At 35.4% G+C, this 123173-nt stretch overlaps 1 protein-coding gene across 1 annotated transcript; it reads right to left on the minus strand.

Moving 5' to 3' along the window:
* Positions 1 to 5731: 5731 nt before the first annotated feature.
* Positions 5732 to 119987, minus strand: PTPRQ (protein tyrosine phosphatase receptor type Q). The gene is made up of 63 exons (XM_087874315.1): positions 119940 to 119987; positions 118295 to 118432; positions 117578 to 117713; positions 115513 to 115767; positions 112452 to 112669; positions 112014 to 112200; positions 111599 to 111883; positions 108930 to 109214; positions 108158 to 108427; positions 107447 to 107707; positions 106643 to 106773; positions 106139 to 106268; positions 104474 to 104624; positions 103160 to 103266; positions 101667 to 101764; positions 97566 to 97731; positions 95492 to 95752; positions 92924 to 93084; positions 91976 to 92087; positions 91207 to 91433; positions 90124 to 90193; positions 89148 to 89347; positions 87620 to 87854; positions 84615 to 84743; positions 82523 to 82669; positions 80267 to 80439; positions 79937 to 80144; positions 78718 to 78843; positions 78437 to 78616; positions 75175 to 75282; positions 71672 to 71953; positions 70201 to 70383; positions 69156 to 69257; positions 66262 to 66382; positions 65223 to 65380; positions 62537 to 62682; positions 61311 to 61479; positions 60484 to 60777; positions 59596 to 59871; positions 55671 to 55822; positions 53726 to 53867; positions 52936 to 53208; positions 49321 to 49647; positions 44647 to 44768; positions 37335 to 37521; positions 36257 to 36501; positions 35730 to 35796; positions 34639 to 34797; positions 33423 to 33645; positions 30622 to 30695; positions 29587 to 29686; positions 27302 to 27430; positions 24421 to 24465; positions 19442 to 19468; positions 18759 to 18840; positions 17270 to 17360; positions 15428 to 15504; positions 14152 to 14286; positions 13915 to 14040; positions 11364 to 11512; positions 9908 to 10043; positions 7718 to 7838; positions 5732 to 6061 (listed from the first exon to the last, which is right to left on the minus strand). Exons 1-63 carry the CDS (start codon positions 119985 to 119987, stop codon positions 6024 to 6026), a joined length of 10161 nt encoding a protein of 3386 aa, XP_087730441.1. The 3' UTR covers positions 5732 to 6023.
* Between the last annotated feature and the right edge of the window lie 3186 nt (positions 119988 to 123173).

Raw genomic sequence — 123173 nt, forward strand, 5'->3', positions numbered from 1 at the left:
CCTTGAGACATTAATCTGAATTGGGCAGGGGAAGGCCACAGAATTTTCAATAGTACCTATATGAACATTCACAAACATTTGATTACCACCCAGAGAACATTAAGAATGCCTCACATTATTAAACATTGGATTCTGAAGGGACTGAGAGGAAGATTAAACATGTGCTAACAGCTTTTTAATGATATATATTTCTATCCATTCATATGCAAACACAAAATCAATCATTCTTAGTCAAATTGGTCAAGTATCAGGAAATTTGACAAGGCTTATCAAAGTAAAACACATTTCCTGGAACCACAAGGTTAGTAATATTTGATTCTGAAAATCTGTATCAATTGCAACTAATGTGATATATCACATATGTAAAAAAAATATATCCCTAAGAAATTTATCAGATACTTGAATGTAGATGCATAATAAATGAAGAACACGTGTTTTCGATGAGCACAATGAAACAGGAGCTGCATAAAATGACTTACCAAGGATATGAACAGCTGTGGACATCACCTCTTCCTCATATTCTGTATTAAAAAGAATTTATACAGTTAAACTGACAGGTGAATTTAAAATTGAGTTAGCCTCCATAAAAAAGTTCTTCGTGCATTATTGCTTCAGGAGATCTTCCTTTTTTCCACATGCTGTGATAATGGACATCATTTTTAATTTGAAGCATATCTAGATAAGTCCTCTTTTTTCTACAAATAACCAGAAAGCCAAATATACTGTTATGTTTTTCTTAGACAGTAGATAACTTTGTCCTGCAATAAACATTTTATAGGGCCATATGAAATGTGGTTTCCCAAGCAGCACTTTGAGAAGGCTGCCTTTAAAAATAAATAAATTTAAAATGTACATTACAGTAAACCTGAGTGATTATCTCTCATATTGAGAAAGGTTTCATTTTCTCACTTTCCTATAAGACATGTTAAAATTTAATAATAGCTTGCAAACAGCAATGGCAATAATTTCCCCCCACACCCGCAATATAATTTCTTTCTTAAGATTAGTTGAATAAGAAGTGAGCAACATTTTGGATTACCTGTAATAATGTGTATTATGAGGTGGGAAAGGGAAAGAAAAACTGCTTACTTTCTTCCCTGTTAACAGGAGTGGGTCAGGGGAAGAAGGAAATCAACAATTGCCACAGACAGAGAAGAAGCAGGCTCCTATCCACCAAGGCTGCCTTCAACAGATTTTGGGAGTTTTCCCCTTCCCCTCAGACAGCTCAGGAGATATGGGGAAATTGTAAAGCATCATATTTGTCAAGGCGCATGGAACGCTGTTACCTTCCCACCAAAGGTGGTCCCTATTTTTCTACTTGCATTTTTACCTGCTTTCGAACTACTAGGTTGGCAGAAGTTGTGGCAAGTAACGGGAGCTCACCCCATTACGCGGCACTAGGGATTCGAACCCCCGAACTGCCCTTTTTGATCGACAAGCTCAGCATCTTAGCCACTGAGCCACCACATCCCCCATTACTAATAGTACACTCCAGCAATTCAGAAATAAGCATAGAGAAGATGCATTTATTTTTGGCTGGATAATGTCATATATTTCATAGTGAATGTGTCTTAATGGTTTACAAAACTGCCTAACAGTAGCATATACAAAAAACAACATAATATAATGATTTTGAAAAAAGTAATATGAAGCCTGTGTTATGACAAGAATTTAGAAGCATAAAACAAACCCAACAATCTCAGATCATCATATATTGCTTCAAAAACCCAACTGTTCCTGAGAAGTTATCGTGTGCTGCATAAAAGCTGAAGAATATTCATAGCATCACAGGGTGAGTTTTCAGCTGTTCAGGATTATGAGATAATATTTCAATTCCCATAAAAAAAAATAATAAAGAGCAAATATTTAAAGAAATGCTAGTTTCCTAGATACCATCAACTCCAGTGATTCACATTTCCTGTGTCAAAATATATTTGTTGCATCTACAGATAATAGCCTTCACTCACAACTCAGGGCCGTAAGGACACAAATTTATATTTAAATTGTATATTCCTGGGATGTATAAATGCTTTATATGGCATTTGGTTTATTTGGAAATAAATTAGTTTTCCACAGTATGGCACTTTCCAGATGTTATAGACCTTAATTTTCATAAATTCCAGTATGCATGACAAATGGAAGTAATGGAAGTTGAAGATTTTGGAAGAAATCAGGTTGGAGAAAGCTGTTACAAGAGAATGGGTTCAGAGTTCTTTGTGACAGGATCTGTGTGCTATGAGCTAAAGTTTGAAAGACAAAGAAAAATTTGAAGACAGAAAAGTCCACATTTTGGACAGAGAGGACCATTGGTTTGAAAGAGGGGTAAAAGAATCCATCTATGTTAGAATTAAACACCTCTCCCTCAACAGAGGGAGAGGAATAAAATACTACCTCTCTTCACATGCACATGAACTGCACAGGTCCAGCTTGTGCACATTTGTGCAGGCCCATTCCTCATGCAAGTTCAGCTGCGCACGTGCCCTGGGCTGCCACTCACACGACCCTGTTCCCCTCTCCATCCCCTCAGCTGGGCTGCCAAGCTGCCAAGGTTGGGGACCACTGTTTTAGAAGGTCAAGTGAATGAGCCTAATAGTTGCACTCCAATTTTGCTTTTATAACCACCAGAAGTGATAACTGAGTTGAAATGCAGCGACTGGGTCCATGTAATCTTATGAGAGAATGAAGATAGGAACTTTTCAGTTGAACAATATGTAATTTCATAGCATACAGTTGTTATCTTCATATGTAGGTATATCTGAAATTAATTAGCTAAATGATTGACTGATCGATTTTAACTCACTGCTTCAAAATTGCCAAGTTCTAGGCAGTTTATAGAAAGTATGTATTAGGATATAAAATCAGAATACAGGTACCCTTGGGGTTACAGCAACAATTGGGACTGGGATTTCCATTGATAAGCAATGAGGTTGTAAAGTATGATGTCACATGACCACATCCCATAGGAATGGCAATCCTGCAGCCTCTGTTACTGCTGTAACCCCAGGACAGCATGGGTTACTAACGAAGAGTGGGGGGGGGGTCACAGCAGTGGTGAAATTAAATTTTTTTTGCTACCAGTTCTGTGGGCATGGCTTGGTGGGTGTGGTGTGGCTTGGTGGGTGTGGCTTGGTGGGCGAGGTACGGGAAGGATACTGCAAAATCTCCATTTTCACCCCACTCGCCAGCCAGAGGTGATATTTGCCGGTTCTCCGAACTGCTCAAAATTTACGCTACTGGTTCTCCAGAACCTGTCAGAACCTGCTGGATTTCACCCCTGGGTCACAGGCAAGCAGATCAAGACATATAGGGGTGTTATGGAGAAGTGGCCAAGTACTATGTGCAGGCATTAGGGAGTGTGAGGGGTGGCATGGTGCCGGTTGGTATGCAGAAGCCCAGAACATAGGGATATGCAGGTGCCATAAGGGCCAGGAATGCATGGGAAGGTACTATACAATGCAGGCAGGTGAAAAACTGACAGGAGTAGAAGTGATTTCTGACTTTGTGCCAACTTTCCATTGATTTTGCTGATGGGAAGCCGGAAGGGAACATTGGAAATTGCTGTAATATAATTACAGGCTGGGCATCAAGTGTCCACATCACAATCACATGTTTTTGGTGCAACACCACCAAATTTTGCAGACTGGTCATAAATCCCCCTTGTTTTGCTCCATCATAAGTTTGTATGATTTCTGAAGAAGTCGTTGTAACTTGAAGACAATCTATAAAATGATTAAAATAGTAATAAAATATAAAGCTAAGTGGAAACAATTTGTACCCCAAAGTTTTCCAGAATAGCCATGGATCCAGTGGTGGGTTCCTCCCGGTTCAGCCTTGTTCTCCCGAGCCGGTAGCAGTGATGATATGATGTCACCAAAACGGTTCTCCCCCCTGCCCCGCCCACCCCCGTGCCCCCCCACCCCCACGTTATCCTTACCTTTTATTTGGCCCCACCCCCAATCTATTGCTGCCTCTGAGTCCCAGCTGATGGCTAGAGGGGAAAAAACTGTTTAAACTCTTGCCGTGGGGCTTCAAAGGGCCGCCCTACAGCTGATCAGTGTTAAAAAAAAACAAAAGCGTAGATCAGTGCCTGCACAAATACATGAGTAGATCAGTGCCTGCAAAAATACATGAGTAGATCAGTGCCTGCAAAAAATAAATGGGTAGATCGGTACAGCTCTGCAAGCAGTTAAAAGCCTGGTAGACCAGTACCTCTGCTAAATCCTAAATAATTGTCACATGACCATCAAGCCACGCCCACACAATAAGCCATGCCCACAGAACCGGTAGTAAAAAATTTTAGAACCCACCCCTGCATGGTTCCCCGTTTCTGGAAGACCATGAGGAAGGAGGCCAACTGCCATTCAAGGAGGCTATTCCAGGGGAATAAAGCATACTCCTGAATTAAACTTATCATCCCTTTTCTAGAAATGAATGACATCTTTTTGAAGTTTCTGTGAATACATGGGAATTTGAGGAATCTGGCTATAATTTTGAAACCATGTAGAATTATTATTGCTATGGATGGTCACATAATCATCCAGATGTTTAGACTGGATTTGGCATTTTTGCCCACTTATTGAGTCCTTCCTTAGGACCTGGACTAGGCAGACGTTGTTTGATATTAAATGAGCATTGCAGGATGTAAGCTGTTCCAAGTAAAGTTGCTTTTTGCAATTGACCGATAGTGATTTTGTCAATGCCAATGGTCTTCAAATGGTGTTTCAGATGTTTTTGGGATTGTACCCAAGTTGCCCAGACAGTATTGGTACTCTTTGCTTCCTTTTACCACAGTTATTCTACTTCTATTTGCAGGTCTTTGTATTTTGTGATTTTCTGCATTCCTTTTTCTTCTCTTCTGCTGTCAGGTATTGCCATGTCCACTATCCAGGGTTTTTGGTCTTTATCGACAATTGTTAAGTCTGGGGTTTTATGTGGCAGGTGAATGTCTGTTTGAATTCTAAAGTTCCAGAGCATCTTAGTTTCTTTGTTTTCTATTACTGTTATTACTACTTGTTTGGATTATTGCGATGTGGTCTACATAGATAAGGCTTTCCAAGATCACTCAGGCTCAGAACATAGGTTGGCAGTTATTCTCAAAAGCATATTGTACTTCTTAATGCCCATCAGGGGTGCTATTTAGCAGGTTCTGGAGAACTGGTAGTGGAAATTTTGAGTAGTTTGGAGAACTAGCAAATACCACCTCTGGCTGAACCCAGAGTGGGGTGGGAATGGAGATTTTGCAATATCCTTCCCCCAAGAGTGGGGAGGGAATGGAGATTTTGCAGTATCCTTCCCCTGCCACACCCACCAAGCCACGCCCACCAAGCCACACCACACACCCACCAAGCCACGCCCACAGAACAGGTAGTAAAAAAATTTGAATTCCACCACTGACATTAATAGTCTGCCTTGCCTATCCAATAGATTTTCAGAAGCAATTTAAAGTGGCTAGTTTTATCTTTTTAAATGTTTTATGACTTGGTGCCTAGTTATTTACAGATTTTCTTGTCTAACCAGAGTTGATCCATATGATATGGTAATACTGGTATAAAGTATAACTGGTACCTCTTTTTTATGAAATGTATGTAATGTATAGTATATCTTTGCTTGCATTACTTATTAGCATTGAAAAATATAATTATGATGGCAGTTTATTATGGATTACAATATTATATTAGTTATTGTTAGAAAAAAGTGGAGAAATAATATAAATGAATAACCACTGAGAATCTCTTGCAATGTGTATTTTATTGTAATGTATATTGCTGGATTGTTCTTATTGTGTACAGTTTTATTATACTAATCAGATTTTACTCAGTATAAAATTATAATTTAATAATTTATATTATTTGTGAAGGCACATGGAATATAAAACAACTATTATAATTTTATTTTGCTACAAAAATATTTTTGTTTATAATAATTTGTATGATGGGGATATATTTTGGCCCCTATTGTGAAACAACAGCAACATGAACACAAGCGTATGTTTCCTGAAATGGAATGCATTTTCATCTGTGTATTTACATAGTAGTTTCTTCCCACTCTAGTTCCACATCACCTGAAAAAGAAAGAGAATACTGGTTGAACCTTCTACATATTAATCATAAATTATGCATACAGGTTTAGTAAGTATTTAAAATATATTACATGGATTTCTTATGCTTCCATTATCAATGGAAGAATAAGCTACTTGTTGTTGTTTTAAACAACCATCATGGTAATTTTGTTAATTGTTATTTTCAACTTGTAAATTACATACTAACACACACACACACACACTATACTCTCTCTATATAATATACGCTATATTGTATTAAAACAAAAGTATGTGTAAGTACTTAGTGATAAAAAGATATCAAAGGGCACGTAAGAAACATTTTGTGTTTTGAGTAAAAATACAAGAAATGAAGCAAAGAGGGAAAATAGGGTGATAATCTGAAAAATGAGGTTGGCAGAACTAAGGCAACAATTGTATCCAATAGATCACCAATAAGATAAAAGGGCAAAATCATGGACCCCAATAGCAAAGTATTTTTATTGGATCCGGGAATTGACAGGATACATCTGGGGACAATTCCATGAACAGAGCAATGAAATAATTTATTATCATAACAGTAGAAATCTGGATACTGATGAATTATAACATGGCCCAAAATTATCAACTCATAAAGTTGTCACTTCAAGAAATTTACTAGAAGGGCTTTTGCTCCCAGTTTTGTAAAGGAAGAAAAAATGATACGATAAGGTAATAGACTGTATATTGTGGAAAAGATACAGAGAGCAAGAACAAAAGCATGTGACTGAATAAAAATATAAAGCCAGGGAATACCATTATTAATGAATAAAAAGAGGACTAGTGTTAGGAAATGGCTATTGTCTAACTAGTTGGTCAGGCAATATATAAACTTTCAATAAATGTTTGTCAAAAGGTATTATATTGCTTTAAGACTGTATTGCATCATCCTGTATCTTGATTGGCTAAGCTCTGTAGCCAATGTACTTAAGGGGAAGCCTGAATCATGGCTTGTGGACACTACACCATTTTATCTGCTTATTTGCTGTTACTCTCTACCTGTTCTCTCTGTATGATCACTGTTTGATCATTGCTACTTGTTGCTTTCTACTGTTTATTGAATGTTTTAATACTGAACTTGTTCCTGTTTGAAACTCAAGAAGAACTATTTTATTGTGTAATGACAACAACTGGTAAGAAGACTTTGTACTTGGAATATCCCTGAATTGATATTTTAACTATTGCCTTATCTGTGTATGACTTGGATTGTTATTGGACTTTGCTTTACTTTTTTCTAAAAAGTAAAAAACTACCACAATTCAGTGTGTCAGTATATTAACTGTAGTTATTCACTCTCAGCCGCTTTCATGTGCATACTCAAGGGGTACTCTGCTCAATAACCCATAACATCAATTATGAGCCAAGAATATCCTTAACAACTAGGCTGAAAGTTAAAAAAGTTCTGAATAAGAAAGTACTTCTGGCTAACATCAACAATTAGGTTAGGAAGAAAACTATAGAATTTCATGAGTTTAGTCATGTGTACAAAGATGGCGCCTTTGACTTTATCCAAAAAGTTTAAAAAAATCAAATAAAATAATATAAATAAAGCTTCTCATAATTTTTAAATATGCCACAAATAAATGAACTACCATTTTTTTAAAAAAAATAATTTTGATTGATATAAATACATTTACATACCTTCCATTGCATCCAAAGAATCCATCTTTTGCAAAACTGAATAGTTAACAAAACATATAGGCTGGTTGTTCTTGATTGTCAGCAAATCCAGAACACACTGGTGTAAAAATATGTACTGTGCCTAGAAAGTGTGAAATTTAAAAATGGTTAACCTTTATTCAGAGATATTTTGGCGCTAACCTGAACTTGTTTTGAGGCAATTTTTGAATTTAATACTCAGGATACTTTTAGAAAAAACAACAATCTTACAACTAATTTATATTTTGGAGCTCTTCTAGAGCCATTCTAGTTAGATAAGATTCTATCACACTTATTGCAGCTGCTTCAAAGGAATATATAATGAAGATGGATACAGGATGAGGATGGGACAGGATGAGGAAACCATGTTTTTATCACAATGGTAAATTCATATGTGAATAATGTTTCAGAGTCTCACAGAAATTAATCTTGGATAAATTTTTATTTTGGTTTTTGAAATTCTGAGGACCATTCCTCTAGGTATACTATAATAACAGTGTCCTCCCAATTTGAATTTCCAGGTGAATAAAAATAAAACTATGCCAAACCCATTAAACCTTAAGGAAGTACTCATGGCAAGATTCCTATATGCTGTCAATAGTAGGGTTAATCTAAAAGAGAAAGGACATTTTGCTTTGAAGAGCTGTTGCAAGAGGATTGGACCTGATTCGAGATCCAAGAAGCAGTGCTACATTTTAATATATTTTAACATAGCACATCCTTTTGGATCCCAAATCAGGTCCAATCCACTTGCAACATGGGTTTAGCATGGTTTGGCATAATACGATCTATGAATCCAGGAAGAGGATTTTCCTGGATTCACCAAACAAGCACCACCAAGCAAAAAACGAGACTTTAGTTAAATCAAGGCACCTTTATTGACTGGAACATTCCTCAGACTGGAAAGGTCCTCAGTTTTCTACTTATTTCCCCCCACCCCCAGTATGCTTAAAACAAGGGGAAAAAAGTCAAAGTGGTGGCTTCTGATTGGCTTACAGGTTCAGAAGAGCCAATGTTTATTATTTTAGGGCTGAAGCAAAGTTTCTCATCTTTCTAGTTAATATATGTTTGCTCCAGAGATATATTTTCTAAAGGTAATGCACTTTACATGAGGAACAATCCTCAGGCAACATATTCATTACTTCTATGATATGCTGAATGCAAAGAACATACAATTTTGACAAAGGATTATTTTGAGTGCTGTTTCTGACATTAGCAAGTTGGGAGGAAAGTTTATATATATTTCAGTCAATCATTCCTGCCTCTATCTACCATGCTTCCCCGAAAATAAGACCCTGTCTTATATTTTTTTGAACCCCGAAATAAATGCTTGGCCTTATTTTCAGAGATGTCTTATTAATTTGGGGCATGTGGAGCAAGACCTCTTGCTGTCTTACCTGATTTCCAGCTCTGTCTCCCTAACCCTAACCAGACGAAATGGCAGGGACCAGCTGTGCATTCGTTTAAATATTTTCAGGAGGGCTTATTTTTGGGGTGTGTGTCTTATTTTAGCGCAGGCGCTCAAAAGCCTGATTATTATCAGGGGATGTCTTATTTTAGGGGAAACAGGGTATATTAAGTGCTGGTTTTAACAATAAATGGTTCCTTTTATTTTCAGTGCTCTCCTACCATTGCACACATTTGTGTCGGAAGCCCCTAAGGTGCTTCCAGATTGAAAGGATTAGCTGATTACATCACCGTTACCCAGGGGATGCCCAATTGGGGTTTCCTTTCATGTCCCTGTTAATGTGCCCACCAAAATGGCACCTATTTCATCTATTCATGTTTGCACACTTTAAAACTGCCAGGTAGGCAGGAGCTGGAGAGACTGACAGAAGCTCACCCCGTCCCACAACAGCACTTGGGTCTTGAATACAAACTTGCTAATTGTCAATCCAGTGTTCTAACCATATGAGCTACTGTGCTCCTTCCCCTACCATAACAACTTTCTTTGTATCAAAGATGGATACAAATAGAAACAAATTTCTATTTCATACCTCAGTGACATTGTGGATTCCAAATAAAATTGATACAACAACCTCATAATATTTCTCCCCCATGCTAAAGGAGTAAGGGAGAGAGAGAAGGAGGAGAAAAACAACAGTTACTTATACTCTGAGAAATCACTGCAATCTAAGAACTGAGCCACTACATGTATCTTAAACATCTTACCAGATTCTGTACCATGCACATCCTTTCACTTCTTAGTTCAGCTACAAGTCCATAGACGTCCACAAAATCATGGTCATTTATATGCTGTATTAAATGGTCAAGGGCAATGTAAACTCCTGTTCTTCCAACTCCAGCACTATAAGAAATAGAGGTGAAACACACATGGAAACATCTGGCACTTTTAATGGAAAAATTATAATGACAATCAATCAGATTACAGTTTGACTAAATATTACTGCAAAATGATCACCATGTTTTCCCAAAAATAAGATCCTGTTTTATATTTTTTTGAACCCTGAAATAAGCACTTGACCTTATTTTTGGGAAGGTCCCGGGGTGAAATCCAGCAGGTTCTGACAGGTTCTGGAGAACCGGTAGCAGACATTTTGAGTAGTTCGGAGAACTGGCAAATACCACCTCTGGCTGGCCCGAGAGTGAGGTGGGAATGGAGATTTTGCAATATCCTTCCCCCAGGAGTGAGGATGGAATGGGGATTTTGTAGTATCCTTCCCCTGCCATGCCCACCAAGCCACACCACACCCACCAAGCCACGCCCACAGAACCGGTAGTAAAAAAAATTGGATTTCATCACTGGAAAGGTCTTATTATTTTGGGGTGCGTGAAGCAAGATGGGGCTCCTCTTGCCATCTTATCTGATTTCCAGTTCTGCGTTTAAATATTTTCAAGGAGGGCTTATTTTCGGGGGGAGGCTTATTTTAGCGCATGCGCTCAAAAGCCCAATTGGGCTTATTATCGGGGGATGTCTTATTTTTGGGGAAACAGGTTATTCTTAGGTAAGTATAATATTGAAGATACATCACTTTTCATCATGTAAATTCTTTGTATTATCTATAATATATAGTCAAAGCAGAAGGGACTTTTTTTTTAAACCTAACTACAATTCTAGATTTATGGTAAATGTTATATTCTAGATTAAGATTTTTACTATAATGGTAGCTACAGTATTATACCTAATTCATTATATACCTATTACCAATCTGTGATTTATATAAACCTTGAAACTTTGAACTCTTGAATATGTCTGCTGTATATTAAATAGGTTTCACCACAAATTTCAATGTTCTTAATCTATACATAGATTTTGTGCTTCATACTGGAATCCAATCCATTGCTTCTGTCAGTGGTGGGATTCAAATTTTTTTACTACCGGTTCTGTGAGTGTGTCTTGGTGGGCGTGGCATGGCTTGGTGGGTGTGCCAGGGAAAGATATTGCAAAATCCCTATTTCTTCCTGATCATCTGGTACTCAGGAGGCAGAGAACAGATGAGGGCGGGGCCAGTCAGAGGTGGCATTTATCGGTTCTCTGAACTACTCAAAATTTCTGCTACTAGTTCTCCAGAACTGGTTAGAACCTGCTGAATACTACTTCTGGCTTCTGTTCTAATAAACTAATCCCATGATTTAACATGATGAGATCTATTAAAAATCTGCTTACCTGCAGTGAACAATTATGGGTGTGTTGTCATGTGATCGGCTGCCTCGGACCAGCTTTGCAAAGTGGACTAATGATGCACTTGTTTCAGGTACTCCATGTTCAGGCCAGGCAGTAAAATTACACTGACGTACCATCATACAATCCCCATGCTGTTAAGATACGTAAAGAAACGTACTTTTTTTTAGAGTTAGAGGAGTATTTAGTTACCCTTTGAGAGGCCATTCATACTGGGATAAACTACAATTGGATTTTTTTAGTGGCACTCAATTAAGATATTTTTTAATCTAAAAAGATAGGCGTCTAAGTCTTGTACACTTAAATGCCTAAATTGTTTACAGCAGCCTGATAAGCAGTTCAACCAGTAATTATTCCTTGGAATGGAACATTAATTTTAACAGGAATTTAACAGATTAACAGAGTTGGAAGGGACCTTATAGGTCATCTAGTCCAACCCCCCCCCCGGCTCAAGCAGGAGACCCTCAGGGATGAAATACTCCCGGTTCGGACCTGATCGGGCGATCCGGTAGCGATTGTGGCAGGTGGTTCAGAGAAGCGATAGCAATGATGGCGCGAGGCTCCACCCACCTGCCCGGGTGTCATTACTTCCTGCTTTTAAAGGTAAAAAAAGGCTCTGATGATCATGAACAATCAGCTGTGATTGTTAGAGCCTCTTTTTTTACCTTTTAAAAGCATTTTTTACAATCTATTCAGCCGAATAGGTTGTAAAAAAATGCTTTTAAAAGGTAAAAAAAGGTTCTGACGATCGCGAGGCACAGCTGTGATTTCAGAGCCTTGTTTTTTATTTTTAAAAGCATTTTTAACAACCTATTTGGCTGAATAGGTTGTAAAAAAATGCTTTAAAAAAGTAAAAAAAAAGTTGGCCACACCCACCCAGTCACATTACCTCCCACCAAGCCACACCCACAGAACCAGTAGTAACAAATTTTACATTTCACCACTGGAAACCCTACACCAGGGGTGAAATGCTCCCGGTTCGGACCGGATCACCTGATCCGGTAGCGATGGCGGTGGGTGGTTCAGAGAACCGGTAGCAAAAATCCCTGCACCCCCCACCATACTCAGCTGAGTCACACGATCATCAGAGGCTTTTTTTTAATTACTTTTAAAAGCATTTTTTCTACAACCTCTTCTGACGAAAAAATGCTTTTAAAAGTAAAAAAAAAAGCCTCTGATGATTGCGCGGCTCAGCTGGGATCCTCAGAGGCTTTTCAAAGCATTTTTTTCTGCAACCTCTTGGCCGAAGTTGCCTGATCGGCAGAGAGGCATTTTTTAAAATGCCTCTCTAACGATCCCAGCTGAGTTGCCTAATCGGCAGAGAGACTTTTCAAAGCATTTTTAAAAAAGCCTTTCTGACGATCCCAGCTGAGTTGCCTGATCGCCAGAGGCTTTTCAAAGCATTAGAAAAAATGCTTTGAAAAGTTAAAAAAAAAAGTTGGCCACGCCCACCCAGTCACATTACCACCCCCATCCCCAAGCCATGCCCACAGAACCGGTAGTAACACATTTTACATTTCACCCCTGCCCTACACCATTTCTGACAAATGGCAATCCAATCTCTTCTTGAAAGTCTCAAGTGATGAAGCTCCCACAACTTCCAAAGGCAAGCTGTTCCATTGGTTGATTGTTCTCACTGTCAGAAAGTTCCTCATTTTGTACTCATTGTTTTGATTTTGTTAATAGGACATACTACAGTTGACTCTTGATACAGAATTCAAGAATCAATGACATCATAGAATCACTGGGAATATTACAGAAATGAAACCACCTAGTTTACTGATTCTTAAATATAAAATTTCTGAATATTTTTCATAAGTTATTGTCAACCAAACTGACATTTTGCGCATTGCAAAGCATCTGTAAAAGCCACAGCCAATATAATTCAGCATAATTTGCATCATATTAACTAAGTGATATTTTAATTTAATGGACATTTTTTCTCTTCATTATGACCCTCTATGTCTGGGTAATGGTAGTGAACATTTATCTGTTTTTGATTTATAACTCTTTCATGCCAACAAATTAAAATATTATAGTGATGAATATACTTTCATAACTTGCTCTTTGGATTTCAATTTCCCAGAAAATAAACTCTCATAATATTTTTTCTGTAATTATCATTTTTATACTATACTGTTTTTAATAGGGTTGTTGATTTTAATTTATTTCATTGTGATTTGTATTGGAATTTGTCATTTTGTAAGCCGCCTTGAGTCCCTAGGGAGAAAGGCGGCATATAAATCGCAATAATTAATAAATAAATAAATAAATAAATAAATAAATAAATAAATAAATAAATAAATAAAATAGTACAACAGCAGGAAAGGCAAAAGAATAGCTAAATATTATTTTCTAACTTTACAGAAAATAATCTGATTACATCACAATATTGGGAATCATAAAAGCCATGATATATTAATCAAGAAATTTAAACAATTATCCCAAGAGTAAGATGTGTTGTCAGACTTTACAGCTGTAGACAGATTACAATTTTCACAGAATATATGGAAGTTTAAATAAAATCTATTCTTACCTTTTCAATTTTTAGATTCCTAATAGTCCAGTCTATTTGAGTATCTTCCACTAATTTAGTAATCACTATATCTCCAAAGACGGTAACTGGAATGTTATCTTCAGGCCAATATTGATGGCATCTTATCTGCAGTCAAGGTGCAATATGATGTTTTATAAAATCATACCATTATTTTAATGAATGTATAATAATAGTGAGTCTTCAAATACATTCATAATCTATATATTGGTAACTTACCCGCCCTTTTTCATAACACTGAGTTAGCATAACAACAGTTTTTGCTCTTGTTTCCCATACCATTCTCCAGAAATCTCCCACTGTGCCTGGTAATGGTCCTTGAGTAGCAATAAATTCATTTGGACATAAATAGCCCTAAGGTAAAAATGAAACTTAGTACATATTACTAAAGAAAAAAAAGAGGAAAGATCATATTCAACTATATATTTAGTAAAATATTTAACATGTCTTCTTGCATGTAATTCAACGTTACCCTTCCTGAATATTCCCTGAATACAATACATATTTCTAATAGCTATTAATTAACTGGTCTACATTCCTTGGATTTCTATATATGTAGTTTAGAAAATGGTGATGATTAGACATTAAACATCTAAAATCTAAGGACCGCAGTGGCTCATGAGATTAGAATGCTGCACTGCCAATCAGCAGGCTTATGTTCAAAACCTGTTGCTGCGTGGGGTGGGGTAAGGTCTCATCACATGTTTCATCTCCATCTGCCATTTCAGTGGGCAACTTCACATCTCTAACTGGGCATTCCTCAGGCAACGATGATGACACTGGCAAATCCTTTTCCACAGAAGCACATTGATGCTTCCAACACAACCCCGCCCCCTGAAATCTGTAACATATTGCAAAACATCTGTCTCTTTTCAAATGTTATGTTCTATTATAGATTTGCCTTCTTTCCTTAATGGGATTTTTCAAAACTACATTTCTACAAAGCTTGCATATAAAATCACCATGATAAAATATTAGAGATGTAACACTTCTTGAAATTTTATAACAATGGGGAAAAATCAATGGGGTAACTGAACTTTGGGTAAAAAATGAAATATACTGTATTTCCCGAAAATAAGACGCTGTCTTATATTTTTTTGAACCCTGAAATAAGCGCTTGGTCTTATTGCCATGTACTCAAAAGCCCAAAACTAGTCTAGGTGATTAGCTGAAATATGATAATCATACTAGAGCTTAAAAGCTGAAGAAAGTAAAATATTCTATGAACGGATGGAACAGGCAATCATGGAACATTTTCTTGAAAACTGAAATATACAATTATAGTATAATTCAAGATATTCAATAATCTATTTTGTTTTCCATATGAATCGAATGAATAAAATAAAAATCTGATGATGATGATTGAAGTTAGTCTGTAACTGTATTGGAGTAAAAGAAAATTCATGCATTTTCCCCATAAAAATATGTTTCTTTCTAAATCACCAAGTGGCATGGAAAAGAATGTAGTTACAATTTATAATGGTTATAAACTTACAGATACATAGCTGGCATTAATATAATCAGATCCTGGTACACAAGCATCAGGCATTAACTTCACTCGATTATTATTATCTGTGCAAAAGAAATTAAATCAAAGCATCTTTCCAAAGTTTCAATGGATGAATATATGGGTAGATAGGCAGATAATAGTCAGTGTATCTATGTACATATATGTACACGCACATACAGATAAACAATTTTAGGAAATATGACATTTAATGATATGCTAACATCATACTTGAAACAACTTGCCATCTCTTTACATACATGCATATATAATATATATTAAATTTTATTTTTTTCTTTCAGTTTTATTTTTAACCATTAAAACCATTGTTGGGTTTAACAGAATCAAGCAAATACCCATTAACAAAGAAGACTTTTAGATAAACATTTTAATTTACAACTTTTGCCTCTTCACACACTGAAAGAAAAAGATCTCTCTTTCTCACCCTTTCCCTCCCTCTATCTCTCTCTCTCCCTCCGCACGCAGACATGGGCCTGTGGGAAGGAAAATTGAATTCTGTGCTGGTTTTCCCATCTAAAGTTAAATCTATATATTTCTCTGTTTCTATGTGGTTCTCCTGAACACATTCAAAATTGAGTATGTTATTTGTTTCCAACTGAATATTAACGAATATTACTATGAAGCATCCTGGAATGGCAGAAAAAATAGAATTATACAAAGCTTCAATTAGAAGAAGATTCAATCAAATAACCTATTTGAATCTATTCAATTATTGGATTAAAGCAGGTATCTAACTCATGATTCATTGAGCTGATCTGCTTGGATACAGATACTTTTATTTAATGTAATCATTGAACAAAATTAATTCAAACTGATTTTGAATAAACTAAATTGCAAAATCAAACTGAATCTTGGCTGAATGCATATGTTAATAAATAATGCAATAGAAGCACAGAATTTTGAGTATATGTCCAAAAAGAGATAAATTCTGAGTATGCATTCTGATACTGCTTTAGGCATATTAGCTCAGGTCAACTTGAGCACAGAATATTTCCTGAACTAGTAGCAGATAGTAGGAGCAGCTGTTCTCAACACTTAATAGCACAGAATGTGGCTACATTAACCAAAGAATGCATTGTCCCCATCTCACATCACAGCTAATGCTTAAAATAATAATAGCATTTTTTTTCTTAATAAGTGAAAAATGAAGCAGTGTTGACTACAGAGGGAGACAGACTCCTGACTCCTGTGATAAAATCTATCCTCGATTTCTAAATTGCTATATATTTACTCTGATCTTTCCTCGATCAGCTACATACCACATTTACAAGTATCTTAAGAAAGCATCATCATGTTCCAAAGAAAAAGTGAACATACCCAGAGATGGATCCAGCACTTTTAGATAACTTTATTTTACTCCAGAGTACACAGCCCAAGAAGAATAATTAGGATAGATTATATTACAAAGCCAAGAAACCATGAGGCTGTATTATTTCCTGTCCTGCAACTGCAGTGTACAATCTGCTGCTTCAGATCTCTCTACTAATCCACCGACTCTCTGCCTGCCTAATCTGAGAAAGTCCCAAGGGAGGACTTCTTTTATGATATCCTCCCTTTACTTGAGATATAATAGACTGTTGCAGAGATGATAGTACAATGGAAGACACAATATATTTACACATCTCTCATCTACTTCATAACAAAATTAAAATTCTGGAATTTCCACATGAAATATTTTTCTTTAGGAAATAAGTAAAGAAATGGCTTTATCCATCAGATTGTATAATCAAAAAAGATACAAGCAATTTTGACCTGGCAGTATTTAAAAATTAATTTCAGAAAAATATAATCAGTAAAACAATTACGTACATGGTTTGATGTTTGGAAAACGATTTTTAGATTTGTTCCAAGGAAGATCAGCATCAGTTAACGCAAGATCTGGAAGAAACTTGGGGAGTTCCTATAAAATAATATATATGTTGCTATGACTTTTAGGTTACTCATGTTTTCAGCAAAAAAAAGCACACAGGAACAGTGGTGAGTTGCTACCGGTTCTCCCCGGTTCGGGCAAGCCGGTAGCAGAGATGGTGAGGTGAGAGCGAACTAGTTCTGATGGTTAACTTGGCCCTCTGCCCGCCCCTGCATTATACATACCTTATATTCGGTCGTTTTTAGCCCAGCTGAAAGGCGCAGCAGAGCAGATTGCCGCGTCTCAGCTGTTCCTTAATACACTGCACTTGCGTGGAATTCAAGTTTAGCATGCATGCGTGAAGCGCGTGCATGAAGCAAACCAGTGGTAACACCAGTTGAAACCCACCACTCCGCAAGAAGTATAGTAGCATCACCACTTCTAATTAATACTGTACCAAAATATATTTTCCTTTTTCACAATGATTTTCATTTGTATCAAGAGACTCCTGACCTTTCACCTTATTTTTAGGTTGCCTTAGAATTAGCAATTCCTTTATTAAGTGATAGTGGAGGAGGTAGTTGTAGTTTCTTATTATATTTCCCTCTGCAGTTTTCAAGCTGCACACATTTCTTGATCTAAATCAATTTTCAAATTTCAGTTCCTCTGATATTTAATTGAAGCACAAAGTCAAGGAATCTGTAGGCTGTTCGAGGGAAAATTATGGATAGATGCGGGTGATGGAACAGCCTCATAAAATATGTGTTAAGAACCATAAAACTTAAGTAAGTAAGTAAGTAAGTAAATAAGTAAGTAAGTAAGTAAGTAAGTAAGGATGGATGGATTTTTTTTTAATAAACTGAATGGGATTTGGAAGAAATTTTCAGCACAACACTTCTTGCAATATAATCAATGTCCTGCCAATCTAGCTCAGCAGTGGTCAACCAATTGCTACAAGGCTTTAGTCTCCCAACAGATTTTTACAAAGAATCCCACTGCTTTCAAAGACAACAGACTTTGATCCACAAGACTTCATTTATGCTTATACTGGAGTACAATATACTAAAGTTTTTACTTGAATCATTTATGCTGCATACTGTGAATATATTCAGAGAAGTTAGGAAGTCAGCTAAAATGGAAAATATTAAAAGAATATAGAATGAGTAGATTGTATTTCCTATGCGAATATAAAATGAATAGCTTTAATTTTTTTGTTTGAATGCAAGTAACAATGAGGGAAAGTTTTCTCTAGTAGGAATAAAGAGATTGAGTGTATAAACTCTTCTGATCAAATGGAATGAGAAGTAATATGTATATAACCCTGCTTTCCATATGAAAATATTAAATGTGACCAAATTATTTATTGAATACTAATGATCAAAATACATCAAATGTGACACATGAAACAAGTGGAGACTTTGCATGTTATGATAACTGTTGGTAACATACCAAAAATTCTTCCTGAAACTTGATGTTGTTATTTGTGCACAGATCTTCAACATGTTGCAGAAAACATTTCTTGCCTATTGGCCTTGAAATAAAAGGGGGAAATTGATCATTTGGGGCTTAAAATAAAGACATTTCTATTGGAAAGTTAACCTATCATTTTTATGCACATAAAACAATTAAAAAGAAAAGACTTAGTTTACATCTGGAACATTTTTGAAATAACAGAATTCCATCTTAAATTTTATATTATTTGACAGCCTGCAACTGTTGTCTACAAACTGTTTTACAAATGTGATTATTCCCAAAGGCAATCTTTTGATATTTATGCACATTTGTAAAATCACCCTTCAGTTCAAATCCAGCAGATAATGCTTCTTTTGTCACACAGAAACCATTTTATACAATGCAGGGCTTTAGATACATAAAATATAGCAGTGACTTCATTCCCATAATGACATGGTTTTTAAACCCCTAGGAGTTAAATATCCCTATATTACTTGCCAAGCTAAAACACAGACATGCAGGCTTCACCCCAGAGAGAGAAAAAGCATTTCTCCAGTTACCATGCAATTGGTCATGCTTTTATGATTTATACACAGCTTGGAACTTTTTCTAATAAGTATACCAATATATATCACACATTTCAATTCATCAGACTAGACACAGTATAAAACTCAACTTACCTGATGGATTTTCTATAACTAAGTAACCTGTAACAGAGATTGTGTTAAATAAGAAGCTGCAAATTGTGAGTTAGGCAACTTTTTGCAGTCTAAATTGATTGTGGACTCACCAAAGTTGGAAGTAAGGAGTCAAACAACATTAAATATTTTTGAATGGTTCACTTTTTAGAAGTTCTTTAAATTTCATTTTTATGAGAACGGTGCCAATATAAATTATTTTAAATTCTTTTTGCAAGACAAAAAGGATAGACTGCCTTAAGAAATATAGCAAGACCACTATAGGTGGAAGACGCAGTTAATGTTAACTGTCTTGGCTTTTGTGAATGATATAGTGTGGTATGTGAGGTTATTTAGCCTCAATCAGCCCCAAACTAACACTATCCCTATTGCAGGTGGGGTAAATTTTTCACAATTTAGTTACTCCTCTCTAACTAAGTTATATGTCATTCAGAGAGAGTTTCTAAGTTTTATACTTTCTTAATCTCTATGCTTCAGTATGATGTCTCAGTTTTTAAAGGGTCAATGTTTACTATATTTAAACTAGGTTAAGGTACTTTCTTGTACTATTTAGGTATGTGATAATATGTTGGTAGACCTTTCCTGATTTGGTGATCTCCTGATGTGTGGGATTGCAACTCACAGATTCCAACACATCTTGAGAGCACTAGCTTGGTGTCAGTTACATTGATGTTTGTTAACATTTTAAACAAATACAATGGTATTTCAACTGCTTTGAAACTTATAAAATTTAGTGCTCAATGCACATGCTAGAACTTGTCGGTGTCAGCTGCCTTGTGACTCACTACATTATTCCGTATGGGAAAACTATGTTTGGCACTCGTTAATTGGGAACCAATTAATGAAGAGTACCAAGGTACCAGTGTAAACAGCATGTAGATTGAAAAGGGAAAGCATAAAAAACATAGTAGCAATGTAATAGTGGCCATTTTGCTAAAAATTATATTCACAAATGGTAATGCTTGAGAATTTTCTAATGACATAACCTGATTTCAGTAGATGATTTTAAGAATTTCAGGAGGGGGCCTGTATTTTTTTCCTAAGTGTGCACATGGAATGACTAAAGTATTATGCATGAATGTGTATCATGCATGCTATTTTTTTCTGTTTTTCTCTTAGGTTGTTTCTCTAAAGCAGGGGTGTCAAACTCAAGGTTTGAGTGCTTAGATATGGCCTACAGGGCCGCCCTGGAAACAGTGAAGGACTGGCCCGCAAAAATGGAGCTCAGGGAGGCCATGCAAGGCCCACCCAGGCTCTGTTTTCAGCTGCGATGGCCTCCTGCAGCTCTCTGCCAGCAAAAATGGAGGCCCGGGGAAGCCGCACGCTCCGTTTTCACTGGCAGAGGGCTGCAGAAAGCCGTTGCAGTCAAAAACAGAACCTCGATGAGTGATGTTGAGGTGGCCATGCCAATCCTGGCCACACACCCGCCCCCCCCCCGATCAAACACAACCCTGATACGGCCCTCAATGAAATTGAGTTTGACACCCCTGCTCTAAAGTATAAAGTGAGCTGCATATATTTCACTTTGGATCATGTGATCAGAGGATGAATGGCATAGGACTTAGAATGGAGCATAATGAGCCACTGATACCCTCAGGGACAGTCATTCCTGCAAGTTCCATGTCACTTAGGAAATTTGAAGGTGATAATGAGCGTTTTAAATTGCACCTAGAAATAAATTGGAAGCCCAGTGCAGCTTGTCCAGTACTAGTGTGGTGGGCCAGAACCAGTGGTGGGTTGCCCCGGTTCGTACCAGTTCGCAAGAACCGGTAGTAAAACCGGCAGGAGACTCTGCCCACTGACCCGAAGCGAGAGTGTGTGCGCGGCCCCATTGCAAACCAGTAGTAAAGGTAAGTAGAAACCATCTCTGGCCAGAACTATACATGCTGCTATGTTCTGGATTGGATGTAGTTTCTGGATAGTATTCAAGGACTGCCCTGCATAGAGCAGTAGAGCAGTAATCCAACCAGGAACTGCTGAGGGCATGAATGTGAGCCTATTTACTACTTATTGATGAGTCAGATACACAGTTGCATCTTATGTAAACCTAGATCTTTTATTCTTGTTTGATGCAATACAATGCTTAGGCATTATAAATATAGGTATTCTGGGTTATGAAAATTAAATGTTTCAAGAATTGCATTATATGGGGGTTTCACTTGAATTGTATTAAGTAGAGCTTATTCACAGGCAAGTATGTATAGGATTACAGTTTGAATTACTGAAAGATTTGTAGACTAAGATTTTTGATATATAAAGAACATTTCTTTCTATTAGACAGTCTTACGAAGGAGACTTGGATTTATTCCTATATCACCCTGCTTTACTAGCCACCTGATCTGGACAATATGTGCCACTGTATTAAGATGGGGTTTCATTCCTTGGAAATGTATGTACAATTTCACCATGGTATAATAAAATATCAAATTATGACAAATGAAATTTAATATAACCATGAACCACTTGCATGGGAATAAGCTTCCATTTCATTTCTGGATCAAGTTTCATCAAGGATAAGAGCATGAACCTTTGCATAAAAGCAATTTACTTTAAAAATACTAATCACTGATTTCTCATTCTGCTTTTCAATAGACAATCAGTGCCTACCAACTACTAAAAGAGGAAGCTCTTGCTTAAACAGAGCTGGATTGGCACCCAAACACTAAAAACTTTAATATATATCAATAAATGATATATGATTAAGATTATCAGGTTCTATAGGAGGTTAGAATGGGATTAAGTTATATTGAGTAAATATATTATGTAATGATTACAGACACACTGACTAAAAGAAATGCTAATTTGCTAAGCACTCAGTAATAAGATTTACAGAAGCTTTGTTCAACCTGATTCTTCTGGCTTTAATGGTTAGGACTTATCTGGTATACTTTATCTTAGAAAAGCTTGAGTTACAGAATCAAGGAAAATATTGTGTAGATGATTTATTTTCAACTATCCAATTCACCCAATGCTGATATTGTAACATAACTGCAAACAACAAAACTGCAAGATGTTTCAGCTTTGTGCAGGAAATCAAACTACTTTAGCCCACAAGCCTCCCATCAAATTTTGGGAAAACATTTGGATCATCAAATCTATTCTATATACAACAACAGTTTATCAGAGCTTGCAATATTAATCACATCTTGAAAGATAGATGGAGCCTTGGAGCCTAGGCTCAGTTTCACTTCTAGTATGATTTTCTTCCCTGCCCAGATTCAAGTTATTTGTCTAGATATAGAATCAACAGAAGCCATTTATTTATGTTGGCAATGGTGACCGGCACTACGCTCTGGGTCAATCACTTAAAAACTGTTGGGAATTATATCTTGTTCAAAAGACCCCACAGAAATGAATATGTAGACTAAAGGCTTAACTCATAAGCAACATGAGTATTTGCTAGGAATAGCAATGGAAATGTTATTAACAAGTTAATTAAGATCTTCATTGGTCTGTCTCTTTAAGAACAATATAGAATAATTGTTCCTTACTGAAAGTCTTTATAATTTTTTTTCATTCCCACCGTTTAGACTTTAAACTATTTCATAGCAATCTATGATATTTAAATGAATAGGTTCCATAGATCATTTGTGAATGATCTCAGCACTTTACAAGCTTTTTACAATTCAAAAGAATAATTTTGAAAACACGTGTGTTAATAATGTAAAGTAATGCTTTTAGAATAATCCTGAATTTGTTCGTTTGTAATTTTGTAACTTCAATTTATTACTGTCATTAGTTGCTGTCAAATTCAAAACAAGAAAAGACCAAAGCAAACAAAAATATAAACATTTAGCCTAATCTTTCACTCTGGATTGCCTGTCTCTGTCTTGAAATCAAGTCATGAAATTCTGTAATGTTATACATTATATTAAATAAATTATTTGTCTCCTAAAAGCTCCTAAAAATTTCTCCATTATGAATTAAATTATGTCTACATGAAAATGGCAGTCCCTGTCTCTTTTCTTCTAACATATTCTAAATGACATTTGAGCATAAGTCTGTATGATATTTGTTTTCCAACCCTATGGATTTGTGGTTATCTGGTTAGCCAGGATTCTCCTGGATACTCCTGTAAGTATTTCTGTAAAGAAGATTAGAATTTTAGATTCTGGGAAATCTAAAATTGCAAATTAGGAAAATTGCACTATGAAATTCTGAATCTTGATTATCATTATTCACAATATCATCTAGAATTTGTCTTTTATTTCTAGTAGGAAAATTGGAGTAAATGAGAATTAAACTAAAAGATGTTTTGGTCAATGGTCAATCCAAGCTTGCTAAACTTGAAATATACTATATATGAAATTTGAATCCAACTTTTCTATAACTTCAATAGAAATAAAGTATTTGGGTTCTACCTAGAAGGCCTTTTTAGATGATATTTTCACATATCACAACAAATTAATTATTGCTTCAGGATTTGCCTGGGTCTCCACAATGTAATTTTGTTTATAGTGCTTTAACAACAACAACAACAATAACAAAAATACATACAAACAATGCTTCCTTTTCTCTCATACTTATTTTTGGTCATAGTGTGAGCCTTTGACTTATATATTATTTATTTCCTGAGGGCTCTTTTTGTTGCATTATATGCTTTCAATTGTTGTTGTAATTATAAAACAGCAAATTGATTTATCCAAGCCAGGGTACCAAACACCATATCTTGGGGGAGGGGAGGGTGGTCAGGTTAGATATAGAATATTATGCTGAATCATGCATGTACTATTATAGCACTAATAATGATTAAATTGATTTTTTATGTCATCAGGAAAAACCCTGCATTGTCTCTGCAAGATACCAAAACCAATGTCATCACTAGTGAACTGATACAAAGTTCATCTGAAGTGCTAAAAAAAGTATTATTTCAAATAAAAATCAGCATAACCCAGGATCACGCAAGCGAACACATCACACTGGAAACCACACATTGAATCTTCAGCCATGCAGTAACTTACTGGATGATAAATATCTCCTTGCGTCTGAAGAAAAAAGAGGAATATCTGGAAACAAAAGCCACTTGTAATTAAGTACTCAGATAGAAATCAGCTTTTTTATTCAAATGAACAGTTGTTCATGATAATATGCACCATTGAGATAGAAATTAAGTGTAAAACTGACAGGGCTAAAAGGGTTTTCTGACTGCCTACCAAAATGAAAGTTTTCTGTTGTTGACTATTTGTTTATAAACAAGCCATCTATTGGTTTATTTATATCCATCGATTTTACAATGGGTGACTGGGCAGTGCACAAAGGATTAAAATCATCAAAGTATGATGCAAAAATGATAATATGTAACTTAACATATGTTCATGTCTAAAAATATGATATTAATCTATACAGATTAAATAACAATCCAGCAACAGGTCTGATTTAATTTCCTGTTCCTATTACCTGGGGCAGGGGTCAGCAACCCGTGGCTCTGGAGCCGTATGTGGCTCTTTCATCCCTCTGCTGCAGCTCCCTGTTGCTGGTCAGCTCCACAATTGATAGGGCTTTCGGTTAGGACAGGTAGAGGAAAAAGGATACCGCGCTAGGAGGAGACTCTTTGGTGAGGAATCAACGTCCAGTTGGCAGAGGAAAAAGAATGCCATGCTAGGAGGAGACTATGATGGGGAAACCGGACTTCCAGTCAGCAGAGGAAAAAGGATGCTGTGCTAGGAGGAGACTATGATGGGGGAACCGGACTTCTGGTTAGGACTTTTGTGGCTCTTTGAGTGTTTAAGGTTGCCGACCCCTGACCTGGGGGAAGATCCTGGTCATTAATGCATTAGTTAAAATGTCAAGCATTTTACTGATTCCTTTGCATGATGGGGCACATTCATGTATTCCAAAAAAATATTTCTTCATTTTCAAATTCCAAAATGTTGCTCCTTCACTTAAAATAACCTGTCAGTAGTATTAAGTTCAATTCAATACTGAGGTCTCTGTTCTATTATTTGAAGTAATGACATTTATTGAGGAAGGATAGCTAAATCATCAGTTTTTCCTGCTAATTCAACTGCTAAATTGATGTATTTTTTCAGGAATGGTAACATGAAGACTGCTAATTTACAAGTTAGAGTTGTGAATTTAGATTCCTTCATTTTAATAGGAGTTACTGTGTTTTCCCAAAAATAAGACCTATTCAAAAAAGCTGTACCACGTTTTTGTCCGTGCACGTAATATAAGCCCTACCCCCCAAAATAAGCCCTAATTAAATGCCTGCAGAACTGGCTGGCCTCCCATTCGGCCTGGGTGGTTGTGGTGCTAGGGCCATGACGTGAGGCTTGTGGGTGGAACTGCCCGCCTGTCCCACACCGGCTTACCTCAGGGCCCCCGCAGTCAGACCATCCACAACCTGACACCTGCCTTGCCTCGCAGCAGCTCCATCAGCCCCATCCATCAGCCCCATATGTGGGCGCCGGCTCACACGACCACAACGTAGGAGGCTAAGCGATGTGTTGGTGTCATGGCTGTGAGGTGAAGCAGGTGTTGGGGCATGGATGGCCTGGCTGCGGGGGCCCTGAGGTAAGCCAGTATGGGGTTTATGGGGCAGCTCTACTCCCTGACTCACAGCAGTGGCACTGGTGTGCCATGTGGCCTCCTGTCCCGCAACAACCAAACAGAAGAAATGGACCTCCCATGTACTCTTAAAGAACAAAGGGGAAAAAATATCCCCTGAAAATAAGCCCTAGTGCTTATTTTGTAGCCCAAAAGAAAACACGACCGGGTCTTATTTTCAGGGAAAGACGGGTATCACCATTTTGCCCAGAATGGGCACCCATGTAAATTTCTGAAATAAATCAATAAATATATTTAATGAAATTTCCACATTAATCTTCTTTAATACTGCAACATATAACATGGTCATATTAAAAACATAGTCAAAATATTTGCTGACCTACAATGTAATTTGCAATTAGTAGTTCTCAATCTCTTTACATGGAGAACTATACCAGTAGGAAAGGTTTTGGGAGCCATCACATAAAGCATGGCAATGTAGCATCACTAGTCATCCTGGCATAACTTCCTGTGTCTTCTTTCTCAGATATATATAAAACTCCCAAATTATATAAGAGTAAATTCATAAAGTTTAAGTTGCCAAAATCTTGGTGGATCACCTAATCATATGAGGTCTTTTGTGTTCTGTCACAGATCTTGCAAATGATAGCAGCAATATCTTGCTAAGTTAAGTAAAAATAGATTAACATATATTTTACTTCTAAGTAGATTCATTAGAATTAGTGGCAAAAAAATCTTCAGTAGAAGATGCTGCAGAAACACTTTTGAAGAGTAATATAAAATATTTTGTTATAATCTAGCCTTTTAATTTTCTTTCTTCCTTCATTCTTTTACTTAAATCTCAGAACAATCTGGTAAAGAAGGTTAGATTGAAATAATCCATACGGTCAAAATTATTCACGAATTCTGATCTCCTGAAACAAATCCAGAATATGTGTATCATGCTATAGTTTGAACTTGATTGCTGACCGATTTCAGAGATACTATCAATAGCAGAGAGCAATATGTTATTGCATTACTTTGAGACCAACACTATAACAGAGCATTATTAGTGCCTTCACATTTCTATATCAAAAACACTTCATTTTAGGAATATAATGTGTAATAGCAGGGCATGATACATAAAGGCACCCTTCTCTCTTATCCCAACATGGGGAAGACCAAATGATTATCTAAATTCCTGAGAGAAGTGTCTGGAGGTCACTCTTTGAAAGAGGATCTTTGTGACCTGTGCAAATAAGAATACCGCAAATACTTCTAAACAAGTAAAAGGTCACAATAGGGTCATGGCTTCAGACCTCCAGAACTACTGTTTTGCCTAAAGAGTTTGCTTACCGTGTAAATCTTTCATCCTTCATATCCAGGTCTGCCACTGTGATCAACTGGTCCAGTTTAAATTTAGTGTCAATAATTTCTGCATCCCGTGGAGAATATGTACCCCCTTCTTTTTGCTTTTGACGAATTCTAAACCAAAGACAAAGGATATTGAATAAGATACAATATTTAATATTATTCATAAACCTCAACCTCACTGGAGCATTTCTGAAACATGTTCTCCAATGCATAACTATAAAGAATGGATTTTAATGTAACTCATTCCAGGTGATTTAGCAGAGTATCACACTTCAATTTACAAGGTCCTTGAAATATGGAAACTATGCTATAGCTATTTAATAAAAGGAAAAATAAAAATATAAAAATGCTTGTTGTTTTTTATGTTTTAAATTTTGGAGATGTGATATCATTATAAAGATTTGCACTCCAAATAAATAGCAGTTTTTCATTTATTTGTATATAATAAACATTAATGTTTCAATTTTAGCAGTATAGCAAGAAATAAAAAAAAAATTATCGATGATACTATAAGAAATAACTCCTACCCTCATTTTCTGCTGTTACATCAGCTGTGTATACACCTGGCAATAGTCATACTGATTTCTCCTGTCAGTACTATCTTATTGGTCTTTGATTAGAACTGAGTTGTAATCAATTGTAATGTTCAAAGTTGCCTTCTAGCTGTCCAAAATTGGTTGCACTTTAATTAGAAAGAATTTTCAGTTTTCCAGTAACATAAAGAAAACAGTGATCTCTACACTAGGATTTTTAAATAAACCTATATGATATATAGATACACAATTGATTATGCACCATAAAGTTGGTGCTGACTCTTAGCGACCACGTAGATTTACATGTATACACGTATTTACATGTATACACATAGATTTACATGTATACAAGTGTATACATGTACATGCATTGCATACACTTTTTGACATGGGCATCATTATACAGAGCACAGAAAAGGAATAAGGAATTTTAAAAAGGAAAGGATAAAACTGCTTTTCACCTATATAATTTACTGCAGTTGTCCACTGACTGCTGTTCTTGCAAATGATGCAAATTATCCTTGATTATGCCATATCTGTATATTGCTTTGTTCATTATCTGACTTCTTTAAAAATCTCCTTTTTTAAAGAATTGCATCAATTGGACCTAACTTTCTAAACTAATACAACTTTATTTTATCCTTCCACTCCACTAATTCACTCTTCTTCAGTTGTTTGCAGTTCAATGTGTACGGTATTTTGTTTCTTCTATATGACCAAAGTACTTCAACGTACTTGTTTTTTTACTGGTTACTCACTTTTGTGTTCAGTCCACATCCACTAGCATCTATTTATTCTTAAGTTTGTCTCTTATTTTTCCATAAACACTTATTAAAAGTACCCTATTTCCAGTGCATTCCATTTGTTTTATGTTCCTCTTGACAAACACCATTCTTACTTTTATACAATAACACATACATAAATGTGCTGTTATGCATCACATTTTACTGTCCTTCAGCAATATATATTTCTATCAATAGACCCCAGACAGTACAACCCACAGCCTTTCTACCAGCATATTCATATCTTTAAATTTCTCCATCCATTTTCTCTTTAGTAAACTACCAAATTTCAAAAATTCACCTTGTTGCTCTAATTTTTAGTCATTTATGTATTTGTGGTTTTCCTGTCAAAGACAACTTAATTTTGATTAAGTTCCAGACACATGCTCCTTGTTGCATCCTACACTATTTAATATTCTTTGCAAACTATTCAATTCAAAGTAATTTTTGCATTTTTTTCATACAAGATTTTTACTGTTTCTTCCAGCAATCAATATGCTTTCACTCTTGTTTTCTTTCATTCCCCCACCCCCAAGATCTACTCTTGACACCACCAAAAATTGGTTTGGGTTGAATTAGGACAGAGAACTAAGAGATCGTCACTTCACTTCTTTCCCTAAAGAATGTGTGTTAGAAAGAATAACAGAGTGTAGCAAGACCTGCAAGGGAAGACATTTTTGCAGGAGAAGTGGCATTAACCTTCTTGTCTTCTGTCTTTGAAAGCTCATAAATTAGATCTCATTCTGTTTGCTGATTAGGTAGTTATACAATGCTTATAAATTGTTGAATAAAGTTTATGATCCCTGGTTATAATGTATTCCTTGCTGGATAGAAAGTTATAACAATACATGTTTATTTGTCAATGAATTTAAAAATATAATTCATTTCAATTAATAAGAAATTCTACCTCTAAAACTTAAAAAATATCTATTGTACCTAGATAAGTACTTACCTTGCAAATGCATAAATTACAGCCACAAGGAGAACAATAGAGAGTATACATAAAGTAACTGCAAGTATTATTTCTACAGCTCTTTCAGACAGCCCATCCCCTGTAATGTAAAGTTAGTGGTATATTAGGATTTAAACTCTGAACTATTATTAGAAATCATACACTAGTTATTACAATTGCTTCCTGACCATTGCTGCACATGGTCTTACGGCAATGATCAGTACTAATAAGTGCACCAGTAAATTTGCTAGCCTTTCCGAGAAATACTAACCAATAATTTTTACAGCCTAAAAATGGAGTAATTTATTAAATGGTATGAACATTTCCAAAAAAATGCAAGTGACCCCTAGAGCAGGGCCCCCAATCCCTGATCTGTTGACTGGCACTGGTCCATAGCATGGCAGCAATTGCCACACAAACAAATGAAGCTTCATCCATGAGATGTCCCCTCCGGTCCATGGAAAAACCTTTCTCCATGGAACCGGTCCCTTGTGCCCAAAAAGTTGGGGGTCATCACCCTAGAGCAGGGGTGTCAAACTTGATTTCATTGAGGGCTGCACCACAGTTATGTTTGACCTTGGGGGCCAGGGTGGGCATGGCCAGCCTGATTCACTCATGTCGGGGGCTCCCCCAAGCTCCATTTTCACTGGCAGAGGGCAGCAGGAGGCCATCACAGCCAAAAACAGAGCAGCCCTCCTGAGCTCTGTTTTCACTGGCAGAGGCACCGCTGGCTGGTCCTTTGCTGTTTCTAGGGTGGCCCAGTGGTCCAGATCTTAGCACCCCACAGGCCAGATCTGGCCCCCGGGCCTTGAATTTGACACCCCTGCCCTAGAGGAACTTAAATGAGATTACATATATACAGTAGGCAGTGATCAAGAGAAACAGGAGATGTGAAAGTCAATGGTCAATGCAGCCTTGTACCTTTGATGCAAAGGAGTTATCTTTATAACAACAGGGATACAGGTTCACTAGGAAGTTTTAAAAATGATTTGTACATTTCTAATAAATAGACATTTGTGATGAAACATTCATTACCTAAAGTTTTGATGGGATCTGAATAGTCTGAATCCGTATATTGACCTCTGATATTTGTTGCTCTGAACTTAAATCTATAAACAGCAAACACACAACATTTTACACACATACACACACAAGCTTACTTTATAAGTATACAGCATATAAATTGTATATATAAATTAAAGACACCAGCCTTGTAGCTTGTGACACGCTTTGCAGCTCTTTGGATTCAAAGGAAAATGGTGCTTTGGAGCATGATTGGACATTGTAGATCCATACTGGCAATTGCTGGCAATTCATGTGTGTCTTTTTCTCAAATTGCATTGCAGCTATAAAGGGCAAGTATGAAATTCCAGGAAAATGTATGTCTGCTTTAAGAAGATACCAACCATTCCTGTATGAATATCCACACATCAATGGTGGGTTTTAATTTTTTTACTACCAGTTCTGTGGGCGTGGCTTGGTGGGCGTGGCATGGCATGGCTTGGTGGGCATGGCTTGGTGGGCGTGGCAGGGGAAGGATACTGTAAAATATCCATTCCCACCCCAATCCAGGGGAAGGTTACTGCAAAATCCCCATTTCCTCCCGATCAGCTGGGACTCGGGAGGCAGAGAATGGATGTGGGCGGGGCCAGCCAGAATTTTTACTACCAGTTCTCTGAACTACTCAAAATTTCTGCTGCCGGTTCTCCAGAACTGGTCAAAACCAGTGGTGGGTTGCTACAGATTCTCCCCAGCTCTTGTGAACCGGTAGTGGAAATTTTGAGTAGTTCAGAGAACCGGTAAATACCACCTCTGCCTGGCCCTGCCCACAATCTATTCGCTGCCTCCCAGCTGATCGCTTAGAAGGAAAAGATCAGGCTCACTTGACAAAGAAGAGGAAAAAAATAAATAAGACACCGTTGCTTTAAATGGAAAAGCCAAGAAGCCTCCCAACTGATCGACTAGAAGGAAAAAATCAGGACTCCTTCTCAGCCAGGGGAAAAAAAAAACCAGACGCCATCGCTTTAAATTGACAAGCCAAGAAGCAGCTGCTCGAAGGAGGTTTTTGCTTGCAGAAGCAAAGTGACATTCAGCAGTTCATTTCTGGGTCAGCTGAACAACAAACTGGATAAGAGGAGGAATTCTTATATGGTTCTATGTTTTTGAAGTTTTGGGGTTTGTGCAACATGGGCTTTGTGTTTCTAAAAAGGTTTGGCTGATTTCCATTGTAAAATATCCTGTCTTGAATGAGTTTTCTGCCTGCTTGTAAATGGAGCCGAACTTCCGGCTTCCACTTTCTATTAACTCTAAGCACCGGTAGCTGTTTTCTTCTTACAAAGTTTCCTTTATGCAGCTGGCAGGAATGTGGAATGAGTATCAGGCAGGTTCCTTGTTAATAGCTTGATTTTTCCTTGCTTTTCTTATGAGTAATATTTTATTTGGGGAAATGAAGAGGGGGGAGTTTGATTCCTTCCCAGAGCAAGTTAGTGGTGTGGGGAGGGAATGGGGATTTTGAAGTAACCTTCCCCTGGAGTGAGGAGGGAATGGGAATTTTGCAGTATCCTTCCCCTGTCACCCACACCACGCCCACCAAGCCACACCCACAGAACCAGTAGTAAAAAAATTTGAAACCCACCACTGCATAAATCCATCTTAATATGCTATTCCTGGTATATGATGTTTTGTATGCATACAGAGAAAGAAGCACTCTTGTAATCTTTGACTTTTAGGCTTGCTGTCAAACATCAGCCATAATACTAATGACTGTTTTGAACAATATGCAGGTTGTAATACATGAATGGCTATTTTATATGTATGTGAAATTATGACTGAAATATTTCTGCACCTATATTGGTTCACACTGTCAGGAAGTTTTTCCTTAGTTTTAGGTTGCTTCTCTCTTTGTTCAGTTTCCATCCATTGCTTCTTGTTTTGCCTTCTGGTGCTTTGGAAACTACATTGCCCCCCCTTCTTTCTGGCAGCCCCTTAAAATCCTGTTGCCTATCACACTCTTGGGCAAAGCATGTGAGCCATTTCCTCCTTTCAGTGGTCCATGAAAGTGCATCTATAGTATGTAGATATAAAGTTGAAAAAAGGTGAACAACATTTTTACAGAACTATAGCTATGTTGAGGCTGGGTGTGACAAGGAATGGCTGGGAGGGGAGGGGCCAGGCGAGGCACTTCTTGACGTGACATTGAGTTGGCCATGCCTACCCAGTCACATGACCATCAAGCCACACCCACAAAATAAGCCACGCCCACAGATTAGAAATTAGAACCCACCCCTGGTCAGAACCTGTTGAAACCCACCTCTGCCGCACATGCTCCAAACCATTCAAAGCTGCTGCAAAATCCTGTATATTTTCAAATTAATTTTCTTTAAATAATATTTTACAAAGTAAAAACAGCACAAATTTAAATAAATAAAAAAGTAAAGTGATAAGTAAATAGAAAAGAAATGAAATGGAAGAAAAAATACAAAAAAGAGAAAGAGAATGATATAAAGAAGTGGTTTCCGATATTTACAGCAGTTCTAAATACATTTATAATTTATATTCTCTCTCAAAGGTCACATTTGGGCTGACATCTTTCCGTATTCTACCTTTTTAATCATATCCATATCACTACTTAATTTGTTTTGGAGTTTTTTGCATTTTCAGCAAAAAGTTCTAAAGAGTTTCCAATTCCTAATAAATATAGATATGGACTTTTCCTTAATTAAACAAGTCAATTTTCTTACCTCTGCAAATTCTTCCAAAAATGCAAATCATATTTTATTGTAAATTGCCCAGAGTCACTCAGGTGGGATGGATGGTATAAAATAAATAATACTTACACATATTGGTTTTTGGGTTTCAGTGGTCCATTGCAAATTTTTTCTTCACTTCCTGGTATCATACATGTGCTATCAGCCCCTATTACATAAATATCTTCTTTGGTGCTCACTCCTCCATTCCCTTTTATACATGGAGGATTTGGAAAGCCTTCATTTACCAAGTAAGGTCTTGCTTTATTAAAATATGCATCATACCACTTGGTGATATTGCCATCATTCTGAACTGAATTCCCAAAAAAGAGAAGTGATATAGTGATATATAGATAATAATTCTTGTTTATTTTCTTTTTTTATTATTTATCAGCTCTATTTGTGCATTTACTATATTTCTTTTTTAAGGTAATGCTTCTGATAAATTAAGTGCAGCATTCAAAAGCATACAGAGTTATAAATATATTAGTCTTTAAGGCAGGGGTGTCAAACTCACATTGTCATGGCATTGTCACATGATGTATTGGGATTCCCCCCCCTTCTGCTAAAACGGGCATGGCCGTGGCCAACGCATGATGCATCCGGCCCGTGGGCCAGGAATTTGACAGCCCTGCTTTAAGGTATACAATATTCTGTTAAAGCATCAAAAAGAATTGTAATTTTATGTACGTATAACTACCTTTAAATACTTTATCTCCATTCTTAAATAAAAAGGATAGCATATGACTCCAAATAACACCAAGAATTGTGATTTTAAAAAACCCAAATATTGAAAGCGCTTATCAAAAGTTTGAATAACTTGATATGATTCTCAAACCACGGTGTCCTCATTTCATTTATTTATAATGCAATACTAAATTTATCTACTCAGACAATTAATTTGAAAAGATTATTCATTAGTAAATGAGGACAGGGATACTATTTGATTAAATATAAGATCCCATGTTTCAGAGAACCTAATATCACAAAGTGCTGTAAAATTTATATATTTATATATTGAGTTTTTTAAAATGGAGTAAAACCAATGGCAGGAAGATTTCTGTTTTCTCTGTTGCTAGTTTTTCCACTCAATTCTTCTCCTCCTTCAAGTAGGATATCTTCTGTGAATCACATTCTTTTTACCATTCATTTTCATTCATAATTGCCATTCATAATTCATATGTAGCTCATGAAGAACTCCAAAATTCAGAAATTTCCATGAGCAAGTAAGACAAATAGAGGTTAAGAAAAGGTAGAAATAGAAAGAAGATTCATAAATGCCTTTTAAGAGGAGAACAATCCGTACCTCCTGCTTCTGCAACAAGAATTTGTATTTTCTTAATAGGCCCATGATTATCATTATAGTAGCAAACTGGCATGTGAATAGTAATTGTAGTGGCTGTGACAAGTAATGTTCCACTAGTATCATAAACTGGCGCTGGCTTTTTACTAGGTCTTGGTGGTTCTGTTTTGAGACAATAAATGCTACAATGCTTTACAGTTAAATGTGCACACAACAAATATTTTAAATTTACTATTCAGATAACTATCCCACTAGAGGAAGCTTTTAGATTTATAGCAAATCCCATCTCCCCACCTCACTTCCCCTTCACACCCTCCGATCTTAGATTCTCACAATGCTGTATTCTCTTTTTTTTTTAATTGTTTATTCTATTCCATTACTTTAGTACTGTTATGTTTACAGTTCTTTTCATTTCTCCATTTTTATTGTTGTAAGCTGCCTACGGTAGCCCCACAGTGAGATAAGTGGCAAATAAATTTAACAAACAAACAAATAAGTACTATTGAATTGAATCATAGCCATTTTATGATCCTACCACAGAGATAATTCTCAAATTGTAAATCAGTAGGTCTCTGTTTTGCTATCCAAGCACTTTTAGTCCTTTCTTTTTTAAGATAGGGAATTGTGCTTATTTATCTTTGAATAACTGAAATTATTATTGAATTATATTACTATGATAGAGATTGTGCAAATAAAACTGAGTTATGTTTCACAAGTAACTGGAAAATATGAATCTCATTCACAACACTATTTATGTACAAAATTTATAGGGCTACCCATAGTGTTATTGCCAAAACAGGTTTCAAGTTATTTTAATCCCCATTATTATTTGAATTCAATTTATACTGGATTAATGGAACATGTGTTTTAATAAATTTGTTCAGGATTTCGGTCTTTGTACACTTTAACAAATTACTCAATTCAGTATTATGCCATTTATGAAAGATCTAACTTTATTTTGATTATGACCAGATAGAGAATGAAACAAGTTATATGCTTATTAAATTCTAGTAACTAGTGTATAAAAACCCAAATGAAAGCAAGCTGATGTTATATTTCTGCAGTTACTGGCTTTACTATTTATAATAGTTTACCTTTAATATCTGTTGTTATTTTAAGCTGAATCTTTGGTCCTGCACCAGCACTATTGATTGCATATACCTAAACAAATAAAACAGTTTTCAACATGTTTAGTCTAACACTAATTAATTCATTAATTAATTATATTTCACTACATATATCTAAAGGGATACATATATAACATAAAAAGTACATGGAAAAATAATATTTTATTCTGAACATATCAATAACTTTATTGAAGCTAGTGGGTCTTATTTCTATGTATGGAACAGTGATTTTTCTTTTTGCTAATCATTTTTTATTATATATTTTGACAACTTCAAGATTATTGAAATAAAATTAAAACAGGAAATCCAACTGCATTCATTCGTTTTATAGATCTCTAAACAACAAGGGTCTATTGTCATTAATGACATACTAATTGACTGAACATCCAATAAATTTAAATATATAAATTAAAATGAATAAATAAATAAAGCCTATTCAGTTTTTTATATTTAATTTAGACGTATTGATTTTGGAGAAAAAGAGTTCAACTCACACTGATATTATATGTGTGTCCTCCTTTTAATCCCTCTAGCACGGCAGTGATTGACTTGTTTGTTCTGTCTATAATGCTTAAATTATAAACCTGAAAGATGTCTATGTCATCATCTTTATATACCATAGCTTGATATACTTGAATATTCCCATTGAGTTCAGAGGGCGGTACAAACATCACTTGAAATTTTGTTACTTCATCTGGTATCTTCTGAAAAGTTACATTGTTAAGTGGGTCCCTAGGCACTGAAAAAAATTAATAGCTGATGAAACAGTTAATTAAAAATTACTAAGCACATCTAGAGTCTAAAAGATTAGGTCTTATGGACTTTTTGCATAAAAATTATTTTAAAAATGTGACATGGTTTTGGCAATGCAACAGGATAGATTACAGAAAGAAGAGAATCATGATGTAACTTTAGAGAGAGAGGTTAAATATATATTATAAATTATAAAATATAAAATATAAATGCTATGAAGCATCAGAAGCCGTTTATACTTTTTTCTTATTTTTCTACTTTTCTTAACTTTTTTCTTTTTTTACATCTTGCTTTTTCTTTGATTTTTTTCTTTTTTCTTTCTTTGAAAAAGCAATTAAATAGTATCCTAATTTCTTAGTGAAAAAAAAATTATGCCATAGGTTTTTAAAAAGACCTTAAGAAGCAAAATCTATAGTGAATTTGCCTGTACTGTATTGCATTTGGGGGAAAATATAAATATACTGGGTTTTTTATATTCAACAGATTGACCACGGATTAAAGTTGAAGATAATAGCTGATAATTTAAGCTCCCCTGTGATATTAAGTTCCAGGTAAATCAGATAAAAATTACATGGTTCACCTTTCTTTTCAAAACAAAAACAGAGAAGCTGAAAGTTTTAGTGGCAGTGAGGGAGTTGTATTTAGATTTTTTTCTCTCTATATGATATGACACTGCATGGGATACTTTGCTGTTTTAGAGAAACATTTAAGAATTATTTATGCTTTTAAATTTTTTTTATGACTTTGGTTGTAATTTACTTTGTAATATTTATGTACTCAGGTAGTTAATAAAATGTACAAACAGAATTAGCGACTTACCTGCTTCAAAAGTGGAAACAATAATGGAAGAGCTAGACTTGCCTTCTGTATGTGCAGTCTGAACATCTTCTACAAAAGCAGTGACAATTATGGAATACCTTGTAAATGCTCTCAATCCTGAAATACTGAGGGTTTTATCTTCATAGTTTGCTTTGACAAATGAAGCTTGATAGTAATCTGTATCCACCTTTAACAAGCAGGTACAAAAGCATAATGTTTATTAGATTATTCGTAAGAAACTATGGGTGATATATCATCAAGAGAAAACTGAGTTAACAGGACTGAATTGTCATCTACCTGTGCAAGAAAAAAAAAGTGCAGAGCATGTGGGGGGTGGGTAAATTTAAGGAATAACACAAACAGACACAGCATGCATAATGACTTTGTCACGCTTTTTTATCCCAGTACTAATGCAATAAATTTTCTTTAGATCTTGTGTATGACTATATAGCGGGGAACCTTTGGGGAACCTTTAATCCAGAAATCACTGGCATAATTTTCCAGATATTTTTTTGGTAATGCATAAAATTGGAGATTGATCATGCTTTTTGCTCTCTCGATTTTTACATCTAACAGTCTTAGGACCCAAAATCAGAAAATACTCTATTTCATCATTGTTCCATTAAACAGTAAATAGAATAAGTACAGACTATACACAATTGCTATACTTGATTGCTTCTAAAGGACCACAACCCTATAGATCATCAGGCCTCAACTGAATATTTAAATACACCTGCAGATATTTTTTTTAAATTTATTTTTATATGCCGCCCTTCTCTGGAGACTCAGGGCGGCTTACAATGCGTTAAGCAATAGTCTTCATACTTTTGTATATTTTATACAAAGTCAGCTTATTGCCCCCACAAACCGGGTCCTCATTTTACCCACCTTAGAAAGGATGGAAGGCTGAGTCGACCTTGAGCCTGGTGAGAATTGAACTCGCAGTAATTGCAGGCAGCTGGATGTTAAATGCTGCCTTAGTAGGAGACATTAGCCTCCTACGCCACTCAGGCTCCTCTATTTATATGTGATGTATGTAATGTCTGAAGATAAAAACTGATAATATTGCAGGACTGATTCCTAAAGTATAAGTAGATGAAATATAATAGTTTAAAGACTAAATGATAAAATGTAGTCAGATAAACCTATGGAATTGATAAAGGATCTGTGTACACATAATAGATTTTCAATGCGGCATCTGAGATATTGAGCAAGCCTGGTTTTTGGACATCTGAAGTAGAAGGCTTTGCTTATCTTAATATTGGAATCCAGTTGTACATGCATAAAGTCAAAACGTTCACCAGAGGCATGATTATTTTTATAAGATGGGATCCTGTTTCAGAAGAATCCACACAGGATCTCCATTTCAAGTGGATCAATCAATGACGGAATTAGAAAAGGTCCCAGAAATAGAACAAAGAAAAACATTTAATAGAAACGAACACCAAAACATTTTCACGTTTTCCGTATTCCAGTTTTTTTTTCTATTATGAAACAGGAAAAAAAGAAAACAAATGTCTACAGTAGCAGTGCCATAGGGTCATCTCTACTGAAGATGCAGCTGCTAAGAGACTAAGATAGTTTAAGCATATATTTTATTTGACAGATGTGCTTTAGTGTCCCCACTGAGAGTTAACCTTAAATAAAGATTCTGATGTACTAAACAGATAGTGATTTCCTGGGATGACTATCAAGGGACAAAGTATTTCTTCATATATCATTGCTCATTATAACAACATAGGAACATAATAAGACTTCTTCCATTTTCACAATGCTAAGCTTTGTGTTCTGTTTGTCTGGTCCACAGACTATTTCCCACGGAAGATTAGCTAAGCTCATTTCATTATCATTAACTTTTTCTTAGCATGTATGTGTTTACACGCATATATTCAGCTTAAGAATAATACTGGGGACAATATGATGCAGTGAATAAAAAGCTTGGTTTTAAATCCTTACTTAGTAAAATACCACACTGGGTGGCCAAAGGCTAGCCTCAAAAAAGTTGAAGTAAATCATATGTGTTAAAGGGGGCTGAAAAATGCAATAAAAATGATATAGGGTTGGTTATCACTGAAAAGCAAGAAATACTTGATCCTTAAACAAACAAGAAAATGAAAAGAAGTAAGCGAAAGGAAGAAAGGAAGGAAGGGAGGTGGAGAGAGAGAGAGAGAGAAAGAGAGAAAGAAAGAAAGAAAGAAAGAAAGAAAGAAAGAAAGAAAGAAAGAAAGAAAGAAAGAAAAGACAATATATATAACTGAAACAGCTAAAACTAACAATAAACAAAAATAATTGCTAGAGGATTGCTCAAGGTTTTAGTGTATGTAAAGGCCTGAAGGGAGAAGAGGAGATATTCTTATTATGGGAATGAAAGACTATTTATAATATATTGGAGTTCACTCAGTAGATCATTATACAAACATTGATTTTATAGTTTAATCAATTATTATGACCAAAGATAAAAATTCAGAATAATATTACAATAGAGGAAACCATCAAATATCTCTGCTTTGCAAAATTGATATATGCCATAGCAAATTCCATTAAAAAGAAATATTTCTTAATAGTTTTTTTTTAAAAAAAGGAGAAATCAGTATATGCAGTAAATAACATTAAATTAGATAATTAAATTAAATTAGATCTAATTTTTTGTATAATACTTATGACAGTGACCAGCTGTACAAATAGTGCTTAGAGCACTGACCCTATTTGAATCACATCTTCAGAAGCTTAAATGGAAAGTAATTGGAAACTTCCTCAAAGAAAGTACTGTATTATTCGAACTATAAGATGCACTCTCCCCCCAAAAAAGTGGGTGGAAAAGTCTGTGCGTCTTATAGAGCAAATGTTGCCAAAGCCCCACCCACCCACCAGCCTCCACCCTTCAGCTTCTGCCTCCTAGCAATTTGCCTCCTTGCAGCAAACAGCAAACAGCCTGGTCAGCTTCAGCACAGCCTGATTTAGCATAAGCAGATGATTGGTGGTTGGATCAGCCTCCCAGAATACCACCGATCAGCTGTTCCAGGTGGCGGGGATCGCTGCTGCCTATCCCTGCTGCCTGGAATGGGCCGAAAATGGGACATGGGGAGGCTGAAAATGGGAGGCGCGGAGGCGGCGATAGGCGGAGGCGGCAATGCAGTGGTGGGTTCTGCCCGGTTCCGCCCGGTTCTGCCAAGCTGGTAGTGGTGACGATATGACAGAATTCTTATCTACGGTATACTTACCTGTAAGTGTAAGTACAGGTCACAAGTCATTTTTTTTCTGAGGTCATTGCAACTTTCAATTGTTGTTAAATGAATGATGATAAGTTAAGGACTATCTGTGATTATATTTAGAGATATCTTAGAATGGTGATACTATCTAAGACCTTAGGAACCCAGAGTCTTCACACTCATTCTGTGTGTTCCTTCATAGGATTCCAAGGCCATGCAGTCTGGGAGAATTTGTTCAGATTTTTCTTTTCTTTTTTTTTAAATTTATAAACTTTATTAAAACACATATAAAAACATATAAAAACATTTACACAACAAACAACATATAAATAAATTAATCTTTTGAAGCATTTGTTTCGTATTGGTCCTTCAATTAGTACAGTTATACTTATTCTTCTTAATCTTAACCTAATAATTTCCTTTTTCCATTTCCCGCTCCCCACTATTTTCCTCCCCTAAGAATTCCCCCCTTAGTAATCTATATACTATATATTTGGATTATCCCTTTCTTTTTAAATTTCCCTCTACAGATTTATCTGCCCGTAGGAAGTTATTTAAATACATATTTACATTTTTATTCTATCCTTCTTCTAATTGTATTTCTTTGATAGTGGCGTTATACCATTGGTACCACTTATTCCATATTTTGTAGTAGTCTGTCTCTTCCTTTTCCTTTAGCTCTTTTGTTAACATATCCATTTCGGCGCACTGTATAATTTTGTCCATTACTACTTCTTTCGTTGGGATTTTTTCCTGTTTCCAGTTTTTGGCATATGTTATCTGCGCTGCCGTTAGAATATGTATCAACAAATATTTTATTTCTTTAGGATATGTTTTGGTGAAGATTCCTAACAGGAAAGTTTCTGGTTTCTTCTCTGTTTGTAGTTTAGTAATTTGTTCCAGCCATTTCTTAATATTGGACCAAAATTTCTTTGCTACCGGGCACGTCCACCATAGATGGTAAAAGGTACCTTGTGAGTTTTTACATTTCCAACATAGTGAGCTGTTTTTCGGATGAATTTTAGCCAATCTTGTGGGTGACATATGCCACCTATAAAACATCTTCAACTGGTTTTCCTTGTATGCCACCGCTAATGTTGCTTTTGTATTCAATTGCCAAAGTTCTTCCCATTTCTCCAGATCTCTTGTATATTTGAAGTTTTGCATCCATTTAATCATCATATTCTTAACTGTTTCCTCCTGCATCTTATATCGCAACAGGAATTTATAAATTTTACTAATTAATTTCTCTTCTGAGTCTAGTATAATTTTATCTAATTCTTGGGGTTTTTTTTGTAAATTTCGTATGTTTTTATATATTCCTTATGTTTTGATTGAATCTGTGAGAAGGTCCACCGATCGATTTCTCTATTTAAATCTGTTTCCAATTGTTGTTTAGTTTTCAATTTCCCTTGATAATCAGTTAAGTCTTTGTGTCTAATTATACTTTTAGGTTCTGTTAAGTTTGGATGCCTTAATGCTTCTGATGGTGAAAGCCAAATTGGGATTTTTGTATACTGTTGTTTTTTAATTTTGAGCCAAATTAATAGTAATGCATTTCTAATTGTGTGTCTTTTAAAGTAAGTATGTGTTTTATATTTTTCATCCCATAGAAAGGAGTGCCAGCCCACTTGTAATCATGACCTTCGATTGTTAATGTTCTGCTATTTTTCAGTTCCATCCAATCTTTAACCCATGATAACACTGCCGCTTGATAGTAGAGTTCCCAATCCGGGAGTGCTGTTCCTCCCCTGTCCTTGGTATCCTGGAGTAACTTCAATTTTATTCATGGTCGTTTCCCCTGCCATATGAATTTAGAAATCACCTTATTTAAAATTTCAAAGAATTTTTTCTCTAATTTTATTGGCACAACCTGGAACAGGTATAGCAGCTTTGATCATTTTAATACTGGAAATTCTTCCCATTAATGAGATCTGTAGGTTTTTCCAATTATCCAAATCTTTTTTTATCTGTATCATTAATTTATCATAATTGTTTTCTCTTATTGATGAGGTTCTTGGTGACAGCCAGATCCCTAAATATTTTATTTTCTTCGTTGCTTGGATTTGTATCCTGTTTTCCAGTTCTGTCTCTTGGATCTTCGTAAGATTTTTTAGTATTAATTTCGATTAATTTCGATTTATTTTTAGGCCAGCCACGTCTCCAAATTCTTCTATTTTCTTAAACAGTTTTGGTACTACTTCTAATGGCTCTTCTGCTATAAATACAAGGTCATCAGCAAAAGCCTGAGCCTTGTACTCCTCTCGTCTTATTTTTAACCCTTTGATTTCTTGGTCTTCTCTAATTTTTTTTAGCAAAATCTCCAATGTTAAAATATACAATAGTGGAGAAAGTGGACAGTGGTCTAACCCCTTTTGTTATATCAACTTGATCAGTCATGTCATCCTTCAAAATTACTTTTGCTGTTTGTTTAGTGTATATTTCTCCTATAATTTTTTCGAAGTTTGTTCCGAATTGCATACTCTCTAATTGCCCTTTTAAAAATTTCCAATTTAAGTTGTTGAATGCTTTTTGGGCATCAAGGAAAATCAGTGAAGCTTGTTTTTCCGGATGTGCTTCGTAGTATTCAAGTGCATTTATTATTACTCTCATATTGTTCTTAATTTGGTGGCCCATCAGAAATCCATTTTGGTCCATATGAATATAATTATTCAGTACTTTTTTTATTCTTTCCGCTATAATTATTGCAAATACTTTATAATCTGTATTCAATAGAGATATTGGTCTATAATTTTGAATTAATTGGTGATCAGTATCATCTTTGGGTATGATTGTAATTATTGCTTCCGTCCAGGTTAGCGGGATTTTTGTCTTCTCTAAAGCCTCATTATATAGCTCCAGCATAATCTCTCCTATTGTTTCTTGTACAAGTTTATATAATTTCACCGGTAAGCCGTCTGGTCCCGGAGTTTTATTATTTTTTTGTTTTTTCAGTGCAGCATCCAATTCCATCTTAGTTATTGGCCTATTTAACATTTCTCTTTTTTTGTCTGTAATTATTGGAATATCTGATCTTTTTATATATTGTTTTATCTTTTCATCTTCTACTTCTTCTTGTTTATATAAATTTGCATAAAATGTCTGGATAATTTCTTTTTTCGCTTTCCTGCTGTAATGGATCTCTCCATTTGCATCTCTAAGTTGGTGTATCATCCTTTTATCTTTATCTTTTTTCAGTCTGTAGGCCAGCCATCTACCAGTTTTGTTTGCAAACTCAAAGTAATTCTGTTTGGCCATTTTTATTTTCTGTGCTAGTTCTTTTTGGTTTATCAAGTTTTCAGATGTTCAGATTGTTCATACAATTGACAAGTAGTCCTCTTTTAGCTCATAGAGTGATTGTAAATGACAGTAATGAAAAAGTAACTGTGACCACTTGTAGTTTAGCAACCAATTCTCACATTTCTGACCTTCACAGGTCTGTAAAGCAAAGGAAAGCTGAAGTAAGGACAGTTTGCTGTCACCTAGTGACCATTTCACTTTTGCCAGACCCAATTTGTGGTCACTAAATGAGGACTGCCTACCTTGTATTTTGGGAGAGAAGTGAATTAGAAAAGATAAAAAGAATGCTATTAGAAGCAAAATGGTATCACCACTAACTTTTTATTATGGTGCAATCCACTCTTTGCTTTTAACCTTGCCTGCTAGGAATCTTCCAAACAGATATTCCTGAGAGAAAATAGTTTTAAAAAGATAAAAGGTTGCCCAATCCTGGTACAGCTGATTAGATTATTGGCTTATCAGATGCAGCTTCTTTGGTCCAGCAAACAGTATCTTGTATTCAGAAGACTTGCCAAAGGCTGCCTTTAACAGTTTTGGGGAAACGAATGGCTCTAGTTGGTGAGATTCTGCATATTTTCTATTTATTCCCAAATATCAAGATACACCACTATTGATTTTCTGCTGTGTTGCCAGGGGAATACTAAAGGTGTAGAAAGAGATGCAGAAGCTGCAGATTCTGTGTTCCTATTGCATACTAACAATCAATAAAATATTATTTAATATCTGATTCCTAAGTAAAACTCTGTTTTTACTTATTATATGAATAATAAGAATCAAAGAATAGAAGACTTGAAATGACTTACTGAGGAAATACCAATGAGGTAGAATGTTGGTCCACTAATTATGGTAGGTTCATTCCAACTAATATTAATACTGTAAGGAGATGTAGCTACTGCAGTTACATTTGCTGGAGGAGCATCTGGAGCTACATGAAGAAAAGTACATCAAAAGATTATATTAAAAAAGATTTATATTGAAACTGTCATTCTGAACGGTGAAGTCTTTATTATTATGCAATAATATTAATTAATACAATTAAGTGCCAACTGCCTAAAAGAGCAGATTATAGGTGGACATGAAAATATTTATTTATAATGCTAAAATACAATTTTCCTCCCAAAACTTTCTTTACCAGTCATTGCTTTTACTAAAGGGTACTAGGCAAGTTCTCTGATTGCAAGAGCACCTGTTCGGGGGAAAACACTATTATTTGTCTTCCAGAGATCAATACTATGGGAAGGGGGGCTATATGATTAAATTTTGCTAATTTTGCATTAGCACCAAGATGGCCATCCTCAGCTATGGAAATTCAATTTTTCAAGATTAGACTCTTTGAGTTTATCTGCCATTAATAATTTGGCCTTGATCTCATTGTAAATGGGGCAGTGAGGGACATAATGGATAATGTCCTCCACTTGACCAACACTACAAGGACAGAGCCAAATCTCCTTTTGAGATATGTGGACAACAAGGTCTGCAGACAAGGGGTGTTGAAGCCTTCTCAATGAAGCACTGATTGTGTTAATCAGATACTGGGAAAGGCTTGTATCTTGTTTATAATGATGTCACCAAAATGAAAATTGGGATGATTGTACTACTCCTTGGGGTAAGAAAGAGAGGGAAATGAAATAATAGTTGATTTAGTTGAGGTAAATTAAATCTTAATTATTTAATGGATAAATTTAATCATTTACTAATAATTTAATGGATTTTCAAAAACAGAAAGATGATTCATATACATGATTATGTAAAACTCTCCAACCAAAAATATTGTCCCTATGTCTGAATTTGATGCTTGCTCTACAGAAAGTAAATCCCTTTCTGTAATGCAGCTTCTGCCCCAAGCATTTATTTGAAAGCAAATTCCTCTGATACCAATGAAATTAGAGATTGTTCACATGAACATTTAAGCTCTGACAGCCTTTTTATTTAGTTCTGCTGTTAGCTATGCTGACATAGGCTGAGCTGGCCTCTATACAGAATTATACTTTGCACTGAATCAACCTCTTAGTTTTGAGGGATTGCAAGTATCAAAGAATTGGATAATTCTGAAAGTGGCAATCAACTAACTGTATATGTGGCCACCTCTCCCAATGGCAACATGTCTGGGAAATAACACATCATGACTGAAAACCACAGCTGCAAAAAACTCAAAAGGATGAACATTTAGACACTTCCATATAAATGTATTTAGGATCAGGATGTCAATGCCTTTCAAATTCTTAGTCTAAAGCACCAATTTATCTCTTTATTGGCTTTTGTCATAGTTGAAGAATTTTCACCCAAAAGGAGAATTACACGTCAGATAAATAAAGTAAAATATGACTGGAAATTGGAAATCTATTAGCTTCTGTCTAGAACCTTTACAACAAACATCTTACATAAACAAACTTTGTGCCAATGGCAACTGTCACATATTGATTTAAGACTGTTTGTGAAACAAGTCTAGCCAGAAATGGGTACGATATCACTATAGCCTTTCTCTTATAAATCACAGCAATTTACTCAGTAGGAACGACCCAGTCTTATTCACTCATTCCCATATAATCCAATCACTTCCTCTCATGAGCACTTTTCTCCTGGTCTTCACAATAATGCATTTTCTGTAACTAATACCCATCATTTCCTGATTATCATGCTTCTATGCTTCCACAGGAATGTAGGTCTTATGGAGGTCAGGGTCATTTTTTCCCATCCATCTGTGTCCTGATGCAAAGGCAGCAGTTAAGTTTGTTAGCTGGATGGTACATTTGGATAGCTTATCATTTTACAAACTGATCTTCTGATACTCAAAAGAATCTTTTGATTCAAGCTCTATTCGTTTTAGCAAGGCCTGTACTAGCAAAGTAGCTTTAAAAGAGTAGTTTAGGAAATATTCTTTTAACTCTCAACTTCTACCTGATTTTTTTACCAATATGGAATCCTTAAATAAGATAAGCATATTTAATCAAATAAATTTAAATTTATTATTTTTATAAATGTCTTCTGGTCTGAATTTTATTTGAAACAATTGCAATGCAAGGAAATCCTAATTTCTCTTCCACTATTGCACAATCAGTAAAGAATTAGGGGTATAGAAAAAAAAAACACATAATGCTCCCTCTAGATTCCTTGGAAATCTGATGGTTAAAAAAAGGGTAAGTTGAACAAGATCTTTTTTTTCTTAGAGCAAACTTCCACAGGAGCTCTATGGATTATACCAATGTTCTTACTCTGTATTTCAATATTCTGGAATATAATCTTATATATAACCATATGATGAGGAAAGAGCAAGTACAGTAGGAATCAGATTGGTATCCGGACATGCCACTGCTGCGATTCTTTGTTGTTGTGTTTTGCTGGTCATTATCCTTATCTTACTACTGTATATTTATTATACCAAATGAGGAAATATACCACAGTGATTATCATCGGGAATAGATGGAAACAGCACTCTGATATTCCCATAACAAAGGAACCAACTTCAACATGCCTAGACACAATGTGCAGATTTAGAAGCCCACATAAAATTGGTAGGAAAACAGGAACAGCAAATTAAATTTATCTTTTCAGATGGATTCATTATATTCTATTAAACTACTGATTCTCATGTGGGCAAGCAGGAACAAAACCAAGATTAAGTTCAGTATAGGCTCAATGGAAATTGCAAAAGGCTGCCATTGTTTCTGTTATTATTAACTTTTCAAGGACTGGATAGACCTCAGTGATCCAAAATACAGTAAAACAAAAATTTTGCACATACAGAAACTACAGACCAGGAAATTATTTTCTTACTGAATTTCTTTTTCCTACTCTAACCTGGGTCATAGTACTTTGAATATCCATCTAGAAAAGAGGATCGAATACTTGATCTTAGCCAAATGTCTGAGCAGCATAGAAATTTTATGAGAAGAAGGACAGGCCTTTTACCTTCTACATATGTGTCAGAAAGAGGAAATTTGGATATATAGCTTTTTCACTACTTTATAAAAACAATTGTCAATAATTCTTTTATTATGACAGAAGCATATGGTTTAATTCAGATACTTTAGAAAATATTGTAAAGCAGAATTATATAATTTATCATCAGTGCAATAATAGTCCCATTGGCCTATTTTATGAGACAGAAAGACAGCTCCTAAGAGAACAATTTGTAAAACAGAAGTCAGAGTATTCTATCTAAATTATGGAACAAGAAATAGTACGAATATACGAAGTTAAGGTTTTTATTCTTATAATTATCAATATGGAAAAATGTTGATGAAAGTCTTAAAATATAATAAATTTAAATGCATGATTATGAAAACTGTCATGGCTACATAATACATGAGATGATTTCCTGGTGTTTGTTTCCTTATTACACAATGAATTCAAAATATAATTTCGCAAGTTAAAAAATGCCATCAATTATTCTTTAAAATATCTTATATCCATAAATTTAGTGTGAGCTTGTAAAGAGAAAATATTCTAGTATTTGTGTATGTCAATGATATCTTTCTCTTATTTATTGACTTGTTTGTTAAATTTACATGCTAGACTCTCTCACAAGAAGATTTGGTGATATACTTATCATTCAATTATTTTTCCTTTTCAGCAATCCTGTGAGTTGATTGAACTGAAGGACATGAACCTTTACTTCCTCTTCATAATCTAAGGACATGAACAAACTTCAGTACCCTAATCATTTCATGTCACTGTGTTTCACACAAAATGTTCAAACAAAACTGTTATTAGAGGAAGTGGTGACTTGATGCTTGACTCAAAAAGACAAAAGATAAGGTTGAACTTAAGCATTGATGCTCTTTGGAGGGGGAATGAGAAAATATTTTTACCCTACTTTAAATATTTTTTATAATTTGAAATTTTATTAAATTTAGCAGGTGTTTAACAGCTGCTCAACTGTACTAGTAAAAAAATCTATCTAAAAAGTGCAACCATCAATATGTTTTGCTATGCTTTCTTTGCACCATTAGAAATGGTAAATTTATTTTAAAAGAACAAATTTTCCAGTAATGCCAAATTTATTCTAAGCAAATAAGTTGTTTTAATTTTATTAAAAATTGTTGTTTTAAATGTTTAGCCTTTGAAAACCTTAGTTAAAATACAGCTATTGGTGAATGAAGAAAATATTAATCCAAACTCTATGTTATATTTATATATTCAGTGTGAGTCTCTATTATATATTTATGTTGTGCAAAAAATGTAATATAAAAATATAAGAAGTAATTATGGAAATGAATGGTTAAATGCAAACCTATTTAATTGCTGTCAGTCTCCAATTTCATGACCAGATATGTTATACATTCAATTCCTAATATATATGAGAGAGAGGGAGGGAGGGAGGGAGGGAGGGAGGGAGAGAGTTTTAAACTAAATGAATATGCCTGGAGAAACACATAGTAATAACTTTGTAATTAATTGTGCCTATTGTTAATTTTTCATAAGTTTTATAAAGTTGAGTTCTGTATAAAATTAAGGATTATTATAGTTTTACTTACAGCCAGGAAGAGTTTGTGCGACAATCCAAGGTGTGGAATTGCCATAACCAGCATTTGTACAAGCAGAAACTCTAAATCGATACCATCTAAATTTTTTCAGGTCATATACTGTTTCTTCTACAACATTATCAACAAGATATGAGTATTGATCCTTCTCATATTCAATACATTCAGAAGAATCCCAACTATTGCAATGGATGGATTGTAACTGTGTAGTAATCTTGTAGTTTTGAAAGTAGCCCAAAATAGTAATTGGTATTATCCATCTCAAGGTCACATTTGTTGATTGTACCTTTGAAAATATTATATCTCTTGGAGCGCTTGGAGCTAAAAATAGTAATAATAAAATTATAATTATAATATCACTATATTATTTTGCATTAAAGCTAAGATACACTTCATATTGTTTATCCAGATACATTTATACATACATTCTTTCTTGGTCTGAAAGTCTTTATTCCATGCACTAGATTAAAGCATGGATATTTCCCATCGTCACAGGCATAACATTGAAAATATAGACAACTGAGAATACAAGTATACTTTATGAAGTCTACATACTTTATGCAAATGTTGTATACCCTTAGAGTTTTAGGATAAACCATTGGAAACACATATTCATTGTTATTACAATCTGGTTTAGACTTCAGTTTGAAGAAGGAATGCTAGGACAGTTATTGTTACTTTGGCTACATCATCTTTTGATACCATTGCTATATAGAATTATTTTGGTACCTCTTTAAAATTGAGAAATTTGGCACAAATACACACACAGCAAGATTTATTATGGATGAAGGGACTATAATGTGCATGAAGATTTATTTGTAATTTAAGAACTTTTCTCATTAGTTCCAATGAAAAAGCATATCTACTCCTATATTCCTCTGTGTATTAGAATTCTTTTCTTCTCCTGCATCTGCTAAAGTAAAGATCTATATTTATATCTGAGATATTACACTATTTTAAAAATGTTTTGAACATTTAGCTTGTCAAATACAAATGTCAAAGAATACATAACATTATAAAAGGTGAAAAGCTGAAAAGAACTGAAAAGTATTTCTTAAATTAATTATGTGTTCTTAAATGAGTCAAATTCTTAAATAAATTCCATTCTTTTGGCTATTTGGCAGTCCTCTGCTTTTTTTATCTCTAATGACTGCTTCCAGCATCTCTCAATGTTTCCTTTATATAAAAAAGTTACTATTAGATTACAGATTCCAAGGTTGAAAATTTACATTAACAGAAAGAAACAGATAGCCATTTATTTTTTCTAAAATAAAGTAATACTAATGAAATCCTTTATTTGTTCATTTTTCTCATTCCTGACAAAACCAATTTAGCATTATTATTCTCATTAATCCAGAGCTTGTTCTTGATTCTACCTCTCGCTTTAAACATGTTTCTTAAGTAAGTCACAAGCACTGCATTCAATGTATTTCTATCCTTTACAAATTCTTATTTCCATATAACAAAGTAGACTGTAGCACACACTTATGCACAACCATTTTTTGTTTCTTTTGATAAATTTTCATTATTACAACAGACTGTATACGACTTACTACAGACCCTTCTACTAGTGTTTCTCCACTCATTTCCCCATCTTTGACTAACAATCTATGGAGGTTCATTCACTCAGTTTTCCCTGTTAAACACAACAACCTTGCTCCTTGATATATTTATTTTAAGACTCATACTCCTTGTTGCATCATAAAATCTATTTTATATGTATGGCAAATCATTTGGGTTTTCAACTGTTCAACAGGACATCATCTGCATATAAAAGAATACATAAATTACATTTTCAAGCAACCTTCATATATTCTTCCGCAAATATTCACATCTTATATCTCTTTGTTTTAGTTCTCATTGTTGATTTATTATCATGTGTGCTTTATCATATTTTAGTATAGCAAGTAAGTCACACATGTAACTAAAGCCACATTTATACATACATACATACTATTCTATGCAAGCTACAAATTCTAATTTAGACACTATACTTCTAAACTATTATTTCACACAAACATGAAGTATGCTAATATACATTGAGAATACACAGAAATAAATAACTTCATAACTGAGAATGATTCATTTGAAAAACTTTTGGTAAAGAGTTTTAAATGTAAAGGAAATTCTACATATTTAATACCTTGATTTTTTTCAAATGGCACTATCTAGCCCATCTTGATGCTATCATAATATAGAACATTTCCCTATGAAGATTTATAAATGGTTTCAGGTCATTGGGAATATTCATATCAATCTATCCTAGAAATGTTTCATCTATGCAACTTATATTAAGATCAGAACTTGATGTCTAGGAAATAACAGATCCCCTGGAATTCAGAATCACCTCTTGAATTCTCACAGTTTAAATCCCTTATGTAGCCTGATTACCTAATTATTTATTTATTTTAAAAAATACTTTTCTTTGAAAGGAATATGCAATCATGGGGCTGGTTGGTGTCATAAGAGCTGTCCTTTGGTCTTCAACAACCAATTTTTAACAGGGTTAAATTGCTTCCTCGAATATTTTCTTGTCTCTTTGAATAATATAATTTTATTATTATAATTTTATAATCTTTTTAAATTTAAATTTTAACTTTAACATTTTAATTCTCATATAATGCTTTATATTTTGGTATTCTATTGTACACTACCCAGAGGCTTTTTTGAGGGAGATACATGGTCCAGAAATGCAAAACATATATAAAAATTGGAGCATTGTTGAAAATTTGATAATCGGATCAGATTACTTGTGTTTTATTATTGTGATCCCTTTACCACTATTTTTATAAGCTGCCATTGCAGATTTTTTTAAACAACAGAATCTAAATATTAAACATTTTTTAAAAATAAAAATTCAACCATCACATTCTTTTTTTTTTACAGTTCTCAGAAGAAGTTACAGTTCCATTCAGTTTCTACACACTGGTAGCATTTATTCTCACAACTTTGTATATTTTGATTCTATAAATCGAAGCAAATTATCCTACAGTATAGACTATGATAAAAGATGTAACATCCACTTGAGAATGTCACTGTATCATAGGTTATTATATGTAATTCTTTTTATGATAATCTATAGTTACACCCAGTTCTAATAAACCTAACAATAAACAATCAAGTTATACTTTGAAGGCTCTTGTTCAGAGATTTTGGGATGAGATGGTGAACCTAATTTTATTTCACTTAGCGTCAGAAATAAATGCCTTGGCAGTGACTCTGAGTTGGCTATGTGTCTGTGACTAACTCTGTCCACCATAAATAAGAAGCTGAGAATAACTTTAAAACTGTTTCCATTCCTAATTACACGTCTCCAATTTCAAGTGGCTGCTACTCAACACAAAAAAATGCATGAGAACACACAGCTAAGAGAATGTTAACCCAATAATAAAAACTTTATTGTTGTTATAGTTGCTTGCATGAATTCCTAAGCACAATTACTTGGAACCGTTGCTCTTCTAATATATTTTACAAAATTAACACAACGTAAGTTTTAATATATCTCAATAGTATGCTGTTCCACCCAGCTCTGAAAACTTAGTTGAAAAGACATTATGAAAGAAATTTCTGAAATTATTAATTATAGCTTGACATGTAGGGAATTGGTACCTGTTTCAGGAAATGTGCTAGAATTGCATAACTGTTCTTTCCCTTCTCCTGCAGCTGTTGCAGCTTTTATTTTAAATTGGTAAGTTGTATTGGATAGTAAGTTTCTCAAAATACACACTGTTTCATTATGAGATGATGAGATGGTTGAATTCTCTCTAAATGTTATGATGTAATTTGTAATGATTCCATTTGTTTTCAAAGGAGGGTCCCATTGGAGCCGGATTGACTGCCAACTGGTTGCAATACACTGGGTATTCTGGACAATACCAGGTGCTTCAAAGAAAAGTACAGATTATATTCAGATAAAACTGAAAGGCAGTTGCAACTTCAATATGCAAATGCAAGAAAGCATTTCAGCATTTCATATTATATCATAATAAAAGCACTTTAGTGGATCCACCAAAGGAAGTTATTGGCTTTTTCCACAACGGTAAAAATACAATAGAATGAACTATATTTTGATGTACCTCTACTTCATTAATTATGATTTTTATAATTTCTCTTTACAGGAGATAATATATCATGCTTCTTGAGCTAACTAAAGTAGCATTTTGGCAATAGAAAGATGGATGGAATTGGGAGAAGAAAATCAGCATTGATGTAATATTAATAATCTTAATAACTGTCCAATTGGGTTTATAATAATTATCCAGATCCTGGAATTAAGATAAACTTTTGACCAAATGAGATGAGAAATCCATAGGGTTATTTGGATTAAATTTGGAATAGCTAAAATGCTTCTTCTGTAAAACCAGTACATATTAAAATACTTGATCTTAAAGAATCTAACCTGATTCCATTGTTGTGAATTGTACAAGGTTACTAAATTGATTGCCATTTCCAACTTTTGTAAATGCAGAAACACTGATGGAATACACGGAGAATGGTTCTAGTCCAAATATATTAGCTTCATTGTGTGAGCCTGAAATGTTCTTAGGTTAAGAAAATAGTTAATTACAATAATATTTTATTGCTGTAATAAATTCTTCAGAATCATACAATAATCAATTAATAGGAAATCAATCTATTGTGAAATATATAATTTTCTGATATTAGACTGCATTTCCAGTGTTATATACAGCTCATATAAAATAGTTATATGACTTTAGAGAGGAAAAAATACATGCATCCAGGACTACTAAAGCTTCCAGGTGAGTATTTATGGCAGACTAGATGTCCTTGAAAGAGTTGGAGCATTATGTTGGAGATCAGTGACCACAGAGCAAATTCTGGTTAGCTTTGTCTTTCTGGATATAGGAAAGATCACAAGATCACCCGCTTGTACTCTGGATAGCTGCTCCTTGTGAGTAATTGTCCAGAACAGAAGTTTTGGCAGTTGACTCATGAGTAAAATAGTGGGGGGGGGGGTTCCAAGTGAAAAGTCTCACTTTTTAAAACACTTTTGGATGGAATTAGTTTACAGCTAAAGATATATTTTCTGCGTAGCAGGATAAGACAATTCCACCTCTTGAGTCAATGTTCCTTTTAGACTATAAAGGCGGGGAATTAAAACAGATGATCTAACTGGACCTTTGTGGAAATGTTTTTTGTTTGTTGTTAAAAAGTACAGGATTTGTACTTTTATCTTTGGATTTTATGAAACCAAAGATAAAGGTAATGTAAGCCAGACTCTGATGCTGATTGTAACTACAGTACAGGGAGCATTTTAGACAAAAGTATTAAGGGCACAGGAAGACAAAATAGGAAAAAATAAATAAAAGGAACAGCTTGTCTTTCACGCTTTCCCTTGCAATTGTGACACTTTCAGTTTTGGATTACAATAGCAATCAGAAAAAAGGGGCAAAAATAGTAGGGAAGAGAGATTGCTAGAGCAATATGCACAGAAAGGAATTACATCAGATTTACTTAACAAAAATATCTGAGGAATTGGGCAATAGGTTAGCCAAATCACTTGATTACATTGATTAAATAATTGGATATTAAAGTGAAGTAATGGATCAAAGACTTGTAAAAAAAAGAAAGATGTTTGGATTCAAAAATGAGTGTTGTTAAGAAATAGAATGTTCTTTGAGTTAGAAGTACATGGCCTGAGGTTTGGGTGGCATAGGTACTTGTGGTATAAACATGTATAAACTCATAGATAAGTCAACCCACAAAAATATGTAACCAAAATGCCATGAAAACTGTACTACCCATGGATAAGCTGACTTTTGAAATGTTGTGTTTTAATTTTCAAAATTAGCTTATTTGTGAGTGGCTTATTTTTTAAGGTATTTTGGTTTTAAAAAATGAGGATCAGCATTTCTATGGATAGCTATATTCATAAGTATATATGGGATATATGAGTACTTAAAAAAAACACTATTACTGTACATATGTTTGGATAAGCCCATCCATGGATAAGCAAATCACAATTTTTGGGGTGCATTTTGACACCTAAAAATATTAGCTTATCCACAAGTATATATTTTTTGTACATTTTTTTTATTCATAATATTTCTATTATTCATACTTTATGCCAAGAAAAATGTTCTTCATGAAAAACAGTTTAAGTTTGTCTCTCAAAAATCCTAATTGGATTCAGCTAATGTAGTGCCTCTCCTGTTCTACCTATTTCAGAGTTGCTTCATTCAGGACGAGAAAAACGTTCTTTGATTTTTCCCTGGACAAACAAATTATCTTCTGATTATTACCCTCTACAGAACTGATGGTTTTTAAATATATATATTTATAAGTTTAATGTTTACGTATAATATTAATTGTGTTCATTGTACCTGGTAAAAAGTAGCTTGACTATTGTTTTCAGAAATATTTAAAACGTATCTTCTAATGACACCATTTGGCCTAGGACTTGGATCCCACTTCAGCCATGCAGAGTTGTATGTGTAATTAATAACTGTCAGATTCTCTGGAGGTGCCAATGGGACTGTGAAAAAAACATTACTCAGATTAAGGCAATATGGCAGTACTTTTACACACAACAAAAACCCAGTACTTGTTATACATTAACATTTTTGACATATTCTCCTTATAAATATATATTTTTTATTTTAAATCATATGAAGCCACATTTTTCAGAGATCTAAACATCTATTCTGCTAGTCTGTATAAAGCCAGATGAGCTATACATGCCTTGGTAGCAATATAAGTCCCTAGATGAGCAGCAGCTAGTAAATACAGAGAAACTAAAGTGAATGACAGATTACAAATTCACATTCATTGTAACTGCATTTTTCAATGTTCTCTGGCTATGGCTGAGTAACTGGGCAGTTATAAAGAAAGATTTATAAATAAATAAATAAGATTTATTTATTTATTTTATTTATAAAATTTGTATGCCACCCTATCTCCAAGGACTCAGGGTGGCTCACACAACAATCGACCAACAACTGTTAAAATCAACAAATATGCACAAAAATATATATAAAAAGATTTAATTTTTTTTAAAAAATTTTTTTAAAATATACTACCCCATCAGTCCAGGTGAGGGACATAAATAGCCAGGTTTTCAATTTACGGCGGAAGGTGCGAAGGTCAGGGGCCAACCGGAGCCCCAAGGGAAGTTGATTCCAAAGGGTGGGGGCGCTCACAGAGAAAGCTCTACTCCTAGGGGTCGCCAGCTGACATTGTCTAGCTGACGGCACCCTGAGTAGGCCCTCTCTGTGAGAGCGCACCGGGAAATGGGAAGTTGACGCTGGTTGCAGGTGGTCCGACAAATAGCCTGGGCCTAAGCCATGAAGGGCTTTATAGGTTAACACCAGCACCTTGAATCTCACCCGGAGGGCAACCGGCAACCAATGCAAGCCGTGCAGGAGAGGTGTAATATGGGAGTATCGGGACCCTCCCGCAACAATCCGCACGGCCGCATTCTGTACCAGCTGAAGCCTCCGGGTGGTCTTCAAGAGCAGCCCCAGGTAGGGAGCATTGCAGTAGTCGATCTGAGAGGTGACTAGCGCATGAGTGACTGTGTGTAGGGCATCTCGGTCCAAGTATGGGCGCAACTGGCACACCAGGTGAACCTGGGCAAACTGATATGACCCTCCAAACTCAGCCGTGAATCCAGGAGGACACCCAAGTTGTGCGCCCTGTCTACGGGGGACAACACCTTGCCCCCAATAGACAGCGTTGGAACTTCTTGCTCAGCCCGAGATGCCGGTATGCACAGCCACTCGGTTTTGGACAGGTTGAGTCGAAGCCTGTTACTCCCCATCCAGATCCGTACCGCTTCCAGGCACCGGGACATCACATCGAGGACATCACTGGGCTGGTTCGGGGTGGATATAAAAAGCTGAGTATCATCAGCGTACTGATGATACCCCACCCCAAAACCACAGATGATCTCTCCCAGCGGCTTCATGTAAATGTTGAACAGAAGGGGCGAGAGGACCGACCCCTGGGGCACTCGACAAGTGAGGGGCCTCATGGCCAACCTCTGCCCCCTGCCAACACCACTTGCGTACGACCCAAGAGGTAGGAGGCGAATCACTGTAAAACAGTGCCTCCATTCCCAACCCCTCGAGGCATCGCAGCAAGATACTATCAAAAGCTGCCGAGAGATCTAATAGCACCAGGGCCAAGGAATGACCCCTGTCCCCAGCCCTCCAGAGAGCATCCACCAGTGCGACCAACGCCATCTCCGTGCTGTAACCGGGCTTGTAACCCGATTGGCACGGATCTAGGTAATCTGCTTCATCCAGGGCCACCGGAAACTTACATGCCACCACGCTCTCAACAACCTTCACCAAAAAACGAAGGTGGGAGACTGGACGAAAGTTGCCCAAAATGGTTGGATCCAAGGCAGGTTTCTTAAGGAGGGGCCTAACCACCGCTTCCTTCAAGGCGGCAGGAAAACTCCCTCCATCCAAGGATGCCATTATCACTGCCTGGATCCAACTGCATGTCACCTCCCGAGCTGCATAAACCAGCCAGGAGGGACATGGGTCCAGTATGCAAGTGGTCACACTCAGCTTCCTCATGATCCTGTCCACTTCCTCCAGGGTAACAGGATCCAACTCTTCCCAGACAACAAGACCCGCCTCCTCCTCCCCGTCCGACCCTGCCCAGTCAGAGTCCAAGCCGTCCTGAATCTGAGTGATCTTGTCTCGCAAATGATGGCTAAATTCCTCGGCTCGCCCCCGCAAAGGGTCCTCCCCCACCCTCTGATATAGGAGGGAGCGGGATACCCTAAACAGGGCAGCCGGGCGCTTATCTGTGGATGCGATGAGGGCGGAGAAGTATGTACACTTCGCCGCCGCCATCACCTCCAGGTAAGACCGTGTGAACGATCTTAGCTGGGCTCGGTCAGATTTGGAACGACTAGTCCTCCAACAGCTCTCTAGGCCTCTTCTCCTGTGCTTCATCCCCCGCAGCTCCTCAGTGTACCAAGGGGCAAGCCGGGGTCTGCACCGGGTCAGAGGCCTCAAAGGCACGACACGGTTGAGTGCCCCAGTGGGCCTATCCCAGGCCTCCATCAGGGTCTCGACCGGGACATGGGAGAGAGAGGGATCATCCCAAGCTCCATCTGGAACCTCTCCGGGTCCATCAGGTGCCTGGGGCAGAACCAGATAGTCGGTTCTGCATCCCAGCAAGGTGGGATGGCATTCTGAAAGTCCAACCAGAGGAGATTATGGTCGGTCCATGACAGGGGTGAAATAACAGATACCCCCCCACAGAGCATAACACGCCACTGCTCCTAGATAAAAACAAGATTGGGTGTGTGCCTCCCCTCATGAGCCGGTCCCTGAATCTGAGTCAGGTCCATGGCCGCCATGGATGCCATGAACTCCTGAGCCCCCCCCGCCCCCCCCCCCACCCAGGGAAGGCAGGTTGAAATCACCCAGCACCATAAGTCTGAGGAGCTCCACCACTAACCCCGACAGGGCGTCGAGTAGGCCAGGCAGGGCCACTGCCACGCAGCTGGGAGACAGGTATGTGATCAGCAGGCCCAACTGACCCTATGGACCCCGTCTCATGAGGAGGGTTTCACATCCGTCTATCTGCGGAATAGTGACCTCCCCCGGACTAAGGGCTTTCCTTATAACAACCGCCACTCCACCTCCCTTTCCCTGGGCCCTCGGTTGGTGCAGCATCCGGAAACCTGGTGGGCAAAGTTCAATCAGAGGGACACCTCCCTCTGAGCCCAACCAGGTTTCCATAATGCAAGCCAGGTCTGCGTTTTCCTCCTCAATCAAATCCCGAATGAGGGGAGCTTTGTGAACCACAGACCTGGCATTAAAATAGACCAACCGTAGCCCAATGTCCCCATCTCTCAAACCCCCAGGAAGTCAGATAGAACCAGGTGGGTCTGAGCACACCACCGCTCGAAGACAGCAGGGGCGAGCTCCCAAGTTTTGATACGGCCCTCCGTTCATCCACCTGCCTCCATTCCCAATCACAACCGGAATATGACCTTCCACCCTTTCCCTTAGGGCCCCGGGGCCCCCCATCCCACCCACCCCCTCCACCGTTCTCCCCCCCAAAGATGGTCAAAGGTTCCATCCTATCAATTCACAAAATAAAAATAACAGAGGCAAGGAGAGCAATTGCAAATAACAATGAAAACAAGTTTGATCCCAATTATTCCACATAACTCTAGTTCAACTAATGACAAATAAGATACTAAAACATGACCAAGGTATTATCTTGAAGCCTTGTAAACATTGGATTCATTGAGAAATCTGCATCTTGCAAATTACTCACCGGACTCATCTGTAGAGAACATAAGAACAGAATATGGACCAGGCCCTTTTACAGTTCGAGCTGATGCAAAAAAGCTGTATAGGGTAAATGGCAAAAGGTCTTCTAAAATAATTGAATTATTGGAGGTAGTGAAAGAAATATTTTTTTCTGATCCTTGTAGCTTTAAATCATAGCCTCTTATAATGCCATTTGGCCGATATGGAGGATCCCAAGATAACATCACTGAGGTAGATGAAAGGTTTCTGTAAGTTTTCAAAATAGGTGCAGAGTCTGGAACTGCCAATTAATCAGAGAGGAAACATAAAAGGGGGGAAGCAAACATTAATCTGAAATATACAGGAAGCTCAATATAAGTGTGTCTTTGTGTAACATTTATAGCAAATTACCTATCTATACACAAACAGGCACACACATCTAATACCCATGAGCTTCTTATTATAGTTTTCGGAAGAGTAATATGAGTTAAATGTAATTATGTTTTTGAAATACATATCAACTTCAGGAATAATATAGGATTATATTATTATTCAGGAATAATATAGTATTATTATATTATAATACATAATACTATATTATACTACTATATTATAGTAGTATAATACTACTATATTATTGTAGTATAACACTATATTTTTCTGGAATAATATAGTATTATTTCACGGTATGATCTTTTGGCTAGTACAGTTATTATGATGAAGAGTAAAAAGGATGTTTGTCTATGACTTCAATCCAATTTTTTCAAAAATACTGATACACATGGATATACTGTATTAGAAAAAGAAATGAATTAGCTCATGCCATAAACTACACAAATATAGTCTAAGTTATATAAGTCATATACAAGCTTATGTCTTAAGAAACCTGTATTTAGCAACATAGATAACATACCATCTTCTTCAGTTCTGATGTATAAACTTAAAGTATACATTTCTGATGATCCTTTTTCTGTTGCTGGAGTAATGTTTAGAAGATAGTTTGCATATTTTTCCAACTTATTAAAAATTATATTTGTTTCATATAGAAGAAGCGACAAAATCCCATGATTTGTTTGAGTATCCTTCATTGTTAGTGAAATATTATAGAAGATGAGTCCATTGGGCTGCATTGGTGGGATCCAGCTTACGTTTATTACTGTGGAAGAAATGTTCTGATAGGCCAGCTGATTAACAGGTCCATCCGGTACTGAAGGAAATTTAAAAAATGTTATCTGTGTGTCCAATATCTTTATCCCTGATATCAATATATGCAACTGATGAGAAGCATTAATAAAAATAAATCCATGTTCATGGGGCATTCACATAATTTATTTTTATTTGTTTAAATTTTTAGATTTTTATCCTTTATTCAAGATAGTAAACATGCACAATAGTTCTTTCTCCTATTTTCTCCACAATAACAATCCTGTGAGGTAAGCTGGGCAGAGAAACAGTGACTGGCCCAAAATCACCCACCTGCATTTAATAGCATGTTTAGAATCTCAAGCCATGGTTTGTAAAAAAAAAACATGATTTATACAAATTATATCTAATCTCTCACATAAAATGCATAGTGGCAAAAAGTAAAAAAAATATATACTATATGATTATGATAATCAGATGGCTTAGATCATAATGAACCTTAAGTGAACTTAAAGTTCACACAAAAAGCCTTATAAATGAGTCTGTAAAGAATTACATATAGAGTTTCTACAAACAATATAAACTTTTTTTACATACAGTCTTGGTCTGTATATAGTTGCATTATTTCACTGGTTTGGTTTCCATTCCCAAGAGCTGTGTTTGCAGTTAACCAAAGTGTGTAGTATCTCCATTTTGCTAAATTGTTCAATACTATTGATAAAGTTGAATTATCAGCACTGCTGTCAATTGTGGGAGTGGTAAAATTCTAGACAGAAGATGTTAGGAAAATTTATTGAATTAAAATTAGTATTTCTCTATAACTTATGTCCTCTCTCCTATAACTAAATGAACATTATGTATTGCAAACATTTATGATACCTAAACAAAAAGTAAATCATGATAGAATAAAGAGAAAATTAACTTTTAGATGCAACAGTATTATTATTATTAGGCAACCAGTCATGTGGATGTTGGTGAAGAAGAAATAATTATATTCGCTTTATCTGACTTAAGTTATTTCACTTATTTATTTATTTTTTGCAAAGCTTGAATTGCTTGATTTATATACGTTCTGTTTGAAAGTGGAGAGAGTCTGACTTTGGTCATGCAAGCTGTGAACACTTTTAGCTTCAAATATAACATTAAATTCATATTATTCCTTATTTACTTTTGTTTTTTGTATGTATGTGTGTATATATATATATATATATATATGTTTTCCTTTTTTTCAGTCAAGTCCAATTCATAGAGATTACCTGGATAAGCCTCTGCTGTTTTCTCGACAAGGATTTTCAGAAGTAGTTTGCCACTGGCTTCTTTCTAGGGCTGAGAGATAGTGACTGGCCCAAGTTTAACACACTGCCTTTGTGCCTGAGCTGGTGTAACTAGAATTTATGACTCCTGGTTTCTAGTCTGCTGTCTTAACCGCCACATCAAAATGGCTCTTTATTCTTACTTGATTAAAAATATGCTAAAGATTGTTAACAATTAAATATAATAAAAGTACAAGTGATAACCAAACTAATAAGGCTAAGGACACCCTTGACAAATAACAGCATGCAACAAAACCATTTTTTCCATGCTTGTGCAAGAAGTGAGAAAAAAACAGGTCACAATAAGGAATAGCCACAAGAGACTACATTTGTGTAACTTCTAGCCACATCTTATGAATTATCTTCAGAACATGCATTACTCTAACTTTCTATGTTTGAGCACATAAAATTATTTCTTTCACTTATTACTAATGTAAAGAGAGAGAGAGAGAGAGAGAGAGATTTTAACATTGTCAAACACTTTCAGAAAACATTAAAAAGCGGATATACCTGTACATAAGTGTCAGAACCATTTTTGTAGTAAATTGAATAAAACTGAATGACACCATTAGGTTTTTGAGGAGGATTCCAGAATACTCTTACTGATGATGAAGTGAGATTTTTATACCACAAGTTTTTAGGTGGATCACCTGGAGCTGAAAAATGTAAACATTTACCAATTGTACAAAAAAAAAGAGAGGCTATTTTGTTTCTGCTCTACAAATGTTTCAGGAAGGGATTTTATAGCTAAAATCCTTTCTTTCTGCTGAACCTTAATGGAACTTAGTCTTAGCTCTTGAAAATACAAAAGGCTGCTATAATAATATATGTCCTGACCAGTGGTGAAATGTAAAATTTGTTACTACCGGTTCTGTGGGTGTGGCTTGGTGGGGTGGTGGTAATGTGACTGGGTGGGTGTGGCCGAAGAGGTTGTAAAAAAAATGCTTTTAAAAGCCTCTGACGAACCTAGCTGAGCTGCCTGATCGTCAGAGGCTTTTTTTTCTTTTAAAAACATTTTTTCTACATCCTCTTCGGCCGAAAAAATGCTTTTAAAAGTAAAAAAAAAAAACCTGTGACGATCAGGCAACTCAGTTGGGATCGTCAGAGGCTTTTAAAAGCATTTTTTTCTACAACTTCTTCAGTCGAAGAGGATGTAGAAAAAATGCTTTTAAAAGCCTCTGACAATCCCAGCTGAGCCGTGCGATCATCAGAGGCTTTTTTTTAACTTTTAAAAGCATTTTTTCGGCCGAAGAGGATGTAGAAAAAATGCTCTTAAAAATAATTTTTAAAAAGCCTCTGATGATTGCGTGGCTCAGCTGGGCATGGGGGTGGGGCAGGAATTTTTGCTACTGGTTCTCCAAACCACCCGCCTCCATCACTACCGGAGCATTTCACCCCTGGTCCTGACACTCTTTGCTTTCCATTCTAATATGGAATCTGATATGATATAGAAAGGAGCACAATAATGTATCATTAAAGAACAAACCAAGCCAACATTATTTTACCATAATTTTACCATAATTCTGGTAAAAATTAATGAAAAGAAACTGTTCAATAATTTATCATTTATTTACAAAGACGTATATTAATATGCAATAAATAATTGCATAGTTCTTTGTTTGCATTACACTAGACAAAGCACAAGTCCAAATTGACATGAGCTGCTTACAAGGCATTCAGCCAAATACCAGAATGAAGTGTATTGTCCCACAGCAAATGAATGAAACCGCCATGAGTCTTATGAGCTCTCCAGAAAAGGAAAATCTGGAAGTGGGAAGGAAGTCATAGCTGTCAATTTTGAGTTTTGGCATTTCATTACAGTAGTCTTGGGTCAGCAGTGTTTAACTTTTCTGTAGTTTCAAAAGCAGCTTGACTACCATCAATAATGTTGTATGTCAGTCCTGTGTATCCACATTCATTTTAAGCTTCTTAAGTAGCAGCTTTTCAAAAGAAACCCAAAATATGAATGAAATAAGAGTAGCAAATGGTGCATACACACACACCCTGTCAATTGCAAGACTTAAAGAATATAAAAATATTGTTCATTCAGTATGCAGAGTATCTACCTTTTATGAAAGGGTAAGTTTCAAAATTCATATGAAAAAAGTAATATATTAAAATAACTATCCTTTGACCTGAGTGTACAAAGGTCATTTTTTTGAAGTAACATGCTTTATAGAAATTTACAACCACAAGATTCCATGTGGCTCCCAATCCCTTTTCTTGTAGCCTCTAGAGCAGGGGTGTCAAACTGGATTTCTTCGAGGGCTGGATCAGCATTGTACTTCTCTGTGTGCTGGCCTGGGGGAGGGCAGAAGACAGGATGGATGCCTCCTGCAGCACACTGGGACATGGGGCCCACACATGGGCTGCTGCCTCACCCTGCTTTGGCTGCTAGAGGTATCGCGGGCCAGTCCTGTGGGCCAGATTTAAGCAACCCACAGGCCAGATCTTTGAATTTGACACCCCTGCTCTAGAGTTTCCTCTGATCATATGACTAATCAGTGACAACATGTAGTTTCCTATTATTTTGAATTAGGAAGCACAAAAACTGTACTGTTTAGTGTAAAGTAGATATTATTAAGAAAAGAAATTGCCAATTCTACATCAAATATAGGAAAATACTTATAAATTATGCCAGAATTATCCAGTTTATCACTGGAGTACCAAACGTAGCAGAATGTATGTATATGAATAGAATCAGGACCATTAAGAATATTTAAGAGATCAGCTCAACATTCAAAAAGGATAAGGAACGTATCTTGCAGCATGTGAGCTCCATATCCTTATTCTGGAGAAGAAACCAAGGGACAATAACATTCTATTCTTTCTATTAAAAAACAATCCGGAGGAAAAAGCCTTAGAGCGGAAATTCAGAGGGGCTAAAACAGAAGGTTCCTCACTTGTTACTAATGCTCATAGTAGTCCAAGGATAAAGGACACAAAAAGTTTGTGCTGGCAACATCCCCAACTACAAAAGCTTTTGACTTCTACAAATACATAAAACTTAATCTCTGAATACTAAAAGGTAACCCATCCTATTTTATACATAATATATTTATACATATATACCGGTACATATATACATATATAATATTATAATATAATAAATACTTTTAAATCACTACTAAGAACATTCTCAATAGTATATATCATATTATTTATTCTATTAATCATTTAATCATTAATCATTTACCTCCTTCAGAGGTTCTGAAACTTGTTGTGTCACTTTTTATATTTCCATCACCAAATCTGGTACTTGCTGTTACATAAACACTATATTTCTTGTTATATTCTAAATCTGTTAATTCTAGTGATAGTTCAGATGCATTAATATTTCTTGACATAATATCCCTAAGCAAACATATAAAAGAGAATTAAACAGCTGATTAACAAAACAAAAACTAAATAGTTCTATATGTTACTACGTGTGCTAAACTATAGTGTTTCAATTTAACACCATTGTGTTTTTGTTAGTTCTTCACTCCACCTGCAGTAACAATTAGTAGTCTTTCCACTACTAAAGGCATTCAGACATATTTGTATCATACTGGGTAAAAAAAATGTTTTTTGCTCTCGTGAGAAATAGCTTTTTCGTTGCAACATCTATTCCAAGGACATCCCCACCACCATCACAATGACGCAGAACAGTAGGACTTGGAAGGTTAGAAGGAGTGGTGATCATGCATGAAATTAGCATAACATTTAATTTGAATTATAAGATTGGAACTCTTCTTAGAAAGCAACATAAAGGACTGGTAAAGCTTCTTATATTACATTACTAGTTCAGCATCTCAACAATGCATAGCTGTTTAGTATATAGAACATCATGGTATATGAATCAAGGACCAGAATATGGATACAAACTAATTACAGATACCAAATGCTACAATTTGTTCACCCTCACGTTATTAAGTAGAAATGAATTGGCCATTTGCTACTAGTGTAAAACAGGATCCACTCCTTTCAGTGACAATCAATAACAGTAGATGGTAGTCTGCTAGAGAACCACTAAAATTCTATTTGGTGCAGCAACATTTTGGTTTTGAAATGATGGTTTCAAAATGTTTGAAGAATCCAGCAAGCATTAATTTCTAAAAACGTTAGTTGTCTATATTTAAGCTCAGTTAAGAATAAATTGTTTCTAATTATTCACTAATATTCCTGTATGTGGAATAAAACATGAATTACAAGGTTAAAGGAAAACATTTCTTCAACATTTAGGAAAATCTTACCAAATATAAACTGTATAATAAAGGATAATTCCATTTGGCTCAAGTGGTGGTTGCCATGACAATATCACAATGGCATCATATAACTGTTTTACTGTGAGCAATCTTGGAGGTGAACTAGGAGCTGCAAAGTAAATATACAATATATTGTTGATTAATTATTGCTACATTAAATTTGAATGTTTACAGTATCACTAGTTACAGTTATTATATTTGAAGCTGTTTGTTTTAAAATGGCACTTAAGAAAGAATAATTTTACATGGTGGTGTAAACCATCTGTTTCTTTGATTCTGAGAAGAAATAATATTTTATGAGAAAATAGAGCAACAGAAATATCATAGTAATTTACCTTCAGTCCAAGGTTACTGTAATTTGTTTCCTAGTAATAAAATATGAATTTAATTGATACAAATCAATATACATTAAATAAATAAATTCCCCTGATAAGGGTGGGAACCAATTAGCATTACAATGGAAGTTGATAAAAAATGCCATAAAGATTATGTCTAAATATAAATTTCAATCAAATATTCCCCGTTTTCTTATATTGATTAAAATAAGTCAGTCAAAGGAAGTATATTTCTTTCTCAATGGGGTGCTGTAGTGGGGTACCTCACACCTCTGTCTTAAGCCTAGTACTCTTCAATATCTTCGTAAATGATTTAGATAAGGGGATAGAAGGGTAACTCATCAAATTTGCAGATGATACAGAAGATTCTTGACAGACTTGAACAATGGTCCTATCTAGCAAAATGAAAATTCTTTGATAAGAAAAGTAGTGTTCCATATTTAGGCAAGAAAAACTAAATGCAGAGGTATAGAGTAGGTGGTACCTTGCTCAATAATAGTAACTGTGAGAAGGATCTTGGAGTCCTAGTGGATACTTAAATATAAGCCATCAGTGTACTGCAACTGCCAAAAAAGTCAACATAGTCCTAGGCTGCATTAACAGAGGGATAGAATCAAGATCACGTGAAGTGTTAGTACTACTTTATAATGCCTTGGTAAGGCCACTGTTGGAATATTGCATCCAGTTTTAGTTGCCACGATATAAAAAGATGTTGAAACTCTAGAAAGAGTGCAAAAATGAAGAGCAAACTCTAGAAGAGCAACAAAGATGATTAGGAGACTATAGATTAAAATAAATAAAAATGGGTGCGAGAATTAGTATATCTAATTTAATGAAAAGAAGGACTACGGGTGACATGATAACCGTGTTCCAATACCTAAGGGATTGCCACAAAGAAGAGGGAGGTTAACCTGTTGTCCAAAGCACCCAAAGATAGCAATAGCACTTAGACATATACTGCTTTATAGTGCTTTACAGCCCTCTCTAAGATGTTTACAAAGTCAGCATATTGCCCCCAATAATTGGATCCTCATTTTATCCACCTCGGAAGGATGGAAGGCTGAGTCAACCTTGAGCCTGGTGAGATTTGAACTGTCAAATTGCAGGCAGCTGGCAGGCAGCAGAAGTAGCCTACAGTACTGCACTCTAATCACTGTGCCTCTGTGGCTCATTTTGTTCAAGGTAGAACAAAAAGCAATGAATGGAAACTAATCAAAGAGATAATCAACCTAAAACTAAGGAGAAATTTCCTGATAGCGAGAACAATTAATCAGTGGAATGGCTTGCCTTCAGAAACCTCACTGGAGGTTTTTGAAAAGAGATTGGATAACTATTTGTCCAAAATGGTATAGGGTCTCCTGCTTCAGCAGGGGGTTGGACTAGAAGACCTCCAAGGTCTCTTCCAACTCTGTTATTCTGTAATTCAATATTTCTGCTATACCTTTCTTACCTCCTTTGAGTTCCTGAAAGAGAAATTCATATAGGCTGATGCCCACAGAAAGCCCAAGACTATAAATTCCCACAATCAAGTCTAACCTGAGAACCTGGATTGGTCCAAAATCAATGAACTGCATTAAAAAAATAAGGAGAATCTAACACATTGTCAGAAATGTTTATTTACTTATTGCAATCCTGTATGCACCATTTTACTTTTATGTGTCCTGTTATGATACAATACATATTCATTATATGACACATACAAGTGTTAATAATAAGTCACTGTGCAGTTCTATAAAATACCTGCTGGGGCTTTAATTCCAGATTTTTTTTAAAAAAAACCAATTAGATTCAATTGATCAAAGTTATAAACTATAGAATATTTTAATTTTATTAGTACTTTAATTATTAGAATAGGTAAAAATGTTATTAGGATTCATATTATTGGATATTCATTATGTCTATTGTTATAAATAATAACAAATATAACCATTTGCATCAGATGATCAGATGTTTTAGCATTTTCTTGATAAATGTAGGCATTTTATCATGCCATTCAAGTTTATTTTAAATCACATGAATTATCATCATATTCCTAAAGCAGATCATCACTTAAGTTATGTGTGAAATGAAAACAAGTGCTCAGCTATGAAGGAATTTGTAAAATATTTTGACTAACAGTCAGAACAGTATGTACTTCCAAGAAATTACGTTCTAAACCTTTTTTTTTTTTTTTTGCTTGCATTGCATTGCCTCTTAAATTTTTACTACAAGTAGATCTTGTTATTTAGAAGGGCTTATACCTTATGAAAAGTCTGCTTGTAATAAAATGATGAGCATAAGCACCTTATTCCCTATCTATTGAACAGTTGTATTGCAATTTTCTATTATTTTGAAGCAGAAAAAAATCTTATCCTATTAGTTTCACCCTGCTCCCAAAAAAATATTAAGTGAAGCTCCCATGTTCAAAAAGTTTTCCACCTGTAATACTAAGACCATTTTGAGCTTCCTTAAGCTTACAGATGGGAATTTGTAACTAATATCCTTCTATCACTCCAGCTTAACCAACTGATATGAAAAGAACACAATAGTCAGCAAGGTAGATCTTACCATCTTCATCAGTTATTATATCCAATGGTGCACTCCGAGGTCCTTCACCTTTTACAGTGCTTGAAGATACTTCAGCCAGATATTTTGTATATTTCTTTAAGTCTAAATAAAGAATATACATGTTACATGTATATAGTGAGACTTATATGCCTTTTGTGTGGTGCTATTTATGCTATTTTGATAATTTCATATTAATCTATGTAGAGAAAAGACTTGAATTATAAAAACACAACATAAAGACTTTAATTTACAGACATGGAAATCACATTATTGACACAAATGCTAAGTTTATCTAAATGGTATTTAGGTGTTAGTAATGTTTTAGAATAATTTAATATTTAAAATATTAATAATATTAATATTTAGATTGGGCACTAATGTTTATATCTTTATCCTCCAAGTTAATTTTATATTTATATAAATATATACACATATATGAAAGTCCTATAATATTTTAAATTTTAAATTAAATTAAATTAAGTGTTTTACAGTATAAATTGACTACAAAAAAATGAAAACATATATTTGTAATATTGTCCTGACTTTTATTCTTTCACTTTTCAGAGATATCTTTTTTAAGGTATACTAATAAACAAGATAAAAATCCCTCAAATCAAAGGATAGTTAAAGCATTTGATATACAGTATTTATTTTATATATATCACTGTTATTTTTTTAAGCCACAGCTATAACTAACTCTCTTAAGTATTCAAAATGATCAGAAATAGACATGAAATTCAGATTTCATGTCACAATTTGGTTTGAAAGTCTTCTATTTAATATAGTAATTAAATCTGGCACATAAAATATAGCACTGATCATATCAGTGCACATTTGCTTAATTTCTTAATTCTACTTAAAAACAGAAGAAAATATAATTACATATGATTACTTTGCATTATTCACCTATGTATGTTTAATGCAAGGTATATGATTGTATTTGTTAATTTGATAATGAAAAATACATACATAGCATTTGATAGAAACCCATCATAACACAGCTAGATTACTGCCATGTAAAATAATATGGCAAAATAATTATTACCTGTAATAATTAGTAACAGATATGTTGTGTTGATGACTCTTACTTCACTTCCATTAATCTCTCTGAGATATATGGTGTATGTCTTTATAATGCCATTGGGGACAGATGGAGGAAAGTATGATAACTCTATTGCTGAAGAAGACATGTTCCTGTAAGTTATATTTTGGGGTGGAAAGTCAGGTACTGAAATGAAAAAATTCAGAGAAAAATATTACATCCAAATTTTAAATAATAGTGTACTACAGGTATACTACATACAAATTTTTTTAAAAATATTATGATAACTGATAATAATTTGAGTTATAACTGATAACTCAAATGCTATTTTGAGTTTTCATCAAATGCTATTACATACAGAAGCTAATTAAACACAAAGCAACAATACATATTACCAATACATATTACTAATATATAGTCTGAAGTCTATGATCCAACAATGAATTAGCAAGCAGTAAACTATCAAAGATTTGATTTGCCTTTAGTAAATAAAAACAAAGGTACAATTTTCCTTTGTTCTGATAGATATTTTCTTTAATTTCAAATTCAGCTAACCTACATTTATCGCTTGTATAAAATCCTGATTTCTTTATTTTACTGCTTTTAAAATAGTGACAAAAAAGATAAAAAGTACATAATTATCAGAAAAATACATACTTTGTCAAAAAGAAAGAAAAAACACATAAAGTGCTTTTCAGCAAAAAGTGGTAAAAATACAAAAAAGGAGAACAAAATGCTTGTACAATAATCCCAACCCTACCCTAGTTACCTATCCACCTCCCCCCAGGTAATTTACATATTAAATTACATATTAATTTAATGTACAATCAGGAATTTTTTATTTAGGAATTTCATTTCTCTATTGTGGCCGCTATTGTTTAATGTTATTGCCTTGTTATTCATTTGGGCCCTTGGTTTCATGATTCCAAATATAAAACTAAACATGATAACATGGGATTATATATATGTTATAATTGTTAATAATACCAAATGGTAAAACAACTAAGAACAAAAAATAGCATGCATTGAACTTTTTTGATATTCTGATGTTTGATACTGATGCAATCAAAATATTAATTGAAAGAGACTCACCTCTGATCATCAAGCAAGATACTTTGCTATGGTCATCAGATATTTTGATAAATGCTTCATGGCATCATTTGTCTCATTCAAATATAGATATATGTAATTTGTAACCTAATCATGTTTTAAAAAGCAAAGGTTTCTTGCCAGTCATGTCCGACTCTAGGGCACGATGCTCATCTCCGTTTCTTGGCCAAGGGAGCCAGCATTTTTTGAAGACATTTTCCATGGTCATGTGACTAGCATGGCTATACTCCAAAGGTGGACGAAACCTTCCCACCGAAGTGGTACCTATTAATCTCTTTGCATTTGCATTCTTTCAAATGTCCTTTTCAATATATTTAAAATTGAATCCACAGAGACAAAAGAATATTCTAGTATTTCCACTTACCAGTTTCAGCTGTTCTTACAGATAATGGGTCAGATGACTGATTCCCATAACCAAGGCGAGTGAATGCTCTTACAGAAATGTTATACAAAGTGTATGGTTTCAACTCATTTAAAATAAGATGTGTTGTTGTAGCATTTTTAGTTATTAAAATACTGCCATTATCAGACATGATTTCATAATGAGTTATGATCCCATTAGGCATTTCAGGTGGTAACCACCGTAAGTTGACTTCTGAGGCAGTCACTTCTAATGCCTCAACATTCTGAGGTGGTGAACTGGGTTCTTTCATTCAGAAAACAGAAAAAAGTGATTGAGTATTAGGGTGTATTCGTTCATAATTATTTTAGAATACAGAATTTATCAATTACACCAAATTTTTTTCTTTGTATTTTTATAATATATAGACAAGATTAGGTAACCTTTTATGAACTAAAGACCAGAGGTTGGTTTCAGGAGGTTCTGACCAGTTCTGGAGAACCGGTAGCAGAAATTTTGAGTAGTTCAGAGAACCGATAGTAAAAATGCTGACTAGCCCCGTCTCCATCTATTCTCTGCCTCCCAAGTCCCAGCTGATCAGGAGGAAATGAGGATTTTCTAGTAACCTTCCCCTGAATTGGGGAGGGAATGGAGATTTTACAGTATCCTTCCCCTGCCAAGCCCACCAAGCCATGCCCATCAAGCCATGCCACACCCACCAAGCCACAACCACAGAACCGGTAGTAAAAAATTTTGAAACCCACCACTGCTAAAGACATATTAGTTGCCAGATGAGACCTTTGGGGACAAATTTGCCAGTGTATATTTGAGCAAATGTAAAACAATTTTTGGACATGCAAATGTCTGGAAATGCACATGTCTAGAGGAGAGGTTGTCTTTAAACAACCTCTCCTCTAGACATGTGGAAGTATATCCAATCTCAGCATATGCATGTACATATTTTTCTCAAACAAACTAATATACATACATTCATACACACCCATATGCTCCTACACAGTATATAACTGTGTCCTATAAACACATCACATTCTTTCTCATGCAAAACACTCTAGTTTTTACCATTATTGGCAGCAAAATGCAAAAATTTTGCATAAGTGGAAATTGCAAGCCATAATTCAGAATTGTTAAAAGTATCAGAAACTCAGTGATTCTCATCCTCATTATCAATTTCCTTTACTTACTTCATCATCACAAAGTCCTTCATATCACTGCTCATGCTGATACCTCCTCTAATACCATACTTGCCTTCAGTGGTAACTTTCTACCTGTTCTCGCACAGATAAAACTGTGCTATTTAGTTGGTTACTCTGCAGCTACATTTATAAATTAAGTTAAGAATTAAAATTTCCCAAGTTAATGGCAGCAACTAACTCATTCAGCCTGAAGCTAGTTAATATATTTTAATATGGTAACAGTATTAAATATGGTATGATGTGGACAGGGTTCTGGGTAAGATTAGTGCCGCCACGTGTTTATTGGACCCGTGTCCCTCCTGGTTGGTACTGGCCTCCCGGGAGGTTACACGAGGCTGGCTCCAGGGGATTATAAGTGCTTCCTTGAGTGAGGGTGCCTTTCCTGCCGCCTTGAAAGAGGCGGTGGTGAGTCCCCTCCTCAAGAAACCGTCCCTGGACCCAGCTGAATTAGCTAACTACCGTCCGGTCTCCAACCTTTGTTTTGTGGCGAAGGTTGTTGAGAGTGTGGTGGCACCTGGATGAAGCTATCTATCTGGACCCGTACCAGTCGGGCTTCAGGCAGGGGTACAGCATGGAAACGGCATTGGTCGCGTTGGTGGATGATCTCTGGAGGGCTCGGGACAGGGGTTGCTCTGTCCTGGTCCTATTAGATCTCTCAGCGGCTTTTGATACCACAACCATGGTATCATGCTGCAGTGGTTGAGAGGGTTAGGAATAGGGGGCATCGTACTGCGGTGGTTCTCCTCCTTCCTCTCCGACCGTTTGCAGTTTGTGTTGGCAGGGGGGCAGAGGTCAACCTCGAGGCGCTTCGCATGGGGAGTGCCGCAAGGGTCGGTTCTCTCGCCCCTTCTGTTCAACATTTATGTGAAGCCGCTGGGTGAGATCATCCATGGTTTTGGGGTGAGAGTCCATCAGTACGCTGATGACACTCAGCTGTACATCTCCACGACAGAACACTCCAACGATGCCCTTGATGTGATGTCTCGCTGCCTGGAGGCCGTGCGGGTCTGTATGGGGAGAAATAGGCTCAGACTCAACCCTTCCAAGACCGAGTGGCTGTGCCTTCCGGCGTCCCGATATAGTCAGCTGGTGCCATTGCTGACTATTGGGGGTGAATCTCTGCCCCCCACAGAGAGGGCTCGCAATCTGGGCGTCCTCCTGGACGCATGGCTGTCTTTAGAAGAGCATATCATGGCTATGGCCTGATTCGCCAGTTGCAGCCCTTTCTGGACCGGGATGCCTTGCGCATGGTCACTCACGCCCTTGTCACCTCCCGGCTGGACTATTGTAATGCTCTCTACATGGGGCTCCCCTTGAAGAGCACTCGGAGGCTCCAGCTGGTCCAGAATGCGGCCGCCTGGGTGGTTATGGGCACAACCCGTTGTGCCCACGTGACACCCCTCCTGCACGAGCTGCACTGGCTCCCAGTGGTCTTCCGGGTGCGATTCAAGGTGTTGGTTACCACCTTTAAAGCGCTCCATGGCATAGGACCTGGGTACCTTCGAGACCAACTTCTGCCACCAACAGCCTCCCACCAGCCATTTCACTCCCACAGAGAGGGTCTCCTCAGGGTGCCATCAGCCAAGTTATGTCGGCTGGTGACACCCAGGGGGAGGGCCTTCTCTGTGGGAGCCCCTGCCCTGTGGAATGAACTGCCCCCGGAAATGCGTAAGATCTCCGACCTCCGTGTATTTTGCTGTGCCCTCAAGACCCTGCTGTTCCGCCAAGCCGGGCTATCAATGTAATGATTTTTAAATTGGGTGTTTTAAATTTTTGGGGTTTTAAATCTGAGCCGAAATTATGTAATAATTTTAATTATTTTTAACTGATATTTGTCTTTGTGTTTTTAATTAGGGCTGTACACCGCCCTGAGCCCTTTGGGAGAAGGGCGGTATAGAAATAAAATTATTTATTTATTTATTTATTTATTAATAGTATTAGTGCTGTCTCTCATCTTAGTGGGTTTCTAAAGGTTTCCAAAGAACTTCAAGAAGTAGAAATTGCTTACACTGTGGTTTGCAAAACACCTTTTAAAATTGTCACATTAAGCCTCAATTAGTCATACTAAACATCAGGAAAGGTGGGAATATGCCCAGAAAAAAAATCTCTCTCTCTCCCTCCCTCCCTCCCCCACTTTCTCTCTCTCTCTCTCTCTCTCTCTCTCTCACACACACACACACACACAAACACACACACGGCTTACATGGTTTTTATTATTTATTGCAAATTTATTGCTTAATGGGCATTGTAGATAAATCCATTATAATTGATCAAATTGAAATTATAAAATTAATATGAAAATAATGTACTTACCATCTTCAAGTGTTCTTATAAAAATATCATTGTCTTCAGAAACTGCACTTTCTCCAACAGTTGTAGAAGCTGTTACCCTCATTTTATAATCTGTGTACTTTTTTAAGTCTAAAACAAAGATGAACAAAATCTGTAAATGAAATTTACTGTGCATTCATTTGGGCACTTTTACAGATAACTTGTTTACTCTCATAGATACTGAGAAGCTGTTTTCAATTCTAGCACATTGCAAATATAAGGACTTTAGAAAAATTATTAACTATTATATAAAAGTGCTATATGGACAAACATTTAGCATGTGATCTTGATTGATAAAACTTCCTTTAAAATGTTTTCTTAATTTTACATTTTAGATTTAATTTTAATTTTTAATGGTCTGAAATTTTTAAAAAGGCTATTTTAGTATTTTAACATTTTCCTTTTTTATTTCTTATCTTTCATATGTGCAAATTAAGCTTTGTAATGAGTTAATTAAAATGGATTAAACTTATTTTATGATTAAAATATTGCTGTTCTAATTATGCTATTATAAATTTATTTATAACAGGTTTATTTCACCTGCAATTAAGCTGTACTTTATTTTGATGTTAGGAACTTTGTCCTATTTAATATAACAATCTAATTGAAGAGCCTTGGTGGCGCAGCAGACTAAAGTGCTGTTAAGTAGCACCAGCTGCCTGCAATTACTGCAAGTTCAAATCTCACCAGGCTCAAGGTTGACTCAGCCTTCCATCCTTTCGAGATAGGTAAAATGAGGACCCGGATTGTGGGGGCAATAAACTGACTTTGTATAAAAAAGAACACCGCTTAGGGGAAACTGAAAGTCCTACTAAGCAGGTATATAAAAAAGTATGAAGGCTATTGCTTAACACATTGTAAGCCGCCCTGAGTCTCTGGAGAAGGGCGGCATATAAATCAAACCAATAAATAAATAAACAATAAATAATGATAGTCAGGATATTCAGTGGCAGGGAGTTATAAGATAACGATGCTGTGAAATTATCAAGGATATTGTCAGTATAACAATATCTATATTGACTAGTCCAAATATACGGTAAGCTGAAATACATGGAAATATTTTCTAGTTTGTAATATTATATTGAAATATGTACAAAATTTGTTTTTTAAAAATATTTTATACTTCATACTATACGCGCAACACTGGAAGAGTAGTGATATACCAACACCAGATAAAGTAATCAATAAAATTAGGAATGTGCGGAATTAGATAGACTCACAACGGAATTACAAAATAGGGAAGAACATGACTTTTACTTAGTATGGGAAAAGTGGTATAGTTGGTTGAAAGATCGGAAAGAGATGAAGCAATAGGAAGTAAATAAAATGACCAAATATAATATGATGGAAACAAAGAACAGACATAGGTAAACAAAGATCAATATTAGATAGATAAAAGGGAATGACCAAATAAGGAAGAGTCAAAATACAAAGAGAAATGTATATTATAGTTGCGACAAACTAGACATGTATTGAAATGGATGTTTATATGTTTTTATGTTTTGTACGTTTCATTGTTCTGTTTAGTTTATACTTATAAATAAAAATTGGAAAAAAAATATTTTATACTTCAAATGTTTTTTTTTTAATTTATTGGACTTCTCAATAAATTTTTAAAAGGTTGGTTATTGTCTTTATTTTGAATGTATAATATATTTATTAGATTTATATAGCTACCCATCTCATATAAGTGACCCTAACATAATAAAAAAAAATATTAACATAGACGTAATAAATAAAATATATTTTAAAACCCAAAAGAATAAAAAAGCATAAGTGACTGAAAAATGTCTGGTCCAGGAAAGGGCCCAATTGTTATCCAACAAAGATTTGGGCAAAAGCCCTCCTAGCCATGGCTATCACCTGCTCTTTGAACAAAAGCCATGAGGATCCACAAATTGCATTCTGGTAAAGGTGGAAAATCACCACATCCAAGAGCCACTCTCTCTTGCTCAAGTTGAACTGAAGCCTGTTCTTCCCTATCCAAGGCCCCATAGCCTTCAGATATCAAGGCACAACCTTGACAGCATACATTGGCCAAATTAGGGCCAATCAGCACCATGATGGTCGACTCCATTGCCACTGAATTGTTACACCCAGCAGTTTCATGTAGATGTTTAAAAGAATGGAAAGAGTAATGAGCCCTTAGCTGTTCTCCTCTCCTGCCATCAATGCTGACCAGAACCACTCTTGGAGGAACGAGAACCATGGTCATTTCCATTGATAGCTCCTTCTTTGTTGTACATTCTTATTTCATTGAAGTAAGATTCAGTGATATGCTATTAAATGATATTATATATGTTTGAAATTTATATATTTGGCTCCATTTATCTAAATTTGGAAGGGACACGGTGGCTCAGTGGCTAAGATGCTGAGCTTGTCGATCGAAAGGTTGGCAGTTCAGTGTTCGAATCCCTAGTGCCGCGTAACGGGGTGAGCTCCCATTACTTGTCCCAGCTTCTGCCAACCTAGCAGTTCGGAAGCACGTAAAAAATGCAAGTAGTAAAATAGGGACCACCTTTGGTGGGAAGATAACAGCGCTCTGTGTGCCTTTAGTCATGGCATTTAGTCATGCTGGCCACATGACCATGGAGATGTATTCGGACAGTGCTGGCTCTTCAGATTTGAAATGGAGATGAGCACCGCCCCCTAAAGTCGGGAACGACTAGCACATATGTGCAAGGGGAACCTTTACCTTACCTAAATTTGGCCATGTCAATATCTGAACTACCAGATGCAAAGTGTGGCTTAACAAAAATTGTCAACTTTGAAGTGGCACTTCTTTTATTATGTAATCATTGTAATAATGTAGTATGTACAAAGCATTGTATCATTTCTTTTTCTTCTTTCTCCCTATTCATATTAGCTTTTTAAAAAAATTTCATACTTTGAATTGCATTCATGCTTTTTTTACTTAATTTGTAATGTTAAGGAGAACAATAATAATATAATGATAATAATGAATGTATTCACTATGATTTTATTTCATTAAATTCTTTTTAGCCATCTATTTTAATTGAAAAACAAGAATAAATGTGGAGAAAGATGCAAATAGAGAGAAACATAATCTGTTTTTAAGAATAAAGTACAACAATCATGGCACAACTTGACATAAGTAACTTCTACAGAATTCTATTTTAAACTTATATTTCTCTATATTCACTCACTCACACACTCTCCCTTCTTCCCTTCTTCCTTCCTTCTCTCTGTCTCTCTTTATCTATATATAAAAAAACCATCCCACCTGTAATCAGTATGTGTTTTTCTGATGTAGTCAGTTGAAACGCTTTGCTTGTATCCACCTCCATTGCATAAATTGTGTAATGTGTGATTTTTCCATTGGGATTTAATGGTTTATCCCAAAAGAGCAAAATTGAAGATGAACTAATATTTTTATAATCTATATTTTCCACAGAACTTGGAACTACAAAAAAGAATAATTCATTTAGAAATTTAAATTTAGAAAAAATTGAAAGAAATTAAATACTGCCAACATGATAATATTTCTGTTATAAAAAAAATTACCTTGTTCACTTGTCTTAGAAATGAGAATAGCTGGTGGTCCTTCTCCAATGATGGTAAAAGCAGACACAGCAATTGCATATTTAGTGAAAGGCTGGAGTGCATTTACACGATATGACAGCTGCTCAACTGAAAGATGGATGGTATCAAATGTTTTATATTTTTAAAAAACTAAAATCAGTCATACGCATTTCTAACTCAGGACTAGTCCGGAGGATATTATTTCTACAAAAATGGTATAAGATTGCAGTTTTTGTGTGTTTATATTAAATAGTCACTATCAAAACAATTGCAAAATTGATCATCACGAAGATATTCATTGCACAGCAAAGAATAAGAAACAGGAATGCTGTTTCTATGCATGTTTAATGAAGAAGAAATTGTACTGGATTCAATGGATGCTATTCAAAAATAAACTTGCATACTAGATTTACAAACATAGATTGCTTTGATTTCTGAAGCATGTTTGCATCAGTGCAAAAAAGAAAAGAAATCTTGGCATATTGGAAATGAAAAATATGTTTTTGAACAGTCACTGAAAGACAAAAATAATAGCTAAGAATCGTGGAAATAACTTTCCACTACTATTTTATTTACAACTGACATTCAAAGTAATAAAAATAACACCAGCATTATCTTTCTGTTACATTTAATGGCTCCCTTTCAAATTTTCAGAACATTTTTAAACCTGTATCTGTCAGCCAAACTTTATTTAATGGGTCATAAATATCTGTGTTTAGTCACAAAAATGCTCATTTGATAATGCTGTGTAAGTGAATATACTAATGGCATCACTGTGTCAAAGGGTCATCTCCACCTGTTGGTTGCCCCACGTTGCTGAGCTGTAACTTTTTGACCTATTTACCTTCAGTGACATTTAGAAGCCTATTAGTCAAAAACTGTTGGGGAAAAAAATTAAAGGTCTGCATGGGACATGGAGATATGTTAATCTCTTCCAATCACACCTGCTTTGGCAACTGTAATAACTGATTGTCTATGCAGCTTGTGCAATGGGTCTGGCATCTTCTTTCTCTGGGAGAGAGGTCAACTGGGTGACAAGGGGCTACTAAGCTCTGCTTGTGTGGCATTTCCCCATTTGCAGAATGTGACATCAGCAAATGCCCACTAACAATACGGTTTAACTCTTTGCTAAAGATACTTTGTGTAATAGCCATGATCTGAACAATGAAGTAGCTACAGAAAACAGCTTTTTCCTACTTACCAGAATTTAAATATAGTTCTGCATCATAATTTAAAGTTAGGAAATTATCAACAGGAATACTAGTATATTTTACTGAAGAAAATTCATGTACTCTTGGGAACATTTCAGCTGAACCTTCATATAAACTGGTCACTGTTTTTATTTTATTCAGTGAGGAAGATAATGCATATTCTTCTATCATATCTGGATCCCCAGATTCAGTAAAATGCTAACATAGAAAGAGAAGAAAGAATTAACTTTCCATTTTTTTAACCTTAGCGATAGGAATGTAGACAAAGGAATAATGTGAAAATATTAAATGTAGGTAAGCATGAATTGGGATTAAAGTACCTTGATTTTTTCTGTCAGAATTGTATCTTCAAAGATCTCCTCTGTTTCCTCATGGAAAACTTTTACTCGGTACTGAGTGATGACTCCATTTGGTTGCTGTGGTTTTTTCCAAGCAATTCTTATAAAGCTTGCTGCTTCCTCTACTACATGCAAATCAAATACAGGTCCTGGAACTGAAATGTAATGTATATAGTAAAATTACAGAACAGCAAGCATTAGAAAATGTTTAATCTTAAAATTGTTGTTGTTAGTTATGAAATCATGTCCGACCCATTGTGACCCCATGGACAACATTCCTCCAGGCCTTCCTGTCCTCTAGCATCCTCTGGAGTCCATTTAAGCTCACACCTACTGCTTCAGTGACTCCATCCAGCCACCTGGTTCTCTGTCGTCCTCTTCTACTTTTGCCCTCAATCTTTCTCAGCATTAGGCTCTTCTCCAGTGAGTTCTTCCTCCTCATTAGGTGGCCAAAGTATTTGAGTTTCATCTTCAGGATCTGGCCTTCTAAAGAGCAGTCAGGGTTGATCTCCTTTAGGACTGATCGGTTTGATCGCCTTGCAGTCCAAGGGACTCGCAGGAGTCTTCTCCGGCACCAAAGGCTCTGATCATGAGGCAATTCAGCTGGGATCGTCAGAGGCTTTTAAAAGCATTTTTTTTACAATCTCAAAGAGGTTGTAGAAAAAATGCTTTTAAAAGGGTCTGACAATCCCAGCTGAGTTGCCTGATCATCAGAGGCTTTTAAAAGCATTTTTAAACAACCTCTTCAGCTAAGAGCTTGTAGAAAAAATGGTTTTAAAAGTTTTTTTCAAAAAGAGTTGGCCACGCCCATTCAATCACATTACCCCCCCTTCCCCCATCAAGCCATGCCCACAGAACTGGTAGTAACAAATTTTACATTTCACCACTGCATACATTGCAACTGGGAAAACCATAGTCTTGACTATACGCACTTTTGTTGGGAGGGTGATGTCTTTGCTTTTTAGTAAGTTATCTAGATTTGCCGTAGCTTTCCTCCTCAGGAACAAGCGTCTTTTAATTTCTTGGCTGCAGTCCCCATCTGTGGTGATTTTGGAGCCCAGGAAAATAAAAACTGTCACTACCTCCATTTCTTCCCCATCTATTTGCCAGGAATTGAGAGGGCCGGATTTTAAGATTAAACTTAAAATTAATTCTATCTAAAAAAGTAACATTTATTTGAAGTTACATAATTCTGATGGATACGGCAAATGTCTGTAGTGTTGTCAAGAACACTATAGGAATTAGTTATTGTCTTCTAGCCTACAGTGCTGACATTCTCCAAGCTTAGCTTCCAGTGTTGCAAATATACTGATTACTGTTCCCATTATTCTTTCTTTTTTTAAAAAAAATCTAGTTAGGACTGATGAACTTCCAATCAGTTGACCTCATTCATTCTCCCATAACAACCCATTCTGCCCAAGGGATATTGAGTGAAATGCCACATCTCCCTAGAGCCCTCTCCCTAGTGAGAACTGCTCTTGAGAGCACTCTAGCTGTGCACCTGTAGGTACAATTTTGTAATTGAGATATATGCTCTGGAGCTTTGCTTTGCTCGCTGAGGAGCTCTGGGAGTTAAAGTCCACAAGTCTTAAAGTTGCCAAGGTTGGAGACCCCTGCTCTGGAGGTTGGGTAGCAGAGACTATCTTCATGATTACTTTCCATTTATTGTAAAAGAACTGGAGTTGGGGAAAGTGTATGGAAAGAACAGCCTAGAAACAATTAATACACATCTTGCTTTTGAAATGAAAACTGCACACATTAATGCATCATGCGAAAATTGAACTGATTTCAGTTAAAAGAATCTGTAACATAATCAGCTTCTTTACTAAACAAACTTTTCTTGTAATCACTTACTGCCATCTAGTGGCCAAATAGTTGTGCTGTCCTAACAATTGGGAGCGAATAAAACTAAGTGTTTAATTCATCTTTCAACAACAATAACAACAATAATATACTCTTCACAATATTGTCAGAGAACCTGCTGAATTTTTCACACTATTTAATGGCTAAAGAATGCCATGAAACTAATGGAAGACTCATTTTTATTTATACCGCTATCATTTATTCCATTGTTCTTGGAAGCAAGCAATCAGTTCAGTGTTACTCAACATTTAGAACTGCACACAAATACACACCCACATCTTCCATGGGCTGCATTTGCCAACACTATCTGTCCATATTAAAATATGAATACAATATATTAAAATTATATATATATTTATGACATATACAGCTTACCTCCTGCAGGTGTGAAAACTGTTATATTAGACTTTGGGCCCACTCCAGCACTTGTTTCAGCAGCAACAAACACATCATATAATGTAAATGGTATCAGATTATTAAATGTAAATTTGAGATCTTTTGTGTTGTTCTCCAAAATACGAACTGAAATAATCATTTAAAACAAAATACCAGACAGTTAAGCTCTTTGAAATTATTTTAAAAGAATTTTGTTCCTGATTATGTTAAAGAAAACTGAAACAAGCAAGTATTATAAACTGATCAGGTATGTCAACTTCATGTTAATGAATATTTTTATGACACTTGGTAAAAAGGTAAAAGACAATAACAGTACAGGTATATCCTATTAGTTTAATCCAGGGGTGAAATGCTCCCGGTTCGGACCAGATCGCCCGATCTCGTAGCGATGGCGGTGGGTGATTCGGAGAACCGGTAGCAAAAATCCCTGTGCCCCCCCTCCCACCATGCCCAGCTGAGCCGCATGATCATTAGAGGTTTTTTTTTTTTTACTTTTAAAAGCATTTTTTCTACAACCTCTTCCGACGAAAAAATGCTTTTAAAAGTAAAAAAAAAAGCCTCTGATGATCGCGCGGCTCAGCTGGGATTGTCAGAGGCTTTTCAAAGCATTTTTTTCTGCAACCTCTTAGTCGAAGAGGTGGTAAAAAAAATGTGTTAAAAAGCCTCTGATGATCCCAGCTGAGTTGCCTGATAGGCAGATGCTTTTCAAAGCATTAGAAAAAATGCTTTGAAAAGTTAAAAAAAAAAAGTTGGCCACGCCCACCCAGTCACATTACCCCACCCACCCATCAAACCACGCCCACAGAACCGGTAGTAACAAATTTTACATTTCACCCCTGGTTTAATCCAGGTTTTGGAAAATGCCTATACTTCCAGGTATTTAATACTCAATTAAATGTTACTACATACTTAATTATGTCAGTATACATATAATTATGCATATAATTTAACTGACAATACTATGTTGGCTTGCAGGTTAATTATTAGATTAAAGATCTGACTAGAGTAAGCAAGTTTAGGGTAAATCTGGGTTTTACCTGAAATTTTGGTATACTGGCAAAATGGATCAGTACTACCCTTTCAGTTAACAGGGCATTGCTGCATATATTAAATCAAATAGATTAAAGACAGTAAATTTACAGTTTCTCTACCTTATTAAAAATGTTAGGTGAGCACATTGATTGATCAAAATAACAATGGGTAGCATATACTTATGACTCATCTGGTGATTATCATGGCCTGTAAGATTAAAACAATAAGCCCTTCATGGCATGGGACCAGGCTGTTTGAGGTATCATCTTTCCTCACTTCCTCACCTTTTGATATTCCAAAAGGCTCATAAAACCTGGTTATGTGACTAGACCTGAGGATCACATGGAATCTACAGATGTTAAATTTTTGAGGGAGCCATTTTTGTTGCCTTAAACCAGAGGTGTCAAATTCACGTCGTCACGGTGGCATCACATGATGTATCAGGACTTTTTTCCCCTTCACTAAACTGGGTGTGGGTGTGGCCAATGCGTGACGCATCTGGCCTGCGGGCCAGAAGTTTGACAGCCCTGCCTTAAACTATGAGTTAAAAATGAGGAAGGAAGGAAGGAAGGAAGGAAGGAAGGAAGGAAGGAAGGAGGGAGGGAGGGAGGGAGGGAGGGAGGAAGGAAGGAAGGAAGGAAGGAAGGAAGGAAGGAAGGAAGGAATACAGCAAGAGGAAGATGAAAATGCAGAAGATAATGGTTGGATGGAGTTAATGAAATCCTGAAAAAAATCATAAGTTTAAAGAACAAATGATATGGTGGACATAAATCTGGTTAGCAAGGTTAGAAAGATATGAAGGGGTAATGATGTTGGTATAAAGTAAATTTAGGTATGTTTGCTTTTCTGCCTTTGCTCATTATTTCTTAGTCTGAGTTCTGGATAATGTTAGTTATTTCGAAAGGAAATAGTATGATGTTATATAAAGAAATGTTACAACTGTATAGCTCTACTAGTTTTATGAATCAATTAATGACTAAACACAGTAGATTATGAAACATGTGAATACAATAATACAAAATCAAATTAACTGATTTACCAGTTTGCCCATATAATTCCACTCTGTAAGTAAACTTTCCAGTAACAATATTTGGTGGCTCCCATGAAATTGAGAAGGATTTTCCTGTAACATTTCCCATGACAAGATTCTGAGGAGGATCTTCTGGAACTAAATTTTTTTAAAAAACAAAATTCCACACATATTGGAGCGTTTATTTCATAAAATCTGAATTGTGCCCTCCAATTTTCTTTACACTACCGTAATTATTTTTTAAAATCATCCTGATAGTAAAACTACTAGCAAATCAATGCAGTGGCCAATCCACATCAAGAGAGATAATATATGTGGAACTCAGATTAAAAGGAGCATTCCTAATATGCCAACATATAAAATGGCAGGTTTTTGTTTACCTAGTTAAGGAATTGATATAAAGAAAGCAATTTCTGAGGTTTTATGGGTATGAAAAGGAGACTTTTTTTTTTTTTGCAAAATACTTTACTGAGGCAGTAAGTTGAAAAAGGCAATGGGCTGGATCATGCATTCTTCTTCCATCTGCCCAGAGTGCCCATTCTTGGATTCATTTCCTTCTATCTGTTGCACTGTCTTTTTTATTTTATTGTAATTTGTTTGTTGTGAGTTGCCTAGAGATGCTGGGAGTTGGACGGCATACAAATTAATAAATTATTATTTGTCTTGGAGAAAAATTTATCGACGTGGTCACTAAGAGTCAAAAATGACTTGACAGCACATCATGATTTTTTTAAAAAAATCAATCAAATATGTTTAATAATGAGGCAAGTGCCATACAATTTTATTTCATTCTAAATAAAAAGCTTGTGTAGATTTGTCCATAATTTGTATGCATGTCCATGTTTCATTGTTAATATTAACATTTTTTCTCAAATTCATGAACTTTAAGCCTTCAAGCCAAATTTTAGGCACTCTGTTGAAATAAGACAGACAAAATTACATTATCTTCCTATTTTTAATGGCCAATATATGTTTAAGTATAAAATATATTATTAGAAGCCTCAAAAAAATCTGAAAGCCAAACTTTAGACATCACTTTCTAAAAATAATCTTGGTTATGTATTTAAACTGCCTTGAATATTTCCTTCAACATTTAACTTTGTTAGTGATATCCCTAACCTAATGCTATTTCTACACAGCTGACAAAATGCTTCAGCTGCTCGAACTGTAATGAAGATTAGGTCAAACATGACATTATTCAAAGGCACTGGTGGTCATAAAAAGGACAAATATTTTGTATTCTACTAGCTGCCAAAATGAGAACAGCTGTTAGTGGATAGTAATAAATCTTGTCCATGCAAAGTCTGATCTCTGCTTTCTAAAGATTATTTATCATTCTTTATAAATCTTGCCAAATATAAGGGCATCAACTATATTGTTATAAAAACAGTTACCCTTGAAATGGAGAATTAAGTCCAGCAGTTCTATCAAGAAATACATCTTACCCAGAGGTGGGTTTCAGGAGGTTCTGACCAGTTCTGGAGAACCGGTAGTGGAACTTTTGAGTAGTTCGGAGAACCGGTAGTAAAAATTCTGACTGGCCCTACCCCCATCTATTCTCTGCTTCCCAAGTCCCAGCTGATCAGAAGGAAATGGGGATTTTGCAGTATCTTTCCCCTGGATTGGGGAGGGAATAGAGATTTTACAGTATCCTTCCCCTGCCATGCCCACCAAGCCATGCCCACCAAGCCATGTCCCACCCACCAAGCCACACCCACAGCACCGGAAGTAAAACAAATTTGAAACCCACCACTGAACTTACCTAAGGAACATTATCAACTAATTTGCAAGTCCAGTGCTATCTTTAGTGAAGTAGCTGGATATAAAAATGGCAAGCACTCACTTATTTAACATACAGTTGCTGTATTTTTATTTGTGATTGGGTTACTAAGCATTTTGACTTGAATAGATGGAAAGTAAAATTGGTTACCTCGTTATAAAAGTATGCTGAGTTGTCCCATATTTATGAAGGATTTCATTATTTCTTTTTTCAATTATGGAAACTAAGCCAATATTAAGCTTAAACTAGAGCAAAGGTGTCAAACTCAATCGTGTCAGGTGACATCATGTGATGTATCATGTGTTTTGCCTTTGTGGAGCTGGGGTGGGCTTGGCCTGCACATGATGTATCTGACACGCGGCCACCAGTTTGTCACCCCTGAACTAGACAAAAATGTGTGTTTTAGTAGCATTGTAAAGCATATCTTTCCGTCTGTTTTAAAGAAATGGATCTTTCTGAAAATATGGGCAATATGAACTGAAAAGACAGTGGAGATTAGGGAAATGTACCACAATTCAAATCCTAATCAGATTGGATTTGAAATTGGATCTGAAATTAAGATGGAATACTGTTACACTTTTCTCATTACAAATTACTTTTCTCTCCATTGTTTGTTTCAATCAAAGTATAATAAGCAGCATGGAAAAATATGCTGCTACAACTCCCTTTAATTGATTAGTTTTGGACATTGATAATTTCAAATACTAATTTGTACTTCATATGTCCCTTTCCCTTTCATGTATGAGCTTGAGAAATTGCCTGTAAAGACTCAGAGGGAGATAAGATATCTACTCATTGGTCTATACAATAATGTATATCATGCAGTTTTAAAAACTTCAATATAATTAAATTTTTATTGCAAAAAAGGTTTTTTTATTTTAATGTGCTTCAAATGATTCACCACATGTGTCTTATATGATTAAATAAAATGCAAATACCTACACTGAACCAACTACAATTTTCATTCAGATTTCTCACTGACAGCCATACCTTCTCTTTCCTGCATTTGTCTGTAGGACAGATCCTTTATTCTCTTAAATCCCAGGGACAACAGAAGAATAAAACTTGATCCATTCCTTATATAAGGACAGAAAGCAATAAACCCAAAAATATATTTCTGGAAGATAAATTGTCCTACAATAAATTCTGAAATATATTCATTCAAGATTTGCCAGTTGCAAATGCTGTCCATATTGATTTCCCTTCTTAACTTTGTTAGCTGAAGAATATGTACCTGATTCTGGTGTCCTGACAATTGCACTGTCGATATAACCTGCTTCAGTGGTTACTGCTGAAACTTCAAAAAGATAAGTTGTGTATGGCCTAAGATTAGTCACGACAAAACTGACAGGTTCATTCCAGACTGAACTCATTGCCTTGGGAGCAATTGTACTTGAGGTAAACGTAGTTGTTTTACTAGACGTAGTTGAAGGAGTGGTAGTACTCCATAAAAATGATTCACTGTTATCCTGTAAAGACAAACATTGAAATAAAAACAATTACTTTTGTGGCTATTTTTATTGTTTTGATATTTTAATTGTTTTAAAATTTTAGAATTGTAAGCATTTGTAAATTGCTTTTCAGATTTATTTTATTCCAATGAAACATAGGAGTAAAAACTGTTTTCATGTTTTTAGTATGCCAATGTTGAAAAAGTTTTTCAATGTATACATATTGTAAAAATGCACTAGACACTGATGCAGATGGATAAAAATTCAAAAACTATAGGATAAACTTAACTTGATAATGCCAAACAATTGGTCAATGCACATATTTTCTTATTTGATTATTTCAAAAAATATGTTGTTATATAAATGTCTGTCAAATTATGCAGCTCACATTGTGAAGTACTTTATCTATATATTAATTTACTATTTGGAATTGCACATGCTTATGAGAACCAAAATACATCAGTGTTGAATACATCATCATCATCATCATCATCATCATCATCATCATCATCATTATTATTATTATTATTATTATTATTATTATTATTGGATTAAGCTTTTCTGTAGAATGCTTTAAAGTTAAACAAAACAGGACATATGCACCTTCAAGAGTGGTATTCATATGTGACAAATTAAAATGCCTTTGTTTTCATAACTGTTGAAATAGAGAAACTGACCTTTTGGATTTTACCATCTAAATTTGATGAGCATAAGATTTTGCCATTGATGTATACAAATTCAAGGAGGCACTTTGAAATAGTATGTTTTTGCTACAAGGAAAATTCGAATTTTTAAAAATGCTGCATTCCAGATCATCTGAAATCTGGATCAGACTTTATAGGTGGATACTATAATTTCACTTACTCTATCAAATGCAATCAATATTAATTGATGACTAAGATGACAATATTTTCATTTATTTATAACTTTGAAATGGTTTACAAGAAAACAATCAAAATGTAAACATAAAAAGGATAAAAAAGCTAAAAGCAAAACAAGAAAGAAAATCCAAACCAAAAACCTAAAAGAAGAATTTAAAAAGAAAACAATTCAAATAAAAAACATTAAAATTCAATCTAAAATACCAAAGAAATAAAATGTTTGCCTGTAATTAAAAGGACAATAAAGTAAGTTATTTTATTCTTCCATTCATGCTTTAGAGATCTCCCATCAGTTTTGCTCTTAGGATCTCTTATACTTTGCAACCATCACTCTGATTTTTTTTTACTGTGAATTTTGAACTGAAACATGGGCAGTCCTGAAGAATCAACTTTTATTTTTATCTATAACTAGCATGTTTTACATACTCACATTGCATTCTGGTAACCTGCCAGACAAAAGATCTTCCACTTTAACAGAGACATCCTTCACTATTATTCCACTTCTTGCGTGCTTTACACTAATTTTGAAACTAGTTATTTTTCCATTTGGCTGTTGTGGCAAGAACCAAATCAGATTTACAGCTGAGTGGTTGAAAGCTTCAACTGTGAGATTTACCACTTTACCAGGTGCTTGGAAAGGAGCAGCAAAATAAAAAAGAAAGAATGTATTTGACTTATTTTAAATAGACTCTATTAAAAACAGTATTCTGTTACTACTGCTGCATTACAGGAAGAGCAAATTGAGCTCATACACTGTTGTATTCTAGGATGCCAAACATAAATGACAGATTTCCTTAGTCCCTGGACAGAACAAGATTTTCAGGTTCTGCGAAAATTTTATCTACAGCAAACTATGAAATATATAATTATTATATATTTTAGAATTAGAATTGAAAAGATATCAAAGGACATCATTGACTATATAAAACTATTTGAATGTAAACAATGGTATATATTTGGATATATTTGCTTAAATATGAATAAAATATTTGTGGGTTTTTTTAAATCAGCTGTTAAATTGTCAAAATTTTATGCAATTTCTTCAGGATATTTGTTGAAAGTTTGTCATTTCAGTGAATCTGTCATACTGAATGTCAACAAATAACAAAATCTAAGTTTACAGAATAAGCTTAAATCTGAAGATAAATTTAGCATTGTATTATTAAATTGTATTAAGTTTTCAACAGTGTATAAATGAAAAAGATTGACCTTTAAGTGTATTTGACTGAATTTATGTAACATAAGTTTCTATCCACATATTGTATATGTAAGAAACTTAACATTTAATTTGAAAACAAAAATAATGTTCTCCTAATAACATGTGATTCAGCACAATTTGGCTCTTCAGGTCCAAGCATATTATGTAGCCTGACAAAATTATTAAGAGATGTCATAAACCAAGTTACCACTTTCTGCAGTTTGAAAGAGAAATGGCTCACTAAATATTCCAATGCCAGCACTATTTTCAGCAGCAACCTGCAAGAGGACAAAATCAGTGAGAACTATGATTGCATTTTAAGTGAAACAAACAAACAATTTTCATGCAAACTATCAAATTAATGTATGCTTCTGTGAGGAAAAAGTACCCAATAAAAACAGAAGATGGAAATCATTTGAATGTTCTCCACATGTTCTTTACTAAGTGATATGCATGGTATGAATGATTCCTTTTTTTCTCAATGAAATTAAAATGTGTGTGATAAAGGCACCACTGGATCCATACATTGTCATTATGGGAATTGCTCGATTTGAGATATTGCTTGAACAGTTATGACATATTCAACAGTTATGACGTATTTAACAAATTACACTTAAATATAACTTATCTGGTACATTTTATACATAGAGACGTTTGATGCAGAATTGCAATATGAATATACTGAAATATCACCCGAACTATCCTGAAATTGTCCTGATTATGAGATTCTTCTCAAACTAATCTTTATCTTTGTCTTGAACAACTTATCGGACTTTTGAAAGTTGGCATCTTGTTAGACTGTGTTAGACTGGAACTTTCAGGAAAGCTATTACTCTTGTCTTTTTAAACTTTTGCATTATATAAAAAATGAACAGATGTATAAGAAATGTGTACAGTAGAATAAGAAATATATTATTCTTATCAAATAAAATGCACTGGGACAAAAACAGAGAAAGGAAGGGGAGGGGAGGGGAGGGAAGGGAAGGGAAGGAGCAGTTTATTAAAATCCATAAGAACACCACCAGTTCTGGAAATTAACATACTTTCTCACTGTATTAAATGACTAAATGCAAAGCCTTCCATTAGAGAGCACAACTGAAGTGAAACTGAGGTGAAATTACGTGCCTGCAGTTAGATTTACATTCATTATAATTTGAATATGTGGCATATATATATATATATATATATATATATATATATATATATATAAATGCTTTGATGCTTACAAATTTCAAAAAGTAAAATACTTCATTTTAAATTATATTTTAGAAATAGTAAAATATAAATTTACCTGAATTTCATAAGTTGTTCCAGGATTAAGGTTGGTTAGTAGAACTTCCAAACTATCTGGTTTTGTTGTAACTTGGGTGTAAATATTTTGCATCCACGGACAAACCTCTTTATATTTAACTATGTAGGATATAATTCTCCCGTTTGGGAAATGTGGTGTATTCCACGAAAGGAGAATTCCTGCAGATCCAACTTTTTCCCCGGCAAGGAAAACAGGAGGTCCTGGATCTGTATAAATTACACATTTTTACATTAAACCTAGATATTCTTTAGCTACTGGAGAATAAGGACAGAGTTTGCCAGTTTTTAAGCATCAAAGAACAGCAAATATGAAGTTGGCTTTTTTTAAACTTCATGAAAGATAATAAATTGCCTTTTGGAACATCAAGTACATTCTTTCTCTAAGAATTTTAATGGAATGCTGTAATATTCACAGACAAACAGCTTCTAATGCCAGTTCACTTTTTTAAGCTCATTATTAAAGCATCTGTATGCATTTGGGTTCTCTGCCTAAAATTGTATGGAAGAGTTTGCCAAGACATTTTTGAATACTCATATTTTGGCAAGTGTGTTTTAAATCATGATATTTTTCAAAGGGTAATTTTCTCTTCAACTATGCACCTCTGGAATTACTTCTTTAAAATAAATCTTTTTTCAATTACTTTAGAGCAAGCACTGTGAACAATTTCAGTTTGCAAAGCAGAAAATTAGATACATATTTTTGAGACATTTTGATAAAACACTCAAGTGCAATTTTGCCATAAACTCACTAGTTACATTAGTTGTCACTGTTCTGCTGACAGGTAAACTATACACTGAAGAGGAAACCGAAGAAACAGTCACATTATATATTGTCCCAGGAGTGGTATTCGAAATTTCAGCCTAGAATGTGAAATTAAGATTTAGAACTTTAAATCTCTCAATTTAACAAAAGCAAATAAAGCATTGAATAAATCAATAATACATTCACATAGCTAGTATTCATAACATTTAAAAAAAACATACATTACTCTTAGGTATAAGCTGTCAATTCAAAAATGTTTTAAAAGCAGTAGTTAATAGTTCATTTTAATGGCCCTGTTTATTTGTAGGATTCTGCAGTTTTAAGTAACAAAACTAATTAGACTGTTCATATCAACTGAGATATCCTGAGATGACCTAAGGAAATATACTATCATTGTCATTGAAATATAATCTACATTAATCAACACTCAACATTCATATGAAATACCTGTGCCTTTGTAGGTCCAATAAAAAACAGAAGCAAGAAAACATGAAAAATCATGGTTTGTATGTATGTATGCATTTATATATATATCCAAATACTGCAATCAAACAGTGCTCTTAAAACTTTGTGATGGCTTATGAGAGAAATGTTGCCTGCATTAATGATTTAAGTCTAGATCTCCCTGGCAAGTACACAATTAATGAACTTGTATTACTCAATAGCTCAGCCCTGCCTTTGTTAAAATATTCATGAACACTTAAATGACTAGCTAGAGGTCTAAGGTAGACTTTGTAAAAGTATCATGACTGTTGTTAAGGCAACAAAGAATAGATGTTGAAATCTGCTCTCATAAATTTGGTACATGTACTTTCGCATTCCCAACCCAGCTTAAAAGCCACAAGATAGAATGTCACGCTATGCCAATTGTGCTGTTTGTGCAGCTTATAAACAAATTTGAATTACAACACTATAAACAAAAGCCCTCACATACCTGATACTCTCCACCTCCCATATCTTGGAGAGAAACAAAGCCATGAGGAGGTGCAAGCTGCACATGAAACTGTTCTACATATCCATTCGGCAGCCTCCAGTGCAAAGAAAAGGAATGTGAGGACACATTGAAAACTGTCAGTTTCTGTGGCTTTTCAGGGTCTTAAAATAAAATATATATATACATTGATCTTTCCATTAAGAAAGATTATTATCAAAACATTAAGTTCTAAATAAATTAGCTCCAGTACATAGATCTTTGCATGCATCAATATGTCATAAGCTATATACCCATGATGGTGAACCTATGGCACGTGTGCCAGAGGTGGCATGCAAAGCCCTCTCTGTGGGCACGTGCACCATCGCCAGCTGCTATTCTGGGTTCCATTGAGTGCATGCGTTCTGGACACTGGTCCACTGCGTACTAGCCAGCTGCTCTCTTCCGGGTTCCAGTGCACGCATGTGCACTAACCAGCTGCTCTCTTCTGGGTTCCAGTGCTCCGGCACTTGGTGCCAAAAAGGTTAGCCGTCACTGCTATATACTATTAAGATGTTTAAATCCCAACTTTTTTTTTCTATTTGCCTTTAAGTTAGTCTTGACTCTAGGCAATTGTTTGGACAAATCCCTGAAGTTACAGGGAAGTGGTCATCAAGAAGAAGTCACCCAGCTGGCATTGTGCCCAAGGTGGGACTAGAGTAGTGATGGCAAATCTTTTTGATTCAGTGTATCAAAAATTCAGAAAATGCTTAACCTGACTCTCCTGGCATATTATCTCTCCCTGCACATAAGAATATGAATGCTCTTAAAGAAGATAAAGTTTACCCCACAGCTGTTTTTGCTGGGTATAATTACAGATTGTACGGTTATAGAGACTAATTTGATTTTAAATTTAATAACTGCAGCAAGACTTTTGGTGGCGCAGTATTGGAAGAAGGAAGATTTGCCTACGATTGAAGAATGAACACTAAAAGTAGCAAATTTAGCAGAGATGGCCAAAATTTCAGCATATTTGAAGGACTATTCAAATGAAAGATATATTTTGGAATGGAGAAGATGGATTCACTATATTCAAAACAAATATCGGACTAAAAAGTTTCAAATAGAAAAGTACTTATATTTAGCCAAGTAAAAGGGGAGTTAAAGCACAAAAGGAAGATAAGAGTCTATAGATGGTTAGTTTATGTTAGTATATGTTTGTTGAATGCTATACCCTGTATTTTGCTCTGGGAAGTCGGGGGAGGGCAGGGTTGGGGAGGGAGGTGGGATGTGGGATGGGAAAATATTTGTAAAATTCTCTAAAACTTTTCAATTAAAAAAAAAGAATATGAATGCTCTTGTAGGACTCACCCATAGACCTTCTGAAAGTTGCATAAGAGAGAAATACTCTTGCATGGCCTGTCGCGCCTCTGAAAATCATGCAAGAACAGGTTCCGTTCTTTTGTAATTTTCAGAGGCTCTAGAGCAGGGATGTCAAACTTGTGGCCTGTGGGCCAGATGCATCATGCACTGGCCATTCCCACCCTGGTTTAGCAAAGGGGGGAAAAGTCACAATACGTCACATGATAACGTGACAACATGAGTTTGACACCCCTGCTCTAGAGGCAGAGTAAGAGCACGGCCTTCTCATGTGACTTCCAGAGGCTCCAGGGGCTGTATAACAGCACACCACATTCGCATGCAACCTCTGCAGCCTCAAAATTGAGCAAAAAAGGGGCTACTGGCATGCAATCAAAAATGACATTGCAGGACAACCTGTGACACACGTATCATACGTTTACCATAACCAGATTAGAACTCATGATCTTCCAGTAGTCTGATGCTTAACTACTATGCCAAACCAATTCTCTTAAATTCCCATTATCTGTTCATAAATGGAACATATTAAGTAAATATTATAAATAATTTAATCCCTATTTTTATTATCAAAACATACCATTTTGCAGGAGAATAACTGTTACAGTAGAAAATATTCACAGTACTCATTCTTAAATCAAGATTAGAACCTGGTCAATGGAAAACAAATCATGAATGATTTTGAACTTGAGATATCTCTTCTTGTACTTGTGTAATCTTATTCCTAAAATGTGCTTCTCTTTTAGTCCCTCTATTTACAATTTTGCAACTTTCCACAGAAGTATTATGAGCCGCAGTGACACTGGCTAGACTGCGGTACTGCAAGCTACTTCTGCTGACTGCCTGCAATTTGGCAGTTCAAATCTCATCAGGCTCATGGTTGACTCAGCCTTCTATCCTTCTGAGGTGGGTAATATGAGGATCAAAATTGTTGGGGGCAATATGCCGATTCTGTAAACCGCTTAGAGAGGGCTGAAAAGCACTGTAAAGCGGTATATGCTATTGCTATTTCATGCAAGAAGGCACATCATTACATAATTATTTGCCAAACAATCTTTTTAGCATTTGCACCATTTCCAAGATAGTTGTCTATTTTCTTAGTCCATCAAATGATAAAACAATTTATACTTTTCCACAAAACCCTAGTGTAAGATGTTTTGAAACTGATTCTAGTAGCATATTTGTCAACAATTCCCAACATAGAAATTCACAAACCTGTCACAAATTCTGTAAAGGAAACTGCACTTTCAACACTGCCTTTTACTCTCTGCAAAGTGAAGTTATAAATGCTACCAGGAGTCAGATTTGTAATGGTGTGATGAGTCTCAGGATCGAAAATAGCATATTCCTTTGTGAATGTCTTGTTTGATACAGATGCTTTGTAATGGCTGAAGTCAGTCTCACTTGGATTCCATGTTAATTTAGCAGAGGTTGTATTTCTCAGTGTTAAGGTTAGACCACATATCTTCATTGGTTCTGAACAAAATTGGGAAAAAAGAGGCAATATATGTGGAAAAGCAACCAAATATTGAATAAATACATTTCTCTTGAGTAAAACAACTAGAAACTTTCTTACAACACTTTGACATTGCTGTGAGAATGAAATTAACTCTTTCAAATGCAATCTGATAATAGTTAATTATTGTCAGATGACAATTCCAATGCAATGAACGTAGAAGGCTGATATCATTCTTGTTTCTCAGCCGTTTTTTAAAAATGTCATTGGACAAAATAATTGGTCACTATTTGGAGTCAATCTTAATTTCTTCTCTGCAATTAAGATTTTGCAATTTAGCAAAAAGTAGTTTTTGCACTCCATGTATTGCCTGGTGTGTGTGTGTGTGTGTGTGTGTGTGTGTGTGTGTGTGTGTGTGTGTATGTACAGGAAAAAAAAACTTAGCTTACTTTTGGTTTAGTATGTGTGATCAAAATTATGTATTTTATCTTTGTATTATTTCTGGATGTTGTCTGGTTACATTTGCCAGTACAGACAAAGACGCACTATGTTAACCTCTTTCCAGCTCTTATTTTTGGGAATTATGCCATCCCTCAAGGCATTTGAAGCAGCAAGTCGACCATGTTATGTGCAATCCTAAGAAGATAGTTTGCAGTCCCCACAAGTCCAACATAACAAAATGCCTAAAATTCCGCCCCTTCTGCTTGCTTTCGATGGTCTCAGTCAACTGAATGGCCATTGCTATTCAGCAGACTAAACACCATTTCCAAGAGCCTTGGTGGTGCAGCGGACTAAAGTGCTGTTAAGTAGTACTTAGCTGCCAGCTGCCTGCAATTACTGCAAGTTCAAATCACACCAGGCTCAAGGTTGACTTAGCCTTCCATCCTTCCGAGGTAGGTAAAATGAGGACCCGGATTATGGAGGTAATAAGCTGACTTTGTATAAAAAGAACACCGCTTGGGGGCCCCGAAAGCCCTACTAAGCAGGTATATACAAAAGTATGAAGGCTATTGCTTAACACATTGTAAGCCACCCTGAGTCTCTGGAGAAGGGCGGCATATAAATCGAACCAATAAATAAATACCAATAAATTTCCAGGGTTATAAAACATGTCCTTCACACAAAGGTATCTGCTTTAAATATGCAGGCTCCCATGAAATCTACTAGCTTCTCAACACCAACTCTCAGCCTTTTTATCCATTTGGGGAGGGAGGCACATAATCCAAGTTTCTTGAGAAACTTTGGTATAGGATTGCAATTTCTAACATGGTAATACATATGTATAGTGGGCTTAATCATAAATTGTTCAACTCTGTAAAATAATATGGCTCAGGAATGCAGCCCTTTTTAGCTAAACTATTATAATTCTGGTAAAATTATAAATGAAAGTAAATTCTAGTAAAATCATTTTATTTCTGCGGCCCAGTGGTTAGTACTTCTGCTGATCACCAGCTGCCAGCAGTTTGGCAGATCGAATCTCACCAGGCTCAAGGTTGACTCAGCCTTCCATCCTTCCAAGGTGGGTAAAATGAGGACCCAGATTGTTGGGGGTAATATGCTGACTCTGTAAACTGCTTAGAGAGGGCTGTAAAGCATTATGAAGCAGTATATAAGTCTAAGTGCTATTGCTATTTCTGTTTTGGAGTGACTACTGGTAGTGGTATGTATTTTATGTGGTCTATGATTGAAGTATTATATATGAAATACATACATATATATTTATAAAATTTTAATTGTAATTTCAGTCGTAGACCAGCATAAAACTAATAACAGTTAATGTAAAACAGAAATAATTTGTTAACATAAAATTAAAATAATGTATCAGACAATTACTTGTAGTAATTTTTATCTTCGCAGGAATGCTGACAGCTTGTCCTCTTATTGTCTTTACTTGAAAAATGTATTCAACTCCAGGCATGAGGTTTTTTACTACAGCCCTGTTATCAGACATTATTGTTGTTTGAAGAGTTTTGTTGCTGATTATCAAGCAATAAGAAAGCTAGGAAAAAGAAAATACTTTCACATCATATTCTAGTAATATTTAAATACAATTTTAAAGGTAGCACAGCAAAGAGAATGCACTGCAGATTAGAACCAAAAAATTTAATGGATGTAAGCTAATAGTCATATAAAAGTTCAGAAATTACTACAAAGAATAAATTCTATAGCAATGTTCTTGTCAAACAAGAGATATTAGAAAATATGTCTATACTGACATTACTAAATTCATTAAGCAGTTACTTACTGCTATGTAGTAAGCAGTTACTTACTACATAGTAATTACTATGAAACAATGATTCTGCAATCTTGCCCTTGCTTTATATGCTGGCGTCGCTGCTTTTTGTTTTTTATTTTAAAAATTTACACAGGTAAATCATTTAGATAAATCCACTTTCCTATGGCTTTCTAATCAAGATGTTAAAAGTAAACAAAGCCTAAGTATATATGCGTTTTGCTTGCTTATTTTTTAAAAAATCAAAGGATGATATATACAGCAACAGCCAGCAATCTATTTTATATCTGTGAAGTAGGAATCAATGATACATTTCTGATCATAAGTTTATCCCATCATATGATATTCCTGTCTTTTCTGGCAGCATAGAGAGCTGTGGTGGTACAGTGGTTAGAATTCAGAACTGCAGGCTAACTCTATACTGCCAGAAGTTTGATTCTCTCCTGCTCAAGGTTGACTCAGTCTTCCATCGTTCCAAGGCTGGTAAAATGAGGACCCAGGTTGTTGGGGACAATATGCTGACTCTGTAAACCACTTAGAGAGGACTGTAAAGCACTATGATGTGGTATATAAGTCTAAGTGCTATTGCTATTTTAGGAGTCTAGAGTTCTATTCCAAAGCCCATTCCTGCCAGATGTATTATGGAAACAAGTCGGCTCTGTTTTATTTTATTTATTTATTTGTTACATTTATTTGCTACCTATTTCTCTGTGGGGCTACTCTAGGCAGCTTATAACTATGCTGCTAGATCAGACATGTCAAACATGCGACCTGCAGGTCGGATCCGGCCCACACAGGCCACGCCCACCCCAACCCTACAAGGGCAAAAAAATCCAGTTTGACATCCCTTTGCTACATTGTACATTCAGGCAATAAAACTGTAGGGTTGATTATACAATAGCATGTTTATTAACCTGAATGTAAAGCTTTGTGTAAATCTAAGAGTATCAAACAGCAAAATGCCAGAATTATTCTCTCTATTGCAATGTTTCATGAGTGTTTCCATATAAACTATACAAACATTCACTATACCTATCTTTCAGTTTATGTACAGCTTATAGTGTGGGGAAATAACAGTCTGCAATAATGAATCCTCTGTGGGTCATATTTATACATAAATTTCAAATTTCTTTTCTTTTTTAAATTAATTTTTGTTCTGGTGTCCATTCTCTCATCTTTAGTCAATTTTTTTTATTTATTTATTTATAAGTATAAACTAAACAGAACAATGAAACGTACAAAACATAAAAACATATAAACATCAATTTCAATACATGTCCAGTTTGTCGCAACTATAATATACATTTCTCTTTGTATTTTGACTCTTCCTTATTTGGTCATTCCCTTTTATCTATCTAATATTGATCTTTGTTAACCTATGTCTGTTCTTTGTTTCCATCATATTATATTTGGTCATTTTATTTACTTCCTATTGCTTCATCTCTTTCCTATCTTTCAACCAACTATACCACTTTTCCCATATTAAGTAAAAGTCATGTTCTTCCCTATTTTGTAATTCCTTTGTGAGTCTATCTAATTCCGCACATTCCATAATTTTATTGATTACTTTATCTGGTGTTGGTATATCACTACTCTTCCAGTGTTGCGCGTATAGTATTCGTGCTGCTGTTATCATATGTATAATTAAATAGGTTGTTTCTTTTTCATAGTATCCATTCACTATGCCTAATAAGAAGCTTTCTGGTCTTAGTTCTATCTTTTGGTGTGTTATTTCCTCTATTTGTATTTTGATCCTTTGCCAATATTGTTTCGCCATTGGGCAGGTTCACCACATATGGTAATAGGTGCCTTTGTGGTGGTTGCATTTCCAACATGTTGATGGCATGCCGGGCAACATTCTTGCCAATCAATTTTTAGTCAATTTTTGTTGTTGTTTTGTTCTGTTGTTTCACTTTTATAAAAGTACCAAGAATTATATTTGGAATATTTGAAATTTTAAGGCCTATACAAGAATTGCTTTTATTTATGCAAATGATCTGCTCCCTAAATGCACTTTGCAAGTATATTCTATCTGGGTTAGCACAACCTCATTAATTATAAAAAATGAAATTGCTTTGGAATCAGTCATTTCCTGAATCACCTCTTCACTCTGTATTATGGGTGGAGTCTGAGCTTGTTTATTTCCATCCAGAATTTGACACTGATGAAACACCTGATCATAATTTCATCCATGTTTTCAACCATGTCTTCCACTGGATCTGAGTGAAGCTTCACAATGGATTATTATCTGTATGTTTCCAACACTCCACTCCAAAACAATGGAATAACTTTTCCATTTGGTTCCTGAAGATATTAACAAGATAGTAGAAATCTAGGAACACATGACTGATGCATAACCAATGCATCCAAGGGTCTAAAATATTGTCCCTGCAACCATCAACTGGACTACTTGATGGCATAGCAATGAAGAACTTTTTATCCATTAAGGTTTTCTCACAAGGCATCCATGAGAACAACAAATGCAATGTCTGTACTATGTCTAGGTCTGAATCCAGTTTCCACAGATCTTGTTGAATGTCTTAGGGAGCTTTAGTAATTGTCATTCACCACTTTTTCAATACCCATCCTCAAAACAAAATTAGAAAAAAGATAGCAGGAATGGCCTCTTAAGAGGACAGACCAACTTTAGAACCTTTCCTTTTAAGCAGGCATTGATTACTGAGATGAACTCCTCATTCCATCACTGGTCTTAACTAGACAGGTAAAAAGAGGAAAAGTCTGTACGTGGCAGAACTAATTTCACAAAGAACATGTTATATGAGACAGAGGACTGTAAAGTATACTCCAGAGTGATTGTCTCAGAAACAAAGATTGACCAAAATGAAAAAAACAAAAACCTATATCTATGTTAAGAATCTGTTATAAATATAGTTTAGTATTCATGTTATTTAGATTTGGTTAGCATTATCTAAATCCAAAACTATTAAAAACAAATGAATGAACTAGATGAGCCAAAAATAGGATATTAAAACACCAATATTATTTTTACACAATCAATGTCTGAGCTTGTAATGAAAATTGGATGAGTGGAAATGATTAATTTTAAATGATTGGCTACACAATCCTATTTGTACACCTGAACTTCGCTAAGCAACCACTATTTCAAAGCTTTGTTCATTAATATTTTACATTTAATCTAATTTATTCAGAAGAATTACTCTCTTGCATGGTTTCTTGCTCTGTAATATGTCATGCAATAATATGACATCACTGGGATTAATATGAAATGGTGGTTTTTTTCAATAAAGTATTAAAACATCCTTTCAGAGTACCATTTAAAAACATTGGCAAAAATACATACATACGCAGATACATTACAAATATTTGTTTCTGAATTGTTCTAAGATGAACAACAAAATAAATTTGTAATGGGTATTTTTCAGGTTTAGCTAAGTCAAATGAACAAAACAATTAGAAATCCTACAATTCTGTTAAATATAGTTGCATGGTTTTATAAATAAAGTCACTAAAGCTATAATTTGAAGAAATGTTTTTTAATAGAGGCTTTTAAAAAAAAATTCCATTTACAATTTTTCCCATGTCCCCACTTAGAACAACTGTCTATATTCTATTTTGCCGAACTGTGTAACACATGGGGTTGCTTTCAGCATATACTACTGAAAAAGCAAACATCTTTAATGATAAATCAGTCATAATTTTTTCCATTCTATTTTTGTTACCTCAAAATTATCAAAACCTCCATTAGGCAGTTCCCAAAACAAGTAAACTGTATTCTCTTCTATTCCCAAGGCATGTAAAGCTAAAGGTGGATCTGGGTCTGAAATAGAATTAAATAGGCAAATGTAGATATCAATGAAGTAAAAATAATTCAAATGAGATTTCTATCCATGAAAACAGTAACTATGCCGTGTTTCCCCGAAAATAAGACCCTGTCTTATATTTTTTGGAACCCCGAAATAAGTGCTTGGCCTTATTTTTGGGGAGGTCTTATTATTTTGGGTACATGGAGCAAGATGGGGCTCCTCTTGCCATCTTACCTGATTTCCAGCTCAGTGTTTAAATATTTTCGGGGACGGCTTATTTTCGGGGGGGGAGGCTTATTTTAGCGCATGCGCTCAAAAACCCAATTGGGCTTATTATCAGGGGATGTCTTATTTTTGGGAAAACACGGTACCATATTATAACCCCTGGGCATCATGATAACAAAAGTATCCAAAGAATCCTAAACAAACCGAAGACACAGGAGTCATTTATAGTGTGTATTACAAGAACTAAAAAAAAACACAAAACCAGTATGTGAAGCAACCAGAGAGACTATTAAGAGAAAACATCCATGAACATCAGCTGGCAGGCAGAAGGCATGATGAAAATCCCTTAATTTCACAACACACTGATAAATTCAGTCACACGTTCAGTTGGAAAACTGGAGACATCTTAGATCAAGATATAATTCAATTTCATCACACATCTGTTAATCAATACCCAGACAAGAAGGAACCAGTACCAGACAAAAAAATAACAATCAAGGAAGAAACAATACACTGAAAATGCAATACAATAAAACAAAACAATCCCCCAATCAAGGCTAGTAAGAAAAGCTACCACATATAAACAGCTAGCAAACTCCACTCCTCCATGCACTGATGATCTTACCTAGCTTGGTAGTTAAACATCTGCCAGAAAAGAAACAATATCAGAGAACATCAAAAAGGCAACAATACAAAAATGTTGTCTTTTCAATCCTGAAATATAACGAACACTGGAATTTTAATTGGGGATACAGTGTACTAAGAAATACCAGATTGGCTCAAATTTTTTTAAAGAAACAATATAAGATCAAAACATTATTAAATATGTTGATGGCCCAAAATCAATTGTTCAAGCAGTGCAAATTAATGATTAGCATGAATGGAAAGCTACATGCCTCTTCATCTATGCAATAATTGCTTTCCAGTCATTACCTCTGCTCTGAAATAAGAGTAACTTTTGTTGTGGTTAAATAGATATTTTGATTAAAATCACTACATTACTTTTGATAAAACAATGAGTGGAACAAAATAAAATAGTTTGTGACTAGATTATTTGTATAATCAAGGAGTATCTGGGTTTGAGATTCGTACTGTATATGGATTTTACAATGTGACTATGCCCTCAGGTAACTCTGTAAAACATAGCTTAAGATTTGTATTTATAAGGCATATAATTAACTTACCAGTTGTAACTCTCAGAAAAGTAGGGAAACTGTTCTTCAACCTGTTAGTAGTCACAATTTGAACAAAGTATTCTGTTCCTGAGGAAAGGCCATCAAATATGAACTTTCTACAATTAAGGAAAATAACATTATTATTGATATTAGGATGAAGCATTTTAAAGTTGGATGACATCAAACAGGGACAAATTAAAAATATGATACATTGCTGAAATAATTAACTGCACAGTTTGAGTAAGAAAAAAACCAAGAAAGCTAATGACTATTCACTATGCATTAAATCTCTGTAGCGATATTGATAGATTATTCCTGCCTTTCAGAAATGTAGCCAGAGGTTTACTGTAAATCAAACAAACTATTGAAGAAGAGTTGCATGTATTATATTACATAAAAGACAGCCAAGAACAAGCATTGATATACTTAAAAATTGAAACTTACTGAATGTGAAGGAAACAAAACGTGAAAATTGAAATAATGTAATAAAAGCCTGAACAGAATTCTGGCAAGGAAAAGCATAACATGGTTAATTTCTACAAAAGATATATGGGGAAGTGGATAAAGGCAAAACCTGGCAATGGCTTACAAATGGAACATTTAAAAAAGTAACTGAAGGTTTGATTTTGACTTCTCAAAGCAAGCTACTCAAACTAAAGCAATCAAAACCAAAACTGAAAAATTGTCAAATGATTCAAATTGCAGGGTATGCAAAGAGACAGAAAAAACAGTTTATCATATACTCAACTCATGCAAAAAGATTGCACAAGCTGATTATAAACAATGACATAACACAGTTGCAAAAATGATTCACTGGAATATCTGTAAAAATTATCATGTGACAAACCAGACTAAAAGATTGTGAAATTTCTGAATACAAACTGATAAAGTCTTGGACCATAACACCTCAGATTTAAACTGATGAAAGAGTGGAATAATTAAGGTGGCAATACCAGGTGATAGTAGAATAGAAGATAAAGAATTGGAGAAGGTCACAAAGTATCAGATTGTGAAAATCAAAATTGAATGATTATGGCATAAACCAGCTATAGTCCCAGTGTTTACAGGCACACTGGGTGTCATACAAAAAAATCTTAAAATGGTACTTAGAAAATATGCACATTTACAAAATTCCCATTGATTTACAAAATTCTGATTGATTTCTGTCAATCAGAAAAGGCAGAACTGTTTGGCTCCACCCATATACAACATCAATATAGTACATCATCTTCAAATGCTGGAAAAGGTAGAAAGAAAAAGAAGAGGATGAACAGTAGTAATGTGTATTGACTCAGCCACAGTCATGTTGTCTTCAAAAGGTACCTTTTATCTGATGATAATCTTTCTTCCTTGCTATAGTTTTTGCCAACCAAAGTAGTAATATATCCATCAACTATACCAAATGCTGGTGGCCAGGTAATAGTTATTGATCCAGAATTTTTACTCAAATTCATATATTTAACTGAGCTGGGCTCTATTAATGAAAGGGAAGAGTAAAATGATCAGTTCATATAAACCTATAGATCAATTTTTAAAATTTGATTACAACAGAGTTCAATATAAGATGACTGGCTATATAAATGTTTTAAATAAACAAATTTCCATTCAAGAAACACAAATGTTATTAATGCCTTAGGTAGCATCTATATTTTGAAGTTAAGTATTGTGTTAGCTCAGCCAATCTAACATTGTTATAGTTCTTTTTATGGTATAACCCAGTTGTCCAATTTTTGTGACTTTAACTGTTATCTATTTCTTGGATATTTCTACATTAGTTATTGAAATGACTCTTTGATAGATGAATAACTGCTAAAGTTCAAACTAATTCTTCTGAACTATGATATGCTTTTTCATAGTTTTATGTCTAGGTTTTGAGACATAATTCTTCAATATTTGTTTATCAAATGTAGGCACTGCCCATCTCATTGTCTAAGTGACTCAATCTTTACAGTGCCTCTCACTATCAGTCAGTAAAACTTTGATATCCACATTGGGAGAAGTTTTATGTATTGCATCGAGATGAATCAGAAATTGCTTATATTGTATTGATACAGTAACCAGTAAGGGTTCCTTTCTACCTGAAATAAAAAGGCATTGCTTCTATCAGCATATTAATTCATGTACTAAGTTTAAGAAAATACTTACATATTTTTATGTATTAAGTTAATTAAGAAAGACAATATACTTTTTTCTATTCTGAGAAAATTAAATTGGGTTTTATCAGCTATTTGTCCATCGGTAAAATAGGCATTACCAGCACTACAGCAGTCCAGAAATTGTCCCTTCTGGATTCTGGGCTTTCCCTGACATCTCACAAATATGCTTTAGAAGCTTAAGCATCCCCCCTGGAACTGTTTGAAATGTCATGGAGGATGCTCTCCCACCATAGGAAATGCTGGAAACCAATAATGTAAGGTTGGATGAAAATCTTAGATTAGTAATCCAAGACACCTATCTAGAAATATTCCCTGTTGAATTCAATAGGACTTACAGTAGATATGCATTGGAATTCTTGTAATCAATATACTGTACTTCCTTTGAAGTTTATAATAATGCATGTTGCTCAATGTAATTAAGAGTAATTTATTATAAATATGAAAATTCACAAGATGAAAAGGCAGAAAAAGGCAGTTGGATTTATACCTTAGTATACAAGTAAGTGATGTATAATGAGAAAAGAAAAACAAGTTGCACAATCAAGTATGTTAAAATAGAAGCTTATGACTAAAGGTCTTCTGACCATCTGAAAGCCATAATGGTAGAAGAGGAAGGTTGCTTTGACTTCTTGTTAGTGAACTTCCTAGATATATCTGGTGTATGAGATAGACCGCCAAATAGTTAGGCTTAGAACTGATCCAGCAGGTATTATTTTCTCAAGGGTTAGCATTCTACAGTGTGGTAAAGAAGCAACTGTTTCTGTATTAGATCTTTGTTATGCTTGAAACAATCATAAATGTTACAACTAACAGAAAAATTACATTGTCATACCTGTTTCTATTTGTATGCTTACAGGAGGGCTGTCCTTGTATCCTTCTTTTTCTGTTTTAACCATAAAGCTATATAAGAAGCCAGGAATCAAGTTGGAAAATTCTGCCACTTCTTGTATCACCTTTTGGACCTGTAGCTCAAGATTTTAAAAAATGTATTCTTTATTTTATTTATTAAATGTATATGCTGCCTGTCTCACTCTCCAGATATTTCCATATTTGTGATTAGTGGCTATGTGTCCCTAGGATCATGCATCCTTTTTTCAGGCTTTTCTATATAGTAATCACTTGGTAGTTTTATGAGATAAGTAGCTAACAGCTACCTATGACATTTTGCGTGCATTCCTTTCCAAAATACACTACAGGATTCATGTAGCTTGACTCGTCTTTGCTTTACCATATAGATGCTTCCATATATTGTCACTTGGACTAAAAATGAACAAGAAAAGCAATATAAGAGTAAATATTCAGATTTGCTTTTGAAAGAATTTATTTGGCAACATACCCTATAAGTATCTGCACAGTTTGTACATGTGACTTCATATTGCTGAAAGTTTCCTTCTGCCTGATCCCAAATAATCTGTATTGAAATATTGGTGATTCTGCCTTCATATATATTTAGTGGAACTGCAAGACCTATAAGAAGCAATATGAAAAATACTCATCAAACACACCAAAAAGTGCCCTGAATGAATGGTAGGATCCAATAATTCCCTGTTACATTATGTTTAGCAGAGAACTCAATACCTAAAGTTAAATTTAGGAATTTTGAAATATACAGTTTCCTAATTTGGTGATAACTTTAGAATTGAAATGAATATATTTTTTTTGTTTTGGACAAAATGTGCACCAATGCATGCTAGTGAAAATAATGTATGCAAATAAATAATAGAATGCTTGCAAAAATGTGCATGTTGGCGAAAATTATATATAAATGCATATATTTACAGATTCGGGGGCAAATGTTTTGGAAAAAATAAGAAAATAAGAAAAAATTCTCAGAAGAATGCAGAAATCAGGTACTGAATAAACAATAAACAATAAATAAATAAATTTGAAGAAAGAAAAATAAATTTGCCCATCTCTGTATGCTACTTCTTGATTTGGACTATATTCTTCTAATCTTGAAGAAGTAAATTTTTGTGTTGTTCAGCAACTTGCAAAAACAGGTGCAAATGTGATGCCTATTTGCCTATTTTATTTTTTTTTAACAAAAATTATATGGTTATATGAGAATGCACAAAATATGCATCTACTGTTATCTATTTTTTAAAAAAAATTAAATCATCTCTAAATTCAAATAACTTACATGTTTTTATAGCTGGCAGCTGATGTACAGAACTTAACATATGTCTGCTAGATGTAAAAACAAAAAAATCATATTCTGTTCCTGGAGTTAGTTTTTCTATAGTTATTTTTCCATCATTCAATAAAGTAAATGTTGCATTTGGGCCTTCTTTACTTATGATGTGAATGCCATCAATTATTCCCATAGCAGGTATTTTAACAAATAAAATCACGAAAGTACTATGGATTTCATACGGAATAACCATCTGTACTGGTTTGGGTTCTAGAATGGCAATAAACAGAAAAATATGATCAACGTATTATTTACAAATAACTGCCAATTATAATAATAAATATTGCACAGGGTTTTGTTTTTCTAATAAAGGATAGTGTCCTTCATCTCACATATTACATGGAAAGTTAAAATAGGATTGACAAAAAATTACATTTATATTCTGCTCTACAAAATTTCACAATATTCTATGGACAAAGCAATACATTAAACTGCTTATTAAATATCTGGATCCACTTAATTTTAATTCTGATTCCATTATCTACTAATATTACAATCTTCATCACCTTTGACACTTTTTAAAAAAAATTACTAATAAGATTGTTTTTTGTTTCATGCATTTATTTTACAACAAATGCTCTAGTTTTAGTTCTAAATAATAACCTGAGCAATGTTGTATTTAAATCTGAATAATAAGTTTGAAATGTATATAAATCTTACTAAGAGTACACTGAATGGTAGTCAAATCACTCTTATTTCCAGATATTACTGTAGCCACTCCTATATCATAAGTCATTCCAGGAATTAATGGTTCAATTTTAAATGTCTCTGTGTTGTTTATTAAAAACATCATGCTTTTATCCTTGAATGCAGTTGGTTTTACTTGAATATAGGATTCCTGGCCTTCTTCTGGGAGTTTCCAAGAGATAATCACATGGTCCTCGCCTACGTCCTCTGGATGGATTAACAGACCAATAGGTGGCGTCACACCTAAGCAACAAAAATAATATATCCCTTTGTATCTGGGACATTAAAATTTCTTTCTTTGTCATAACACTATTTTTAAAAATTGGTTTCTCAGTTGTGAAAGATACAGTCATGAAAAGAACACACAGTGGTTTAATTATGAAAAAAGTATTTTGAAACGGATTCCTTGTTTCTAAGATTTAAAGAGAAAATTATTATGTGTAAATATACATTTTATAAAACACTTGAGGGTGTTTTTAGCAATTTAAATTTTAATCAGGACAAAAAGTATATTTAGTTCCTCTAAAAGAAGAAATAATGTTTTCTAAATTTACTCAAAAGTTTAGCTTCCTGATAAGAACACTGCTCTGCAACACGGAAGCTCCTATGCTTATTTGAAAATTAAAATGAGAATACAATTTTATAATAATATCTTATATGAAAGCAGATATGGACATTTTATACCTACCAGACAGCATTTAGCATTCAAGGCATTATTATCAGGAGTACCAATAGTTAACTCTACCTGTTATTATTTCTATAGGATCCTCATAGCAGCTGGGAGTTCCCTTTTCAGCAACACTTTGAACATATGTCCAATATTGATTATATGATTTGACATTTCTGATTACAGCAGAAGTGTTAGTTTTTCCAAATGAAAAAGTTTTCCACTTGATTGTTTTGCTATCAAAAATGTTCACTAGGTAATGATGGAAACTTGCATTGAATGAACTTGCTGGAGAATCCCACTGTAAAAATATCTCTGATGATGTTACTCTTGCTACCTTTACATTGTGCAGATGTAATGGTCCTAATGATTGGAAATTGAAAAAACAGTTCTAAGGTGAGAGTAAAAAAATGGGACAAATAAGCAAATAATAAAAGATGCAATAATAAAAAGCAGAGGCAGAAAATTAAGCAGAAGTAAATTATACAAGCAGACATTTATTTATATAAACTGCCTTCAACTAATTTGGAGCTGGTTTTGTATTTGAAGTCTTCCCCTATTTCTGAAAGTCCCCTGATTCTTTTCAGAAAGTAGAAAACAGTATTTTGCAGAAGAAACAGCAGCAGTATTCTGACTCAAGCCTTAAACTAAAATAAATTTAAGTTCCCTAGTTACAGACTGGGGATGATGTGATCAGGGTGCTGATCTGTTTAGCATAGGTCTGCTCCAGGAGTAACCCTTCCAGGGGCGGGTTTCAAAACCCATTGCTACTGGTTTGCTCGTGAGCATGTGGGCACTCACACGTGCTCGTGACACTTCTGCACATGCGCAGAAGTGTCCGGGAGGGTGGGCAGAGCCTTCCGCCTCCACTGCTACCGGTTCATCCGATCCAGGGCGAACCAGTAGCAACCCACTGCTGAACCCTTCCCATCCAGTCTCTGGGCCCTGACTTACATTTTTGATTGCTATTGTCTGTGAAGGAAACCAAACTGGCTTTCATAGCCTCTTTCTTTTGTATGGGAATGCCAAACCTGCTTGGATATTGGTGCATTACAGCAGCGATACATACACTCAAAGATACATACACTCATTGCCAGTTCAGTCATTTGAAAACTGTGGATTTTTTATATTTTTATCTGCCATATATTGGTTGCGTTTTACCCAGAGTCACTTTTGGGGAGATGGGAGACTATATAAATGTGATTAATAAACAAATAAACATAATGAAACATCAGTCTAAAAGAAGATTGATTTTAGGGAGTACTGATCTCATGAAGCGTTGACATTAATGCATTAGCTTCTCTATTGGAATGACATCAAATCAATTTTCCGGTGGATAGATGGAGCAAAAATAACAAAAGGACAATAAACATATTCTTAGGTGATAAGATCCCAAAAGAACACTTCTACAGCTTTCAGACATTTCATTCGTTTACTTTCCCAACATTTCCCCCCCAAAAAACATCAATCTCGGAATAGCAATAGTGCTATAAGAGTTTTCATTTCTGCATAGTTAGCTTATTTGTAGGAGACTTAAGATGAAGTAGACTTTGTAGGAGACTTAAGTAAGGAGGAGAGTCATGTATGAACAACTCAGTTTGTATTGAGCAAGCTATAGTTTAACATTAATCTTATAGCAAAAAAGTAAAAGGACCAGGTTGGTGAAACAAGATTCATGGATGAAACTGGAGGATTCATGGATGAAACTGGAGGATTCATGGATGAAACTCCAGTTTCCTCATCCTGCCCTACCCATAGTATACAGAAAATTCAATTATTATTGTCTGCCAGGAGATGAAACTAGGTAGAATAGAAAAGGAAAAGAGGAGCTCCACTCTGAAATTGTAAAAATAGTTACAATTGTTTCTAGGCTGTAAGGATAACACAATTTGGGTTAACACACTTTTCTGCCACATCAAAGAGAGGCAAATGGGCACATTAATGTGGCATTACGTGAGGAAATAGACTTATAAGATACTATAAAACCCCAGTGAGAAAATAATTTTAAGGCAAACACATTACCATTCTTAAGGTATTAAAGCAACCACATCTTTCCAAGACCTTCAAAGATGTTTCAAAAGCTATTTGCGGGGTTTTGCATATTCAGATTTGATACATCAAAGAAAGTGTTTGTGTGCATACACCACACACAGCAGCAAACCCCTACTAGAACTTCAAATCTTATCATTTGAGATAGTAAGCTAAATATCTTTAGTACAGATGCTACTGTACATAGTAAATGCTTCATTAAATATATGATTTGAAAACACTATTTCACGAAATCAAAAAATAATTCCCTCCCCTATATTGCCATTTTTATAACAATATTTACTATATACTGTGGTAGTGCATCAGGGGTTAAAATTAACTTGCCATATGTTCTGAGCCATACCAGAATTTGAATCTGATTGTTTACTCAGAAGACATTAAACACAAAGCAAGTTTTTGTTTTAAAGGAGCATATATATACTGCTCAAAAAAATAAAGGGAACACAAGCAGAAGACATCCAAGATCTGAATGAATGAAATAGCCTTATTAAATACTTTGTTCGTTACATACAGTAGTTTATACACTGCTCAAACAACTAAAGGGAACACGAAACTACTGTATGTAATGAACAAAGTATTTAATAAGGCTATTTCATTCATTCAGATCTCGGATGTCTTCTGCTTATGTTCCCTTTATTTTTTTGAGCAGTGTATTAAACAATGACACACAACACAATTTGTATTTTATTGTAACTTACTTGTCTCTACCGTCATAACAGGATGCAAATTAATTTGGTCTCCTTCAGGGGTCTGGGCTGACAATAAAAATTTGTAAGAGTGACCTGGGTCCAGATTGAAAATTTTTGTGCGCGTTGAATTTAGAGTAAAAAATTTGGAATACTGTTCTGAGTGTTCAGAATAGTACTTAATGTTAAGTTGAAAATTTGAATTCAGCCAACCATTCAAATTGTTCCACAAAAAGGCTGCTTCATTTGTACCGACATCTTGCATTTTAAATGTGAAGTTTTCAGGAACTGAAGATACTGCAAAAAAAAAAAAAAAAACACAACCCTCAAATTTTAAATTAAAAATGCCAATTCTCAATAAGCAATTTTTTTTTGCTTTAAAGAATAAATTTTAATTTAAAAAATCTAAACTTGAAAAAATAATTACATTCATATTCACAAATATATGGCAAAGAGATATAGCAGAAAAATCCTATAAAGAGATAATCTGGGACAAACGGATTTCTCTGGAAAGCATAACAATCAGTTTCATTTTCTGGTATCAGTGACAGAGAAGAAAATTCAGATTCTCCAAGATATGGGGAGTCATCAGTCCATGCGAGATGTCCTTCTTCCTAAAAGAAACAAGATTACTGTTTTCTTAAATTACTAAATTGTTTTCTTCAGTATATTTCATACATTTTAAATAATAAGTAATTTAAATTAATCATTATTTTGTTATAATTGTTCATATATGTGTAAATAATGCTTTTATAATAGTATTACTGAAAATTAAGATATGTGTGTGTTTGTGTGTGTGTATTATTCAAATAAGACAAAAGAATCAATATCAGATCTACAGTTTAGTAAGAATTAATATACTGACCTTAACATCATTAAGTCCTGTCCATACCAGGTTTAGCTGGTTGAATGACTGAAGATAAGAAGTTATAAAGGCATATTCTTCTTTGTTTCTAATATCAACAAGATGTGCCCCAGTTGAAAACAATCCACACTGATGTTGTGCCATATTCCAAGGTTTGCTGTCTGTATTAACTTTATAGCAACTCTGTTTGAAAGCTGTCCAACCATCTGAACACAAACCTAATAAGGAATATTTAATTCCATGCTTTTTCCAATAAGCACATGAATGATAAGATAAAACTTTCAAAATTTAAGAAAAATCATATTTCAAATAAGATAAAAATGGGAATGAGGTACACTTTTTTGCATCCATGAAATTCATAAAAACAACATGAGCACCAGGTATTTGTATGATTTCCTACAGGTTTGTCCAAAATGACTGCATTGTTTGCTATGTAATAATCAATGTTGTATCCACATGTTATTTCCTATACTTACTCCACAGTTGATGCTATAGATATAAATAATTAATGTAAAATTGTGTATATGTATGTTTCTTTTCCATCTATTTTTAAATATATATTTCAGTGTAATTCTGCCATTTTCGAAACAATCAAATCTTTCAGTAAATAAACTATTAGGGTTCAGATTTCAGTAAGGTAATGCATATATTTATCACCATTGTTCCAAAAATAATTTCAGGAAAATTTAAATACAATTATGTATAACTTCTTTAATTGAAGCAAACTGCAATAAGTAGTATATTTTCATTATAATTCATAATTCAGTAAAGTTATATATTGTTATTCTCACTAAATAGCACAAGACTTGCCTCCTATTTCAATACGAATTTACATCTGGAAATGTACATTTAGCAAAGGCTTTTAATTATGCAATGAATTGGGAACATTTCGCTATTATGTTCACTAGTTATATTTACTCCCTATATTTCTTTAAAGGAACTTTTTTTAAAAACAAAAACAAAGCTTACATGTTCTTAATCAGACAATGGTCATTTATTTATTTATTTATTATTTATTAATTTAATTTGTATACCGCCCTTCTCCCAGAAGGGACTCAGGGCGGTGAACAGCCAAAATTAAAAAACATACAAATGCAAAAGTTAAGATAATTAAAAGAATTAAATCACTGGCTACCCAATTTAAAACCCCAAATCCATAAAATTTAAAATCCCAATTAAAAACCATTTAGGCTAGGCCGTCTTGATGAAATAAAAATGTCTTCAGGGCTTTACGGAAGGTCCGGAGGTCCGGGATCAATCATATTCCAGGAGGCAGCTCATTCCACAGGGCGGGTGCCCCCACAGAGAAGGCTTGCCCCCTGGGGGCCGCCAGCTGACATTGCCTGACCAACGGCACCCCGAGGAGGCCCTCTCTGTGAGAGCGTATTGGCCGGTGGGAGGTTATCGGTAGCAGCAGGCAGTCTCGCAAATACCCTGGCCCTAAGCCATGGAGCGCTTTAAAGATGAGAACCAACACCTTAAAGCGCACCCGGAAGACCACCGGGAGCCAATGCAGCTCGCGCAGGAGAGGTGTTACGTGGGAGCGCCATGTCGCTCCCATAATCACCCGTGCGGCCGCATTCTGCACCAGCTGGAGCCTCCGGGTGCTCCTCAGGGGGAGCCCCATGTAGAGAGCGTTACAGTAGTCCAGGCGTGACGTAACCAAGGCATGAGTGACTGTGCACAAGGAGTCCCGATCCAGAAAGGGGCGCAACTGGCGTATCAGGCGAACCTTATAAAAAGCCCCCCTGGCCACGGCCATCATATGCTCTTCTAAAGACAGCCGTGTGTCCAGGAGGACACCCAAGTTGCGAGCCCCCTCTGTGGGGGTCAGTGACTCGCCCCCAATAGCCAGCGATGGCACCAGCTGGCTATACTGGGACGCCGGCATCCACAGCCACTCGGTCTTGGAAGGGTTGAGCCAAAGCCTGTTCCTCCCCATCCAGACCCGCACGGCCTCCAGACACTGGGACATCACTTCGAGGGAATCATTGGGGTGGTCTGGGGTGGAAATGTACAGCTGAGTGTCATCAGCGTACAGATGGCATCGCACCCCAAAACCACGGATGATCTCACCCAGCGGCTTCACATAAATGTTGAACAGCAGCGGCGAGAGGACCAACCCTTGCGGCACCCCGCAAGCAAGGCACCTCGAGGTCGACCTCTGCCCCCCTGCCAACAGACTGCGACCGGTCAGAGAGATAGGAGGAGAACCACCGCAGCACGGTGCCTCCCACCCCCAATCCCTCCAGCCGGCGCAGCATGATACCATGGTCGATGGTATCAAAAGCCGCTGAGAGGTCTAACAGGACCAGAACAGAAGAACAACCCCTGTCCCGAGCCCTCCAGAGATCATCCACCAATGCGACCAATGCCGTCTCCGTGCTGTACCCAGGCCTGAAGCCAGACTGGCACGGATCTAGATAGACGGTTTCATCCAGGAACTGTGGGAGCTGTTGCGCAACCACACTCTCCACAACCTTCGCAACAAAGCGAAGGTTGGAAACCGGACCGTAGTTTGCCAAAACGGCCGGGTCTAGAGAAGGCTTCTTGAGGAGAGGCCTCACCACCGCCTCTTTCAAGGCGGGAGGCAAGAAACCCGCTCTCAGAGAAGCATTTATAATCCTCTGGAGCCAGCCTCGTGTTACCTCCCGGGTGGCCAGTACCAGCCAGGAGGGGCACAGGTCCAATAAACATGTGGTTGCGTTTAACCTCCCCAGGATCCTGTCTACATCCTCAGGAGTCACAGGGTCGAACTCATCCCAGGTAACATTCTCAAGACCAGCCTCAGTCACCCCGCCAGGATCTACCCAGTCAGAGTCCAAGCCTTCCCGAATCTGAGCGATTTTATCATGCAGATACTGTGCAAAATCCTCAGCCTGCCCTTGCAAGGGGTCTTCCCGCGCTCCCTGATGTAGGAGGGAGCGAGTCACCCTAAACAAGGCGGCTGGGCAGTTATCTGCCGATGCAATAAGAGCGGAAAAGTGGTCATGGTTAAATGCAGAACTATATTGATATTCATTGAGAAAAGTGACAATAATGCATTAATTATAATACTGACCTGTTTCAATTTCAAAATCCAGTATCTGATATACATTAATAAATTCTAAGTCAAGTTGCTTAAATTGAAGAGAAAATGTGTGCAACGTTGCAGGTCTCAGATCAGTCCATTCATAAACTCGTTCTTTATTTTTAAATATATAAGAAATGTTTTTATGGAAAATTCCTATAGAAAAATCATGAACCAGCATATTCCAGTTGAACAACACACTTGTAGTTGTTACACGAGTTTTGACACTACTTTCTGGAATTCCATCTATAATAGGCATAGAGAAAATCAAATTATATATTAGATTATTTACATTAAGATAAATTATTTTGAATCAGACTCTTAAATGGACACTATGGATAATAGCAAAATAGAAATGTGGTCAACAAATAAACTGAAAATTATTTCAGTTCAGCGCAACTGTATTTATGTGTGTATTTGCATTTTATACAGTATGTAAAACAATCTAAAGTTGAGAAAGTGAAAAGCATTTTTGAAAATGCAGGCACGTTTAATTCTTTGCTCCAAATAGCAATGTGTGCAAAATGATTTGATACTAATGGCAGCTAAAGGGGATTACTGTGTTGGAATGAACATTATGACAGTCATCAATTCTGAAAAATAAATTTTACAAAGGAGGATAGTGTATATCAATGATATACAGATCAGCTCCCATCTGGTTTAGATTGGTCCAGTTCAGACTATAACATTAAATCAAATCAAATATTTGAACTAAATTAATTCAGTTTGGAGAGTAAGTTTGATTAAGTTATTCTAAATGAACAACTTGATTATATATATATATTTTTTAATTTAATGCAGTTTACAGGTGCTCAACGTAAGCAGCTAAGAAAGCAAGTACAAATACATACAAATCCAGAAGGCAATTTTTCTATAACAAACCAAACACACTATAAGACTTTGATCACTATCCTGCCCTAAAGCCTGGGAGAGTAGCCAAATTTTCAGTGACTTTCCAAATATCATCAGAGTTTTTGCTATATGAATCTCTGTTTCTGATGGCAGGCACTGCAACGAAGAAGTATACTTTCTAAATTCTCATGGTTGACACTGTTTCATGGAAGGAGCATGAAGCATAGCCACTGCCCAGTCTCATTAAACCAGGCAGAAACTATTGCTTATTTTGGCAAACTTCAAATAAACAGGCCATATGCCATGAAAAGCTTTATAGTTGGTAACCAGCCCGTGGCATTGCACCTGGAACCAGTAGTGGCACTGCATAGCACATCACAGCATACCCATCACTGCCCACATCATAACTTCTAGAACAGTGATACTTTCTGAGTGGTCTTTAAAGGCAGCCCCATAATCCATTCATGACAATCACATTTTTTGTGAGGTGGCTGGCACATAAATAAGATAAACAAACAAACAAAGGGACAAGCTATGAATTACTCTCTGAAGTTCACACATGCCCTGTGATCAATATTAATTCAAAAAAAACAATTGTGATCTGATCTGATTTGTCAATTATATGAATCAAAATTTAATGTCACCCCTAAATTTGTACTGTATGAGATTACCAAAAAGCAAATGTAAAATTTTGATCAACAAAATGCCAAAGCGGTAATAAGTAATATTTGTATCATATTATGTTTTCATATTAATTTTAATACAAACTTAATGTGTGGGAAGTTTATATGGAGTATAGGTAGTCCTTGACTTATGATACAATTGAATCCAAAATTGCTGTTGATAATCAAGAAAGTTGTTAAGTGAATTTTGCCCTATTTTATGATCTTTCCAGCCACAGTTAAATGAATCTCTGTGGTTGTTAAGTTAGTTACATGACAGTTGAGTGAATCTGGCTTCCCCCATTGACTTTGCTTCTCAGAAGAACATAAAAGGGGATCACATGATCGTGCGACACTGCAGCCTTCATAAATATGAATCAGTTGCCAAGCATCAGAATTTTAATCATGGGATCATAGGGAAGCCACAATGGTCCTAGGTGTGAAAACCTGTCATAAGTAATTTTTTTCAGTGCTATTGTAACTCTGAATGGTCACTAAATGAAATGTTGCAAGTCGAGGACTGTATATGTTGTCCTACTTACATATTTTAAATGATTTTGCATATAGAACTTTTCCACTTTTTACTGATTGAATCATCACATCATATTTCTTGTCTTCTTCAAGCAGAACTGTAACTTTTTGTACTTTTACTTGAATTGCAGAAACACTTTTCATATTCTATAATTTAAACAGATTTTAATACAGTATTATTATACCTAAGGCTGAAATCATAAACAAATTTTAAAACAAAATATGATCTGCTTTTCAGTACTTATAGCTCCTTTTTTGGATAAATTAGAGCCCTTTGTATATTTATCAAGATTTCCAACTTAATATAATATCTGCACTAATAATCCACACTTATAATGAGCCCTGCAGAGTCCGCTCTACAATGATATTTCAATTGCTTTACTTTGTGATTGTGATTGCTTAAGAATAAAATCAAAAAATAACTACCAGAGAAGTAGCAACTAAAGAACCAAGCATTAGCCTTTTCATAGTTCATGAAATATAACCATTAAAAAAACTTGTTTATATGTGTCATTGTTTACCATTAACCAGACATAACTGTTTGATGATTTGATGCCTACTTATCAATACTGTATTATCAATGTCGATATTATCAATATTATCAAATGGTAATAAATGTAATATATTTATAAATTATAAGCATTCTGCACAATATTTTAACACATTTTCTAACAAAGAAAAGAATAGCACCACTAAAAATGTACAACAATGTTACTTTGAAAACTTACTTTTTGAGCAAAGTCATCTGGAATGTGATATGTTATAATATAAAAATCTGGATATTGATCTTCTGGAAATTTTGACCATTCCAAAGAAACAGCTCTAGAAGGGTTCTTCATTTTATCACACTTCAGATTGCTGGTTATCTTTAGTAAAATAAAAGTCAGGCGGAGATATTTCACAACATGATTATTAAACCATTCCAATATTGTTACTATATATAATTATACATATCATTCAGCAATGACATCAAATTTAACATTTTATTTGGCTCAGATTATGACTTAGTTCATATCATGAAGATCATCATTAAATGTTATTCTCTGGTTTGGATTAAAAAAACCTAAATTTCTAGATATTAACATTCATTACAGATGGCAGAATATCTTGAGAACATTCTTTCCAGCATCTCATGACATCATCCTTGATTAAAGGGTCAAGAGACATGAGGTGGTGTTTTAGTACCCAAAGCATTGATGAGAAATGGAGACTACATAAATCCCCAATCCTAAACTAGCACTGCCACTACTAGAAAAAGTTGTGATTTAAGTGAAAAGAAGTGTATATCCAGAGTTCAGCTAAATATGTGAAGAGTAAGCAAGTATATTTCTACCCCTAATATCATATTGTCCAAATAAACCTTTACGGGATAAAGTGGCAACAAAAGATCTTATCTAGTCATGCTATATGCTATGTCTATATGTTCCTAAAAAGAATACCAAACACCAGAAGAATTAGAATAGAATAATAGAGTTGGAAGGGACCTTTGAGGTCTTCTAATCCAACCCCCTGCCCAGGCAGGAAACCCTACACCACTTCAGACAAATGGTTATCCAACATCTTCTTAAAAACTTCCAGTGTTGGAGCATTCACAACTTCTGCAGGCAAGTTGTTCCACTGATAAATTGTTCTGTCAGGAAATTTCTCCTTAGCTCTAAATTGCTTCTCTCCTTGGTTAGTTTCCACCCATTGCTTCTTGTTCTACCCTCAGGTGCTTTGGAGAATAGTTTGACTTCCTCTTCTTTGTGGCAACCCCTGAGATATTGGAACACTGCTATCATATCTCCCCTAGTCCTTCTCTTCATCAAACTAGACAAACCCAGTTCCTGCAACCATTCTTCATATGTTTTAGCCTCCAGTCTCCTAATCATCTTTGTTGCTCTTCTCTGCACTCTTTCTAGAGACTCAACATCTTTTTTACATCGTGGCGACCAAAACTGAATGCAATATTCCAAGTGTGGCCTTACCAAGGCATTGTAAAGTGGTATTAACACTTCACGTGATCTTGATTCTATCCCTCTGTTTATGCAGCCCAGAACTGTGTTGGCTTTTTTGGCAGCTGCTGCACACTGCTGGCTCATATCTAAATGGTTGTCCACTAGGACTCCAAGATCCCTCTCACAGTTACTACTATTGAGCAAGGTACCACATATACGGTACCTGTGCATTTTGTTTTTCTTGCCTAAATAACCTTACTTTTTTCACTGTTGAATTTCATTTTATTAGATAGCATCCAATGTTCAAGTCTATCAAGATCCTTCTGGATCTTGAGCCTATCTTCTGGAGTGTTAGCTATTCCTGCCAGCTTGGTGTCATCTGCAAATTTTATGAGTTCCCCATCTATCCCCTCGTCCAAGTCATATCTATTCTTACCTGAAATACACATTGGGTCACAATTAAAAAGCACATTGTCTTGTCCATAATGTGGTTCAGTCTCAGATTTTAAAATTAGTCAAATTTCTAATTGAATTATGAAGCCAATCCTGTAAAAAGAAAGAAATAATATAACAAAATCTACTTAAAAATCTACTTTTTAAAATACATTATTCTGTAGTCACATCTTTGAGAAAACATGAGACTTTTCAGTTTTCAAGTTAGATCTTTTTTCAGTATATGATCATGTGGTAATATAGATAGTCCTCAATTTACAACCACAACTGAGCCCAAAATTTTTGTTGAGACATTTGATAAATGAGTTTTGCCCCATTTTATGACCTTTCTTGCCACAGTTGATAAGTTAGTAACCTGGTTGTTAAGTGAATCTGGTTTCCCCATTGATTTTGCTTGTCAGAAGGTTACAAAAGGTGATCACATGACCTGGGACATAGCAACGGTCATAGGTATGAAGCAGTTGCCAAGCATCTGAAATTTTATTACATGATACTGCAAAGATCGTAACTGGTCATAAGTCATTTTCAGTGCTATTGTAACTTTGAATGGTCATTAAATGAATTGTTGTAAGTTGAAGACTATCAGTAGTTAATTCAGGTTGATCTATAGTTCCATTATATCCAAATGATATATACAACTGCAATAATTTGAGCAAATGTAAGTTCTTAACTTTTTTTTTACTGATGTATATGATTATGCAGCATATACATACACATAGAGTTCAATTATTGATAAAGTATTTGTAATATTCTATATCTAGCACATCTAACAATTTCTTTGATGCTATCAGTGTCTATCAAAAAAGTGTATGCTTACATTTTTAATTTTATATTTAAAATTGTAACATAGGAAGAAATTTTAATGTATACCTACCGTATTTTTCGGAGTGTAAGACACACTTTCCCCCCCCTAAAAAAGGCTGAAAATTTGGGTGTGTCTTATACTCCGAATGTAGCTTTTTCAAAGATTTTTTTCAGCCCTAACGAGGCACTAGTGAGTGAAGCGATCTCTGTGCTTTGCCTGCTTTTCTTATTGCTGTTCCATCTCAGCTGTGCTTTAGAAGCTGTTTTTTATCCCCAAGCAGGGGATAAAAAGCATGTGTGCGCGCACTCAAAATCAGCAAACTAATGTGCTGAAGCTGACCAGACTAAGGACACTAGCCAGATGAATACCTAGTAGGAAGATTTTTTCCCCCTATTTTCCTCCCCCAAAACTAAGCTACGTCTTATACTTCGATGCATCTTATACTCTGAAAAATACGGTATTTAAAATATGAGCAATATCGTACATTATTCATGGAAGACACGGTGGCGCAGCAGCTTAATGACACTGGAACTGCCAACCAGAAATGGTCTACATTCTGGCAATTTGAGTCTGGCTCCGTGAGGAGGAGTGAGCTCCCGTCACTCAATCTTTAGCTTCTGTCCACCCAGCAGTTCAAAAACATGCAATATTGCAAGTAGATAAATGGGTACCACTTAGGTGGGAAAAACCTAGCTGTGTTCATGTGTGCAGAGAGCAGAAGTTGGCACAGGACTTGGCCGAAGACAAGGCAAGACTGGTGGAGCAGCCTAGAAGAGCCAGCAACCCAAGTGCCGCTAGCTGATTGGTGTAAAGCTAGTTTGCCCCCTGCAGTACACCAATGGTAGGCATGCAAACACTGAACAGAATGAATTAACAATCTAGGACTTGTTGTGTCCCTGATGTTGTATGCTATATGCTAAATAAATTATTTCTGTGGGATATGGTGGAAGAAAGAGTTTTATACTGTATATAGCAACATAATGGAACAAAGGAAAATAGGAGGAAGGTGTATTTTCCTTTGAAGACGTTTCACTTCTCATCCAAGAAACTTCTTCTTCAAAGAAAAACAAGAAAGTCCAGTTGCCTCTTGAAAAAGCACCTTAGGGACAATTATGAGCTAGACGACTGAAATCTCCATAGACTTGTGTTGGATATGTTCACCACCCTGAGTTATTTGTACAAAATAATAAAGGTGATATACAAAATAAAATAAAATAAAATAGATGTCAGAAGGATGTTGCAGACACTCAACCAGTATCATTAAAGGAATGTTCTGTGGCATGACCAGCTTGCACTCTGATGAACAGCTAAGTACATTGGAGATCATGGAAGCTGAAATCTAAAATCTGCTATTTCATATATTGACCTGTATCCGCTATAGGAGGTGTCCTCACTCAAAACCTAAATTGGATGCCATAACCATTCCTTTTAGTTCTACAGATCCTGTTATTCCTAATCGTAATCAGCACATCAGACACTGAATCCTAAAATGTGGTTTCTGCTACTATGTGGAGAAGGAATGGGATGACTGACAAGGGATAGTTCATTTGGAAGGTCTAACTTCCAGGAAGAAGCATCCTCTTGCTACTGTGAACCCCCAGTAAGTGCCAACAATATCTAGAAGAGACTAGGCTGTCTGGAGAAATCTCACGGTAAGAAAGTCAAGTTTGTTGGAAACAACATTCAAACAATCTGTTTTGGGTCCAGAAACCTTGAATAAATGCTTCTTCGGGTGCTTTAATCCTTTTCTGGGTCTCAAAATCACCCAGTGAGTTTCCATGAGGGACAGTAGTCTTGAATTTTGGATTTCCCTCTCCACCCTGTCTTGATTATGTAAATTTCCTACAAGCTGAGTTTGAGGGCTATTAATTTAATGTTGCTGTTATTTGAACAATAATGCAAATAGGGTTGCCATTGCCTTCATCCAGGATGGCTTTTCCCAGTTATTCTATAGCCCTGAGATTTTCTGGTGATTGCCCACCATCTCTGACTCCATTTAGCTTTTCTGAAATCAATCAAAGTTGCCTCCTTGGGTAATATAAAACACACATTAATCTGAGTAAGTCAGACAGCAAGCAGGAAGGAAGGAAGGAAGGAAGGAAGGAAGGAAGGAAGGAAGGAAGGAAGGAAGGAAGGAAGGAAGGAAAAGAAAGAATGAACAAAAGAACGAAAGAACGAAAGAAAGAACGAAAGAAAGAAAGACACTCATTGCATCATTAGGTGTTTCTATGCACATGATGGAGCACAGAGTTCATGGATTCCTTTTTGCCAGAATTATTCCTCAGATGTGCCCAACCTCGAACTCCATAATTCTTAAACCAGAAACCATCCTCTTTTCAAAATCCACAAGGTTCTCAGTTATTCGAGGGAAATTAGACTGAATGTCTGAAGATCAGGCGCGCAGGTCGCTTT

Source organism: Pantherophis guttatus, chromosome 7, assembly GCF_059756535.1.
Source record: "Pantherophis guttatus breed Tessera chromosome 7, ASM5975653v1, whole genome shotgun sequence".
NCBI lineage: Eukaryota > Metazoa > Chordata > Lepidosauria > Squamata > Colubridae > Pantherophis > Pantherophis guttatus.

Excerpts from the sequence above, each read along its gene's own strand:
- PTPRQ (XM_087874315.1), bottom strand. The coding sequence starts at position 119,987 with ATGGACAAGACAATGTGCTTTTTAATTGTGACCCAATGTGTATTTCAG. Across the intron at positions 84,744-87,619 it reads TGTCAGGACACCAGAATCAG|TTCCAGAAGATCCTCCTCAG; the intron begins GTACATATTCTT and ends AAAAAAATTTAG. Across the intron at positions 18,841-19,441 it reads AGTTATAGAAAATCCATCAG|GCCAATAGGCAAGAAATGTT; the intron begins GTAAGTTGAGTT and ends TTTTATTTCAAG.